We start from the raw sequence: 144,179 nt of genomic DNA, 5'->3' as shown, positions 1-144,179 counted from the left end.
GGGTTGATGGTTGAATCGAAATTAAAGTTCCCAAACGCAATGTGCCATTTTTGAAAAGTTGTGAATTTGATTTTGACAATCTTTCACCTTAATACTACCAAACTTCATGAGCAAGCCGAAGTTAAAATCGGGACAGGTTATACACAGATGTTTTACAAATTAAATAGCTAGGTGTTTCATTGGCTTCCAGTCTACTTGCGGTATGATTGCTGTTCGTCTCTAAAGAAATTTTGAACAAAGAAAAAAATAAAAACAAGTCTGAATTTGCCTTCTCGTTCGTTGGCTCTTTAATTGATTAAACTGAATTTAACTCTTAAACAATGCATTGTAAGCAAAATCTATAATATATTATACATTTTGGAAGACCTATACATCATATAATATATACAATCTTATCGATTTAAGAACCAAGATAAATGTTAATGTTTATGTTTTCCGGCTTAGTTGGAATCAGGCTCGGGGTGAATTACATTGTAAAAGAATGCATTACATTACCATTACTTCATGAATTAGGGCATTAAATTACAATTACTTAATTTTCTTGAAGTAATGCATTACATTACCATTACATGAGTAAAGTAATACATTACCATTGCTTTTTGAAAAGTCAATAAGTTTTAAAAAAGTAATTTAAAAACTAAATAAAGAGTTTTTGTAAATATTTCATAATTATAACATGCTTAAAATATTTACAGGTTCATGTTCACTATCAGGTTCAAATTTAATGACTTATACAAGATTGCTGTTGCACTTGTAGTTATCAAAATAAGGCTGGTCCCGTAACATTTACACGCTAATGGCGGAGTATGATGTTTAATGAAAGAAACGGTTGTATCGTACTTCGTGTAGGTGATGCACGAGTTTACACAGAAAAGTAGTAAGTGGCGAACGGATTGATTTTTACTTATTAATTTTGCATGAATCGCAAATGAAGAAAATCGTGTCAGATAAGTCGGTCTTAAAAATCAAAATGGCGACCGTGACAAATCTTTTTATTGTCAAAGTTCTTGGAATCTTATTGTAAAAAAAACATTTCTAACGTTAGGTGCCTGTGTTTGTTATCGGTATACAAATGTTCACTTTGTTTGTTAATTCAGCAGTTTTAGAGTTTTCGGGGTTTTCATAGAACTTTTATTATGGATACCGTCTGACTTATGGATTTTCCCTTGGATCACAAAATTGAATAAATCTAATGATTAAAATTATCTACTTTGATATCGTTGTTTGATTTTCCCGGTCAGTAGTAATTTTTAAAATTTTTCCTTGGGGGTCTTATTTTACATAATATACCGTTGTGTCAATTTTCTACAATTATGAAGGCCGGGATTGAGTAAAATTTAGACAAAGTATCAGACAATTGAAAAAAAAACCTAATTAACATAGATTGTAACAACTTATTCAAACTCATAAATTTTGGAAGCATATTCGAGGAAATCCAGGACAATTACAAATTCAAACTTTCAAGACCCCGTCTTTCAGTAATCTCAGTACTTTGATTTACTTTTATATCTTTATCAATCCAGTATTTTTTTAGACAAAAGATGGCAAAGTTTGCCTGGCAGATGGGGAGTGAGCCAATTACCAGTGCAGTGGCCGCCTCTAGAATTTATGGCAGCATGGCTCAGAATTTTCATGGGAACGAATCCGCTTTGAAAGAAAAAGTGCTTGGTTTTAAAGAGTGAGTCCTTAAATTAAAGTTCTATAAACAAGTTTTGATAAATACGATTTTACAAAAGATGAGTTTAATTTCACCATTTAGTACTATCCTGCACAGATAGGTATTAATTAAACTGCTGCAACGGTTCCATTACACTTTTGTCTGTTCCAGATTATATTCTATATTCTAATTTATTATTATGGATAGATAAAATCGCAATATATAAATCTATTCTATTCAATTTGTTCCAACAATTCTCATTAAACTCTTATTAAAAGAAAACATAACATTGTTTAGTCTGTGTTAAATTAGGTTATGAAATATTGAAAAACTTATTTAATAATAATATAAGATCAAAATTTACTTAAGTTCAATTTGCATTCGTACGTTCTCAATAAAAACACAAAAAGCAAAATAGTACCGATTCAATGATGATGTTCCAGAAACAAGACATGTTACTCTAAATATAGTTCAATAATACACCCACTGATATGAAATGTCAAAAACATCGAAGTGTAAAGCACAGAATAATTTTATCATTTTCAGTCGATTGGGTATCAAATACTTTGGATTCTTTAAAGTAGGCATCAGTTTTCGTAAACTTGAAAACAGTTTCAAGGATAAGCAAACGTTTCATAAAAATGTTTGTTTTTGTTTTATATGCACTTTCATCATCAACTCAACAACCAGTGAAAGTATTATTCAACAAGTATATGTGTTGGTGAACTCGGTAAATTCTGTTTCACAGTGAGTTTGAGCACCTGGCAAGAAGTGTTCTTGACGAGTGTCATGCAAAACAAAAGGACAAGGCGATGATGCTGGCCGAGAGGAAATCTCCAACCTGGAGTTCAATGACCAGTCTACAGATAGCAGCCTCCGCAAAGAATATGGTACGTTACATCTAACATTTGTAGAACAGTTAGCTAGAACAATGAAACAAGAGCAGTTTTGCTAACACTTATAACATACACCAGGTCATATCATAGGTGATTATTTTTATGGACAAATGTTGAATGTATGAAGCATTCAATGCAATCTGTTCAATTGTTAGGACTTGTGAATTCATCAAATCAATTCCATTATACGTAATAAGTATTCAGAGGAGTTAAGCATTTCTTTCATTTCAAAATCTGAGAAAAGCATATACCAACCAATAAGCAAAACATAAAAATACAGAAGGCAGGACAAAATAAGTCATATTATTCTATGTTGATTTTATAAGTATCATTAATTATACTTCTTTTGTTTTATAGGTTTATCTCTCATCTGCAGCTTGTCGAAATTCGATCGACGCAACATGGCATCAGGGGATTTTATCTCGATGGAAGAGGGTATACCAATTAATCGCTTAAATCACAGTTACCTTGTTTAACCAATAACCATTCATAGATAAAATTTATCGATAACATTTTTTATATTTATTTTATCATCATAGATTGTATTGTGAATTTATTCCATTAGATTTGGAGTTTCAGAAACGTATCGCAGCTAGAAATTAGACTGTTTATCAAGTTGGTATTACAACTTAATGCGCTAAAGATTGATCTTAATATATAATGTAGTAGTTTTTAAGAATAATTTTAATTTTTTGATTGCTAAAAAAGCAAACCAGTTAGTTGAAATGGAATAACTAAGTATATATCATATATACATAATTCGACTTGTCAGTTTCTAATCTTTGTAGGTCTTAGTAACTGTGATTTTCCCTTTTTTCCTGTGGACAAACTTTCTTCAAGTTGATTCAATGGGGGAGAAGGAAGCTAAGACTTTTCAAAAAATCCTTACGTTTTACACAGCACCAGTTACAAAATTCATCCATTACTCGGTAAGTCTAGCGCGGGAATGTTTAGATCTTCAGATATTATATGATATGGTATTATAAATTAAGGACTGGGGTATTTGGAAGTCGGGCTTTTTTATATGCGGTTGTGCATATTGTGTAGAAATAAGATTGTCAAACATCTCTCTCTTTTCTCTCTCTCTCTCTCTCTCTCTCTCTTTCTCTCTCTCTCGTAAAAAAGGTGAGGAAATATATTTCTATTTCAATGTATATATACAGTGTACAAGGTTATTTGCATCTACAATACATCAACTGTATTTTTGGTTTTAGTGCAAAATGCATTTGGTTTTGGCAAACGGTCAAAGTGTGACTTATTTTTATAACCTATCTGTCTACACTCAAAATAACTGAGTGTTTACCCTGATAAATAGAATAATTTGAAAATTACGAAATGAAATAGTTTCCAACATTTCATAACTGATATGTCTTTTTGTCAATAGCAAAGTTAAAATAAGACAACAGCGAATTTAAAAAAAACAATTATTCTTGACAAAGCGTCAATTTGTATTTTTCTGAGGGTGTTTTATATATATGATTTGCATTTTTTGTGACTGAGACTTTTTTGCAGATAGTTTTATTAAACACTTAACGAGGCCGAGTACAGAACGAGTGCGCACGCTTTCGCGCAGCGTTTCATTTGTATTGTGACGTCATCTTTTTGCTTTGTTGACGCCATGGCGTGGTAGTTTCAACTGCAGATATTCAGCGAAATTTGTTGAAAATAACTTTTTTGATGCGTAAAATTGATATTATATTGTGGAATAAACATATATGTCTCGAAGTATAAGCTATATTTGGGCTCGAGTCGAAAATGTGAAGAGGGTTCAGCAAGTCTAGCCCTTTGTCACGTTTTCTTAACCCGCCTAAATATAGCTTAATTCATATTTCAAAACAGTAACCATGTATATTTTATTAATGACCCTTAATATGTGATGTTATATATTTATTTATTACTTAAATATGTCTGAATGTTTTAATAATACTATAAAGGTCACCATATCCGCCTTTGTCAAATAAAAAATAGCCATTATCTGACAAACTAGGAAATTGGGCATACAAAAAAAACAACTTTGATAAGACCCCTGGAACAAACCAGGAGGTAAAAGGTTTTTTTTATTTGACCATTTGATGCCTTTTAGCAATAACTTTAATTTGTAGAACAGAAAAAGAAATCCCTAGGGTAGAAGTTTAAAAAAATTGTAAAAAATGTGCAAAATTGATCAAAATCCCATAGGGTCCTGTGTTAAAAATTAACACACTTTGATATGACCCCTTAAACAAACGGTGTGGTAAATGTCTTATTTTTCTATCTTAAAATAATAATTATATCAGTAGAAATTCATATAAAAAATTTCATTCAAAAATCTAGGGCAGAACAAATTAGACCCGGCCTCGTTAAATTGATCAAACTGATCAATAAGGAAAGACCCAGAGCCGTTGAAATGTTGGTGTCTGCAATGTTTCTGAAACAGTTTAACTAACTCTAAAATTGTTTATATGGGTTTTGTGTTCTCTGCATTGTTTTAAATACTTAGCAATACAAAGGAGACGTTATTTTGATATATTTTTTCTTCTGTTAGAGTAACTTTCTTGCCATCGTCAAAGATTTTCGTCCATCTCTGTTTGGTCATTTTGTGTCACCTGTAGTCTAGAAAGTCTGCATCATATAATAATTCTACTCTTATATTCATAATTATCAGTGCCAAACAAACAATATTGAAAGAACATAACATATTAACATAGATTACTTAGGGACCATGCTTTTTCGCGAATGGTTTTCAAGAAGAACATTTTTCATAATTTAAGAGTTTAATAGTACTGTTACTTTAGCATACTATTTTTTGATGCAGACTAGATTTCCAGATATTTCGTGGATTAAGATAACTTTTTCGTGTTCCGAGAAACATATTTGAACAATTTTTAAATATATTTCTATAGACATATTTTGGCATATTAGACTTACATTTCATAAAAGTCAAGAAAAATGGTAAGTTAAAACCAGCTTATTTCATGCTATATCTTAATTACATGTTCTAAAATGTGACCCATACATATTTACTTTTACAGAAAAAAACATAAGATGTATGCATATTAATATGCAAAGTTTTGTAAAAAATATTATATTTTCTTTAGTCATAATTTGAGTACTCCAATATTTGTGACAACCTTAACAATCTGTTCCCATGTTAATTATATCTAGGCATTTGAAGCAACCACTTGATATTCACTATATGTTTTCAAATTTATACTGAATTAAAATCATTAAAGATTCAAAAAGAGTGGGTTGGCTGGTTGTGTGACTACACTGAAGAGGAAGCTTTATATATATATATATATATATATATATATATATATATATATATATATATATATATATATATATATATATATATATATATATAAATATTTGTGTGTGTGTGTGTGTGTGTTTGTGTGTGTGTGTGTCATGTACTTTTTTCTTCAGAGCCTTTCATGACAACTTTATTTTTATTGTTTACACACTCTTTACATGTTTTCTTTATGATCTGCTTACAGTATTATTCATTGTTTTACAGATCCTGTACATTTTCTTTGTGGGTCTGTTTACATACTTTCTATTAGTGAACTATCAACCAGACAAAATCACAGCAATCGAGGTTATCTGTATTTTCTGGATAATAACATTCATTGTAGATGAGCTTTACACAGTAAGTTGACATAATTTTCCCGCTATATGCATTTTAATGCAGATACATGTACCTATGCAGATTAATGTGAATGCTACACAGAAAAATCATGAATCTTTGAAATGCAGACACTGAAACGCATTACTACACCAAGTGTGTATTTCAAGCACGCTTCTCACTCTATAGAGTTTGAATGATACGAGTTTCTTGCACGGTACGATACGCTTCTTGTATGATACGATACGTTTTTCATGCACTTTCCATACGGTTTGTTGTTTTTTTCTAATATGAATTATAATATCTGTTTCGTTCTGTTTACTGCAAAAATGACAATGTTTTAGACAAGTATAACAAGAAATTATAGCGATAAGGGGGTCTTGTTTCCATTTAGGTCACTTTTTTCACGTAGAGTTTGCTCATTTTACTGCAAATGACACTCATTCTTCAGGAAAAAAAAGTCATTTTTCAACGTGAAATAAAAACCAGGGACTTCCTGGTTTATAAATTATAAATAGCACTAATACATTATTAATATGACTTGATACATTTATACAGTTTTTCTTTACATGCGTATCGAAAGTACTCTTCGCCTACTAAGAGTAAAGTTTATTTATTCCTTATTATTTCGGAAATCAACATAACGGTGCGATGTTTTATTTACTATGCTTACTGCAAGTTCCTCTTTATATATATATCTATATATATATATATATATATATATATATATATATATATATATATATATATATATATATATATATATATATAAGAGCACGAGTTTTAATCACATCAAATCATTGAATTATTCAGCTTCTGGCGTTTCCATTCCCCACCTTTCGTGTAAAGATGAGAAACTGGTATGGAAAGTTAAAATCTATCGACCTGTTGAATCTCTTGTTAGCCGTAATAGCATTTTTTGTCCAAATAATTACCTTGCATACGAACAAGAATGCGAGTGATGTCAGGATTGTATTCTCCATCAACTGCATCATTTTTTATTTACGGATCATGAAGCTCTACACGGCTAACAGCCGAATTGGACCCAAGCTTGAGATGATCAAAATGATGGTGAGTTGGATTTTACACTCAATTGCTCTGAAATGCTACGAATTTGTATATGTTTTTATTGTGTCCCTGCTTAAATGTTTCTTCATTGTTTTATATATATATATATATATATATATATATATATATATATATATATATATATATATATATATATATATATATATATATATATAATATATATATATATATATATATATATATATATATATATATATATATATAAAGCACTAAAAATGGCTAACGACACGAACAATAGAAATTGTCAAATTTTCGGGACAACCAGTTCCTTCTTCGGGACCAAAAAATAAATTACATGAGTACAAAACAAAGAAAACAAAATCTAAAGCTACTACTAAACTACTTAAGAAACTATAAAAAAGAACAGCTACATTATAAACGTTTGTTCACATTCTTAAAGAAGGTGTTGCTACTGTCGCCGATCGCTCTAAAGCAATATATATATATATATATATATATATATATATATATATATATATATATATATATATATATATATATATATATATATATATATAATATATATATTGTATATAGTTTTTCCTTAGAAAACAATACGATCATTGCCTTTTCCATTTTTGCATTCACATTATTGTAAAGATATGAATTAAATAAAAATTTTGGAATGTGTTGACCCGTTTGTCAGCATAAAGTGTTTATGTCACATCTTAGATATCATTACATCATCGTCACTGGGACTTAATTTTTTAACGATATCTACACATACATAAATATTTTACAGGTATAAAAGTTTAAAATGAGATCGATGACAATCAATTTTGGTCAGAAAATAAACCTTTGTAGGACACGTGTCATGCTGCTAGACAGTCATTATGATTTCATCATGCAATTTTATGAGTAAACATTTAAAACAATGACCGTGCCCTCAACATGAATCCGTTTTGTCTACTTTAGATATTTGCTAAAAAATTTGTCATTATCCAAAGTCATTAATATAATGAAACATATTCAAATTGTATCCTCAAAATTATTACAATTGTGTATCATGGACCTGAATTCCATAAAGACGTAAAGCATACCAATGTCGTTACTGTGTTTATTGCTTTTTATTTGACTTTATACTAGTAGCTGTTTTTATGACAAACACTGGCCTCCACAAAAATCAATTAACTGAAAAGTAATATCACTGTCCTTTGCATTAAAATCAAATAAGTGTGTTACATTAAATTTAATCAATACATACATACATACTATGAAAAATGTGTTCATTTAAAGATTTTTTGTACAGTATATCGAACTTACGACGTTTCTCCTGGTGTTAATCGTCTTTCTCCTGGCCTACGGAGTAGCTAGACATTCGCTTCTGTATGGACAAACAGAGCCATCATGGAATATCTTGGGGGACATTTTATTTCACCCGTACTGGCAGCTGTATGGAGAACTTAGTTTTGATGAATCGATGAAAAGTAAGGAAAGCTTGAAAGAACTTGGAGAATAAGGAGTATAATAACAGCAAAGTTCAATTTCGAAAACGTTTATTAATATAAAAAAAAAAAAAAAAAGGCAACTTATGCAGATATTGTAAATATTCCGAGTGTAAAAGTAATTAAACCAGAAAAAAGTAAATATATACCCATACACGGAATTTACACTGCTACAAATTCTTATATTATTCTGTATTGCAGTATTGTAAAAGAACATCATATTGCGCTTTCAACACTTATCATATTTTTATTCGTGAGATGAATATATCATAAACATGATAATTTTTTTTTTAATGTAAAAATGATAATTGAAAACTCAGATTCTGTGTCAACATGTATAAACATATGATAACATTTTGCTTTGGAGAGCAGACAAAAACTTGTTTTTATTGTTGTGGAAATTATTTTTTTAAAGATAGATAATGTAGAATGCCGTGAAAAGTTGTACTAGTTGGGCAACGATGAAAAAATAAGGATAAAAAATGAAGTTAAATGTATTTAATTATAATTATTGTTAAAATATGTAATTTACTCTCAGTTTGTTTTTATTGTGCGTTGTGTTTTGGCATGTACTTTTTAAGCAACTATTTGGGTATAGTCCACAAATGCATTTTCGATAAGCGCTAATGTTAACGTTAGGGCTCATAGCTCCGGCCCTAATTTTCGTACATCTACAAGGGACCTCTTGAATGAAAACTCATCAAATTGTCTCTTTCCTGTACAAATTTCGTGGTGTGAAGTCCGATTCGTTTTCCGGCAAAATGCGTCTGTATTGAAAAACTCTGAAAATGAAAGTAAAAGTAGGGAATTTCACAGTTTTGGAAAGGGTGTACATCAAACAATTTCAAATATTTTCTTCAAACGATAATTCAATGTTGACACTTGCTTTTAAAATTGCAAATCCTCTTTTCTGACATGTGTCAAGCATTTTGATTTAAAATGTCCCAATAAATGTATATACACTCTGCAAGTATAGGAACTATTTGCTTAAAGGGGCATGGTCATGATTTTGGTCAAATACTGTTTGTATGTTTTTATTATTTACAAAGCTTTGGAAATGCATTTCTAATGATCAAAAATAAAATTTGAGAGTTATCGTAGAATTATAAGCAAGATACAGAGCTAACAATTCCTAATCATGTAAACAAGGCTCGTGCCCTGTTTTTGTTTACATAGGTTCAATATACCAATAAAAAATCTTTTTCCACCTTATTTGTCTATCTTTTTATTCATCTTAAGCATAGATAAACAGTTCCTAACGTTTAAAACATTCGATTTAGAGTTAAAACTGATTTTTTTACTTCAACGTTCAAAGTGTAAACAAACGCTTTGTTTACATAGCGAAGAATTTCAAGCTCTGTAACTCGATTATAACTCAACAAATGACACTCAAATTTCGGTTGCCTATTAAAAATGATTTTCTTAAACATTGTAAATATTAAAATCGGAAAAATAATTTTTGACCAAAATCGTGACCATGCCCCTTTAAAGGCACTACTCTGTTGTCCTACCGATTCTATAAATAGTAAGAGGGAAATACCCATTTCATACAGATATAAAGTCTTCACACTTTTATTATTTTTAACTGCATTTTTGTTTTTGTTTCTCAGCCCGTAGTTCGAATTCAAATCCGATGACTATTTCATCAGTATCGGACATTGAGTGTACTTGTTGGAACTCGTCTTCTCGTTGGAACTTAACGGTGTCTTCGAATGCAGACGTAGAGTCCCACATAAATTGGAATCTGTTGCTGGTATATATCCTGTGTGCAGGATACCTCATCATAGCTGCTATTCTGCTGTTAAATCTTCTCATTGCCATCTTCAAGTAAGGCGCTTATTAATCACTGCCTCAGCATACGAAGATGAAGTATAATAAAACCAGATATAAATTATTATGATCAAACAGTGCAACGCTTGGCGCTATTTGACACACGTCTTCAATGCTTTTGTTTTAAGTTATTATTTTAGTTTGCGGGAATATTTTAGAAGATTTTTTTATTTACATATAATTACACCGCTTAAATTTCATTATTTTTGTATAACTGATATTTTCAAAAACTTTTACATATCATCCCTAGAAACAAGAACTATATTACGTTTAGTAAAAATGCTTGTTGAGGTAAATATCATGTTGATTTTATGCAGCTAAACCACAGAACCACATAAAAAATTAAGTACATTTTGAAAGCATTATTAAAAACAAGCAAATACGATATATACTACTATATTAAAATAATAGATTCGAATTTTGGGGCTTTTATACCGAGAAATCGGAGGAGTACTGTCTTTTGTTTTACATATTTAAAACATCATTGGTACATGAAGATTACCAATTTGTTTTCATTTTTTCTAAATCAAGCTTCGCTAATCAATAAACAACGACAATCCCTTTTAAAAATCCGGAAATCATCTGATTTTTTTTTTACAGTCTTGCGCATGCGCATTACATTCACGCTTAATCACAGGAGGCTCTTTAGTTTATGTTTCTACAATATCACATTTGCATGGATAAACTAAAAAATGATATTAGAAAAACCTGAAAATTTTCATTGAAAGTGTTCATCAAAGGAAATACAGATATAACTCTAACTCAGTGCATTTAATATGAAAAGTCCCGAGATTTCCAAATGTCACCATGTTGTTTTAATTCGAAGCCAATTAAAAACGTAGGTGAAAAAGTGTTAATTCTTATAAATATGAATTAATTTTTAGATGAAAGGTATTTACAGACTCAAAATGGTTTGTTATGAATGATTTAACTGCTATTTTCAATGTAGCTTCATTAGTTTTCTCCAAAATCGTTTGGGAGCCATTCTGAATTTTTTGCTACATTATGGGTATATGGGAGGCATTTTAACTGTGGTGAAGGCCTGTCTCGAGACACAGTTAGATTATTCTAACTAAGCAGAGTGTAGTGAAATTAATAGCGAGCTCAGCTCGCCGGCGCGCAGCGCCGGCGAGCGAAGCGAGCTCTAAGAACCAGTGTGCGCGGGAAAAAGAACGAGCTAAACCTACAGTTCATCAAACAAAATTTTTTGTCTACGTCCCATAATGCTCTCTAATGTTTTCACCCGTGGTGCTATGCCAAAAATGGCCGACTTTAAACTCGTAATTTACAGTGATTTAAAGTTTGAAGACACGTTTTGAGTACCGCATATGCTTTGGCGACACTCAAAAGATTTGTTACATGCTTCCATACCTCCGTATATTGAGTCGAAAAACGTAAACAAAGACGAACCAAGTCATGGATGACGTCACAGTGCACTCGCGCTATATTTCCCGCGATAAATTTAGAGGTGGATCAAACATCTGTAATGCGTGTACTAGCTATTTCAGTATAGACTGCGATACCTGCCTCATTGACGTATGATTTGTTTTCAATCTTTTTTAATATAGAGATTTTATGTATATATATTAGCAAGAGCCATACTTTACTGTCATATCGATCATTTTTTAACCTAATTGTGCATGCATGAGTAGGGAGGAAATAAACAATAGCACATTTTGAAATAAATAAAAGGAATAAAATGAAAAAATAAACAGTTTAAAAAAATTATGTAGATATTGCATATAGTCAGACCATTGAATTTAAAAGTGGGAAATTACACACCTACAAACAGGTACCGGGCTCTCTCTCTCTCTCTCTCTCTCTCTCTCTCTCTCTCTCTCTCTCTCTCTCTCTCTCTCTCTCTGGGAAGGGGGTTGCGCTGTATGTATCATAACCATTAAATTAAGTACCTTTGGCATGCTTATTGTAGAGAAATACTCTCTCAAAAATTCTTTGACGTTCGTTGATATCTAAATAAAACTATATATAAGATGACAATGATGCAAGGTATATGTAATTCTTGCTGCGCTCGCCAGAACGGTAGCACCGTAAAACATATTAGCATTACTGTAGGCTTAAAGCTTGGTTATGTAAATGTCATCAATACGGTGTGTCGATGTATCTATTTCGTAAATGTCTGATATCAAATGCAATGTAAACCCATGCACAAACGGGTCAAACTCTAGTCCAAATAACAAAAATGGAGCAATGTAATCCACTTAAAATGAGTATCGTACTTTGACATTTATAGATTAGAAATGTTCACTTAGATATTCATCAATATAAGATCATTTCCCTGGTTTTTATATATTAGCATATCTTAGTTATGATTCATGACCATTTTATATTTTGTGTTTCAATTAATGAACATTATCCACTTATCATTTGGGAATTGCCATAAACCCTAGTAATATAACTGGTGCAAAAAGATAAAAATTTGAGCAATTGTCGTAACAACTTGTAATTGTTGTTTTCTTCGTTTCGCATTCTAACGATTTGATTTCATCCAGTCACATCTTCACAAAAGTGGAAGAGAAATCTAACGAGATCTGGAAGTTCCAGATGTACTTTTTAACCATGGAGTTTGACAACAAGACTGCCCTGGTTCCCCCACTGAGTATAATCCACCATATATATCTGTGTTTTAAGTGGTTAGCTAGGAAAACTTGCTGCACAAAGAGATCTGAAGGTAATTTTTGAAATGCTCCGAGGAAATGGTTCTTTGTTTTGTACCTAAATTCAGAATTGTACGCTTAATTTACTGTTTCCAATGTGAGGAGATGATTAAAATGTGAAATGAATCTTAATTACAATGTTCCCTATCAGTACTATTGAATAAAGTACAGGAGAGTCAGAAAACCTGTTTCAAAAAGGGGGAAGACTTTAAGAAATGATTAATTAAAGTCTGCATAATTGCATGTTGTTCATTGAATTGCAATGACGGGTAATTGGCTATCTTGTTATGTTCTGTGTAGGAGTACAGTTTACCGAACGTCACCTTCAATATTTGCAAGTGTTTGAGACGGAGGAAATGGCCAACTATCTCCGACGTAAAAAATCAGAACAAAAAGATTCGACTGAATCTAAAGTTCAGAAGAGGTAAAATTCATATGCTAGTGACATTGTTAAGTAACATCATGACCGAGTGGTGAAAACTTTAGGTTATTTAATGAGTAATTTTTCAACCCATACATATTCTAATGAAAAAGTTTTCCGATTTAAATACTGAAAACTGTTTTGCAGTTATTTATGTGCTTTTAGTTACATCGATAAAAAATAGTTGTCATAAATGATTAAATATTCAAGTAGATGAACATAACAAGACAGATTTCCAATGTTTTAAAACCAACAGAGTTGAGGAACTCTTCAACCTGGTGGAAGAAGAGTTTGCGACAGATCAAAGTGATGCCCTCACACTTCTGACTACAATGTTTGCAAAATTGACCAGAGAGAACAAATTTAAGGGTGCCGGCTTGCAGCCTAATGGATTGCCCAAATCACACGATAACATTGAATCTGTCAAGAAGCAAGAAGAGAAGGATGCCAATGAGGAGGCAGAAAAGGTCTGAAATTGTTCATTTTCTAGATAATGACTATTTCTACAAGTTGATCATTTGTATCATAAACAATTGCACGTATAATGAAATACAATGTATTATGTAGGCAATTTAAAGCCTTAAAATATTTTTTTAAAGTCTTGTGAATGCCAGTGTTCGGCTATAACTATTAATCAATGAAGAAAATCATACTTCAATCACATTTTAATGCAATTTAAGAAAATTGTTCATTAACATTTAATATGAACAACATAACCATGATCATAACTGTTATAGGCATACATAAACCAGGTGTTAGGAGTGTATTTGATACAAATGATTAAAAGCTGGTCACTAATACATGGTTTTTAAAATTTTCTCTCGTTTATTTCAAATATAGACTTTGGAGGATGAAGATCAAATTAAGGATGAAGGTTTGAAAAAAGGCAGTAAATATAAGAGAGAATTGAAAGAAGTAGAGAAAATTTATATAACAGACCAAGAAAATGATGATGAACTTAACCTTGAACCTGGCATTGAGGCTCAAATCCATATTCCTGAGCCCACATCGTCAACGCAGCCCTTGCGACATTCCAGAAATCTGTCTCCATGGGCGCTCAGTCGCAAACCGCATAACAAAACTCCTTATACACACCGGCGTCTGACATGGCAAAATGACTCATCGGACGACTCGTCTGACAGTGAGGACAACGAACAAGTAAAATATCCTGAGCAATATAAAACTTGGGGCATTCCAGAGGATACCAGTTCAGAATCATCACCGAGTGATTCCGATACAGACGTTCCCAGGATAACGAGGAAAAGGTTGTCACTGAGGCAGTTGGAGAGTAGTACAAAAGACCAGCTACGATCTAGAGCTAAACTTTATCAAAGATTTCGAAATCGTCAGCTATCGGATTCAGATTAGTTGTCCAAATCATATTAAAACATTGCAACAATGGATAAAAATTCATTTGAAAAATTAATCTTTTAAATCAAAGACTACACTGAAGAGTATGTAGAACGCTTGATTTTTATTTTGCTTCACTCAATGTTATCTAATTCAGAAGCCAAATCATAAAAGCTGAACAATTCATATCTTTGAAACTGATGAAAGGGGGAAAATCCAGAAAAGAATTTATCGACACGTTATCTTTCCTTATCATTCAGAAGTTTCTTGAATACCTTATACAATTTTTATCATATTGTTGAGAACTTTCCTGTTTTTGAAAAGCATAGTTCCTGCATACTTTTTTAATATAAACTAAATCATTGAAACTGACAAGATGGATGCGACGTTTCAAAAAAGGAATTATGGGGTTAATATCGTTCTAACAATGATGTAATTTTTAAAATCGTCAATTTCAAAGAAAGAAAATGTGCTGCATGATTACCCCTGAAATGCATATAACATTATTAGCCAGTTTAATAAAGAATGCATGTTTTATTTATGATTATTCAAATTGTCACATACATTTTCTGTATATATTACGGGTGTTGTGGGGGTTGAAGCTGGATGGGTCCCCAAATCGATACAACATCTTTTTAAAAAGACTCAATAATGTCTGCACTTAATTACATGGTAGGGGAAAATCACTAATCAAGTTCACAGTTTTTAAATTACTTTCAATAAAGAGCCTTGACGATAATTTTTTTTCATTCTTTTATTCAATATGTCTGGCTGAAATAAAATGTGCTGAATTTACAATATGATATTAAATGGCAATGCTTAGTTGATATTTAAATTGATATGGAAAATTCTTATATTATTAATTCTTAATGTACATTCTTAATTTACATTGTTGATCTATTACACTTTACTCTAGGACTTTGTCTACATTCCTGTCTTTGAGATGTAAATAATGATCTATGTAAATCCGTTAATCCTGATTAGAAATGTGAATTTTCATGGATATTTTTTTATCCTCGTTTTGTTTTTGTCAAAGTTGTAATTATCTTACTTTAATTTATAATTTTTGTTTTCATTTTTCAATGTTCATTTACACCCAAGAGGTCACAAATACATATATGTATCATTTACCTTTAAATAGTTTTTATGTTTGTTACTAGTGATAATTTTAAAAAAAAAACTCATTATCATACTAATTATACACCTGTATAATCCAACAACCATAACATTTTTACATTGTACAAGGTTTTACAATATTCTTTTGTTGATTCCGTCCAATAAACATATGTCTTTATAACTTTTTCATGTTGGTCATTTTGAAGTCCGTCCAAAACCTCATATCTGTGCTTTATAATCATTTTTAATGATCTACGAATGTGAGCAAATTTTTAAAAAATGGATTTTTGCATACATGATTAAGATATTTTTAGGATTAACCTTTTGGGTGTAAGTAGATGTATTAATAAATCTTTTGTTCGAGATTTTATGTTTATCTTATTATGTTATACATGTTTTTTATGTGATTTATTAAATCCTTCCGGAGAGATGATTTCAGCATTTAGACTTCTGGTACATCGGTTTATGCATTTAGATTTATTGATGTATCAAATGTAATGTATGCAATTAGATTTCTGATATGCATATATTATCGTTCAATGTATATTTCCTCTTTTGCTTGCATTAGAAATGTGTGACGGTCAATTTGCAATAACACTCGTATAAAACTGATCACGTTGTATAATACAAGTAAACGTCATCACTCATTTTGAATCAATAAATTATTGTTAGATTTTATGAAACGTTTATTTACCTAACGAAATTGATTTGTATTTTTGAAAAAATAATTGTTTAGTCACATCTATCGCATCTCAAAAAAGAGATTTACCTTAAACCTTTCTGGCACTATAATATATTCAGGCACAGAAGCGCACTAAATGACACGTTTTATGGCTGTTCCATTTACTGTGGAATCACTAGATTTCGTGGTGGCTCAATTTTCGTGGAATTCGTGGTTACCTCTCATCCACGAATAAACATCCTCCATGAAATAATAAATTAGGATAAAGTCATATTTCCTCTGTAGGTTTAAGAGAATACACGAATTTACGTCCCCACGAACCTGTAAAATTTAAGCATTCCACGAAAATTGGCCCCCACAAAATTTAATGATTCCACAGTATTATCCATATCCATGACAAAGAGTGTGTATAATGGCTTTAAATGAAAAAATGACAATAACAAACTATCAACCATCTCAAAAATCCATAAAACGAAATACAAATTCAAAGCAGACAACATGGACCTCTAAAGACCTCTTAAGACCTCTAAAGAGACAGAGGTAGGATCAGGTGCCATGAAGGAGTTAGCATCCTCTGCTGACCGCCGTGTGCTCTTTGTCGTAATCGGGAAAAAACGGAAAACACCGTTGACAATTAGGTGATTAATTATGGTCTAACAATTAGTTTGAAAAACGTCAGTCAGCATGCGACCCAGTGGAAGATTGTATTTGCTGAAAAGGTCGTTGTATCAACCATAGAACGTACAAAAAGATTTTCAAACGAGACTGTTGATAGTCCTGTTTTGTCAACTTGTTTGTCAGTAGCTTGCCTCGCCTTAGAAAATGTTCATACGAAGAGCATGCCCTTGTGTATCGAATTAACTGAGAGACAAAAAACACCATATGCAGGTGATGAAGGTATATTGCTACATAAGTAAGGAGAGTTGACTTAATAGAAATTGAAGTTAACGCGTTTAATATAAAGTTTATAACAATTCTTAATTGAAAATGTGTCGTCAATATACGAAAGCAGCTTTTAATCAAAACTAATTTTTAAAATGCATAATTATACTCATACGCAGACTTGTTGGTTTAGTCGAAAAAGATCGTGGTCTGGTTTTGTCAGTGTGTTTGTGGACACAATTTTATCGTCTTGTAAAAAGTAGTACAGGAAATACTCAGCAAATGTACTTTTTTTTAAGTTACTTTTCTTTCTTTTTTTACTTTTTTTGTACTGAGAAAAACATTTTATCTATAAAAATGTCATCTGGTGGTTTATTTATCTTGGATTAAGGAGAATGTGTACTGGGAAGATTGAGGCAACGTTGTCACCTACGAGAAAAGAAACCCACTATCTTTCATCAATCATATATTCAATTTTTATAATCATCAGTAGTAAGACTCGAATATCGTGTATAAATTTAGCAAAATAAATCTCATTTCCATTTTTAAAAAGAATACGTCCTTTGAAATTGCATGTTTTACTTATTACTCATTGGCGTACTAGTATTTTGGGTTGAGAATACTTAGTATTGTGAATGGTATATCCGGACCCTTATGTGAGTTTAAAGTGTACATTTTAGATTTAAGTATGTTCGAATCATAATTCCCAGGAGTAAGGTGGGGCCACACTGGGCATTTGCGTCTAGAAAATATCTTTTAAAATCTTATTCTCAAAAACTGAAACAACAAAATGAACTCGTTGTTTTACTTAAGAATATGCTTAGAAAAAAATTGAAAGTCTTTGGAAATCTTGCTTTATTTTTCTTTAATGTCTTTTTGTTCGTTTTGTTTGTTGACTTTGAATTATTTTTTACTAATCGTATAACATGTATAAGAAGTCATTTTAATATTTGATATCATTTTCTGATATATATCACCTATTCGATTAGGTGATATCAACTATTTAGCTTTTGAATTGGTGATATAAACTATTCGAATGAGTGATATCACCAATTAGAATATGTGATATCACCTTTTCAATTTCAATAGGTTATACCACTTCCTTTAATTGATGATTTTACCTTAATAAACTATATCTGAAAAATACTCCCATTATTGATGAGTTGTCTTCTATTAATATCTATCATCTAAACACCAGAACTGTATTTTTGTAGTATAATTGTAGTATTTTCTTCAAATTTATTGTGTTTTTCTTCAATTTATTTTTTAAAATGTTAAAATCAATAACACACGGACACACGCTATTATTCAAATTTGTTTCATTTTATCTGTTACGCAAGTCGGAAGCGGAAAGCTAATGATGGCTGCAAGGTCAAATTTGATGTATGAATTACTAGAATTACATTGTACATAGCACTATAATTTACCGTGTCAAGAGGGTCGTTTTTTAGCATGACGCGCGTTACGATGATTTTTCTTCACTGCCTGGTGTGTTGCATGTACAGGACCGACAATATAACCTAAAATAAGCACTCAATACTTATAAGCATGTAATATTTTGTATCAGCAATAGAATATTATTTGGTACGCTTTCGTGGCAAAAAATATAGTCCCAGAAACTTAGCAGAGAAAACTCTTTTTTGAGAACGAAAAGATGTTATTAACGGTTATTTTTAAGAGTACATATCAAAGTGATTATGTAAATTTCATTTTTTCGTACATTGTTTAATCTATTCAAAACGTGTGATGACATTCACTTTTGCTCGTACGCCGCATAAAAGATTTCAAATGCTAGCTTACGTGAAAATATACCGTCCGTCTGAATGTAAATATATTAAAATTCAGCGATCGCAATCCATGTGGTAATTTTTGTAACATTATTTGGCAATCAATATCGAACTACCGAAGCACAGCAGAGATGACGAAAATGTTCTTTGAATGTTTTATTGTAATTAAAATGTTATGCTTTGCCTCAGCGGTCGCTATATTTTTTTAAGTTAATGTTCAAACGGAGGGATCATTCATAAATTAAATAAATGTAATTATAAATGCAAATACATGTAAGTGATATCAAATATTTGAATAGTTGATATCACCAATCAGTTCAAAAGTGTAGGCAATATCACTAATTCGAATAATTGATATCACCTTTTTGATTAGATAGGTGATATTACCCATGTGAATAGATGATATCAATAATTCGAATAAGTGATATCAATAAATTACAATAAATACTTTAACGGCTTTTCATACGATGCAAACAAACTAGCTGCATTGAGGGCACAGACAGACCTCAGACTTCCAAGAAGTTGTACTAATCATGGTTTTTTTCACTTAATAAATAAAAAAAAATTAAAATTAGCTGTTATTTTTTTTGGAACCTTCTGATCGACAATGATAGAAATTTACGACCTTTTACTTACTTCCTATACAGGCACGTAGCATCGATTTTGAAAGTGTGGGGGGGGGGGGGGCAGACTCATCCAAAAAATCTTAACAAGCAAAAAAAAAAAAGGCTGTTTTCCAAAATCTTCAAAATCCTAATCCGTGTGGGGGGGGGGGGGGACGGGGCCTGGCGTAGATCTATAACTTCGATTTCTCTCATTTCTATTCCATTCACATACTCCCAAAAAAGGGGGGAGCAACTCCATGATAATTCAATTAGATAACTGACTATATGTAAATGATACGATTAAGATAGATGTTAATATAAACAATAAAATGCTTTCTTTTTTGTGTTTCTTACGGGCAATTAAGGTACCAATCTCTATTCTAGAAAGAATTTGAAAAACCTGCAATGCTAACATACTATCTTAAAGTTTATGCAAATTCAAATACATTGCATATTGCACATAAATGGAAGAATCGGCTGTTCCTTTAATGTGATCAATACTTCTGACAATTTACATGCTTCTTTTTACTTAATATAAATAACTGAAATAATATTAACGGTAAAATTTATATCAAAACTTTAAGTATCCATGTAGGGGATCTAGCGATAAAGGTATGGAGCAAATCAGTGAAGATTAAAAAAAAAGATCGCATTCAACCCGGCCGCTGACGCTAAACTTCCTACCCGTATGAAACATTCTAGAGGGCATACTTTTTTAAAGACTTTAAAATCAGTTTATCTAATCATAGATTTTTATTTTTCTTTATTCGCGATTTGCTGTCCTGTCTCCTTTATGACAGACGGAACGAAAAAAAAGTGCATGAGTCAGCCAATAATCGACCATCAACCATCAACAGAATAAAAAACCCAGGACTCCAGGAGTCCATTAAAACCAATATGGGACCGTTTACCCAGAAAATGTCAATAGTAAAAAACAAACTCTAGCAGTATGTCCCAAAGGGAATGTGATATAATATTATCAGACGATCTGGAATCTCAATGTCACATGGTCGAGTGTTCTCTCTGAAGAACTCTGTCTATTGATTACAGTACCCATTTACATGGTCAGGCCACGGGGAATCTGCACATTTCTAAGAGGAAAAGATCCCTAGCAGTGCTTTGTGACATTTGTTTCCCATTTGTGTTTCCTGTTACATTATAACGAAAAATTGTACAGGTGTTTGCCCTTTGTATGGCCAATGGGAATGACAGACAAAAAAGGATAATAAATAAAAATGAAAATGTACAAGAGATCTTTCTCTCTCTCTCTCTCTCTCTCTCTCTCTCTCTCTCTCTCTCTCTCTCTTTATCTCTCTCTCTCTCTCTCTGACTCTCTCTCTCTAAAAAAAACAGCGTTTTGGCAAGATATATATCATATGCTGCCAAGCAGAAAATTCAAATTTACAATCTGAAAATGTTAACAAAAAAAGCAAAAATTACTGCCTCAAGTTCCAATGAGAATAAGTTTCAAAATATCGTCACAATGTGCAATTTTTTGTGCACTTTTATCTTGAACAAAAATGTACGATCTATACAACATAGAGTGTCTCGACACGCTTATTCATTTATTATTGATATTCAGTGCGAGTCAAGTGATAACAAGTTGATTCACATTAAAAATTTAAAACCAAAATAAGGATTCTGTATCAAATTCATTGCACTACATTTACACTGGGTTGGTCAGACTGGCGGTCGGTGCTCGTACAAAAAGCGACTCTAAGTATCAAATAGCAAGGCATAGATGAACTGCATCAAAAAATCAATGTACAACATAATAAGTCTGTAAAAATGCGGTCAAATATGAATTCTAGAGTGATATCCGCCCTAGAGTGTTGATTTAGGTCACGAATTTGTACAAGCAGAAAATTGTTGATGACTAACGTGAATTACCATTATGCCGTAATACTGCAAGTTGCATAATCAGTTGGGGTTTTTTTTCAATGTTATAAAGTTGTGATCTCACTTGATAGTTAATTCATTGACTTTCATTGTCATCTTGAGTAAAAGCACCTGACACCATTCATGGAAATATTCTGCTAGCATGAACAGAATATTTAGATTATAATAGACTCGGAAATTCGATATAATGCTTAAAATCATTTTGTCCGAAGTTAACGTAAATTCTCCTGCTTTCATTTTGTAGTTGCAAAGAACACTGCATCTATCTTATTTATATAGATTCAAGTCTTGCAAAAATCAGACTTGAAATTTCCCTCTCTGTGTCTGTTTCGTTTCAAATTGAATGACTTCTAGCAAGCTAGTTTATTTCTTAACAGCTGTAACTGTTTATATCAATCAAATTGTATACCTCTCGTTTTTCAAGTTCTTTGATAATGGTTTTTCCTCTTTACACAAACCCGGTAATTTGAGATAGGTAGTGTTACACTGTTGGAGTTTAATTTATTAACGTTCTCTGCGTGCCATCTCGATCTTGTCTCTATCTTATAACCATGAATTGAGTATATATATAGTGGCAAGTTAGGGTTATTGGAAAATGGAGGGCATTTGACTTTTTTTTCTATTTGACAACGTGTAGAGTTAATGAAAATACTAATTGATGTTCAGCTAAGCCGTTCAGAGTGTTGTCGCGTGATTGACGTTAAAAAATAGCATAACGCTAAGATTGACAAGTAAAACTTCAAGAAGACTTCAAGGGACTGAATAAAGCAATTAAAATGACAAAAGCAATCACTTATAAAGCAAAACCAAAAAACAATATTGGAACAAATTAGCGTCTCAAATATTTCGTCACTCTCTCAGGTTCGATGCCGTGCTTAAAATTCCCACTGACCACCTGCTCGCATTCAGTTTCCTCTTGTGTGTTTTGCTTTCGAAAATAATCCTTTAGCCTACTCTAAAGTATTTAGTTTTCTTGTGTTCGATTAAAGTTTTATTCATATTTTATTCTTCTTTTAACTTGACATTCATTTTTTACCATAATAATAAGAAAACGCGTGAATGCTTAAAAAAAATCATATTTATTTTTAGCAAACAAATGGCATTATGGTCACCAATCACGTCATAAGAAACATTAATTTATAGTGAACAGCATGATCATCCAAGTCTGCTTTGATATAAATATTTAATCTAGTATACCAATGTGATTTTGAAACAAAATGTAATCTAGAGGACCAAATGCAATCTAGAGTACCAAATCAACCACCTGCAACATGGCCAACATGTTGGTCCGATCAATTTCTTGTACGGAATGACTAGCAAATCAATGAAACTCCCGGAAGATCAGATTGTAAACAGCTAGAGACTGGGTTTCAAAAATTTGCCCCAGTTATAACACAACTATAGTATTCTTTCTGGATTTTTTTTTTACTGAAAAACATTGACTTAAATTGTGTAGATCTTTGAGATTACTGACATACACATTCACAAAGGATTGGGTGACAGTTGGATATCTCAGTCAGCACGGAGTCCATCGGCATACTCTAAAACCTGGTCTGGCCTGGCCTGGCCCCATTGGCCTGGCCTGGCCTGGCCTCAAAGTTTGCCTGGCCTCACTTTTGGCCTCAAAATTGGCCTGGCCCCAAATATTGGCCTTGCCTCAAGTTTTGGCCTGGCCCCTAAATTGGCCTCTTCAAATATTTTTGGCCTCAAATTTTAAATTGTTATTTTCTTTATTTTCTTACATTTAGATTGAATTTTTATTGATTTCTTTTAGAAATTAAAAATTCAATGCTTTTCTTTTTAATGTTTAAGGAATAAATATATAAAAAAAATATATATGACAAGTGACCAATTGTTGAAGTTTAATTAGTTTATCCATGTCTAAACACACAATAATTACCTATGACATGCATGTACAGCACTGCTCTCGCCATCTCCCATTAAAAAGTTAAACATCATTTTAAGAGACTGACCTGATCGATATCCAACATATTTGTAAACTGGTACATGGCATTAAATTGTTATCACTGTCTAGTGCACTTTAAAATTTGCAGTTTGTTTACATTACCTGTCAACACCAATCAAGTCCGAATTCCCCTCCCTAGCAGAAATTCGATATTAATGTCGTTAATGTTTTCTGTCGCTAATCTGCTATATAGGGGTAAGATTCATTGCCTATCCTGTCATTTAACATTTCACGCGGTCTAATTTAATTAATGGCATTTGTGAATAACTGCAGCATTGCATCTTCCGATAACTTGACTCAGTGATGGTCATTAATTATCACCTCCTGATTAGAATAGAGTTTCATGGATGTGTTGCTTGTATACATGTATTTAGGAAACAATTTTTCTCCTCTGGGAATCGTCATTTTCAGAATTTGAACAAAGCAAAACATTTTGTGACCTTTGATGTTAATTAGAGCAAGTATTGGCTTCGTTTATTTTTTTCTCAAACAAGTCGTTGATAAAAGAAAAGTTACATAGCTTTTGTTCGATCCTTAGAGCAATTTAATCTACATATATACAAAATAATGTCATTGTTATACAACGGCAGGCAAAATCACATTCTTAAGTTCTTAAGAATTTAAATCAGACTGAAAAAATTCTATTAGAAGGGATTACTCGGCATACCTTTAGTCATAATTATGCATTTTTAGTACTATATTATCAATTGTAACTATTATTTTTAATAGACTATCACTATGAGACACTAAAGCCACAAAGTGGGATGTTTGATGTGCATTGAAAATAAATCAATAAAGACTCGATAAAATCATCAAATATGTGAAGAAAATATAAAAATTAATTTGAGGCCAAAAGTTTTTGAAGAGCCCAAATTGGAGGCCAGGCCAATTTTTGAGACCAGGCCAAAATTTGGGGCCAGGCCAATTTTGAGGCCAAAAGTGAGGCCAGGCCAACTTTGAGGCCAGGCCAGGCCAATGGGACCAGGCCAGGTTTTAGTGTATGCCGAGTCCATCGTATAAATTGTCTCGTTATTATTATCTTTAACTGAGAGAGATACTCCATTTATACCATTTTCACCAATTTGTAACACATATTACACAAACAAAAATGCCGCATCAAGATGGACTAAATTGTGCGCATAGTAAAGGGGTTAGAGTTTGTTTCATACAGGGTTTTGTGCTTCTCTTATTACTCGGAGGGATAATCTTTTGTAATTGGATTTGTCGGTTTTGAGAATTGATTTGATTGAGGTGCTGGTGTGTATGTATCACCTTTATAAATATTACCGTTATAACAGTCGAAAATGCTTTTAATTAATTTATAAATGCACATGTACCGACAATCAAGACAGACGACATAACAGCTGCATTGGTAGCATCGAGTCGACCTTTGATCCCAGATTTTATCATGGGTAAATTGTAAGAAAATCAAAGTAAGGGAAGTACTTATTGAAGATGGACTTTTCATTGAACATGAAAATTTTATCACAAGTGATAAAAAATGTTAATATTACTTCGTTTAATTTTATAATTGATCGAATATTAATATTACTTCATTTAATTTTTTAATTGATCATATATGTTTTAATCTTCGTTATTTTTTTAAAGGGGGTGTTAAATTGTAAAACTATTGAAATTGCTGCGCAACCGGACAAATCACAGGCTCCCGAATGAAATGCACACTCGCCGCGCTCGGACCCGAAGCGGGGGCCCACTCGCAGCAAAAGTCCACACACCAGTCATACAAGTATACATACACGCCTAGAGTTGCATAACTCCGTGGGGGTGTTCATGTTTTGTTTTGTTTTGATGGTTTTTTTGTTTGTTTATTTGTTTTTTGTTTGTTTGGTTTTTTGGGTTGTTTTTTTTTGGGGGGGGGGGGTAAATTTTTTGTAATTTTTTCAACTATGATTGGAACAATGAACACGGAGAATTTCTTGGGTGTATATTTTTAAGCCGATATACGTTCAAGTAAATTGACTCACGAAAATGTCTACAAATAATTCAAGATGCTCATGAATTCAACTCGGTACGTTAAGGATGTTTTATGTGATAATAAAAAGCAATTTCTTATCCAGGAATCATTTATTTAATTAGCAAGTTGGGTATGTATATAATGAATTGAAACATGAAAACGCCGGTAATTTAAAATGATTCTAGATTTTCGAAGAGATAAGCAAGCTATAAGTTGAAGATGATGAGGCGCAAAGGTCTTGAGTGCTGAGCGAATTACTGAGACAATCTCGTTTATCAATGACATCACATGAAGCCGAGACATGCAAATGTGGTTGAAGTTGTGTTATTTCGACAAACTCAAATATCAAATTTCTAAGCAACTGCTTAATCGAAACTTTCTATCTTTGTGAAAGTCTTCAGTTATACAAGAAAACATATTCTATAGATGTTTCAACATGTGCCACGACCTGACTTTAGCGTAAAATTAAAACGAACACATGCAGAAATAAAGTTGAAGTATTGTATTTCGATGAATGGCCTAATCAAAAACAGAAGTTGTGAATATTTCCTCTCTTTCTTACGATAAGAAAGTTTACATTGGAAATTCAGATTTTCATTAAATTTACATTGTGACACATGATATAGACACCTTCTTTCGAGTTATTGAAATCATTGCTGTATATTGAAATTCGCTTTGGAACGAAGGAGAGTACCTAATGCTTATTTAAAATCAATCAATCAATCAACCAACCAATCAATCAATCAACCAATCAATCAATACAGTTACGTCTTTATTTCTGTCTCTATCACAATATATATTATAACATTTTATAAAATGAATTCTAAAAAAAAGTTTGTGCATTAAATCAGGTGGCAGCTCTTTTTAACAATTATAACTGCTTTTTAGTTTGCACAGATCGACTGTCCAGAGGTTAGCACTTGTAGTACTTAAATGTAGATTGAAACTACAACATCTAAAAATAGAATCATTCAACAAGTATCGATACTGAATTCATAGGACCGAATTGTTTGTACTAATTTGTTTGTTCCTATTTGATTGCACTAATTTGTAAATTCAGTCACTAGGGTGCATGGGAATTATACAAGCCGTTGTAGAATTAGTTGGGCTTCGCTGCTATAAACATGAAGCGTACTCTTCAGAACCATTTTAACAAGAGCTTGGACTTTGGGTAGTTGTGTCAAACATCAATGTGACGTAGGCTAGCTGTCTATTGTATTGTAGGCCACTCAGTCATGGCTCTCTGATATCAACAAGATTTGTCTGGCTTTTGAGCTAAGACTACGCAATCGGTGTATATTTCGCTTGAAGCCAGCGTCATTTTAACTTGTTTTGACGCAAGAAATAGATAGTTACATCCTACTGAAAGTCCAAGGCCTTGTTAAAATGGTTCTAATACTCACTTGGAGCATGCCCTGTGAAGACAAAGGAAACTGAAATGATGGGGAAAACCCACTATTACATTATACATATTGCACTCAAAAGACACTTTCACAAATGCTCCTCACGTGCAGATTTACGTTACGATGAATTAATGTTCGCAGGTCTGAGAGAAAAAAGATTGCGTAATTTATAAAAAAAAAAAAAAAAAAAAAAAAAAAAAAAAAGGGGGGGGGGGGGAATAGTGCAAGCAACTTTCATGTTTAGCACTGGCGTCGGAAGCAAATTGAAAGGGGGGGGGGGGCTAGACTAATCCTAAGAAATGTTGAAAAAAAAAATTATTCCCAAAATCACGGAAATCCTAATCTGTGTGTGTGTGTGGGGGGGGGGGGGGGGGGGGGAATAGCTATACTTCCAAAAAAACAATCTTCCCTACCAATAATTTTTTATGAAATTCCTAATCCGTATGGGGGGGGGGGGGGGGCTACTGTGCCTCTGAATCCAACTTCTCAAGGTAAATTTAGGTACAATAATCTTTCCTTCGAGAAAAAGTGGGGGGGGGGGGGGGGCTGAACCCTTGGTTTTACATTACATTGTACATATGTTGTTTTCTTTATTAAATAAATGTTATTTAGGCGTTAATCTTTATGTGCAAATAAATTCATTATTTATGTTTTGATATTTATTTCACCATTTATCATCATGTGACCAATTATAACTGCCTCAAATAACTTTAACTTAAAATCCATTTCCATTCCGTTTACTTTCAATCATTGTGGATGGCGTGCTGACGTGCTGGCTTAGCCTAGTTGTATTTAACCGCGTGTTGTGTGCCGATGCTTTTCAGTAGCTGAGAGTGATCCCGGAACATAGATTCTGATATTAAGCACTAAGGTTAGTTGCATGCAGATCTTGTGATTTTTTATTTATTTTCTTGTTTGTTTTTGTTTGTTTGTTTTTTGGGGGGTGCATATTTAATGATAACGATCAACATTAATTTAATTGCACAGTTTGCGGTTTGTGGTAAATGCCACATACCTTATATTCTAAATTCCGGTTTAGTATTTAAAAAGAGCGTATCGTATGACCAAAAAAAAGGGTCACGTCCCATTTAAATATAGCGTAATAAAAAATGCAAAGACTTGCAATGAAGATTAATTGTGGTGTCTTAATTTACAAACTGCATTCGTAGGGGGTTCGAGTGTGGATTAAATATGAGGCATGCGATGCTGAATAGACATAAACGCTTGCGCTCTCTCTCTCTCTCTCTCTCATTTGATCAGGTCATTTAAAGACATATCTATAACTAGATAATAATGCGCGTACGATGGAATGCTGAATTGACATAAACGTAATTTTTCATGTTTTCACAATTCTCTCTCTCTCTCTCTCTCTCTCTCTCTCTCTCTCCGTGAAAGAAAGATTATATGAACAAACAACAAACCTTTGTGTCACCCGATGTCAATAGGAAATGAAAACAAATTACTACATACGTGCATTATAATGATAAAGAATATAGTTATGAACGTCATATCTTGGCTGTATAAAGGCTCAACTTGTACGGCCGTACAGTGGCCTAGCTAGCTAATATTTCCATTAGGAGCCCCGTCTGTATTGATTAACAGAAGGAAGTCAGTCATTATTCTCCATCAAATGGAGGTGCACACACGTTATTATCTTTAATCATATTATAACAAAGGTCAAGAAGTCGGCAACTGCAATTCACAAAATCTGCTTCAGTTAATAGGTTGTTCGGAAAACCTGTTTAAAACAAATACACTGTACTTTTTTTTCTCGCTCAGCCTGCTAATTTCTTTTATTAAAAACTCCAAATATCCTAGGCTTGTATTCATTAGTCTGATTAGATGTTAGATTTTCAAGTCACATGTACACGTTTTGTGTAGCAAGTGCTTGTGTTTTATAAAAGACCACTGTTGTTGTTCCACCGTGTGTGCAATATTATTATCACAGTCATAACATCCGCTGTTCTCCATGGCCAAACTTAATTTAAAATCTTACAACGTTTAACTGGTGCTAATGAGGGATTTCCATAGTGCCAACATCTTGCACTAGAGCGTATCGTATGCTCCAATTGTTCTCGGGAATTTTTGAGAATGAGTATGATTTTGGATGTACATGAGGGTCCATGCGCGGATCTAAAAAGGAGAAAGGGAGAGGGGTCAGGATCGATGCCCTGTTGGGAAAATTAATTAAAACTAATTATGTTCTCATAAAAAGGTTACCGATAAAAACGGAATTCAGAAAAGGACATCACCCACACATCCCCCGGAAAACAAAATTAACCCTCCGACCTTTCCTAGCTGGGAAAGAATTCTACATCCGCGCGTGGACTTTGAGTATTGAAAGCAAGCGCGGATCCAGAATTTTTTCCAGGGGGCGGGTCCGATGGATAATTTTGTTTTTCCAGTGGGTCCGAGGCCTATTTTGAGAATTTTACTATGTGAATTTAATAAGTTTGAAATTTTCCAAAGCCCCCCCCCCCCCCCAAGATCTGCGCACGAATGCGTACATATCCGGTTTTTTTACCTAGGAATCTAAGGCTAGAGATGGTAATTTTTTTTCATCGTCGGTAACCCATGTGTGACTCAATCATTTTGGACTCAAAACCGTGATTTGCGACGATGAGTGTTTTTTTTTTTACTTGCGGTCGTTTTACATACAATACTAATGTAAATTTTAAGTGACAACTATTGACGAAGTACCTACTAAAGCCAATGCTTGCATTCATGTTCGAGTCAGCGTTTAACTAGTGAGTGGAAATAAAACTATACCACTTCAAAAAGTTATTTAAAAGCGTCACGACGAATACCACATAACACATAGTTTATTTCGACACATGCACACACTCCTCTATTCATTATTCGGTAAAGTACACCTTTTAATGTCGATTTCTTTACATCCCGTTCCCTTCACACCGCGTACATCCTTGTGTGGAAGGTCATGGGTTTGATTCCTGTCTGCGACAATATTGGTTCATGAAAATAAACGGCATAATGAATAAAATGTTATGTAACACATCTAATGGAAAAAACTGACTCTCTGCTATCTTGCAAACTACAGTATTTTTTACAATTTATCTGGCTATTCTCATGTTATTTCATGTGCAACGTATATTTCATACAGCGTTGTACCATGTATTGGCATATAAAAAATGAAAGTAAAAATAATTCCCAAACTCTCCCAAACTCTCTCAACTGAATACAAAAATGTGGCCTTTGATATAAGTGAGTGGAAACGTATGTTCCGAAGAAGTGCATACTAAGGAATGCTTGAGCGTTAACTAAAGAGGCAAGCTAAGAACTGGTCGTAATTCCTTATTACGTAGTCGTATTCTTTAATTATGTTCTCCTTAACGCTTGTTTGAATCATTAAATATCTGAAGTAAACCTAAAGAACTACTTCACTAACTATAGTTTCAGCAACATTTCATTCGGCAGACATATACATTCTGGAATCGAGCTTAATAAAGTTTCTCATGTGTTGGTTACTTGGTTTGCCGTGAGTGTGGGGGAAAGGGGGTTGGGGGTTGGAATGCCCTTCATAATCCTTCAGTCCGTGACATGGAGGAGAAAAGCCCATGTGGCCGTATCCACCTTCTCCATATATTTTTATTGTCATTTCCCGGTTTTTTTTCTGTTTTGTCATTTATATCTGGCTTACTTTTAAATTCCGGTATGACCAGTATCACTTTTTAAACTTTAACTCAAGAAGTTACATTGTAACTTAAGCCTTTAAAGGTGCATGGTCACGATTTTGGTCAAATTCTGTTTTTCTGTTTTTATTCATTGCAATGCTTTAGGAATGCATTTCTAATGATTAAATAAAATTTGAGAGTCAGTCGTAGAGCTATAAGCAAGATACAGGACTCACAATTCTTTGTCATGTAAACAAGGCTCGTGCCCTGTTTTCGTTTACGTAAGATCAATATACCTCTAAAATATCTTTTTCAAACTGTTTGTATATCCTCGTTTTTAGCATAAATAACAGCTTCTGACATTTAACACATTCATTTTAGTTCTATAACTAGAATTTCCACTTCAACATTAAAAATGTAAACAAAGACTTTGTTTACATAGCAAAGAATTGTAAACTCTATAACTCGCTTATAATTTAACAAATGACACTAACATTTTGGTTGTCTATTAAAAATGCCTTACTAAAGCATTGTAAACATTAATCGGAAGAAGAATTTTTGATGAAAATTTTACTTATGCTGTATGGCAATTCGTAAACTTAGAGGAACGGACATTCATATCTCATTTTATTGCATTTTATTGAAAGTGTTGCCTTCATCTTCCAGTAAAGGACTTTTTATGTTTAGTTTAGTAATAAAATGAACTTTGAAATTCCCCTTTAGTTCTCCTCCATAAACCCATGCGCACATGGTTTAAACAAACCTTAAATTTACCACATCATGATGCTACATACTGAGTATTATGTAATGTAATGTAATACAATTCTGATAATACAGAGTACCTGTACAACGAAACCGAACCAATCGAAACGAAGCCAAAAATAAAAACGAAACGAAGCCAAAAATCGAAACGAAACAAATCCTAAGTAACAAAAAGTTTTTGTCTGGCAGTTTCTATGTTAATATGAATACGTCAGTGAAAAACATTATTATATAATTTTTATAAGTACCGCTTAAGTATTTACAACGGCAATCTTAAAAATTCAGGTTGTTATTTATTGTTTAAAATTTTACTTCAATGAATTAGTAGTCACTTTTATGTAGTCGTAATTGAATTACTAGTATTTATTAAAGTTCTCTGCAGTTCATATAGGCGCTCCCCAGCTAATTTTGTAAATGACGATTTATATCTATTTATATTGGATGTGTCTACCCTCTATACATGTACTATAGTTGGTTTTATAGTATAGAGGATAGACATATATAAATAGATATCGTTCGTCATTTATAAATTAGCTGGGGAGCCCATATGCTTCAGTTTTGTTTAAAATATTTTCTGTTTCGTCTGTTTCCTTTCGTTTCGATTTTTTGGGGGTTCGTTTCGTTTGGATTGGTTTCGTTTCAATTTTTTTCGCACCAATTTACAGGTAGCCAATATTATAACAAGATACATATTTTTCAATTGTTTCTTGAAAGTTTTTATCACCCACTATACTAGTATCTAAACTTTCTCCTTGGGAAAAGAAGAGGGTGTATTTTGTAATTAAGCTTGTTTAGTTTTTTTAACAAAAAATACTTTGTGTCAAGGTTTGATTAAACTGGATTAAAAATCCTGTAGATGACCACGAATAGTCAATTACGACATTGACACCGGCAGACGACACAGCTAAGCTCACCCGAGTCATTGGCTCAAATGAGCTAAAATGATTTTGATTAAAATAACTCCAAAGGGACATAAAGATTAAATTGAAAACAAATCAAATTACCCGTCCCTCATTCACTGTGAAATGGTATCAAGCGAAGTAGACAGATAATTTTTGTTGCTATTTCGAGATGAAAGTAATAATTTGTTAAATGTTATATATTAACGACAAAAACGTGTCTGGTTCATTTCCCTTGTAGAATGGATTACCTAAAGACAAAATGGGCAATTTGGTTCAAATCGCTGGATGCTGATAAGGATAACAAAATAACACCTGAAGACATGCAGATTTCTGCCAAAAAGTTCGAGGAAATTCGGAAACTAATAGGAGATAAGGGGTCCGTAGACGGAGCGGAGTTCGACAACACAAAATGGTGGAACGACTACATCTTCCGTAAGGGTCCCGGGGTGTCGATGACGAAAGACGAATTCGTGGAATCCCTCGCAGAGGCCTACCAAAAAGACAAAGCGGCTTTCCGCCAAGAAATGGAGCGATGTTTCGGCGACATCGCCAAATTCGTCACGGAGAATATGGACCGTCCTATACAGGAGCAGGAATTCGCCTTTGGGTTCAAGGTGTTCGGTCAGGAGGATGCCGGACAGGTAGCGAAGGCCTTCCAGCTGTTCACGGCCGCTTACGGGCAGCCCACGGTACAGCAGATAGTGGACGCTTGGGTCCAGTTCATTACAGACGATGATCAAAGCAAACAGGATATGATTAAGGAGGCTTTTGGAAACTGAAACCAATCACGTGACAGTGTTCTAAGAAAAAAAAATACTTATATATTTGTGGATGTACCATTGCCTGTTGTCTTTTATAATGTTATTTTTTTCCATTTAATTCATATTTTTTCATTTAACAAAAAATGTACCTCTTTGTGTAATTAAATTTATTTTAAAAAACATATGGCAGATATTATCAAATTACATCGTTTAACAGTGAATACAGCTGATTTCTTAGCGGCCTTAAATTAATGAAAAATTTTCACAATTGTATTGGTAAATCCCAAGACTTTTGTTCAATACTAGACACACTTGTTGCAGCTGTCTTTCTCATGTTTTGAGAAGACCCTTGAACTATTTAATTAAGATGATAATTTGAAGTCAAAGATATGGTTTGGACATGTTCCTTTGGAAGAGGGATTAATTCAGATTTGTGGAATACAGTAAATATTTGAATATGCTTCAAAAAATTCCATATTATGCAAACAGCAACACTTTCTGGGAACTACTTGGGAAAGATATCCTCCTTTGCAAGTAAATTGCCTATTTGGGATGATACAGTACATCTTTGATGCATTGATTTGTTTCAGTAACGGTTTTAAACATCACACTTGAGTAGTAATAGGGTTCCTCTTAGTGTTGTAAAGATGAAACAAAGTGATTAAGAAGAATCAACAAGTAACACAAAAACAATCTTGTGAGCCAACAACACAATGCAAAACAATTCACAATTTTATTCCACATTGAAACCTCTATGTACAAGTTATTAATAATTTGGTTCCTGTCAATCAATGAATTCTCTGTGTGTCAGTCATACTGAAACTGATGATGTCATATAGAACAAGTCAACATCCCTACGATACAATGCTGGAGCTATTGATAAAAAAAAACAACAATTCTTTGCAATTACGTAACACAATCATCAAGTCAAACTGCATCTTCATGATGAAAGATAAATATGAAAGGGATGACATCTAATCTAAAAGAGAAAAGTACTGTACACATGGAGCACACTTATAGATAAATGTAATAATTCATTTCCAATATTCAGTGAATTCAAGATGCAGAAGTTGGACAACTGTAAAAATCCATTCCTAAAGAGTCACTGAATTATGCTATTTACACAGAATAAAAATTCCTCATGGTAAAAATAAAGCAGTTTTTCTTAATAAAAAGCGAACCCCCAAAATCGAACAAAAGTTGGACCATATTTTCTATATAACGTGACATTGACGGACAACATAAGTTACGACTCTAAGGTCAACAATGAGGTCTGTAGGTCTACGATGGCAGTATTTCTGGAAATCTTGTGTACCCGAACACAATTCATCATTATCGTTAACAAAGTGTCACGATTTCGGTTTGGTTTCCTGATCGCTGACGTTTCTGATGTAGATCACATCTTCCACTGGTTCTATAGGCTCGTCGTTTTCATACATGTAGGAGGAAGCAATGGCTAGTACTGCACCATCCGGACTAAATGCAAGGGACGCAATTCCAGCGGGATACCTACAACACCAGATAAAGTTCTGAACAAAAGTTTCTTGTGAATATATAATTGATGAATGAGGCATTCCAGTACCTAGATAACATTCATATTTATCAAAATAAAGACTTGAAAAAGGAATTGTAAATGTTTTGAAATAAATACTGTACAAGTTAATATATGTTCTACCAAATTGGGAAATTCTTACTTTTGAGTATTGATCAATTCTCAAATTGTAATTGAAAGGAGAAAATAATTAAAAAATTGATTCCAAAACTCCATTTTTGAAATAAACAATCTTTTTCATTTTGTTCATGCATAGGTAGTAATAAATTAATCTTGCATTTAAAATTGTCACACTCTGACTCTCTTCAACATTGAGGGATGATATAAATTTCAAGTGTTACTGGTATCTTTGCAAAATACATATAATTATACTATAATTTACTAAATGTTATAGACTGCACACATTTTTTTAAAGCTATGTTTAACTGCGCAATGTAGGATAATCACATTTGTGAAGGAAAAGTTCCCTTTTTTAAATGCTTTGATGACACCAGACACGAGCTATGGTGAAAGATGAATGCTTTGTGCACTAATTATATCTTGATCATATCAAATCCTTTTGCCATGTAATATATGAACCTTTGCTATATTTTGACATCCTAAAATACGTTGTTTTAATATTTAAGGGAAAAAAAATTGTTTAAATAGTAAAATACTATAATCATTTAGATCTCACTTAATTCATCATTCAGGTTCACCAAATTTCCATGATAGTGTAATATATTTTATTATCTAATACACTAAACAGAACAAAATTATTTAAAAAAAAAAAAGCTTCATATTTCATAAAAATTTAACAGTTTTAACATAAATACCTGTGAAACTGGCACAATCTTTTCTTGTTAAACCCGTCCCAGATGTTGACGAATCCATCGGAGCCCCCCGAGGCGAACGTGTTGTGATGTGTGTGGAAGGCAATGGCATTCACAGGATATATCTTCTCCACACCATTCTCTTTGATTCGATGACACTTGAATGCATACTTCCTTTTCTGTACCTCTGGGCTTGGATCAAGATATTCTACAGCTACCCTTCCTAAAAAAAATTACAAGAATCTTGTTATATATTTTAAAATTTACACTGTTTTTAAGTTCTTTACACGGGTATTGAAATTTGACAAACTAGGTACCGTTACAGCACATGAAACACCTCAGAGTCCTGAAATTATTTTTTATATAATAATCAATATTTAGCAGTAGGAGAAGGGATAAGTACAATGTACAGCATCATAATATAAACTCCCTTTTCTGCATGAATAAATGGTATCCCAAATAAAAAGTTGTTATATGCTTGGTTTTAATCACATTAATTTTAAAAAAAATAACTGAATGGATAAAAATCATTTATTTAAAATAAGATAGAATTGTTGTCCCTAAAAATAACTGAAGTAAAGTCACGTATACATATTTTACACATCAAATTCATCTTGTCATTTACAGGTACATCTAACCAATGAAAATGTATAACTTTATTTACCCTCAATGGAGCTGAGTACGTATCCCTGTTTGTTGGGGAAGCATCGGATACAGCGTGTCTGGTACTTGAGACTGGACTCCCTCCTCTGTTGGACGTATCCCATGTTCCTCAGGTCCCAGACCAGGATCCTCCGCCCGGCAGTCCCCACCACCAGCCTGTCCCCACACACAGACATCGTGTACACCTGCAGTGTATATAAATACCAGAATCTATATATGATACTATTGGATGAGAGTTTTATGGTGAACACAGCCTGTCTCCTTACTCAGACATCGTGTACACCTGAAGTGTCTACAGGTATCAGCATCTATACATGTATCTGATACTATGGGATGAGAGCTTTATGGTTAACACAGCCTGTCTCCTTACTCAGACATCGTGTACACCTGAAGTGTCTACAGGTATCAGCATCTATATCTGATATTATGATATGAGAGTTTTATGGTGTCAGAACACAGCCTGTCTCCTTACTCAGACATTGTGCACACCTGACTCATGTTTACAAGGCAATAACAAGTTATAGACAAATTTCTTGGGCAGCAGTGCATTAGGTCTACTAAGCTGAATTGATCAGTTTTATTGCCATATTGGAAAGGGGAATAACTACATGGAAGTTTTTCACTTTAAGTTTAAAAAAAATATTATCAACATAATTTCCTATTCATATCCTAATTTCACTGATTTTGTACACACCTTGTCCGGCTGACTGAAGGACCCCGCAGCACATGGCGCCCTGGGGTCCCACAGTTTGACTGTGGAGTCCCAGCTCCCTGTGATGATGACATTGACCTCTGGGCAGTACTCGACACAACGAATTGGGTCATCATGTTGACCTACATTCTGTTCTGTAAAAGACCAGACATTAAAATTAAAATCCATGTTATTATTACAATTTCAGTTCTTCAAATTTTTGTTGTTATCATATTTGAACCACAGAACTTCAGGGCAGTTCAGGCAAACTTGATAGAATTAATCAAATTGTAGACATTGAATTTTTACTTGTTTGATAACTTTTCTCTTTATAAAGCTGCTTGGTCCAATTTTACAATATATATTATGTACGTTGTAAACAAAGGTTTTGTTAAGTATATGTATAATATATTGTACACATGATACTGTACATGTAGATTCCTAATCAAATGTGAGGAATTAATATCTGCATAAAATCGTGAGAATTTCCATTTTATTTTTCAGACGGTTGAAAATTATATGAAACTGCAATAAAAAGTTGTCATTCCTGATTTTATATTTACATGATTTGATGCAAACAATCGAATCATGGAATTAAGTACTCATTGACAATATTTCTATATTTAAAAGAAGACTGGTTCTCATGGTGTAAAAAGGTGTAAGTCTGTTGATTTAAATGTACCTGTGCTGGTGTTAAAGTCAAACATTTTGAGTGTACAGTCTAATCCTCCACTGTATGAATGTACTGCATCCTTGTGAAAAAAAAGATAAAAATAATTAAAGAACACATATTCATTAAAAGATAAACAATTCAACTTTACAAACGACAATTGGAAAAAAGGAGAGAGAATGAATGAAAATAATGTAAGCCGTAAAGCGTTATTTCAATAATATAAATCATTTGCATGTTTCATTTCATCACAGCATGCTTCATGTAATTAGAGGAGAAACCATTCATTGATTTATTCAAAAAGTTAAATTCTAAAAGTCCACCCAGTCTTGCCAATACTTACATAAAAGCAACAATCTAACACAGGTTCTGAATGACTATATTTAATCCTCAGGTTGTTGGAAATAACATCGTACAATCTGACCGTCTGATCCCAAGAAGAGGCCAGTAGAAACTGATTGGTTGTTCCAAATTTGACAGCAGAAATTCCATCTTCAGGGGCATTCTTTAACTTGAATTCATTTGGTGTTTCTGCCATAACAATTCTACATGTGGAAAAAATTGGGAAAATATGTGACTGAATAAAATCTCTTCACTTCTATTGTTCTAGACCGATTTTATATATCAACCAAGAGGAAAACCACGTATTGAAAATTTCATTAATGAATTGTAGGAGTATTTTTACTTAAAAGTACATATGGAAAAGGTTGATTCTCTGTGTGAACAGCGATTTATAACATAACACACATGCAGTGCGAGTGTAATGTATTTATGTTTTTCATTGGTCTTTATGTTCTGTACATTGCGATAATGTGTGATATATTTACATACATAGTTCATAAATCTCATTAAAACATCAATAAGACAAACCGATACCAATGTTACGCTTACGTTCGTTTGTTTTCTAGCTTTTCAAAATAGCGTAGCTCTCCACCGCCAAAAACAAAAACAGGAAATAGATTCTAGAAACTTAATCCAGCATTTTCCGGTCAGATAGTAAAAATCCGGAACAAATACATTTTATTCCCGCAATGTATTTTTTTAAAGATTGGATCATATATTACAGGTGTGTCAGATGTGTATTCGAGAAATTTTCCAAGGTATGTTTATTTATTTTTTTCAGGAAGGGGGGTTCAATTTTTTTTTATTTAAATTGCATGTTTCCATTATTCAGACTTTTCTTGGGATTGACATAACCCTCTAATATACGATACCTTTAGATACAAACATATCTATGTTGGTAGTCTAAACAGGACGTATGTGCAGTTACTATAACTCCATGACTGCATTTACTGAATTTGGATTTTTTTTTTAAAATGCCGTCATACGATTTCAGTAAACTCTCTAATATTAGGAGAAAAACGGTATACTTTAGATAAAAAAGTGACTACGTGAATTTCACAATGCTTTGCATCATAAATAAAATGAAATTCCTCGCCAATTTTGTTACAACAGCTTTACAATATTTAAACAATAAAATGTTTTCTTTGATGATTCATTCGGGATATGAAGGTATAGTTTGTCCCAAGATATTTATGCAGCACATTTGGACGATTTTTTGTTCTATAAATAGCTATGAATTAACTTCAAGTTTCCGTAAGAAATAGAGGGAATAATACTTGGGAGATGTAAATATATATACATATGTACGTACAGTGTATGTTCGTTTCAGTTCTTTGTACACTATATATTCCATCCTCCTACTTCCACAACTGGAAGGTGATGATTTGTAAATTCTTAGGTTTACTAATATTTTTGTAAAAATAATTAAAAACATTCAAATTCAAAATTTAATTGTTTTTATAAATTCTCTATATATATTTCCAAAAGAGGATTTTTTTAAAATAGCAATTATGCCATTTTTGTAAAAACTGATCTCCTAACCTTTGATTAACAGTTTTCTTAATCCAATTATTGTTATAATGAAAAGATTCATGCATGGTCACACCATATACATGTATTTGAAAGGCTGCATTTGTCTTATATATAATAATATAGCCATGGATATGGGTCTTCCCGTGCACTTTTCCTTTGTCAAAAAGTTTGCGTACATGCACATACATATATAAATGTGAATTGTTATCTTTTAACTGTTATTAATAATGTAATAATAAATTCTAATATTTCTTTTAAACTTTAAACATGGATTTCTTATTTCTAGGATTGATTTATTAAGGTGCGCACGAATCAATCAAACAGTAGATATATAAAGTATATTATACCGTATGCATGTATTGAAACTTTACTTTTTGTAATTTTAAAAAGTCGATTTTTTCAGTTTTAAGGATTTCTAATCTGGGATATTTTTGTTCTATTTTTTTTTTTACAAAGAGCATGTACGTCCGTAATAAATGATGTTCATTGCATGGTAGCTATATACTCTATATAGACCTATTTATTCTTTTTAAATACTATTTTATATTTTCGGGAAGGGGGGAGGTGACACCATGCACACAACGAAATTGCGCACAACAGTTTTATTTATTTATTTTTGCAAAGTTAAATAAATACTGAGTCTCCCGAAACTTGAAACTTAATAAGCAGTATTTTGAGGGGAGAAGGGCAAACTACAAATGATATATTAGTCTAATAATTAAAATCCAATCCCTCACAAGCTCCTTTCATTTTGATTTGTTGCGTCAAAATAGAAGTTTGACTTTAAGCAGACTGAAATAATATTAATAGAAAACTTACCATACAGAGGAAAAAAATACGGTTGTTTGTAATTGTTCAAAAGAATTGAAATTTGTTTATAAAATAAATATTGCATTTTTAAACCCCTTTCGGGGCCTCTTTTCCAGAATATAATCAATGCAGGATGACCTAGATATCGGGAGAAACAGATAACGATGGACGCCAGATCTGAGAGGCTGTTTCTTGGACTTGATTTCAGTACTCAACAAGTAAGTCATGTTTCATATAAAAGCGAACATGGACAATTTAATCTCAGTGCACATTCTTTGCACTGCAGTAATCATGGTTAAGTTCCAGTTTAGGTCTTACATACCGATCCCGATCCAAAAAGGGAGGCGGATCTTATCTCTCTCTCTCTCTCTCTCTCTCTCTCTCTCTCTCTCTCTCTCTCTTAATTTTGCAAAACTGCATTTTCATTTATCTCTGTCAGAGACATAAATAACTATTACTGGTATGTTCTCAGCTGATTCAATATATATTATTAAAACTCTCTCTATACTTGTCCATCTACAATTAGGGTGATTTAACCATGCATCGGACACATACCTTGGATCGGACAACTTTGTTTATAAATATACAAATAAATGTGCATGCGTTCATGTGTTGTTTCGTATATTCCTGAATTAGAACAAATGAACTTTATCATTATTAAGAATTTGACAGTCACATTGTCAAAGAAATAGCAATATAGACATCGTAAAATGACATCAAATACGCCATTATTGAAAATTTAGTTACGAAGATATTACACTAAAGCATGATTTGAATGTTGTGCGTTTGATTGTAAATTAGTGAAAATGCACTCTCTGCGTAAAATAATTAGAAAGAAGTAAGTTTTGAAACAAAATTTGATTAAAATAAGTCCAAGAAATTCGAACAATTAATGTCAAGGTCATTATTGCACCATATGTTCATTTCACCATGGATCGGACACAAATTAACCATGCATCGGACAGTTTTCACTGCATGATTTCTTCTAATAATATGGAGATTATGTGCCCATTCCTTGTGATATACTTTAAATGTGAAGTAAAATAAAAATTTAAAAAATAATTGATACAAACATTTTCCTCAAACCACTTAAAAATCGAGTTTTACGGACACACCATTTTTAGTCCAAAGTTCCTGTAGGAGCTGGCACGATAAAGAACCCCTTATGTTAAATATTCCTTTAAACAGAAGCACTAGTCTTAATTCCTATATGTATATTTGAGGATTTACATTAAAAGAAATATGAATAGCAATTGAATAAATAAATATTTCCGAACCTTTGTATTTTTGCATTAAAACCAGAAAATGTTGTTATTTTTAATCTCTACTGCACTGCTATAGCTGTCCGATGCTTGGTAAATATTGTCCGATCCATGGTGAAATAGTTCAACACTTCATTAATTTGCTTTATTTTCTACATTTTTAACAATTTCACAATTTTTTCTCCAATAATTAAGCAAGGGGAAAACCTGTACCTTTTAAAACAAGTTTTATTTATATTTGGACGATATTTAATGCGTGAACAAAGGGAAAAATCCAAAGGTGTCCGATGCATGGTGAAATCACCCTAAATCCATTTTTTCTATATTGTGAATCTGTTTTGACATTCAGCTCATCTTCATAGATACTTTTTTCTATTCGAAGATCAAAGCAGTTGCTATAAATGATGCCCTGAAAATTGTAAATGAGACTGCCGTCAAATTTGATACAGATTTACCAGAGTACAAGTAAGTGATCGGATGTGCCATGCATGCATGAAATGTACATCTTATAATTATAAATATAATACATTTTAAATAATATTTATGAATGTAAATCAGGAGAGAAATTCATGCAGATAATAAACTTTTCTATTGTGTATGATATATTCCACCACTTTTTCCTTAATATTTCAAATATATTGTACATAGATGCCAAAACTAAACATTCATTCACTTTAGAAATGAATGAAAAACATCCCTTTTTTCTTGTTTGAAATGCACCCTCTATTGTTTCAGGTTTCAATATACATTTGTATATATATATTATTGTTAGCCAGAAATAAAAATTCTATGGGGATTTTGCATTCCAAACAACATGAAAAGTTAATACCCACAAGATAATAATGATTAATGTGGATTGGCATATTTTTTGATTTCATGTAGTCATGCCACTCCCACATTCATTTTTTTCCCCTTTGTATTGAAAAGGGGAATAACTCATTTTCAAAAAGAGAAAATTTGAAATTGAGTTATTTCCCCTTGCAAATGATGCAGCAAAACTTAAACTAACAGATTATATAATTTTGGAAAATCTTATGTAATTGATTCATTTTTTAAATCTATTACATATAGTTTTCATGTATTACATATCTATTTATTACACAATTTCCCTTAGATTAAACTGCGAAGAAGAGAATCAATAAATTATAAGTTTGAAGCATTTAAATTATTATTAAGTTAAATAGGTATTAATTTAAATGAAGATTTTCATTAAATATTTGAGAAATAGTTCATCGATTATCAATTATACTTTCAGAACACAGGGAGGTGTCCATATCCATGATGATCAGGTCACAGTTACTGCCCCTACTATTATGTGGGTCAAGGTAAGATTATGTACCATGTGTTCCTGCGTAAGGTTTCTTTGAGTTTCTTTTACTTATATATTGAGACATCACCAAATTCCTGTTGATCGCAGTGGATGGCTATGCAATTTAGGCCAATTCATGACCCCAAGGCTGATAAAAGGCCATTGAGCCGTGAGGGGTTTTGTTTTGTCTATTAAATGTTTTTCCTAAGAGCCATTATATTTGCTTTGAGTGCTGATTGATTTGAGAAGCTCAGTTGCACCACCTGTAAAAAATTGTTTGATGAAAAAACAGTATCTGCATGACTTATGTATGGTTTGGCAAGATTACTACATACTGACTAAAAGTTTAAACTCTTAGTCAGGGTAAGGCAAACCCAACCTTTTTTTTAATGTGGCCTTAAGTCTATTGTAATCTTGATTTAACCCAACCCTGACTTTCCACACACTTTGCAAGTGATCATAACAACTTGGCCTTGACCTGTGTGAAAACTCAATCGATATATGTGTCATCTAGGAGACAAATTTTTGTTCATGCTTGGCATGAGGATGGATACTTAAGGTCAGACGACACGTTCCTCGAGAATCTTTTTTGTATCCCCTCGTAATAAAGAGTTCCAATCAAAAATATTAATTTTATAATTACTTTAAAAAATGATCAAAATTTACTTGGGTTTGGTTATGTGTCTAGATGGCCGAGTGGTTAGAACCGCCCACTGCCAGAAGCGTATAGGTTTTAGAGGTCGTGAGTTCAAAAACCCGCCCCGGCGGAGATATAGTTCTAATATCATATATAGTAAATATCGCTGTGCTGTAGATGTATTTATTTCTATATCAGCAATTCAAGTGTATTTTCAAGAAGATTATATAGGAAATTGCATACTCAAGTATTTTGTAGAAATGCCTGGTAAGGTACCCTAATTTTTTGCAAGAAAGCTTGTCAAAGTGGTAGTAAACCATTAACAAATTCCTGGAAAAAGTTATCTAAAATTGAGTAACGTGTCGTCTGACCTTAAATCTAAGAGTTTTAGAATTACAGTGTAACTGCTATCAGATTAAGTGGGACTCTCTGTACTGAGAATCTGGATGCAGATCTATACTGAAAACCGTTGAACACTTTGAATTACACACGACGCCAGAAATTCTGACATTAGTGACAAACATAACTCACGAAGTTTCATTGAACTGGAGTCGTTACTGGACTGAGAATCTTCCAGAAATTTGTAAAAAATATTGATGTCTATACATTTAATTTCTCAAAAAATTGTTCAATGCTGTATTAATTAAGGCTTTACTAAATGTCATATACACACCAGCAATCGTGATGCCATGATTTCTGGACAAATTTTGAAATAAAAAGTGGTCCGTTACAAACAAGTTAAGATATTGATTTTTATATCAAAATGCGTAAGTAATGTGGATGTTTACTTTGGAATGAAGAATGATGCAAATTTTTCACTGTATTTGTGTGCTGATTTTGAGGACAAACTTCTATAAGTTTTGTGGACAATTTGCTATTAATTTTAGGACAATTAATATTTGTTAATTAAGAATTCTGAGGACAATTTGCTTTCAAATTGACAGGCATTTGACCTACTTCTGGATAAGATGAAGAAGGATGGTTTCCCGTTCGACAAGGTGGCTGGTGTGTCAGGTGCTGGTCAGGTGAGTATGATACATAAAAAACTCAGGTATTAACTATTATACTAAACAGGTGTGAATTCATAAACATACTTCTCTCATAGATTTACACGTTTGATTCACAAATACAGGAACCACACTAAAAAATTAGCTAATGATAAATTTTAATAACAATATACTTTCTGATTCATGCAAAAAAAATGCATCAAATTCAGAAAGATTAATTTTTGGGTGATCTGTAAGGCTTAAATCTGCACTTATGCATTTAAATGTTCAACCTCCAAACATGTAGAAATTAGTAAAAAAAAAAATGATAATTTAAAGAAATTTGACAAATTAACATGGTCAATATTTGAATAAAAGGTTTAAATTAAATTTGATGATTTTTAGTATCTTCCCTTGTTCACTTACAAATCTCTTTAACTTTGATAAAATAGCAACATGGAAGTGTGTACTGGAGATCAGGAAGTGCTCAGATTCTGAGAAATCTCAGTGAGAAGACGAGCCTTCATCAACAACTACAGGTACGGTATATAGGGTGATCAATGTATTCGTAACCAGCAACTCTTTTGATGATCTATGATAAGATTCCTTCACATTTTGAATAAATATTTCTTATTCAAAATTCCTGATTTGATTAAGTGGTAAACCTAATATGAGTATACACCTGTAGTACTGTGTAGTTCATTGTAAAAAAATATGGTGTGACAAGTAGATTAACTGTAATGCTTATGCATGCAATCCAATGCCATGAATGACATGATTTTATGTTTTTATTTCCTTATAGAACTGTTTCTCAGTTCCTGAATCACCAATATGGATGGATGCCAGCACAACCAAAAATTGTAGGGAATTAGAGGAGAAAGTTGGAGGACCTCTGGTACTCTCTCTCTGTGTTTGTCTGTCTGTCTCTCTCTCTTCTCTCTCTCTCTCTCATTCTCTCTCTCTGTTTGTTCATCAGTGTCTTTCTCTCTCATTGATATAGGCAAAAATACATATAGATACATGTATTATTAAATTGGTCATGAACCATTTCAGCAGATCATCAATTTTCCTTTTTTATACAACCTTATACAATGTATGTGTTGATGTACTATGTACAGAGACTGGCAGAGATCACTGGATCCCGTGGATTTGAGAGGTACACTGGAAACCAGATCATGAAGATTTCCCAGACGAGACCCTCAGAGTACAAAGACACTGAGGTAGTAGTATAAGCAATGTAGACATTGAGACAGTGTATAGACACTATGACAAAAAGAGACAGAGGTACACAGTGTAGATATTGTAGACACTGAGACAGTGTATAGACACTATGACAAAAAGATACAGAGGTAGTCTGAGGTACATAGTGTAGACATTGTAGACACTGCGTATAGACACTTAGACAAATAGAAACAGAAGTTCACACAGACATTGTAAAGACTATTAGACAAGTAATAGGCACTAAAACAATGAATAGACACTTAGACAATGAGTAAAATCTTAGACAAGGAGTAGCCACTAAGAAACTAATATTATATACATTTATAACAGTTGGTAGACACTTGGACAGTGAATGAACTCTTAATATAATGCAAACACTTAAACAATGCATGATCACATACAATTTACCAAAGGCAAAATCACCAGAGTACATATTAGACATAGAGAAACATTATATACATCAACATTTGGAAAATGTGTAGACACTTCATAGACAAAACCCTCCAAGTACACAGAAAGACAGTTACAGTGTATATAATTTTTAGACTCCAGAAAAAAAAACTCAAAAAAAAAAATTGGGAAATTTAAAGTTTCCCAAAATCTTCAAAATCCTAATGTGTTGGGGGGGATCCATGGGGTAAAAAAATAGGCCATTGAGTTATTTGATTTTTTTTCCAGAGGATATCATTGGTCAGTAGCTTTGCAGCCTCTCTGCTGATTGGGGACTATGCACCAATCGATTTAAGTGATGGGTCGGGGATGAATCTTCTGGATATTACAACCAAGAAATGGTCACCAGAGTGTTTAGAGGTTTGATGAGTTAATTATCCTCTCTACCATTAGCATAAAGCAATAGATTGATCATTGAAAGTCATTGCATAACCATACTATTGAATAAATGGGTTTTTTCTGCACTTGCAAATTTTTGTGCTTTGGTTCCCACATATTATTATAAGCTTATAAGCTATTGAAAATTTTAAGTCAGTTATCAAAGTCTTTTTGTACAAAATTCTTCTAATGGAGCTAGTAAATTCATCTTTTTTTTAAAGGCCTGTGGAGAAAACTTGAGTTTAAAGCTAGGAGAACCAGTTCCCTCCAAGCAAATTGTTGTAAGTTTATAGATTTATAAATGCAGACCGATATACATCATAGCGCAACTGTCCACATACTAGTATACAGCTCTAGCATACATTTCAGTTACTAGCTAGTATTTTCTTTAGTTTTCTACAACTTTTGGACAAACAATACATGTAAATATAAAAATTATGCATTTGATCATGTTTATAACACTGTTCATTGCAGGGAAATGTTAGCCAGTTTCTGATTGGACGATACAACTTCAGTCCAAACTGTAAGGTCATAGCTTTTACTGGAGACAACCCAGGTAAATGAGTGCAGGAAAATTTACAAAAATTTAAACTTACTGTTGGCCGTGTGCAAGCTGAAATTTTCTTGGAGATGAAATTTGGGGGATTTGTGTTCTACAATGCTTTTGTGGGATTTTATTTTGTTGCTAAATTAATAATATTTATAACATTTAGACATATAAAAGCCGCCATGAGAAAAGAGTGCTTATGGCATTTTTAACACATTTTTAGATTTTTACATAATTAAATTAAACACATCTTAATGTTGTCAAATCTTAAATTCCAATGCTATCAATGAAATTGGATTTTGATTTGTGAGATCCCCTCAGTGGAAGCAATACTTCGGAATCCTCCATTTAAACATCACATTATATTTGATTAAGTATATATATTTCATTACAGTTAAATGGTTGTTTTTCACTTTTAGCATCGTTAGCTGGAGTGGCTCCAAAACTAGGAGATGCAATAGTAAGTACCCAGAATTGTGGTTTTTACCTTAATTGGCCAACTTACCTGAACAAAAGGTCAATCTATATTTCTGAATAATGTAAGTTGAAACAAGAGTACATTATGCTCAATGCTGAGAAGAAGGCATCCCTTAATTATTCACCTGCATATATTTACAATGTTACTGACCATAAACTTGACATTTATACCAAATATAACATTTATATTGCATTGACAATGCTGGTATTATGAATTCTCTTTGCTGATTACTGCTACAAAATCCTCAAGATCGACTGTATATGAAATATGTTTCGTTATACAACCCAACTTTTTTATAATTACATGTAAATCCTGTTTTGACATAGATTAGTCTGGGATCCAGTGACACTGTCTTCTCTTGGTTACCACGGCAAAATGCAGAGTTGGAAGGTCACATTTTCGTTAACCCCATCGACTGTGACACATACATGTCTCTTGTCTGGTAAATACAGAACTATATATAATTGTATTCCTTTTGCTTAAAAAAATAAGTTAATGTTTTTCGAAAACTTTGGATGTATTTTTTCAAAAATATGATTTTAATGTCAGTAAAATATTTGGATAAATCTTTGGTTTTATAAGAAGTATTGCAATTCTGTTTTCAAAATGAAAATAAAGTAAAATATGTTTATAGCATAGCAGCATAATTTGATACTGATTTCTTTGTTCCTTTGTTGTCCAGCTTTAAAAATGGATCTCTCACTCGAGAGAGAATTAAGGACGACTGTGCTGAGGGCTCATGGGAGAAATTTTCTGAATACCTAACAAAAACACCCACAGGAAACAAAGGAAATATTGGTAAAATTAATGTTAATTTCGCAGCCTCACTTATTCTGAAAATACATTTCTCACTGCATTTAATGTGTCCATGAAATACATAGGTGTAGGTGAAATGCTGGTATATTACACTATTTTAACTAGATATTTTTATAGAAGCATTGATGAAGGTCTTTAACTGTTTTTTGTTTGCAGGAATTTACTTTGATGTGATGGAGATTCAGCCACTAGTTCAGGGAATTTTCCGCTTTGACAGTGCTGATCAAAAGGTAAATAATAACTACAGTTAAAAAAATATGATATGAACATGATATGAACAGATACATGTACTATGTAATTAGCAATATTTTGGAATCATTACTAGGAATAATGTGAACATATGTAGATATAAATATCATATGGATCGAAGTAATGAATCTGTTGCCAATTTCTTACCCACCCTCAATATTGTCACTGTAATGATGTTGTAATTTTAAGTCCAAATTTATATGAAGCTAAGTAAAGTAATATTGGTGAACTTCTATCTTGCATTGAGTTTTTGTTTGATGCTACCTACTCATGATTACCACTTGGCCCATTGGGGACTGGACAATTCATGGCACTGGATTCTTTTATGACCAAATTACCTCAGATAATTGGTTGGATGCATTGAAGAAGTATGAACACCTTTTCAAACACATATAATTTTTGTGGTGACAAGCATTTGCATCTGTTGTACAGGTGTCTTCATTTCCACCTGAAGTAGAAGTCCGTGCTGTGATTGAGAGCCAGATGATGGCAAGGAAACTCTACATGGAGCTGAGGGGAATGCATATTGGTATGAGACAGCAAGCCACATGACTCTCACATGACTCTGAAATGATTTTTTTTAGTCAAGTTTCGGATATTATATGAAATTTTTGATTGAAGGTCCTGACACTCGGATTTTAGCCACAGGAGGGGCCTCTCTAAATAGGGCCATCTTACAGGTGAGGAAATATTTTACAGAAAAATTCAAAGAGTGCTCACTGATCTAACAGTAGGTATATTTCAAGTAGTTCAATATAAATGTGGGTGTTTTAGAGTCTAGGAATGATCTATGAAGTTAGAGTAGAAATCGTTGTCAGAGACCCAAGGCCAGTCTCACATAATTTTACATGTACATTTCTCATTTATATGATTATTTATTTATTCTCAATTAATGGTCATGCAATGAGGAAGTGAAACTCTTTAGATATCTTTATGTGCATCCATGTATCTATCAGGTTTGACAAATTAAACCTTTCACAGTATCAGATGAATTGTCTGGCAGTGTGATTAGAACATTTCAACAACTCTGAAAATTCATTTCATTTCACAGGTTATTTCAGACGTCTTTGGTGCACCGGTTTTCGTCAGCGACATCCCGAACTCGGCTGCCCTGGGATCCGGTTACAGAGCAAAACATGGTGTGTATCAAAGGATATAATGAGTTCTCTACCAGTCAGTCTGCATGAGCAATAAATTCCTCTTCTGGCAAATTTCATATGCCTTTGAACTTATTCATTTACATAACTTCTGAGAGAAAGAGAAAAAGTCATTTATCAGAGTGAAAAATTATCTCAAGTATCCCAGAGTCGATGTACCTTAAACAATACTGTACTGATTGAAAATAAATGTCTCCAGACAGGGATGGTATCCTATCAAGAAAAAAAAAATAATTTTTAGTTTAAATAATTAAAGGGATGGAAGTTGGGAGCACGTACTGGTATTGTGCTTTTGCAATATTCCCATATAACTCTTGTTTATGGCTTCAACAAGTTTCAAAGAGAGAATCTTGAGTATAAGAATTGCCTCATCAGAGTCTCTTTTCAAAAATAATTGCCATAAATCAACATTATTAGGTCTTTGGCAACTTCTGGGGGTATTCTTTCCAATGAAAGGTAAAATGTAGCTGCATTTTGTATGTGAGGGGAGACTGAAGGGTATCTAAGAAGGTCGGTGTTAAGAAAAACATGTCTGAAGTAATTGACTATCAGTTGTTTCAAGTCAGTTCCGTTTATCTTGGTTTGAAGGGCTGGAAGGCTGTGACTTCTCTGATGTTGTTCTGAATCATCCGCAGCCAGAGTGTGTGGCCCGACCCACAGAGGGCGCTAGTCAGGTTAGTAAGGGCAGGGCAGGGAAGGACAGATATGTCTGAACTGATGTACATTTGATTAAAAAATGTAAATGTAAGCAGTTCCTGTTTGTAGACTAAATGGATTTTTTTTATTTGTTAATCTACAATAGTTTTATGGTTTACAACTTAAAATGACATTTAAAGTAGATTCATCTATACTATTATAATTATGAACTATGTTTTTTGCGCATTTATACCGGTAAATCGGCTATGAAATGTCATTATTAGCTCACCTGAGCTGAAAGCTCAAGTGAGCTATTCTGATCACATTTTGTCTGTCGTCCGTCTGTCCGTCCGTCTGTCCGTCCGTCTGTCCGTCCGTCCGTCTGTCCGTAAACTTTTCACATTTTCAACATCTTCTCAAGAACTACTAGGCCAATTTCAACCAAACTTGGCACAAATCATCCTTAGGCAAAGGGGATTCAAAGTTGTGAACATTAAGGGTCACACCCGTTTTCAAGGGGAGATAATTAGAAATTAATGAAAAATTTCGAGAAATTTTCAAAAATCTTCTTCTCAAGAACCAGAAAGCCAGGAAAGCTGAAACTTGTGTGGAAGCATCCTCAGGTAGTGTAGATTCAAAGTTGTGAAATTCATGACCCCCGGGGGTAGGTTGGGGCCACAATGGGGGGTCGAAGTTTTACATAGGAATATATAGAGTAAATCTTTAAAAATCTTCTTCTCAGAAACTAAACAGCCAGGAAAGCTGAAACTTTTGTGGAAGCATCCTCAGGTAGCGTAGATTCAAAGTTGTGAAAATCATGACCCCCGGGGGTAGGGTGGGGGCACAAAGGGGGGTCGAAGTTTTACATAGGAATATATAGAGTAAATCTTTGAAAATCTTCTTCTCAGAAACTAAACAGCCAGGAAAGCTGAAACTTTTGTGGAAGCATCCTCAGGTAGTGTAGATTCAAAGTTGTGAAAATAATGACCCCCAGGGGTAGGGTGGGGCCACAGTGGGGGGTCGAAGTTTTACATAGGAATATATAGAGTAAATCTTTAAAAATCTTCTTCTCAGAAACTAATCAGCCAGGAAAGCTGAAACTTTTGTGGAAGCATCCTCAGGTAGTGTAGATTCAAAGTTGTGAAAATCATGACCCCTGGGGTTAGGGCCACAATGGAGTGTCGAAGTTTTACATAGGAATATATAGAGTAAATCTTTAAAAATCTTCTTCTCAGAAACTAATCAGCCAGGAAAGCTGAAACTTGTGTGGAAGCATCCTCAGGTAGTGTAGATTCAAAGTTGTGAAAATCATGACCCCTGGGGTTAGGTTGGGGCCACAATGGAGTGTCGAAGTTTTACATAGGAATATATAGAGTAAATCTTTAAAAATCTTCTTCTCAGAAACTAATCAGCCAGGAAAGCTGAAACTTGTGCGAAGTATCTTCAGGTAGTGTAGATTCAAAGTTGTGAAAATCATGACCCCTGGGGGTAGGGTGAGGCCACATAGGGGGGGGGGGGTGTTCAAGTTTTACATAGGAATAAAGAGTAAATCTTTAAAAATCTTCTTCTCAGAAACTAATCAGCAAGATGATTCTTTATAATTGTTAAGACTTTGGCTCCAGGACAATTCTTCGGCCTCACAAGAAGGTTCAGAGTTTGATGTAGCGAAATATCCCATATATAAACAATTGTAAAGGATCTTTTTGAGAACTGCAATACTCAACATGTGATATGACTATAAAATTGAAGCAGGCAGCTATTTTTTCATTAGAATCTTTTTGTATTACTGTTTTGGGTTATTGCCCTTGATTTATTGATTCTTGATTATTTTAATTAATGCATCCACTGTTAACCAATTATTGTGATGATTATTTTTATACAATAATAAATATTCAATGTATATAAGTTGTTTTGCATAAGTAGTTTTGGGTTAGGCTGGATTAGTTTGTTTATTTTTGATTTCCAATTTTTAGATACTATGAATTATTTTAGGCCGGCACATATATAGGGACAGTGTCTATTGCTTCGTATGGAGCGACTGTTTGGGGTTAAACTTGAACAGGTACGGAGAGATTGAGGGTTTTATCATCCCTGGTCTATCTAATCTTCGTGTTTTTCTAACCAACGATACAGAATGTGTGGTCATTTCTGCCCTGTATCGCATTAATACAAGTGTGCGGTCATACCTGCTTGTATTGGTGGTGATTGCAGCGCCTGCGTTAGGTTGAGCTGTTGGCGCAAGTGTGCGGTCATCCCTGCCTGCGTAACGTTGAGTCCCTATATATGTGCAGGAGCGGTGATTAAAGTCTGCTCTTGTAAATATTGGCAGCAATCAGGGCTATCCGAGTTCCAAGGGGGAAAAATGGATTTTATTTATACAGGATCTACATGTATTAATGTACATTGTCCAGATTGTATTATGACTCCATTAAGCTGACTTTATCATACCTGTTGTTCCTCAGGTGAGCGATGTGGCCCATGGGCCTCTTGTTTTTTTGGTAGTGATCGAGAGAGAGAGAGACACAGAGAGGGTGATTTTGTTACATGTCTATTTTAATTTCTGAATTCTATTTTACATTTTAATATTTACCCACAGGTATACAAGGAACTTGGAAAAAGATACAGAAAGCTAGAGCAAGCTTTAGGCAGTCAACAGTAGCTGATACACGGACAGTGACGTATATAAATTTTGACAATGACATTTTGATGAATCATGGTGCTATTTCTTGAGTGTAGGTTTCATTCATTAAAACTTAATGAAATGGACTACTCTTATTCATATTTTTTGATTACATGTAATTATATACATGCATTTGTTATACTATTCTGTATTCTGTAGAAAATAAATGTTAATTGTGAAAACAAGAATTGATGAAATTATTCATTCTCTCTTTCTCTCTCTTTCCACACATATTTTTTTTAACTTGGTAAAGGTATTAAATCTCTCTCTCTCCACGCATTTTCTTTAAACTTGGTAAAGGTATTAAACCTACTTTTATCTATATAAGTAATTAAATGCCAACAAGGATACCTTGTTCTAATCTGTATGATACTAACACAAATTTAATCATGCAACTGCTTAAAATTAAACACTTTGTAAAAGAACAAAATAATCTTGAATTTGATTACTTTAAGAGAATAAATGAGATACAACTGTGTTTAGTATCATTTGTTTCTTATGTCAAATTAAATCGGACACTAATTTCTTCACACAACAGTGTTCCCGAAAGATGTATTTCAGATTACTGTAAAAATGGTTATTAACGCTGGTGGCATCGTCGGTGACCCACGTGTTATTTACATCGATTCTCTCCATCATTGAGGAAACTTGTGGACTCAAAACCGTGGTTTGCGATGATGTGCTGGTGGGGTATTTAATACGCGGATGTGGGGTTAACCCCACTAAAATTATGATTTTTTATACCATTCGCGCGGGGGTATTTTACGCGGTTTTAAGCTTACGCGTAACTAGTGTAAATTCCCCCACGCGTAAATAATATACAATTTTAGCCGTTTGATGAGGTCAATATTTTTTAAAAACTAATTCTCTTCATTCTCTTCAAGTTTATATTAGTAAAACATTTTGTTCATAATGTATAGATGTTGATTTTGCTATTATTACGTCACGATGTCGGAAGTGCCAAAACTAGTATGTTGTCATGAAAATCTATTTTAAATGTAGTGAGGTCTATAAATTTTCTATTTTTAGTATAAAATTAAAGGGTCTATTTGAGAATTTGTAGTTTGGTCATGTGACAGCAATCAAGCAATCAAATGCTTGGGGAAAATACGATATTATAATAAAAAAAAACATCAACAAAATGTATTGGCTACCAGTAATGCATGTATGATTTATTCAACCTCGGGCGTCTATTTACAAATGAGAGATGTGAATTTATAGTTGCGTCTTCCTGAAAATAATAAAAAGAATTATCTAATTTATAATTCGTCATAAAAATGAAATACAGTGGCAAAGATATGTGAAACTTTTACTTTGAGGTTCTAGATGACAAAACAGCATTGTGGTTCTTTATCGGATGTGAAAACAGTTTTGAGTACAACCATAGGTTTTTAGATCAAATTTAAATAAGTTTATATTGTCAACCATATATTACTTGAAAAAAAAATTAAAAGTGTAATATTTGATATGAGACACCTCCCTTTTTCCGTTTTGCTTAACCAAGTACTACATCTTTGTATTATATGCTTTTACTCCATGTTAACATAATTACCTGTCTAACGACCAGTGCACCAGACTTATTGGTAGGTGGTCACTGTGGGAGGGTAATTGACTACCCTGGTGGTGAACTGACGACGCGGAAGATACCTAATCCTTCGTTGAACAGACGAGTACCCGGGTAGAGTGTAAGTTCTCCTGTAGCGCCTCATATATCCTAGGCCACCGTCAAGACCATAGTCATCGGAATAACCTGCCCCAGCGCTAGAAAAACCGGAGTAAGGTGTTGTATCGACAAAGGAACTGGTAGCCGAGAAGCCGGACCCTAGGGCACCGTCTAATCCTATCCCAGCACCAGCACCAAGCTCGGCGGATGAGAATCGTCTGTTGTATAAGTCGGTGTATGTGGGAGATGTCGACTGATAGGACGTAAAGACGGAAGATCTACCTCCTGTTGAAAGGGGTCCGTAGTTGGTACTTGGATAGATAGAAGAACTTCCTGTCAGTAGAGAACCCGATGAAGTTGAAAACCCATCATCTAGACCACCGAAATCACCAAACCCAGTCCCGCGGGGTCCATTAATATAGCTTTCATCATATAACCGATCTACTCCAAGTCCAGCAGTCGAGAGACCTGATCCACCGATTTCGACTCCAGCGGTTCCAAAGCCACTTAGTCCAGATCCACTTAGCCCAGCATCATATGGCCCCGGTCCATCTAATTCAGGTCCATAGGGTCCGGATCCACCATCTGGCCCTAGACCATAGGGTCCAGGTCCGTCTCCTGGTCCATAGGGTCCGGAGCCACCATCTGGCCCTATACCATAGGGTCCCGGTCCGTCTCCTGGTCCGTAGGGTCCGGATCCACCATCTGGCCCCAGACCATAGGGTCCAGGTCCGTCTCCTGGTCCATAGGGCCCAGGTCCATATGGTCCGGGTCCATCTCCTATAGGTCCTAGATCATAGGGTCCAGGTCCGCCTGTTTCAGGCCCATATGGCCCAGGAAACGAAGTAGAGCCTACAAGGGGAACGGCTGCATCTGGTAAATCGGATGTATCCACACCGCCGTACAATTCCTCGTAAGTAATGGATGGCCTCCCAGTAGCTACAGAGCTTCTGACGAAGGTATTGTCCAGACCCAGAGAGGAGTCCCCACCGATACCGTAGAAGCGCCTGCTCAATGTTGTGGATGTTAAGGCCCCGACGTCATGGACCGAGTACACTCGGATGCCTCGGGCTCTTAGTATTCTGGCCACGAGATCCGAGTATTGATTGTGATAGCGGGGGATGAAGCGTGTCCCCAAGTTGATGACCTCGGGAGGGTTGCCGCAAACCGACGCTACTAGGAGTAGCACACAGAACCACAGTAACGACATCTGAAGAGAGAGAAAATGTTAGTGAAATTACAAAGAGTTTTTTAGCATATCCAGTGATAGCAGACAACAGTCTCGAACCCATCTATCCCCATTCTCTCTAGAATATGAAAAGGTGTCTGAGTGCATTGTTTGTCATGGGTATATATTGTTTTCCTTAATTCCTTCATATCTTATCATGTACACATCAGCTTTTGCATTAAGGTCCACCAAATCTATTCAATGTTAGGAAAGGGTCACAAACCAGACTGAAAGTTACTGTTACAAGGTGTGCAAAATTATCGATTATGCCTGTATTATAATAAATAACGATCCAAGCTATCAAATCAGAATATGTCATATAGTTATTCACTCTTGTTTTAAAATTGTTAAAGGCATGGTAGATTTTCTATAATTTATTTAATTTATTGTGTAAAAAGGGGCATCTTTCATATGTTAAAGGATTATCATCCTTTTGAAATATATCAAACTACATGTATATATCATATGTACAAATCAACTAATATAGCTGGATGGAAGACTGTCCGTCAAAGTTTAAAGTTAAAGCAGATCATGCAATTATTTTCATCAAACTCTAGAAAAGCTTCATCAACACATTTATAAACAAAACGTGAGGTACTCGATCGTGTTTTCTTGATAAGGCAAAATAAAAGATTGTAGCAAATTTTAAAATGCTTCTATTTATCAAAAGAAACATATTTTACATCCATGTATAAACATGGTGCCCCAGCAAAATTCATTTTTCAGAGACAATCAGAAAAATGTTAAATCAAGATAATTAATATTTCTCAATTATTATAAAGCAAATCGTGACTTAATTTATCGATGAACTACCAATTGGGGAGGGGATTTAGCCGCCGAATTCTCACTATTTTTTTTGGGGGGGGGGGGCTAGCGATCAGATATGAAATCCGTTGATAATACAACTTACAAATAATGTTTTCTTATAAACGAAGGTAAATTGCATGTAAAGTACGTCACGTCGAACACGCTTACGGAAAACTATGTCACGTGATATACACGTGGCACATACGAGTAACATTGTAAAAGGTTAACAGTATTTTAAAAGGCTTCCATATATGGGGCGATGCTTAACGTCTGCAGAGATGGAATGTAAGCAGTGTAACCCCAATCATAAATAACTTTTTTTTATCTCCCATGAAAATGATTTTTCTTGGGTAAGAAAGGGAAATCAATCTATAAGAATGCATATATATCAAAAGTTAGGTACACACAGACTAAAAAGAGAAAATCCGAAATTTATTATTATTATTTTTTTTTCCATTTTTACTGGGGGCCGTATGTCACTCCATCCTTATAGTTACTTATTGATATCATAATTCAAAATTTTAGTTACTTATACTGCAGTCGATAAATGAAGCGTTGTAATACGGAATCATAGGAAATATATTTGTGTAAAAACTTACCCCCGTGGTTTCGTTAGACAAGGATTACTAACTAATGTGGACAGCAGAAAAGATCTGGAAAGAGGTTTTATATAGTAGCCACGCCCTCTCAAGAATGACTCGACTGTCATTCATTTGACAGCCTCCAATTATATTGAGGTTCTTCATTTCGAATTTCTTTTAATGCATCGTTTGTTTTTCGTAAAAGGACAATCACTGACCCAGAGATGGTTAATTGGCTAATGTGTTCGGTATATCTTTCTTTCCGAAGCGAAGCATCAATGACATTAAGGAAAACAGAAAGAATCGATCCATCAACTGTACCCACCTTGTAATACCGCAATATGTATAGTACATGATCTGAACATGCAACAGACTACTATTTTTCATTATCAGTGGGAATGAGCTGTAATGTGTGCAAGAAGACTTTGGAATTGCTGAAGATTTACGATTATTCATAAAAATACATAGCATAATTCTCAGCTTCAGAGATAATCGGAAGCGGGTCAAATCATCTATTTTGATTTATATTAATTATTTCTTGTTGATAACAATGTCTATATTACGTATATATAGTGACTTTGTCAAGGTATTTTTTTTTATCTTGATTCATATCATAAAAACAAAGTCACGAGGACGCTTGAACACACGTAAACAATTAAAAGGAATAAAAAAAATTACCAAGAAATGTTATGACGCATATAATTGTGTGTTTAACCTTAAGTTTTAATAGATTTTTAGACGAAAATGAATTTGATAAAAATCACAAAACGTCATTTTGCATATTATTTACATAATCAAAAGGTTTTGTAATTAATTAAAATATACAGATATATATATACACTTGAGCGTATTCCATCATAATCAAGAAACTTCTCAACCATTGCTAATTTTCTGTAGGAATACGTAACCATATCTATTTTACTCTTTTGACCGACTTTTCCTTACATGCACCCATCCTTTATTTATTATATTGTGGAGGCTTTGTTCCGATTAAGATTAATTGTTTATATTTTGCACAGTGTCATCAAGTAAATAATCATCAATTAAAAATGCCATTAAGCTCTTTTATGGCCAACGAAACATTAGATATAAATTTACTTTCATTTAGCACCGATCGTAATTCTACTCATCTATAAATCCATAATCTGGAAACTAAAACCAAAATATTCTTGCATTTAATTTTCTTGCATGAGAAGTTTTCCTGTATATATATGTATATGATATATTTAAGCACGCGTTTACAGAGAGCAGTAAAAAGAAAATGAATGGAAATCGGAGATATTTAACACGGTATTTGTTACAAAAGAAAGAATACATGCAGTCCATTCTAGCATTTAAAAAAAACCCGACTTTGCATTGCTTTTTTCGACCGAAAAATAAAAAACGCAATGAAAACAAAAGACTAGCAAGCAGATCACAGTGTAAATTAGTTGAGTGACACAACATTCCTAATTTCATTCATACGTTGCACAATTAAATGTTTACGGACATGAATTTCACGTTTTTGAGGAATTCGTTTGAGTACTTTTTCCACGTGAACTTCGACTAAAAATGTCACGCAAAATTCATATCTGAGACAAAGTTAACGTTCGGTACATGTATATAAGTTACCTTAAAGTTTTCAAATTCAGAGAATTTAAAACTATCTATAACAATTTTTATAGATAGTTTTAAATTCTCTGAATTTTAAAACTTTAATGTAACATATACATGTGCATGCTAAATATTTGCATCACACATCGATTTTGCATCGGTTTATCGTCTAAAATGATCTTCATATCTTTCATTTGAATGACATACCGCATTCGTAAACCTTGATTAGATGTGAACATACGATACAAATATGAATATTAGATACAAAGTAATTGAATAAAAATTATTGGGAAAAAATCAAGTCAAAATTTTTCGAAATCAATTTCTTCCTAAATGATCCATAAGAGTTCTGAAATTTTATCACTCTACTCTTCAATTCCTTTTAAAATTGAAATTCTTTCTTAATTATTAATTATTTATTAATTTTGCATGGCTATCCATCTGTCCTCTCAATCACTCGACTTTTTCCCTCGCACACCGTATAAAGCTTTCATTACACGATACGTTTTGAATAATTTCACAAAAAGCCACGCCCATTCCATTCTAAAATGCTGTTTATTTCTGAAAGCTCAAAGAATTTAATGGTCCCTGACTGAAAGATAAGCAACAATCAATCTATTCACGCATCAGGAAACAGCCATTTTATTTATGCTGTTTTCTTGATGGTCAATGCTTGTATGAAACTTCACCACGTTGAATTGCATATATTATCTTGTATATATTAAATCGTTCTGACGTCGTCACTTTTTACGATGCCACCCACTTGTAAATATGTACAACTAGACAGGCCTTGCTGGACTTCCGTTTTGTCCAGGCATTAATTATAAATGAATGAGAGACACTATATTCGATGATTATATATACGCTTGGTTTTGATCTTTTTGAATTACAATTCGACCCTCCCCCCCCCCCCCCCAAAAAAAAAAAGAAAATAAATAATAATTTTTTAACAATGTGTTTTCTGCATTTATATAAAGTCTCCAACTAACTTCAAATTTATAAGTCAGGGTACATGTGAACATGTATATTTTTTCAATCCAAACGTACTTATCAATATTTATTATTCTTTTTTATATAAATCTTTTCTGCTATCGTTTATGTATTAAAAAAGTCATTAAAAATACAAAAAGACTGAAATATCTCTCTGTAATGTGTTTCATTTGTAGCAAGTTCTGATTCGTCATTAATAAATGACATTATTTCGTCAATGACTGTTTAGTTGATTTTAAGGAGAAAATTCAACGGGACAGTTCATAGATGGAACGAAAAATGGCGACTGTTAATTGAACAGTCTTTATTGGTAATCTTTAAAATCAATGGATGAGAAGAAACGTCTTTTCGTTGTTTGCATAAAGCGCACATCCTCGTGAAATGCGATGGCGACTTCCTTGTAATATACAAGTAAAAATCTGCCGCGTAGATCATTGCGATCATCCATTACTGGTCCATATACCTGGCACTGCACACACAAAAAAACCATTGTACGTAGATAATGAAAGACAAAGCTAGATGATCAGTCAGAATCCATTAAACTTTCAATTTGTCACATTTTCCTTTGTTTTTCGCAATGTTTTCCTACAATGCACCGTTTGAGACAAATTACATTGCTTGTTTATCGGTATGCATTGGTTCGTGCAAACAACTCCTCATATGCCCAAATTTAAATTATAAGCGGGTTAGATAGGTATGGATGATATTAATCGGTCATTAAATTTGACAGGCGTGTGACCACCATTGAACATTATATTCATTGTTATAAGATCGTCTAAAATTGTCTTCGCCTTATGCAAAAGTGCATGTTTTCATCTAAGTCCGCGTCACTCTGTAGTCGTTTAATCTTTGCTCCTAAAGAATATTCATACCTTTTCTTCATTCGTAGAAAAGTATCAATTATAACTATGATATTTCAATGTTTTCATCAACGTCTGTGATATAAATTAATCGATATTTTTTTAAAAACAATTACAGTAGGGAAAAGCGAGTATATAAAATGAAAAAAAAAATTCACGTCCTTATCTTTCGAATTATCTCATCAACTCAGCACTAGTAGATTGTCACAGTTTTATCAATTCGGAAATTGTACCCTCCATTATTTTTCAAATTTGTTATCTCCACGATGTGTTGATAACATTTTATTTAAGAATCTTTTATCTTTTATATCATATCATGGAAAATATAAGCAAAGACTTTATTTATAAATAAAATCCAAAATATTTTAACTCCAAAAGTAGCCTGGTAATTTCCTTTTCATTTGTTGATATCAACAGGTTAAGTTACAAATAAACAAGAACTAATTATTTATGGAAATGTATCTAAAATTAAGAAACGTCCCATGTGTACTTAAGTTTAACTGACATGAATTCACAAAATGGTCTCCGTTCCTCGCATTTTGAATGAAAACAAACTTTGTTTGAAACAGTTAATTTCTACCTTTTTTATATTTCGTTCAATTGTTTTTTACCAAACGATGTGCACGCCTGGCGCGCTTTCGAATGGACAAGTACGCTCCCTCAACGAGAACTTATAATTCCAATTCATGACTAAATGCGATTGAAATATATATACAATGCATCTACAAATATACACGTAGATAAACGTGCCCTTGAACAAGATAAATTATATGCATTTTAGATAGAGAAATGATAACTTAAAACCTGATGTGAAGTTTTTAATTATTTAATTATCCAACCATTTAATGTAATATGTATTTGAAAGTGTTTGAAACTAATGATGCAAATCAGACTAAAAGTTCGGCATTTCTTTTGTCGAGGTAACAAAAAATCTGACTGAGAAAAAAAGAACGCAGAAAGGAGGGTCATTCATTTTCCGGAAAAAGTAAAAAAAAAAAAAAACCCAGAAAAGAACTATTTGCACTTACGAAAAATTAGCATTTGTTTTATTTGTTTTTGTGAGGCCCGGGGAGATTGTTCACAAGGTAAGAAAAGAAGAGTTTATATTAGGGATGGCAATTGCTAACCGCTTTACCGGTTGTTCGTTCGGAACGATGGTAACCGGTTACAAAATAACCGTTAGGTGTAAAAATATTTTAAAAAAAATTCAAACACAATTTCTTTATAATTTTGATTTTGTAATGATTGGTTTGTTGATATTATATCTGATAAAAAGTGAAGATCATAGAGAGTAGTTGGTATGTAGTACTAAATGACTACTGTAATACAAAAATGTCACTGCATAGTCCATGTCTTTAATCATTAATAAATGGCCATTCGTTCATTGTTGAGTAGCATTACAAAACGTGATACATGTTTCAATATCTTTCTCAAAGGCAAACTTGAATCGGCCTTTGTTTAACACATTTTGGTTTTGAATTCATCTCTAAGCAGAATGTCAACTTGCTATTCAAATATGCGGAATTAGATAATGTGACCGCGGTCATTTTTAAAATTGTTTATGTCTGTTTCACTTTGTTCTTTTTGATTTGATTTTTGTATGAATTATTATCATGATAATATAATTCATTTAATATTCTTATTTACAAATAAACATGATGTTTTACAGGCTTTTGTGAAGTCGTTTTAAGACTTATGATAGGTCTCAAATCTGTTTATGTGGATACAATTTATATAGTATTTAAAGTTTCACTGCGCAGGTTAATTGACTATCCGTAATTTCATTGGCCAGAATTATCCAATGGTATTCAAGTTCATTGTGTATAAGTTACCAATAATTCTAAATAAAGTTAGAGCAGTGTTCCTTTTCCAGAAGATTGTGGCATTTTACGGTACGTAAATTCCATATTTTACTTATGTTTCATATATCGTAGATTCCAAATTCAACATGAAGAATCGGTATTTGGGTAGAGTCGCGAGACCTCCCGTTGATAATTTCAAATATTAGTTTTTATTAGTCCCCTACCGGTTTTCACCGGAGGGGACTATAGCTTTCCTCTGCGTCCGTCAGTCCGTCCGTCTGTCTGTCCCACTTCAGTTTTCCACGCTTTTTTTCTTTAATAATATGAAATTTGTCGAACAGCTTCAGAATGTCAAACTACAGAGAAGTTTACACTTTTGTAGCGTCTGGTTGACATATTTTCGAGAAAATTAATTTTTTTATATTCCAATTTTTTAATGTTCGGGTTCAATATTCTGCATATCAGTGCATTGTTCAAACCGGTGGGTGACGTGTATTGCTTATGCAATACTCTCAGAATGCTTGTTTTTCTGAAAGTTGTAATCAAACTTAATAAAAATATACCAACTGCAGATTTGCTGAATCAAACACTAGCGTAAGACATGAAATTTACAGTATCAGTTTCAATTTTTTGTCTCTGGTTTTAAGTCGCCCTGTACCATTAAACCGGAGGAGACCTAATTGAGTCTAACTCGCCGTCTCACCCTCCGTCTGTCTGACCGTCATTCTGTCCCAACTTTTTTCGAACCCAATTTTGAAAATGGTTTGGTAAACTGATTTGAAACTTGTTGTGTAGTTTCATACTGATAAACTTCAGAACAACTTGGACTTTCCTTACTTTTTATTAACAGGTTGTAGGTAAATATTTTTTTACGTGTAACTCGTACTTACGAATAGGTGAGTGCTACGCTTGATCATCATTCCAATAAAATCACGGCGTAAAACGGAGAGAATACTGTAATTAATCACTGAGACTCATACGCCGATCAAGAGGGGGTCATTTATCAAATTCCAATAAAAAAAAAACCTTTTGGAAATTGCCCCCTCCCTAGGCAAACAAAATGTTCCCATGCCAACCCCCCCACCCCCACGGAATATTTTTTTTTAGATCTGCGAATGCATGTTTACCATTCCGTCCAACACAGAACAACATAATCTCATGTGTTAAGTTATTCAAACTCGAAATGTATTTCGTATATATATGATCGTGTTGGTGCTACACTCAATCAGTATACTAGTATTCCAATTAAAGTCGAGGTGGGAAATCCGGTAAAACATTTCATCAGAAAAAAAGCTTTAGTAGCCACCTCACTTTTGTAACCCTCTGCATACTTTTTCAGGAAACATTTTTTCACAAAATTTTTCAACACTGTTTTAGATAATCTTATCATTTTATTATAGATCCGTATTACATAACAAAAACATATTCTATTTTTGTTTCCAGAGTCTAGCACTATGCGGGGACTCGTTTTTGCACTTTTAGCGGCGGCCTTCGTGGCTTCAGTTCAAGGCCATCGCTACAGAGGCCCAAGATTCATCAATCTAGGAATCACGGGAATCCTTCCCCCAGTTTACGCGGGATACAACAGGGGAACCCTCAGCCGCTTCGGCAGCATTTCCGGATCCTCCCTGAGCCGTACTTTGGATTCAACTTTCCTGGCCAGTGGTGTTACCGGAGGACAAAGCATCGGGTTGAGCTCGGTGTATCCCTACACCAGGAGAAGCACTACAATTAGAACAGTAGCGCCATTCTCTGGTGGATTCCAAACCTACAATGAATTTGGTGGTCTTCCTTCTGTACCTAGTGATGGACCCTATGATCTTGATGGACCTTTATCTGGGTTTGGACCTCGTGGGAGTGACCTAGGACCTTTAGGAAGTGGTGGGCCATTATCTGGGGATAGTGGCGTAGGACCTCTAGATGGTTTTGGACCAAATAACGACTTTGGACCTGATGTTGGCCTTGGGCCTTATGATGGCATAGGGCCGTATGATGGCATAGGGCCTTATGATGGTGCAGGACCTGAAGTTGGCCCCGGGCCTTATGATTATTTGGGACCTCGTAATGGTTTAGGACCTCTTGGCGGTGACGGACCTTTTGGTGGTGACGGACCTTTTGGTGGTGACGGACCTCTTGGCGGTGACGGACCTCTGAGCGGTGACTTCCCAGGAGACGGTTTACTTACCGGAAGACTTGGTGATCTCGGGCCTTTAGGTGGTGGGAGGATTTCAAGTGGTTACTACGGGCCATTAGGATATGACTATGAAGCCAGCCTTGGACGTAGCGGTGCTGGCTCAGTTTATGAATCTTACCGTGGATTGGACGGTTCAGGATATCCTAATCCATACACTGGTTTAGACGGACGCTTCGATCTTGGCGATCGATTCTCGTCATCTGGTGATTATGATTATTTATACAACTATCGTCCTGGGGTTTCCGGTTTTGGCGGCGACTTTTCCGTTTCCGGTGGAGGCCCTGGGTTGGACTTCAACCTTCAAGGTGGAGATGGACAAGGTTTCAGCACTCAGTTTAGTGCATTGGAAGGACAAGGGTCTCTAGGCCGCGGAACCGGAAGTGCCGGACTAGCAGAATCACTGGGCTCTCCAGGTGGACGCTACCTAGAATTAAATAATAATGCATAAGGTAACTATTTAAAGAAGGAAAATTTTATTTTTAAACGATTTTTCCGTTGTACGGTATATAGGGGAGCAATGACATTGTGGTTTTATGGTGTTATGATAACATGAAGCTTTGTATGTGTACGTTATAAGAATTAACATTAAAGAAAAAGTCAAAATCATAGCAGTTGAAAATTTATTCACAGAATAATGCTATTTACTTAATTTTTTTATCTTTTGAATGAATCCATTATATCAATCTTCATCCGTAATGCTCCAAATATATAGCAAAATTTAGCGCATTTTAATATTTTGAGATGGCCCTTAATAAAAGCCGGACGGAAGAATTTAGTGTTTTTACATAAAAGTTAAAAAAATGATATTACTAATAATATATAACAATTTGAGAAAACAAATCGTAGTAGGATTTTTTAAATCTGCTTCGAAGTGTGGAAAATGACAGTTTCCTATATATTCCTATAGTAAATGTACCTTTAATTTGATACGACCCTTGAAAAGAAATGACAAATGGTTTAAAAATAAAAGAGTTTTGCTATAGAAACCAAATCGGCCTCCTTAAACAAACCTAATTAAATATTTCCCTTTTTCTTAATTAATCATTTCTCCTTCCACAGCAAAAGGGGAAACAAATTAATTTGGTGAATTAAAACATAATTATACCATATATACTTATAATTACGAAAGAAAAATAAAGCACAGAAATTCACTGAAATTTTTCATTGTTTTGATGATATATATTTAGAATTTTAAGGGAAACCTTGGCCTCCATGTTGTGACGCACTTCCTTTCGAAATAAACAATAAATTGAAATTATAATTCCCAAAATTGTGACCTAATAGTTTATCGCAATTGGTTATTAAGCGTTAACAACGACTTTGTAAGTCATGTGTTCGAACCCCATGTGTTGGAACTTTTTTTTATTTTTACCTCAGACTTCAAAATTTTTACAACTCAATTTTGATGAAATGTTGTAAAATTTAGAAATTCAAACCAGTGAAGGTTTTTTAAATCCTATTTTGATCATAATGTACTTTTATCCACATTAATAAAAGAATTAAAGAGACTCGTTTTTATTTTATCTTTCAGGCTTTCGAGCCCGACTTCTGGAAAAAGGAAGCACTTGATGTAAAAATCTGGTCTCTCTAAAACATTTATTGTACATGTATATCATATTCATCTTTTTGTCAGACGCCCGGGGACTTTCACATTAAAAAATGTAGCAAAATCTTATGGTTGTTTTTCGCTTTTCGAGGTAGTCTTAAACATGTGCTAATAATGTTGGAATTATTGAACTAGTAACAGAAGAAAATCCTCAGGTTTGCAAAGGACAGTTATAACAACCACAGACAAAAAGCGTCGAGAAAATATGGCAACAAATCTTAATATTACGCAGAAAGATGCTGTTTACCATGGTGATTTCAAAACACCCAATATCGTTTAGGATAATAACAACCATTCGATGGTCGTGACAATTATTAGACTGTATTGATCTTCTTTTAAAAAAGAGTCCATATAAAAATATAGGAAAATGACCGTTAACTAGTGAAATATGTGAATTTTTATATTTTATAGCTTAACAATTCAGATCTTAAAAATTTTAGGAAGATCTGATTGGTGATTTGTTAATCGTCCAGATGGTCATTTTTACGATTGAGCTGATATCAGTTTTCACTACCATATGACAAAAAATGATCGAAGGTTGAACTAGCAAATCAGGATCGACCTATAAATTATCCATCTTTTATAGCTTTACGGTCAATGTAGTTTTCTGACCTTAACCCTCTATAGACATCATATCATGTTGATTATTTTTAGTTATATATATATATATATATACATGTATATATATATATATATATATATATATATATATATATATATATATATATATATATATATATATAGTAGACTATGTATGTATAGTATTATTTTTAAAAATCAAAATTATCGACTGTAGAGAAGTTGATCCAGTTTTCTGACCTTAACCTAGCTTCTAGACATCATATCATGTTTAATATTTTTAGTTAGATATATATAGAACTGGTACACTGATACACTAACGGAACAATGGCGTCGGAAGCAAATTGAAAGTGGGAGGCTAGACTTATCATAAATCTTGACCAAAAAAAGGATTAGGTTATGGTTATGTGTTACTTTGCAAAAATGTAGGGGAAAGCTAAGCGCCCCCCCCCCCTTCCCCAGTCCCTCCGGTTCCGACACATATGCGGATAACCATTAAATAAGAAAGGATTCTATCAGGCGAGCACGTAATCTATTCTTTGCGGTGAGTATTTTTTGTCAGTTCATAAATACATGCATGTATGTAGAAAATGTGTTTTTGAGGTTTTTTGTCACTACATGTACATTTGTATTTTCGGTAGTTAATAAGTTAATGATATGTTCAGTACAAAGGTGTGTTTGGTGAAAATTCGTGAGGCGAAGACTATTACGGAAGGCCATGTGGGCATACGGAGTCGCCATCGATACTTTCATTGATTGGAAGGAAGATACCATCTAGTCCGGGGACTACGGTCCGGATACATCCTATACGGAGAATTGTAAGGCAGTGTGACGAGAGCGAGGAAAGCGAGGAAAGCGAGGAAGGTAGGTGTAGAGAAACAGCACGTGGGCGAATATACTGTAAATTCCTAATTAAACGCGAGGAATAAATACCGGTATCCGCGTAAAATCGCGAGAAGCACGTCACGCGATTCTTAAAATATCGCTTTTAATTTTCAGACATTTGTAAACTACATGAAACTATGATAAAATTTCGGCATTCGCGATTTTATGTTCTCGCGATTTGATGGAAAACCGTTAAATCGCAGAATTAAGTACTCGCGTAAAATAAGGAATCAACAGTATGTATCACCGGTTTTGTTATTTTTTTACTTTATTTTTATAATGAATATGCTCAGTTTTTACAAGGTAATATTTGTTCATCAAAGCCACACAAAATCCCATCCAAATGAATGCCTTATATATGGTGGAAGTGGTGGGTTTTGCAAGAAAAGGCTGGTTACAATGTATGTTGTGTATTAAAATAATTTCTTGTTGATTTCAAGAGGAAAAAAATAATGAATTGTTTCTTGTTGCAAGGTTTATCTCAGCTTGATATCGCACACCTAAGAAGTACTTTATCCTGGTAGGTCAGTTGTCTTGCCTAGAATTTTATGATGTCATCACTTGGTTGGATTCAGAAGGTAGAAGAGGAGGGTATGATTGTGTCTACATGTAATGTATTATGGAAGGCTGGAAGCCTGCTAGCGATGCAGTTGAGTTAGATAAACGAAAAGTTAGACAAGAGAATGAAAATGAGGAGATGTTCTGGAATGCAGAAGTGAGAGAAGCTTCTTTATGAAATTAAGATCTTGATGAAAATGGGTAAAGGTAAATATGAGAAAAATTTGAAGAGAGAGAGAGAGAGAGAGAGAGAGAGAGAGAGAGAGAGAGAGAGAGAGAGAGAGAGAGAGAGACCCATATGGTAAGTTTTTGTTGCCAAAATATGTTGAAGAATATAAGACATACTGTAAAAGTGGCTATTTACGCTGGTGGTTAAGTACGCGTTTTCTATGGTCAAATAATAATGTGGCTGTAAAATACACGGATGTATGATTTACACCTATATAACGTTTTAACTATTTACAATACGCGCGGGAGTCTTTTACGCGGTTTTAAGGTTTTCGCGTAACTAGTGTACCTAAAAGACTTAAATGCTTAATCTTGGCCATGAATTTCAGATGCTGGAGAGGGTAAAGGTTTTTGGAGCAGGTTAAGGTGCTTTGAGCAGGTGCCTTTTGATTGCCATGTCCAAATTACTACTGGTCCTATCTTCACCAAACATGTATTGATGGTGCGTCTTATGATACTTAGATTAATCACTTGAAAGGCTTGAATGCCGACTCTGAGACAAAGGTTTCAGATGCTGGATGAGTTTAAGGTTTTCGGAGCTGGTTTAAGTATTTCGAGCAGGTGGCCTTTAATGACAATATCCTACTTACTACTGGTCCTAACTTCACTTAACTTGCATGAGTGTTGTATCTTGTGATACTGGTGCATTCTACAGGCTTAAATGCTGAATATGAGCCGAAGTTTTCGGATGCTGGAATAAGTTCAGGTGTTCAGCTGTTTAAATTTTTGGAGCAGGTGTACTTTGTAGCAGGGTTATCATTGGTTTAAGCCTTCCCAGATTTGGATAAATGATGCATTTTGTAAAATTGATGCACGCCACAAGCTTGAATGCTTTATCTGAGCCACATGTTTCGGATGCGCGATGAGGTAAAGGTTTTTGGAACAGGTCACATGTTTATGTAAATAAATGAACTTATTTAAACTTGCATGGTTGATTTAACTGTGTAAATGAATCACAGAGGTAGCTTCAGATCTAGATATGGAAAGTGACCTTGATTTCCTAGATCATGAGATTTTCAAACACCTCAAATTATGTTAGGGTCTGCTGCAAATGATAGATCTAATATTTTATAAAAGTATTATTTATCATTCAGCATAGCAAAGTTTGGAATACTCTACAGAACATTCCCTTTTGTTACAATATATTTGTATGTATGTATGTAATTTTACACATTTTAATCATAATAATTGTAGAAATTTTTTTTTCTAAATCTAAAAATAAATTTTTGTAACTTTTGTTATTAAAATTGATAAATTTTCTCAAGTTTTTTTTTATCCTTCTATGGCACAAAATGGTGTCTGAAAATGTCATTGTTAGTAATGCAGATAAACAGGTTTGTTCTCGTTTAGTCTGTCCCAAGATATTTATGGAGCACATTTGGACGATTTTTTAATAAAAATACACATACCTGTGAAAGAAGTGCAATTGAAATAGTTGAAAGGGATAATTTCCAAGATAATTTCATTGACACATACACAGGAACGAAAAACGATTCCTTACGGAGATTTATAATGGGGAATGTTTACATTTTTTCTCCATTCGGAATATACTCGGAATACATAGCGCAATTTTACAACCACAGGATGAATCTCTGCCATTCAGTCAATTGAAAGGTGACTGAAAGGTAACTGAAAAGTGACTGAATGGCATAGCTATGCCTTTCAGTCACCTTTCCAGACCTTCCAGTTATCATTCAGTTCACTGAATGGCAGAGCTTCATCCTGTGAACGTTATCATCCGGGCTTACTTCAATACAAAATCCCCGTAGACATCACATTTTTTAGCACTGTATTGAAAGCTGATAAGCTAACGGGCGTTTCGACTGAGAAATCTTGGAAATTTTTCATACTTTTAAATGAACATCGTTTGAACCCTGAGGTATTTATAAATATCATGCAATAAAGCAAAATGTAAATCTAGGATATCTTGGGATAGAGTATAGTAGCCTTCGATCCTACTCCTAGTCTGAATTAATTATCATTCTCTGTATAACAAGAAAACAAATCAAAGCTATAATAAAAGGTAGAGAAGTTGGATTCTGATTTAGTTAATTAAGTTTCAATTGGCATGGCCATTTTTAAAATATTTGATTTTTTAAAAAAAAGCTTCATATTAAGGAAAATATTAAGCTTTAAAAGGTAAAATATAAGGGTAATTTTTTGGAAAATAATAATTTATATCTAAAATAATTTTATCTTTAAAATTATACATGTAGACAGATGTGTAATTTGTTGACTTATAGACCACACATAATAATTCTTTCACTTCAACATTCGACCATGTTTTGACAATTAAAATTTAAAAGACCTCAGACAGATTTTGAAATCGTATTTTTGAAAAAGAAATACTATATATATGTTTATCGTTACCTAAAACGATATCTGTTGTCAAATCTATCAATCTAATTAATCTAATTAAAATTTGTGTAGCGATCTATTAGGAGCGGATTAAAGATCTAATTTTAATTAGATTGCAAACCTATTAATTTAGAATCAGCATGAATAACCATCTTTCTCAAAAATCAAAATTTGAGTTCCGCCATATTTTCTTGACGTTTGCCATCTACTATTGCCCTACTGCGAAGCTCAATGCATAACCGTTATTAATCTAACAGTTCAAACATTATTAGCAAATGTTAGTGACTTGCAAAGAAAACGAAATTATAGAAAACAAAAAGACAAACATAAGTTTGTGCTACATTTTTAATGTAAAAGTCCCCGGGCGTCTGACAAAAACATGAATATAACATACATTGAAAGTTTTATTTGTAAGCGACGATATTGTTACATCTGGTACCTCCAATCTTCAATGGTCGATTTCAATAGCCTGAAAGATATTTAAAAAAAAAACACTGAGTATTTCGAATGTTCCGTCACAGCAACGAAAAATCTTGAGGTTTTTTTCTTTGCTTGATATTTCAGAAAATATGTAATGATGTAAATTATTCCATCAAATTTTGACAAATTTAACTTGTGAATTGATATTTTTCCTAATTCCTATCTTAAAAAAACTAAAAATCAACTTATCAAGTCGTTATTTATTTCTATCCTATAGAAAACCCCTAATATCATTGAAACTGAAGAAAAAAATATAGCAAAGTCTTATAATGATGGACTTTTAATTTTACTTTAAGTTGTTACCTAAGGGATTAAAAATTATTGTAAACTAGGTTACGTGCTAGGGGGCATGGCTATCCGCTAGTCAAACCCAGGGCTTCCAACGGAACCGGCAGAGTCGCCGTCAAAACCGGAAACCCCCACATTATTAAAATTGTATTTTAGGTAGCGTCCTGGAGAGCTCAGTGGTTCTGCTAGTCCGGCACTTCCGGTTCCGCGACCTCGAGACCCTTGTCCTTCCAATGCACTAAACTGAGTGTTGAAGCTTAGTCCATCTCCACCTTGAAGGTTGAAGTCCAACCCAGGGCTTCCAACGGAACCGGGAAAGTCGCCGTCAAAACCGGAAACCCCAGTCCTAGAAGAACTGCTGAATCCAGATGACGAGAATCGATCGCCAAGATCGAAGCGTCCGTCTAAATCATCATACGGATTAGGATAAAGAGATGATGATCCGTCCAATCCAAGGTAGGGTTCATAGACTGAGCCTGCACCGCTACGTCCAAGGCTGTCTTCATAGTCATATCCTATTGACCCGAATCTTCTTGAAAAGAAACCGCCTGAAAATTGTCCACCCCTTAAAGCCCTGATACCATCAAAACTTCCGCTACCGGTAAGTACATCGTCATCATAATATAATCTGTCATCAGTAAGAGGTCCGTCTCCGTTCAGGGATCCGAAGCCGTCAGTACTGGGACCATCTAAAGGTCCTCCAGGATAAGGATCGACACCATCTCCGCGACCTAAACCTCTACCAGGTCCAAACCCAGACAAAGGTCCATCAAAATCATAAGGTCCATCATCAGGCACATAAGGTAATCTGCCAAATTCATTGTAGGTTTGGAATCCACCAGAGAATGGCGCTACTGTTCTAAATGTAGTGCTTCTCCTGGTGTAGGGATACACGGAACTCAACCCGATGCTTCGTCCTCCGGTAACACCACCGGCCAGGAAAGTAGAACCAAAAGTACGGCTCAGGGAGGATCCGGAAATGCTGCCGAAGCGGCTGAGGGTATCCCTGTTGTATCCCGCGTAAACTGGGGTGATGATTCCCGTTATTCCTAAATTGATGAATCTTGGGCCTCTGTACCTAGTTCCTTGAACTGAGGCTACGACGACTGCCGCTAAAAGTGCAAAGACAAGTCCTCGCATTGTGATGGACCCTAGAATTACAGAAAAGTCTAAATCTATTCATAACGTTTTTAATTGATATTTATAACGTTTTATAAACATCAGTTTGTTGAGTAACGATAATGTCATGTGTTTCTCCGAGGAAGGTTAAATTACAAATAATTCTCAATTATAAAGTTAGTTTTATGAAAATAAACTGTTCTCTAAAATTATAAGAAATCAGAATTTACTCTTCCAAACGAAAGGGTAGATTTGGTAAAACAAAAGTTTCAGACATCTTTTTATCTATAGGAACAATATAATCTAAGTTGTTTTCATAATATATAAAAAAAAATTAAGATTATCTGAGTTTGTTTCTTACACTTTTGTGTTCATTTAAGTCGTCTTCTCTTACCTTGTGAACGAGCACCCGGGACTTCAGAAGCACAAATGCTAATTTTTCGTAGCTGTAAACGTCTTTTTATTTTGAGCTAATGTTGAAGGAGTTTCCCTTTTCTTTTCTTTTCTTTTTTCAATCAGATTTTTCACTCGAAAAAAAATGCCCACCTTTCATACTGGCGCACATCAATTATTCGTGCTTGGTCTGCGGAACCAAAGAACACCCATCAATTGTCGTTATACATCCGCTGACAAATTAGTACCAGTTAATAATATATGTGTTTCTACTTTTAATCTGCATTGTGATTTTATATTCAGATTAGTGGGCGAATTATTAGTGGATCTTTTCCTGGTACTACGGCATATTTTCTTTTTTTTCGTATTATTTTGTCATAATTATAAACGTCAATAGAATTGTAAGTTGCACATTGTCGCTATTTTTTTTTTATCATTGATGTATAACCATGTACAACGAAAATGTATATTTAAGATGTTGAGAATATTTTCTATGGTTTTAGTTCGATGGTTAATTAACTTTAATGATCTTTTTAATTTTTTTGAAAATTCCTCGTATCCTGACTGCAATGTGATAGAATGTAATTTAATGTTCATCAAACGTCTCAACTGTAACAAAGAAAAAAGCTACATAGCAGTCACGTGTAACTGTTAATAGTTTAGAAAAAAAATATACTAATAAGAAAGTGTGGATAGAACGACAATTCTGTTCAGCTCGAAAGTCTTGTTACACTAATTAAGTTTATGTAATTACACAACGATTTGAAAATTAACGCAGGTACATGTATATAAATAGGCTTTTACCAGGGCGATGGTAAATTGAAACAAGAGACCCTTGGGCCACATTGCTCACCGGAGCAACAATAGACATCATAAAATCAGCTTTAGAGAGTCATATACAAAAAAAAATGGACAATGTAGTCTAACAGATCCTGTATTTAAAAAAATCAATTTTTTCCCTGGCTATTCTGTTTATCATTGATCCCTTTTTGTCACAGTATAGGCATTTCACATATTGGGCATTACAGTTCTCAAGAAGATCTAATTCAAATGGGATATAAACCTACATCAAACTTGTGAAGCCCAAGAACTGTCTAGGGGACAAAGTCTAAACAATTTTAAAGAATCAACAATATGTCAAAATGCTTACAAATAAGTAAAACCATATATTATAACGTTAACATTTGAGTTTTGTTTTCCTTTGTAAAATTAGACCCCCCCCCCATGTGGCTCCACCCTACTCCTGAAAAATATGATTTTGACGAATTTGAAACTACACTATCTAAGGTTGCTTTCACTAATGTTGAACCTTTTCTAAGAAAATGATTTTTTCAGAAAAAGATTTTTTCTCAATATTTCAGTTGTAAAGATTTAACCCCTCCCCATTGTGCCCCTACCCTACCCCGGGGATCATAATTTGACCAAACTTGAGTCTACCCTACCTGAAGATACTTCACTCAAGTAACAGTTGTGTTCTAAGTAAGAGATTTAGGATAAAAAAAATTCTTTATATTCCTATGTAAAAATCTGACCCCCAATTGTGGCCCCACGTTACCCCCGGGGACCATGATTTGAACAAACTTGAATCTTAACTATCTGAGGATGCTTTCACACAAGTTTCAGCTATTCTGGCCAAATGGTATTTGACTAAAAGATTTTTAAAGACTAACTCTATATATTCCTATGTAAAACGTTGACCCCCCCCCCCCCCAATCCCATTGTGGCCCAATCTTACCACTGGGGACCATGATTTGAACAAACTTGAATCTACACTATCTAAGGATGCTTCCTCACAGGTTTCTGAATAAGCTTTTCTGGTCTAATGGTGTTTGAGAAGAAGATTTTGAAAGATTAACTCTATATACTCCTATGTTAAACTTCAACCCCCCCCCCCCCCCCCCCCTACATTGTGGACCATGATTTTAACAAATTTGAATCTACACTATCTGAAGATGCTACCATACAAGTTTCAGCTTTTCTGGTCTAAAAGTGTTTGAGGAGATGATTTTTAAAGTTTAACATTATATATACTCCTATGCAAAACATTGACCCCCCCCCCCCCTTGTGGCCCAACCTTACCCCCGGGAACCATGATTTGAACAAACCTGAATATACATTCTCTGAGGATGCTTCCACACAAGTTTCAGCTTTTCTGGCCAAATGTTTTTTTAGAAAAAGATTTTTGAAAAATATTCCCAAATTTTGAATAAATCCAAATTATTTCCCCTAAAAATAGGGTGTCTCATTTTAACAAACTTGAATCCCCTTTACCCAATGATGCCAAGTTTGGTTGAAATTGGCCTAGTGGTTTAGGAGAAGAAATCGAAAATGTAAAAAAAAGTTTATAGACAGACGGACGGACGGATGGACGCCGGACAAAAAGTGATCAAAAAAAGCTCACTTCAGCTTTCAACTCAGGCGAGCTAAAAAAAATTCTCTGATTTGATAATTCACACGTATTATTTATTTAGCGAGTCGCGCGAATCAAATCATATGTTAATCATTTAGTCGTGGGCTTTTTAAGTCAGAGTCTGAATTGGAAGTAGATACATGTACATACGTGTACGTAGATGAGAATCAGATACAGGTCGTCCGTGTAAACTGTTATATTTACATTCACTGTATATTTCCCCATACACTGTATATTTGCATTGGAAATCTGCGACATTCAATTTTCTATAATTACATCTACATGTACCAAGTATTATTCCCTCTATTTCTAACGGAAATTTATAGTTAATTCATAACTCTAAAGAAACAACCAGACTGAAATCTACACGCCCCGTTTATCGATTGGTCGAAATCTACAGCGGCTGAAACTGACAAGAAACTGACAGGACTGAAATTGACACGTCCTATTTATCGATTGGTCGAAATCTACAGCGGCTGAAACTGACAAGAAACAGACAGGATGTCCTGTTTCTCGATTGGTCGAAACCTACAGCGAGCTAAGAAAAATCACAGACTGCGCGAAATAATCATGGTGATGTCAAACTCAAAGTCTCACAGGTACGGAAGCGTATTAGGGCCGCAGCAGTAATTTTTATTAATTTGTTATACAGGAGACGATTCATCTGTAACAAAAAGAATTCTGTTTTTACGACTAGGACCACCTGGTATTTACTTCGGAGTGGGTTTATAATATTTAAGATAAAAAGCAGAATTACATGACGTTCTTTCCACTTACTCATATAAGATCAAATGTCAAGTTTCTGGCACTATATTTTTTGTCGCGGAAGTTGATAATTTGAATAAATCAAATAAATATTTATAGTTTTAACTATTATCTAGTTATGATTTTAATACATTATGAAGTTGACAGGGATGGGGTGATCGTAATCAGTAATCTTAATTAGTTGTAATTGATTACAGGTTGCTGAGTAATCAGTCGTCATTCATTTTTCTGATTACAAGTAATCGTAATTTCATCGATTACTCTGAAAAAAAAGGCCTGTAATCATGATTAATTTTTGATTACTTTTATGATTACAATAGTAAAATAAAATTTAATGCTTTAAAGCATAGTTGGTAAAATATATTAGGTGAATAAGGTTTAATGTTAGGTATGGTTTCAGGAATAATGAGTGTAAGTATGTGTTCAACAACTCAGATGATACAGGTGCGCTTTAAGCTATAGTATAGACAATCTTAAAGGAGACAAATCGCATGGTGTTGATTATATTTTGAATGAATATTTTATAGAATTCAAGGGTATACTTATGCCATTACTTACATAGTATTTTTAATAGTATATTATCATCCGGTTATTTTCCTACGCAATGGTCAGATGCGGTTATTGTTCCTGTTTTTAAAAAGGGTGACCCAGTTGACCCCAACACTTATCGAGGTATAAGTCTTATCAGCTGTTTTTGTAAATTGTTTACCTCAATATTGAATCGTAAACTTATATTATGGGCATCTTCTAATAGTATTGGCACAGATGCACAGTTCGTTTTTCAACCTATGTTAGGTACTACAGAGGCAAGTTTTGCACTTCCTTGTCTGGTTTCACAAGCGCTTAACTAAAAAACTTTTATTGTTGTTTTGTTGATTATAAGAAGGCTTTTGACTCTATCAATAGGGAGAAATTGTACAGAAAATTAAAGTATTACGGTATACAGGAAAAGTTCTTGCAGTAATTCGTTCAATGTATTCCAGAATTAGAACGTGTGTTAAATCTTCTGGTCGTATTAAATTTTCTAATTTCTTTAAAAATCGTGTTGGTCTTTTACAAGGAGAAGTGTTGTCTCCCATGTTGTTTGTATTATATGTTAATGATCTTGAAAATGAATTTAAAAAAGGTACTGCCCCTCCTGACCTGCAATTATTAAGTCTTTATCTTCTTGTGTATGCTGATTACATGGTATTGTTTTCTGAATCAATTGATGAGCTACAGAGCATGTTGAATATTTTACAGCTCTATACAAATGAATGGAACCTTGATGTAAATGTATCTAAAACTAAAGTTGTTATTTTTAGAAATGGTGGGAATTACCACACCAACAAGAAATGGCTTTATAACGGTGAAAATTTAGAAATTGTGGATCAGTTTGTTTATCTAGGCGTTGTGTTCAATTATAATGGTAATTTTTTTACCACTGAAAAACAATTAGCGGCACAATGTCGCAAAGCCATGTTTGCTCTCAAATCAACTTTATATCTCATTCGTATATATCGAATGTTTAAGTTATGGTTTAAATTATTGCAGACAGAAAATTGTATATTAAGAGCTGCCTATGACTGGTCATATTGTAAAATTTGTGACAAAGAAAAGCAAAATTGTCAAAGCTGGGCAAAATTTATTATTAAGAACCAATTATATAATTCGGGACTGGGCTACATGTGGAATGGTCAAAGTAATTTGAACAGTCGTATTTGTCTACCAATCATTCAGAAAACACTTAAAGACAATTTTATTCAAACGTTGCATGGCAAGATGCAAATAGAAACAAAATGTTTTATTTACAAGCTCTTAGTTGATAATTTTTGCTTACAATATTATTTAGAAAAATCAATAAAAAAAGTTGTACAAAAAAAATTATTTTTAAAGTGAGGTTGTCCTCACTTAACCTGCTTATTGAAACAGGGCGACATAAAAATTTGCCAAGAGACAAAAGATTTAATTGTAAAACTTGTATTACAGACATTGAATACGAATGTCATTTATGAGAGTTTCACTTTGATACAGCATATCTAATATAAATGACTTTTTGTAAACTTTTGCATTTTGAAAGTGTATAGTTATCTCCATTGCGAAGATTATATGAGGACAAATAATTAAACTTCTTTCAAGAGGCGTGGTCACGATTTAGGTCAAATTCTATTTTTCTGTTTTCATTATTTACAATGCTTTAGAAATGAATTTCTAAGGATCAAAGGAAATTTGAGAGTCAATCGTTAGTTTACAAGCAAGATACAAAACTCAAAATTCTTTGTCATGTAAACATGGCTCGTATCCAGTTTTTGTTTACATAGGTTCACTATACCCGTAAAAATATCTTTTTAAAGCTAATTTGTCTATCTTCTTATTCATCTTATTAAGCATAATTAAACAGTTCCTAACGTTAAACATTTTTATTTAAGGTCTAAAATTTGGACTTTCCACTTCAACATTCAAATTGTAAATAAAAGCTTGTTTGTTTACATAGTAAAGAATTGCAAGCCATGTAACTCGCTTATAACTCAGCGAATGACACTCAAAGGACTATGTGCGGTATGGTCAAATATATCTGCCCCCGATTTCAACCAATTTTTAAATAGTATCGTATAAAAATGAAATCTTCACAAATCATTGTAAAGAGGATGCCTATAACTTTAATAATGATTTTAGTCATCATTGCTCACTCCCTGTGTATCTATGACGTCACCTAAATGACCTAATTCCCGCAAATTTGCAAACAAATGAAGATATTCTCATTTTTACTCAATATTTGGCATTCGGAAGTATAGAGCGCAGGTCTGCTCAAGTGCGATTTTAACATATGTTTTTCTTCAGATAGTTATACATATTATACTAAAAAATGGTACTTGAGCAAGCCTGCGCTCGATGTTTCCCAGTCGAATAACCATCGGAAAACACCCATATTTTGCTACAAAACATCAATTTATCAAAATAATGCAATATTTATGACGTCATTTCTACATTATGACGTCACCGTGGTGATAACCTTTTACACCTTTATTTCCAAGATGATTTTAACTATCTTTCACCTTATTTTAAAGCTCTTTCTAAAACTTTGATTTTGGGGGGCAAAAATTGCATAAAACCGCACTTAGTCCTTTTGGTTGCATATTAAAATGCCTTACTTAAGCATTGTAAACATTAAAATAGGAAATAATTTTTTACCAAAGTCGTGACCATGCCCCTTTAATACTGTGGAACTTCTTTATTATGAACCTTGTACATAGTAACTAGTTTAGCAGTTAATCGACTATAGGTAACAGTGGTTCTAATGCAGTTTCTAATAGAGAAAGTCTACGGAAGCTTGTATAGGAAGGATAGTAATGGTCCGGGCTGCACATTACCGGACTTTTTCTACGATCTTCCCAAGTCAAGGTTTTTTGATCCGCTCCGCTCTAGTCAAGGTTTTCTGACCTTTATGTTCATGTAGAGCGGAGCGGATCAGAAACCCTTGACTTGGGAAGATGGCTAACAGATGAGCTACATCCATCCCAAACAGCAGAAGCATATTCAAAGAGTGGGCTTATAAAAGTACATGTAATATACATCTTCAAAAGATTTCTTCCTAAAGTAAATTTTAGGTTTTTTTAGAAGTCCTATTTTTTTTAAGCTGTACTTGTTATTTTGTTTATATGGTGGGACCAGCCTAAATCCCATGAAACAAACAATGCTAAATGTCCTTACTGACAATGTTGGAAAAATAACTTAGGAGGACCGATGTGATTTTTCATTGAGAAGAGTGCAATCTCAGTTTTACGGGGATTAAACTTTAACAACCACTTGTTTGACCATTTATCCAAAAACACGGAGGTCAAAGTTCAGAGTTAATTTGATATTTCAGATTTTTTTATGTATGTTCGACTGAATTATCAGATCAGCAAATATTAAACTAAAAGACATCATATTTTCAGCAACATCATTGTAATAGAGGTCCAAGAACAGAGCTAGCCTTTGGGTACCCCTGCATGTAAACATGCACTCGAAGGCAATTGATCTTTGTACATAACTTTTTGGGTACGTCAAAAAAGATAACTTGTAAACTATTAATGAAAAATATTTCCTCCTATTCAGTTTGAATAAAACACCTTAGTGGCAAAATCTATCAAAGGCTTTTGATAGATCTCAGAAGACCATGCAACGACATTTCCCGTCATCAATGCTTTTAACGATGCTGTGATAAGTATTGCCAGGTAAAAACAAGCCTGGTACATGTATTTATAATACAAACTATTTCTATGAGAAAAAAAATGTATTATATATATGTTTCCAATTTTTGTCAGCTATTGAAGATGTTGATAAATGCAATGTTCATAATATATGTTGGAATAGTTTTCTGACAACTAGTTCGTAAATTTATTATTTCTAACACAACATAAGATGATTTTTAGAGCTCTATCAACTATTAAATATTAATTAGATAAATATATTTTGCGGTCAGTTTGCAAGCGGTTAATTTGCAAGCCGAACATCCTACTTTGGATTATTAAAAAAAAAATAAAAAGGTAAAGCATTCTGATTTTTTAAATGTGCACAGCAAATTTTTAAACATTCTTTTAAAAATATACTTTTTTCCCTCCTGAATACATTTATTTTGATTAACGTTATTTGACTGTGTAATTTGAAAAACAAAACAAAACAAAAAAACAACAACAACAAAATGTGACATTAATTTTGGCACCTGGATAGGAGACTGGATAGAGAATAAAGCAACGTTTTTAGTATCTCTTTATTTCTAAATTAAGTACAGTATTTTTCTGAGGACATGCAATGATATCAGTCAGACAATGCCAAATCTTTTTCAGAGTTATCTTTCTTTGCTGCTCTTCATAGTAGGAGGTTAGAAAGTTGTCAATAAAACTTCATTTCCTTAGGCCTAACTAAAAAATGAACAGAGAAAAGATGTGTTATACAGTACTGTGGTAATTCAAACAATACATAATTTATCTAATCAATATTTTACAACCTCATTCATAAATAATTTACTCACATTTAACTTAAGCTATCACCAATTTCTGAAATATCGAGGGAATATTATCATGTGTGTTAACCAAATATTTTGATGAATTTAACTTGGAAATGCAATCTTTGCCTTATTCTCTATTGGATAGTGATTTTTCTGCATCTTTATGAACGAATTTTATGTGCATGGGGAAAGGTGAGTATTTAAAGCGGAAGGGCTGATATTCAGACCTGTAATCAAAGTTGGAGAAATGATGTAGAAAATCATTATGAGTGACACTATCATTTTTTTTTTTTTTACAAAACGAGGTTTTTTTTTTGTATTTCGAAGAATCTATTTAACTGATTTGATATTGATTAACATAACAAACCCCATTGACAGTCTCTCTCGCTCTCTCTCCAGCTTTAATTGAGAGCTGGTTCTTGTACCGGTAAATAGCATTGCTTTTTCATCTCTTTCAATCATTCTCTTTTTAAAACTAGCTTGTATTTTATTCTAGATTGTATACTTTTTCCTCTATATTTCAGAACCACAAGCCATTTTGTAAATATAAAATAAATCAGGATTTTTCTTCTGAAAATATCAACACCTCTGACCTCATATTGATCAAATAATCATGGAGGATGAACTTCCTCTCCCTGGTTCCCGAGGAGCCTACAACATTGATTTTGACAATTTGGAGGACATGAACCCATTCCAGTCCAACACCAAACTGGGATCCTCTCCACCGACCACAGACAACGCCATCAATCCTTTCCAGTCGAGGAATAAATTAAGGTCCTCCCCACCCCTCAATGACTGCAATGAAAACCAGATTAAGACAGATAGTGAGGCACTTGTGAATGAAAACTCAGAAATGGACAACGGTGAAAGTAGTAAGGAAAATGAGTCTTCAAATTCGAAAGGAACTAAAAATCTTCACTCTCCAGATGAAGGGTCAGAGGTCAACCCCGAATCTATGGAAATGTCTGATTCTAGTCCTCAAAAAGAGAGCCCTAAGAAAGCACCCAGGTATTGTTGAGTTTTCGTGTTTATTAAAGATTTTTTGAACAATACTTCAGAGACTGAGTCTTTTTTGAGTATTTGTGTATACTGTAAGTTGTAAAAAAACATATTTGAGGTTCCAAAACTATTTTAAATATTTTTTTTTTCAAGTACGAAAAAAACAACATCTCCAAAGAAAGGAATTAAAAAGCCAAAAAAATTCAAACCACCAGCTAACTTTGGATTTCAGGTAACGATATCTACTATGAAAAAAAAAAGCTACAAAGAATGTATAGAACCATACCTTCCTTTAGTTATTTTTCACTTATTTATACAACGTATTGTTAATTAAAACTATTATTAAAACATATTAGATTTTGTGTTACAAGTATGTAGCATTATAGTAATAGTTACTACCTTTTAATATCATAGTCTTTATCAATCGTTATCCACATTTAGTAAAAGTAGGGAAGTTGAGAATTTCAAATTAATATTTATTAAATAAGTTTGAAAATTCATTGATGATCATAAATTTTCTGGGGAAAACACTGCATGATTCCTATTTTTAGAGATGAAATGTAAATAAAAGTCTTCAAGTGACCTTATGTGCTCTGCTTTGTTTGAATTATATTTCATATTTTGTTGTAGGGTGGAGGAGACATAGAAATATTTGCCCCACCCCCAAAAGATACCACCCAGACAGAATCTGTAACTGAGGAAAATAACAAACCTAGTTTAGATGAAGTAATTGAGACAACCAATAAGACTGCTGCACCGAATGATGAAAAAGTGACCAATCACATGGCACAGAATGCATTGGAAGCACCCACTCAGATGGCTCAGAGTCTGGAGATGGTCCATGAATTTGGTGCGGGGGAGATGCCTGAGGAAGATAACGAAGGATTTGCCACAGCACAAACAGGTACATATTTTGTTCTTATCAAATTACTGTCGGAAATCTATTTAATATCTTTATGTTAATATCTCATATTGATAAAATGCTAACCACACAGCTTTATACATACTTTTTATGGTTTGTTTAAATTTCTTCTTGTCCACAGGAATAGATGACCATTCAGCCTGGGAGATGTTGGACACGTATGGAACTGAAGGAAAGGTCAGTATATATAATCAAATTAAGTGTTTATTATACATGTATATCTAGCAGTTTATTTGTTTGTAACTTGATTTACTGAGTGTGAATGAACTTTTGAAATCACCACACTGTGGTAATCTGGTTATCTTAATCCTTATCAACACTCTCTGAAACTGATGACGTAGTACCCGATACACAACATTTGTTCTTTAGAACATATGGAAAAAACCCCACAAAAAACCTCCTTATAAAAATAGCTTTTGTTCAATGAGTAAACATTACAAAATTGATAGCCTCCCACCACCAATATTACGATATACAGTGGACACTGGTTTCATAATTCCATAGAGGGTATTTTGGCTCTTTTAAAACTTTGAAAATGAACAGAATAAAAAAAAACCCATAAATTAGTTGGAAGCATCGATCTCTTCAGTCATAGTCTTCTAAAGAAGAGATATTGAAGTTTCTGAAAATTTTTAAACTACTTTTGCCAAATATACTTTTATGTTGATTGAGTTACCTGCTTCTTTGGTTTTGTTGATATTTGTAAGCATCAATTTGAGTTTAAATCACAGTTTTAATAATACATAAATTATTTCATGGACAATAATTCTAACAAGGAGAATTCTTGTCTAATTTCAAACTTTAATGAACATTGTACTTCATGGCTTGACAAAACATAGAAATTAGATGAATGCTGATGAAACCACAGAGCTTCATTCAAACATAAATTATGTATCTTCATATAATCAATCAAATGTATCTTCATATATAATTTTAGGATAAAACATGCTGTATAATTACTTTATTTAATTAAGGTAAAGTTTACGGCTTGTATTTTTTTATGAGTTGTATCAAAGTTACATACCATTGTGTTCACCATACTGAAGTCTTTTTTCTCATGAAATTCAAATGATTTTGCCTGCCCCGTTTTATAACAATTAACAAAAGATCAAAGTTCATGATTTCAAATTTTCATGTTGATGAAAGGTAAATAATTTCGTGAAAAAAATGTACATTGTATTTGTGACTATTAAGGGAGTTATTAATGCTTAAAATGTTCAAAAGTAATGTCGCTATTTATATCATAATTTTTTTCTATTTATTTCTAATGACTATCTAAAAATAGTATAAATTGCAACAAAAGTCTTAATTTTAAACTACTACATGTATTATGTAAATGAAAACATCTCAATATTTAAAACCTTTCCAAATCCACCGATTTCAGGAAAAACATATCTTAGAAATATGATTGTGTAATCTGATGTTTCTAAAACACTATTCAAAACCATATGATGCGGACTTCGCTTTTGTGGAAATTGATAAAATGCTTGTGTCCTATTATTTTTTCATTGAAACTACAAAACCCCCAGAAATAAATAAAACTTGAAATCAATTATGACGTCATATAAATTTTAACGTCATAGCTGAAATAAAGGGTAGTTAAATTGGTGTTACCTCACAATGAAAATGTGTGAGTTATCTCCCTGTAACTGCAAATCTTACATTAATATATTTTATTTTTAATTTAGTGTGAGGATGGAGAAGTGAGTACATATGGTAAGGAGTTCACACAGCCTGAGGAACAAGCTGGGGGTAAGAACCTCATTATAAGAATTCTATATAACGCATAATCTGATTGGTCGAGACAGATATGTGACAGGGCGAATAAAACTTCAAGTTTCCCTGGGAATAAATATATCCCACCCCTTTAGAAAAACCTTATTGTTTTTAATATCATTAAAATAAAAAATCCTGAAGATGAGCATAAGAGTGATGGAACTCTAAAGTCTGATAATCACTCCTAAGTCCCATGGTCTAGCTGTACCGAGCCCCCATGGGGTGACATACCAAAGTTTAGTCGTTATATTTAGACTCACAAAAACAGAAGTTGTTTCCATTATACAATCTTAAAATTGGTCTGTAAGCATCACGATAAATTACAGTATGCCCATTAAAATATAACAAATTCAAATTGAATTGAAATTAAAGAGTAATTACTCAGCTTATGATGTTAACTATTTCAATCAAACAGCCTCATCCCCAGGTTCTCTACATGTTTCCTGAATTAGATTGTAATTGACTAATTTAAAGCCCAGTTTAAAATTCTAACTGGTATTTGGACACCATATGCACTTCTTTGTGTTTGCAGTCCTCTACCGTAAACACTTTCCCATTACAATATTATGATGAGAATTCCACCTTTAATTATACCCCCGCAAACGAAGTTTAGGGGGGTATATTGGTTTCACCCTGTCCGTCTGTCCGTCTGTCTGTCTGTCCGTCTGTCCGTCTGTCTGTCTGTCCGTCTGTCTGTAGACGCAACTTTGTCCCCCCTATAGAATTTTTTATTACTGCATGGAACAGTTTGAAAATTTGTACATATGTTGAACACCATCTGAAGATGTGCACCTGCAATTTTTTTTTAAGATCAGACAAGATTTAATGATTTTATGACAGTTTTCATTTTCCTTATTCTATATATTGTACACAAATGTTGAAAAGTAAGGGAGGTAATCCTTACAGATTTTATTAATTAATTAATAGAAAACACTCTAAAATATATTTATATAAATACATCCAGATGGAGTTTTTTGTCTTTATGTCTTAATTAATAAAAAAAAAATTATTTTTTATAAGTATTCTATCAACTGACAATGCAAAGTTTTTGTTTGTCAATGATAAATTCTTAGGAGCTAATGAGAACATCAAAGACAAGTGTGGCTGAATTCATTTGTCCCAAGGGAGCCATTATCTGAGCCATGGCTCAGATGGAGCATGTGTTTAGGGGAAATTGATAATCTGTAAAATGGGTGATGGTTTTGGGGCTATTTTAAAACTGTTTCATGTAAACCAAAAGGTCTATCATTATAAGGAAATAAATAATATAATTATTAATAAAGAAGTTAAACTATTTTTAGAGTTTGTTTAAATTTATTTGTCAAGTAAATTGATGAAGTGACTCTATTGGGCATTAATTTAAATGAAATTCAAAATTACTGATATGATTGTAGTGTTTTGGCAATTTTAAAATTGTTTGTAATATTAAATTTTCTTTTTTTTTACATATTTTTACATAGTATGGTAATTATGGTAATGTTTTGGGAGTTTATTAAATTTAACAAGCTCATCAAAGATAATCATAGTCCTATGGGATCAATTTTCTGATATGGAGTTCAATTGTGCCATAGGAGAGAGTGAGGAAAATTTGAAACAACTAATTGCATCTGTCAAGACTCTTATTAGAAAGATATTGAAAGTTTTATCAACAGAAGAGCATTGCTTGGCTACCGGTATTTCTATTCACTGCAAAGGGAGGGGTTATTGTCATTTTGTTGGTTTTTCTTTAAATCAATTAAATTAAAAAAATATATCATCAAATACATACATTTGTAAATGTATTACTGTTATAGATATGTATTTACAGTGAAATTCTGACAATTTTGATTTTAATTTTTCTTTGTTAACTATTTTTTTTTTTTTTTACAATTCTAGAATTTTTTTTTGTATGTGTTCCAAACCTTAATTATTATACAATTCAATTATTTGTCCCATTTGAAATTAGCCTAGCGGGGGTATTAGTCCCATTAGGACAGTTCTAGTTTACATTTTCTTGCACTTTCAAACAGAAAAAACTGCTCTGGACTTGGACTGTTATAGTTTCCCTTTTTCCCCTCACTTCATCAAAACGTATTTATCGAACATCTTGACAGCCTGCTACTTTTGTCACCAACAAAAGTTTGCATCCCTATCAGCACCCCTAATTGGACTTTGTCCCAGACCATTAGGCTTTAATAGGACCATCAGGCTTTGGAGTTTAATATATGACACAAAATACAAAAAAAGGATGAAATCTAATGCAACAAATAATGTATAATTATTTTTGCTTTGTAAAATATTCTGAATAAATAAAGTGTAAATTCTGTTAGCACAGTCTGTTGCACAGGAATAGAAAACACAGTCGGGACTTTGCCACTGCACAAGGCACTATCATGTTTTATCAAATTATGGTCATATTCCAAGTCTGGCTGTATTTTTAGATGAATGCTCAATGTCTTAATATATATGAACCTAGGCATTTGCAATTGATTTCATGCAAACTTATAGTACTAAGTTGCATTTTTATACAGTTATTTACTAGTTTATAAACAACAGTGAAAGAGATTATGAAAATTATTTAAAAACCACCATCTGCAGCTGTGTGTAGATATGAGTTGTAGATCAATGTTGAATGAACTACGTATTATAAATAGATATTACCCCAGTCACCATTATAGGTTGTTGTATCTGAATAATTTTAACAATATTAAGTAAAATGTGTAATCTTTCAAATTGTACGAAGACTTGAGGGCTTATGTCATTTGATAAGAAATGAGTTGACATGATCTGATAAGTAAGCTAGGTCAAACTTTAAAAAAGCTGCATGTTGATGAAGTCTTCTTATTGTATATACCTATATAAAAAGTGTGATACAGGTCTTGATAACTTGAACATCTACTATAGATTCGTTATTTTGTGCAAGTATTTAATTCAATGATCTCACCATTTTGACTTCAATCATATATATAATAAAAAAAATCACAGCTGTCAGAAAATTTTCAGATTTTAAAATATATATAAAAAAGGGGGGGTTGGGGGGATATTCAATGAAAGGAAATTGAAATCTGTTTTTGGACTTACCTTTATAACAAAGCATCTTAGATGTCATCCTAAAGAGGCAGGGTTAGAGTAGATGACCTGCAAATTTAGATCAAGATTATTTCAATTTAAAGGGTAGAGGTTAAAATTTCATTAAGAATTTATTTATAATTCCCTTCCTACCTATCATTTACATCATAGCTATAAAATGTATTAAAATAATTAAAAAAATTGATATACAAAAGTACTTGGGAAAAGTACATATATATATACTCTGTATAGCTAAATCTGAAAAATTGTTCAGTTACTCTAGAAATAATGTAAACATAGGAATATTTTGAATGTAAACATGATGGTAAAGACAACCCAACTTTCTTATCAGAACTAGGTTTACTAACTACATGTAATATTGTTTTATTAAAACAAAAAATGTTCAGCTACTTCTATCAGTCACGGTTTCAATTGTTCAATGCATTTTTTTAAAGAACAGTTACTCTTTATTCAAATGAATACAATCAATAAACCAATGTTCAATTTTATTCTCAAAGAAATTACTGTAAAATACTAATTAAAGTACTGAATTTATACTCAGTCTAGTAGAAATGCATGGATATCCTTAGCATGCTTGATTCGATATACATAGGAGGCCTGCATTATAAGGCCCAGGATGTGAGCCATTATACTGTACAGTGGGATATTGATTCTCCTGTATCAAGCCAACACAGCCTCATCAGAGCTGAATGAGTTTCAATCAGGAGTGTGATTATCTCACCTTGTGATGGGGGGCTCTTCCTGTCCATGTTCGGAAATCTCTGGGGGTCAGAAGAAGTTCCCTACATGTCCTTCTAAATGAACGTCCAGATTATGACTGCTGTCAGGGAGATTAAGGGGGATTATCCCCCTCCTAATCTGTCCACATTCCCTTGCAGTCGATCTTCAAGAGTTTAGCTGATCCTCAACGTGACAAAAATCAATATTTGCCTTGAAAGTTAACCTCCGTTGGCATCTTCTTTCCATGTACATTGACTGGTTTCAACTCTCCTTAATATATATCCTCCATTACCGGGGACTAGAGAGATTTTTAAATCTCCAAGTGGTGCAGAACTTTGGGTAGAACTGTTGGGGCATTTACATTGTAAAACATATTTAAAGGTCAATTCAGGCAGCATGGAAGCTTATTGATCGAGTATTGATTAAATGGTATTGACACCGCGACACTGCCTACCTATATATCCCAAGCGCACGCTTCGACCTGCTAGCTATAGCCCTGTTATTATGGAGTGTGTGTGATTTTGTAGAGAGATTTAAGCCGTGGTTATGAGGAATTGACTTCTGATTGTGTATTTGTATTTTTTGTGTGTGTTTTTTTTCATCATCAGAGACAGAAGTTAGTTCTGTGGAAGCCCTGGCAGATTCTGAAGACATTATCAACAGGTGAGTAGCCTTTTCACTCAATAATTAATATTTGTAATGTGCATGCCTTAGCACTTGAAGTAGCTATATGGATTAATGCTGCGTTACTCTGTTTATTTACCCCTTTACAGTATGTTTAATTCAGTTATTGATCCACTGTTTCTGATGGGCCTTTACTTATCACAAAACATACTGCAGCACATCAAACCTACATTATGATATCATATAATGACTGGAAGCATGTTCTACGGTGAACAGATCAGATGATTCATGCATATTCATGATGTCTGTGTAGCATTTGCATAATTATTTCACAGTAATTCACATTATGTTGAAATGCTTCACATTTATTTATTATACATGTATCTATTGAGGTAATTTTTTGTGCTATTCTCGCAGCATCTCTATGATCAGCTGTTTTAACATTTATTATTGTACATTTACCACATGGTACAATATAGTCTCAGAAATGATATTTTTTCAATCACTTCCTCATTTTCCTTTTTGTCGATGATTGTCTCCAGATGATTTTTTAATGATTATAGCAAATTGAATTTTTTTTTTTTTTTTTAAATTATGAATGATATGTATCAGGATTAATCTTAACACTTTAATAAATATTTTTTTCAAATCATTTTTAAGAAACCTAATTAATATAGATTCTGTCTGAAGACCTAAATCATCAAAGCTCATTATGTACGTTGTCCCCCATTGCATGGTGTTTACCTGAACACAATTGAATGTTGTGTTCTGGGCTATTTCTGTACAGAGAAAAAGATCTCTGTCAGACAGACAAGCTAATACCATTAAGCAGGAAATAAAACAGAGCTCAGCCTTAAATGCTTCAGGTTGTTGCATAATATCACAGTTTTCCTCTGAATATCTGTCTCTACTTGAATTGCATCTGTTCAGTAGAGTTCCTGTTTCTTGTAGCCTTTGGCTTGAATTCTGATATGTAATCTTGCATTTCTACTCAGTGTCTCTGTTGATAAATCTAGTGAGTCACAGCTGTTCGCTCAGCTTGACTCAACTCGCTGCTCACCAGGCATATTGCACCTTCCTGCATTTCCTCGCTGGGACATGATTCACTTTGCATCCATTGAATTCTTAGCCACAGTTTGTAATATCTTGCAGGTTGTTAAGGAGTTATCTAAGGATGTTAATTTTTCTGCATTGAGTAAGAATTATTTGCTGTACTTGAATCCACTTATACTCAGCAGACAGTTGTAATGCAATTAAATCAGACTGTTGTAATACAGGAATCAGACAGTTGTAATACAGTTAATAAGACAGATGTAATGTAATAGATCAGACAATTGTAATACAGTTAATCTGACAAATGTAATACAGTTAATCAAACAATTGTAATACAGTTAATCAGACAGTTGTAATGTAATAAATCAGACAGTTGTAATGTAATAAATCAGACAGTTGTAATATGGTAAATCAGACAATACAGTAAATCAGACAATACAGTAAATCAGACAATACAGTAAATCAGACAATACAGTAAATCAGACAATACAGTAAATCAGACAATACAGTAAATCAGACAATACAGTAAATCAGACAATACAGTAAATCAGACAATACAGTAAATCAGACAATACAGTAAATCAGACAATACAGTAAATCAGACAATACAGTAAATCAGACAATACAGTAAATCAGACAATACAGTAAATCAGACAATACAGTAAATCAAACTGTTTTGATACAGTAACTCAAACTTTTATTTTACAGTACTGTAGCTAGCAGCTCAAACAGTTGGAAATACATAATCACATTATCTGCAATTAATATTTCAACTTATATTTAAATCATTATTCTTTCGATAACTAAGTTTGCCTCTGACATCACAATATGCAGCTGTATGTGCTTCCTATTGCATGTTCTATCTCTCACTTTATATTATGTGCCTAATGTTGTATGTTCTATCAGTTATAATGCTGTGTGTGCTTCATGTTGTATGTTCTATCTCTCAATTATAATGCTGTATGTGCTTTCTGTTGTATGTTCTAACAGTTATAATGCTGCATGTGCTTCATGTTGTATGTTGTATCTCTCACTTATGATGCTGTATGTGCTTCATGTTGTATGTTGTATCTCTCACTTATGATGCTGTATGTGCTTCATGTTGTATGTTCTATCTCTCACTTATAATGCTGTATGTGCTTCATGTTGTATGTTCTATGTCTCACTTATCATGCTTTGCTTCCTGTTGTATGTTCTATCTCTCTATCTCTCACTTATGATGCTATATGTGCTTCATGTTGTATGTTGTATCTCTCACTTATAATGCTGTATGTGCTTCATGTTGTATGTTGTATCTCTCACTTATGATGCTGTATGTGCTTTATGTTGTATGTTGTATCTTTGACTATGCTGAATGTTAAGGCTTACAACTATGCCAATCTTGCTCCATGATTTATGTAATCTCACATCTATCTCAGTCTTAAATTGCTTTATGTTGTAATTTTATCTCACAACTATCTCTATATCTTAACATATTGATAATATGTAATTAATCTAACAATCTTTATCTCGCAATCATGATGTCATGTAATATTGTACCTATATCTGTCTTGCACCTTGTTGCTCATATTGTCACCTATCATCTATCTCAATCTCGATCATGTTGTTATGTAAATTTGCAATCATTATGGTACGTGTTTATCTATGTAATATTTTTATCTTGTCTCTATCTCTATTACCTAATAATCCTACAGCGCCTGGCTATTGATGCTTTCTGCATGCTGACAAAGTTATTATGTCATAGGCTCATAGCCCCTTTTGTAGCAGACTATTAATTGGTGGGTGAATCATTGTGTAATTAGTAAACAGGATTTCATTGAGATACAAGTTATTGGATTAGAAAATAACAAAAAAATAACTGGCTGGCAAACACAGGGGATGTGCTGGGATTAATTGGGCAGCCATTAGGAATCCAGTTGTATTGTTCTTGAAGCAAGGAGGAAAAGAATGTTATACAGCATGTTTATTGACAAATCATTTTGTGAAACAGATTTTTAAAGTAATGGGGTCACAATGGGTTAAATTACTCCTGGCTTGAAAAGGCAGTTGTTGAGCATCTGTTAATAGTCAGGATGCTTCTATTGACAAATTACAATTGAGCACATTACGGATGAGAAAATGGAATGGGGGGGGGGGGGGTAAAGGATTTGTGAATGAAATAAAAGTGCAGTTTCTCAGGGATATATTTAACAACAAAAGTTTATCTAATTCTTTTTTCCAACTTGAGATTTAAAGACTGCACTGTAATATTTTTGCAGAATTAAGCTTATATTATACATGTGTTGAATTAATTTAGGGCAGTAACAGAATTTTTCGATAAAGAATTATGAATATTGCACACAGCTAGTTCAAAATGGTACTCGGATTTACGTACAGATAAACATTCTACAAATGACATATACGTTTTGTAATTAATGCCTCAAAACTGTGTGTGTTTATCTGTGTGTTGAAAATATGGCAAATGGAATTCAATACACTGAAAACCAGTCATGCTGAATGAGGTTATAATAGAGACCTTGGAAGGTTTTGAAAGGTGTCTGTCTTTACACAAAAGATATAGAGCATAAATTACACAAAGCTACTTCTTAATAAACAAATAGTTAAAAGTTTTCTGAAAGAAAACTTGGTTTTATGACAGGAGAATGGTGCCGTTTGAAACCTAGTACGTTTACTGTAATTTTTAGCTGTAATTTTATGTTGTAAAGTTCAAAGTATTCAAAATTAAATATTTAGAAATCAGGCACAACAATAATTATGATGAAATATTAATGGTAGATGACTTCTGATATCTTCATATAAAGACTTGGGATGATTTGAATTATTATCACAATGTAAAACTAGGAAGAATTCAAACAGAAATTGAAAGCTAAAATTGATATTTTAATATTTACAATGATTTATGCATTTAGGCAAGCTAGTTAAATATATAAAATAGTAATTTAGTCTTGATTAACTGATGTTGTATATGTATTTAGATAATAGATTTTTTTTTACACTTCAGCCCCCCAGCGTCGTTAATGACCACACCCAAGTCATCGTCTCGTGTTCCCAAACACCCGGCCGCCCGAGTCCTAGAGGAAAACCTCGAGGAGAATGGGGGTGTAAAGAAGGGAGGTAACAAGGTAAGGAAAACAAGGGAATGAACTCTGTTACATCTATCTCTATTTTGTTGCATCAGCTGTTAAACATGTCATTGAAAAGTCAAGATTGGACATCTACATTTTTTAAACTAAACTATCAAATAACTTGCAAAAAATGCTATCATAATGCAAAACATATTAATATTTTTGTGTGTCTAGTATTTTTTTAATCTTCAGATTACAATTTAAAAACTCTCTCTCTCTCTCTCTCTCTCTCAAATGTGAACTTTTTGTGTTTCCTATGAAGAATGTGTGATAGTGATGTGCATGCATGTGAAGTGTATGTAGTAGTGTTGTCTATGAAAACTAACATGGATGTGTACGACAGTGCTGTGTTCAAGATGCTAGACCTGGAGTGATATTGTAGTTTAAATTGTATAGTCTACGAATAGTAATCATTCAGGTGTATATGTTCATAATTATAGTTTTCTTTGTGTCTGAATATCATCACAAGGATCAAGAGATGTTTAACGATATGGATGTTATGAACATGCAATTACAAGCAAAACACTACTATACTTAAAATTAACAATTCTATTTACTAGACTGGGTGTTGTGAATTTTAGCATATTATTTAGTTTCTCTATCTTTTGGTTTACATTGATTCTCCCATCTTCCCAACCTTTTCTTATGTACATGCATGTCCATCCCTATAGATTCTCCATCACATTTTTCATTAACTTAAAAAAGTTAAAAAGAAATATCTATTAGTAACAGTCACCTTAATTGTTATTTTTTTTAAAAATAATATGCTTCTATTTCATTGACATTCTCTTAAAACTGGCTTTTTTAACTTTTTTAACAAAGTCTTATCTTAGACATCTTTTAATCAATAAGTCTTAATTCAGTTTAACAACTTCTAGATTAATACTGTTTTCTACCTAAAAAAAAGACTTTGAATATTGGTTCTCTCAACAATATAAAAATGAAACTCTATTTAGTATTTTTAAAAAATTTTTAATAAGTTTAACAGGTTTTTAAAAAAATACCTCTGATACATATAGCCGCCCCTTCTCTTTGTGATAACAAAGTGTTGTATAATATATCTTGTCGAGACTGTGTTGACATTTTTTGTACTGTTCAGCGCAACGGTGATGAAGCTGAAGAACTGCGATACTACGATGCTTACGATTATCCGCCAAGACAGGTATTCTAAGCAGACCAATACAATCTACGGAGGCTTGTATTGAATATATTTATATACCCCTTTCTTTTTTCTTTGTTCCTTAATTGTCTTTTATTTCTGTACTAACTCGCTAAGACTTTTGTCGCATCATGGAAGAGCATCACGTATGTGTCTTGCTGCATAATGCATAGCTATAAAGTGAATTTATGAAATACAATTTTTCTCTTTTAAACATAGTTAAGCAAGGATTGGTTTTTGTTAATGAATGAATTGCATGCTTTTTTATCTTTTAAGAAAAAAAAATCATTTTATTTTTATTAAACTCAAGCATGCATGTTAATGCATTGAGAATTTTCTGTATCTTATCAATTTGCTTTTTAAAAATACCTTTGATATATTGTTCAATGAAAGATTTATCAATTACGGCCTAGCTGTGTATTCTAACACAGTGCATCATTATTAATTAAAAGAGAGATAATGAACTTTACATGCAAATGAATGAATTTCTCTGTGGCTATAGATATAATTATTTTCAACGTCACTCTGTAAACTTGTGGTTTGAATCACACCTGTTCGGGCTAACTTTTTAAAACCTTTATACAAGTCCTGTAAACCTGTTGATGCCCCCCTTCCTAGTCACTACAGTAACTACTGGCCTTCTGTTGGCCATGTTTATATATAGATAGTAGATCCACCAGTGATATATATGTAGTTTAGTGTCATTCTAAAATGATTGAATCAGACCTACATGTATTTAGCTCAATAATAAAGTACTATATGTACTTAAGCTGGTATATTGTAAATTTGTATCTGCAATATTTCATTCTTTATGTACCAAGTAAGAATGATGTAAAAGTAGAAGGAAGTTGAGCTGACAATATTTTTCTAAGATAGGGCACAGTCAAATTGTATCTATAAATGCTAATGAATTCACAGAGATAATGTTAACACATATAGTCACATGATGCATGATAACTGAGCTGGCTTTTAAAATTGTTCAAATTCATATACGAATTATACATATCACTTTTCTTGATGACCTAAGAACATATGGCATGTTTGCTCAGACATGTATATAACATTACATGTAAATATATATTTGTAGCGTTTTCATTATATTTATATATATTATAATATCGGAATACTTTTATACATTTGTATAAAGCTGTATCTTTATATTCTTGTAATCAAGAAATCACAGTTATTGTCTATATAAGATACATGTACTAGAATACATGTACTTACTACCAAATATCTTCCATTACTATTGCAAGTATGTGTTTGAAAGTTAACTCAGCTATCAGTTAATATAACAGTGTATCATTCACAATATAAATCTGTTGCTATGATTGTTCATATGATATTTAATAGTTGAATGACAGCACATATACAACACAGTATAATTAATACATAGTACTACATCTATTAAAAAACCCTAAAAGTTTGCATTAAAAAAGGATGAGGAATTTTTATATGAAATCATTATTTTATAGTAAATACATTATTTTATTTTATGGTTTATCTTTCTGGGGGAAATAACACTTATTCTTACTCAAACTGGTTGCAAAAATTCAGTCATAAAGCTTAAGCAAGTACTGATTTAAGATTTAAGTGATAATTTCTTAAAGAATATGATACATGTTTTTACACAATTATGGTAATAATAGTATGCCTACTATGTTTTAAAAATCTGTGTATTTGGCAAGAAACAAATACATCAGCCAGTCCTATTAAAGTAAAATAAAAAAGGCTAATGAATGATCTTTGATACAAGGAACATGCATCAGTTAATGGAATGCAAATTTATCAGACTGATATTATGGTGCCATATTTTTATTTTTTTTTTGTGACTGTGTATGGTAATTTGCTATAAGCTGAGTAAATGTGTGTTCCCTTGCTGCAAGGTAGAATATAGACAATTCATGTACCAGTACAGTGCCTTATAACTTTTAGATTTAGTTGTCCATGTTTTTGTTTCATGTGGTTTGAATCCTATAGGCAGCATGTGTCAGGTGGGCTTGTAGTTAGTACTTCAGGATCCTGGTTCAAGTCTAGTGAAGGAAATTGAAACAGTTTCTTATTAACATAATATGTACATATATTATTAATGTATATTATTTAGAATTTTGCCAATTAAGATATGAAAAAGAGAGATATTCTGTGCAAGATAAGATTACATTTATTGCATTTATTTAACAACTTGATTGTGAATGGAAACTTTTCCCTTAGTTAATACAAATACATGTAGTACAAAAATGTCTAAAAAAAGTATTTAGATATGTATAAAAAGAGTTTAACTTTTACAGTATGCAAAAATAGTTGTAAAAACAAGAGAAATTGTAAACATGCAAAGAAAGAAATTCAATTAATTTATGTACAGATGTTAAATTAGAGAGACTTAATGAGATAATATTATGTAAAGATGTTTATTTAAAAAAAAGAAGTAGTATATATAACAGAAATGATGCACTACTTTGTTGTTGTCATGAGCATATGAACTATATTCAATTTATTTTCCAGTGTATGTACCATAAACTTATTAACTTTTGCATGTCTGAATTGTATTATTAATACATGAATTCAGTTTCGTTTGAGTATTCAGCAGTTGAAATATTGCAATGATCTTTTATCTTTAAGTGGTTGTTTTTATTTCTCAGGATGGAAAAGAAATGATGGAGGAAAGATCTCCAGTAGATAACAACATAGTCCACCTGGTCCAGGTATGTCATTTTAACTAAAGTAAGAACATAGTCAACATAGTCTATACTTATGCTTTCATCATAACTAAAGTATAAACATAGTTCATCTTATTTAAGTCCAATAGTACATGTACAGTTAAATTTTTATATATCGAATACTGATATCTCGAATACAATGGATATTTCAAAGTGATTTGTACGTCCCAACCACTTATTTTTTAAGTATTGTACCCTCAATATCTCGAATACTCGGATATCTTGAACTATTTAAGCAGTCCCATTTAGTTCAAGATAACGAAGTTTAACTGTATTTATTGTCATTAAAGTAACAGCATTGTCCATCTAGTCCAATTACATGTATACATATATTTATTGTCAGCATTATGACAAGATAATTACTTAGTCCATCAATGTGCAGATACATATATTTATTGTCATCAAAATAACAGCTAAGTCCATCAAGTCCAATTACATATGTTTACTGCCATCATTATGACAAAATAATAGTCTCATGCATCTATTGTACAGTTACATGTATCTATTGTCATTAAAATAACAGCATAGTTCATCAAGTCCATTTACATATGTCTATTGCCATCATTATGACAAAATAATAGTTTCATGCATCTATTGTACGATTACATGTATCTATTGTCATTAAAATAACAGCATAGTCCATCTAGTACAGTGACATGTATAAAATGAAATCAATTATTACATCATGAAAATCTAAAGGATAGTTAGTGTTACGTCATAATGAAATTAAAAACTTTGAGTTATCTCCCTGTAACTGCACACCTTACCTTAATGACATTTAACAAAGGGGTGATTATTCCTAATTTAAGCATTTATAGAATATATTTCCTAGCTTACTTATTACTTAGAGAAATATCAAACAAATTTAATGTTAACATGAAGCTAAGAACTAAAACAAAACTTTAGTTCTAGTGTATATAAATTGATACAAATACTGTGGTTTTATCAATATTCGTTGAATACCAATTTTCGTGGATTTCGTTGTTTAGTTGATCCACGAAATTAAATGTTCATTGAAGTGCAATGTCTATATGTCTATTAACATTTTGAATGTATTGATAGGGTCATTGGCTACAAATTTTCTTATGCTTGAAACTGTGATTTTCACTTCATCCACGAATTTCAAAATTGATACCCTTGAATATTAATGAAACCACAGTATGGTATATTTGTGTTGGTGCTTATCTATTATTATTATTATTTTATATAGATTGTTTATGTCTTTTTAAAAAGTTCTAGAGCTATGATTGTTTTATTTTTATGCTTATAGACGGTTGTTTTATATCCATAAGTTCTAGAGCTATTCCTATTATATAATTTTTAATGCGTTTAGTTGCATTAAATGTACCTGTATGATACCTCTCTATTATCACCTGTGTGAATTACCTGTGTTAACCTGAGTTGTGTCTATACTCTAGGAACAGAACAGCAATAACAAGGTAGTTATGTATGTTGCTTACCTAAGCCAGGTAGTGTTACCTGTATCCCTCACCTGTAACTCTCTCTGTCTCATCTTCTATGATCCCTGTGCAAATGGGAAATTGAAAAAAAATTTGCTTCTGTAATTTATATGATATTTTTTTATATATTGCTGAAAATTCAACATTCAAAATGCTCTTTTAAAATTTTAATTGATAGATTTTATTATAAATTCTTCTAGACTGTACGTTGTTCATTATGGTCAGCAGCAAATTTTTTTGTATGACTTTTGCACAGGTCTTCATAGCTAGCAAGGACAGTTTTCCTACCATACAGTACAACTTGATTATGGCAAATATTGATACTGTGACAATGAAGAATATTATGAAGAATTTTGAATTTATGATACTTATAAAGATATTTAAGAGATGAAAAGAGGAGGAAATTGTTAATTATTATAAACATTCCCAATTATTATCTGAAAGTATCTGTTTGTGGCAAATATATGTCCTCACTGAAATCACTGCAGCTAAGAATAAATGTATAAATTTAATGAGGCCTCATCTGCAAAATTCTGTCAATTGAAAGTAAAAGAGAGTTTACTGTAGCAGATTGTAAAAGTGTTGATAATGGCAAATAATCAAGTTCACAGTATGGTACTGATCTCATCCTTAGTGTGTCTAAAGAGCTACTTACAATTCCTACAGAACATTATCTTTACTAAAAGAACCACTGGATAAAGATCTTTCACTCTCTAATGTCAGTCTAGAACTGTTAGCTAGTTCTCTAAGATGTGTTGAAAATTCTCATACTCACAACAAGAGTGATGCAAGGTCACCTGTTTTGTTGAACTTTGACCTGTATGGTGATTGGATGACTAATACCAGGTTGGAGCACTTGTATACCATGTTACAACACCCACCCTAATACAAGTACAGATAAAGACTGTCATGTAATTGTCATATTATAAATGATTATGGGGAGTGTGGTTTTGTTTGAAATATAACATCTGTTCACAGATTAAAACTCCTCTTAATTTAAACTATGACTCTAACAATGATATATTTTATTTTTTCAAGAAGGTATAAATAGCATTACATGATAATATTAATTAAAATATCAATCCTGTTAAAATCATTTAAAAATAATCAGATTTTTCTTTAAAGAAAATCAAACTAATTGGACAGTTAATCTTATGTCTCTCTCAGGCATAGTAGGAATGAAAGCTGCAATGGACAAAAGGTAACGCAATCATTTTCACTACAAAATATACCAAGTTGCTGATCTATGAGTTATTTTAATAACAGGTGCTAAAATACTCCCAGTCTGATGTCAACAAGATAAAGCAGGAGCTAGAGCTAGATTTCCAGGCTCGTCTTCTCAACAAGGAGCGAGAATGGAGTCAGAAACTCGGGGCTCGAGACAAGGTCATCACAGAGCTCAATGAACAAAACAGGCTGTACAAGTCAACCAATGAGGACATGAGGTAAATTACTGTACAAGTCAACCAATGAGGACATGAGGTAAATTACTGTACAAGTCAACCAATGAAGACATGAGGTAAATTACTGTACAAGTCAACCAATGAGGACATGAGGTTAGTTACTGCTCAAAACAATCCTCTAAGGAGGACATGAGGTAAGTAACTGTATAGATTCACCAATGAGGACATGAGTTGAGGAGGACATGAGGTAAGTAACTGTACAGAGCAACCAATGAGGACATGAGTTGAGGAGGACATGAGGTAAGTAACTGTACAGAGCCACCAATGAGGGCATGAGTTGAGGAGGACATGAGGTAAGTAACTGTACAGAGCCACCAATGAGGACATGAGTTTATAATAATTTATTGTAGTCTGTTCAAATTTGTTGTATTAAAGAATTAAGGTTACTTATTGCACAGTCCATCAATGAGGACATGCATGGGGTGAGTAACTGTACAAATCCATCAATGAGGGCAAAAGGTAAGTAACTGTACAATTATTCCATTATTGAAAACTTGTTGTATATATATAAGTGCATTAATGAGAATATGAGGTACTAGAAATTTACTACACAAATCAAGCAATGAGGACATATGATCAGTTATGAAAACAAAATACTAGTAGAAGTCAATAATGTTTGAAACATCAGATGTATTCATGTTTTATTAATTTAGGACTAGAATTAAAATGAGGTCATTTTTTCTTTTTTTTTCCAGGGCAGTTGTTGCTGAGTTTGAGAAGACTATTGCCCAGTTACAAAGTGAGTCACCAAAATACATGTAGTACTAAAATATGTGCATCTTCTGTTATCATTATCAAGTAAACAAAAAAGAAGGTTTTGGTAGAATGAAAAGGGGAGTGTTGATTGTTATCTGACTATAGCTTAAATTGACACTTTAGTGGCACAGACACCTGATATTAAAGATATTTCCTTTTATAGAAGATAATGCTTGGCACCTCTGTAGATTCCTTATTTATCGCGAGTACTTAATTCTGCGATCCCGTTATTTTGTAACAAAAAGCGAAAATATAAAATCGCGAACGCAGAACTTTTATCCAAATCTCTTATAATTCTAAATTCTCAGAAAATAAAAGCGAGATTTTAATATATGGGTGCTTCTTGCGATTTTACACGACATATAGCATATCCTCGCATTTCATAAGGAATCTACTGTATTATAGTTGCAGTAAGTTGCCGTACAAGGAATTATCTTCCTATAAAGAGATGTATTTTTAACATCAGTTGACTGTTTGTAGTGGGTAGCTTTCTGTTTGTAATTGATTATAGTCTTTTAAATGAAGAAGAATTAGTGACTGCAGTTTGAATTAAAACTGATTCTTTCATCATTCTGTTCATTCTATCTGTGCGTAAAAGGAAATTTTGATTGACTTTTGAGATGGTCCGACTCTTGCAGTTTACAATTACTGTGGAATAATTAAATTTCGTGGGGGCCAATTTTCGTGGATTGCTTCAATTTTACAGATTCGTAGGGACGTAATTTCTGGTATTCTCTTAAACCTACAAAGGATATATGACTTTATTACCATAATTTATTAATTCGTGGAGGATGATAATTCGTGGATGCGAGGTACCCACGAATTCCACGAAAATTGAGCCACCACGAAATCTAATGATTCCACAGTACCTACTTTATAACCAAGTAGTGAAACAATTCTCACCATCTGTGATTCATATTAAAAGCCATAGACTTGTAGTATCAAATAAAGTGAAAATTGAAAATAAAAATGTCAGCTACTTATATATACACTTATGTATTTTTTGTAGCGGAAAAAGAGAAGACACATTCTGAATCACAACAAACATTTGAGGAGGTTGTAAAAGAACGGGATCAGGTAAAATGAGATGCATTACAATCTTATTTTTAAAAATTAATTTGTAAAGGATCTAAATATATGATTTGCAATTGGATATAAATTTTTTTTCAGTTGGTTGTGTCTTTCCTATCTCTGATGAATCATGGCAAGCTGTCAAATTAATATCCTATTTAATAACAAAAGATTAGAGTCTTGCATTAGCTTCTCTTTTTTTTTAACAACCGAAAAGAAATAAGGAAATAAGGAATCATTCTTTGAGTATTTTGAGGTGATAAATTTGGTCGGGGTGTGATTAAATCCAATAAAGCCCGAAGGGCTTTATGATAGATTTGATCACGCCCCGACCGAAATTATCACCTCATAATATTCAAAGAATGATTCCTTGCAACTTATATTTATATAATTTTAAGCTATCGTATGATTAAATATTTAAATATAAATTAGCAAACCCCGCTGGCACCTCAATTTGGCGTCATTTGTATTATGGGTTATATAGTACAAAATCTATACGTAGTGTTATCACAGGCAGAGACACTGGAAAATGTAAATATATCAATATAACATCTTTTTCTGTGATATATGCAGATTTATCATTTTACAGTTTTTAAATATTTTTCTTATTACATACCGGTACTAAGTTATTCTTTAATTTTTTTTTTTTTTTTTGCGTGTAGGCCATAGAAGATTTACAGGGAGTCGAAGCCTCGTTTTCAGATTTACACCGACGTTACGAGAAAACAAAAGGCGTTGTAGAAGGATTTAAAAAGGTAAAATTAGAAAAAACATTGCTGAGTATATAAATGATTACTAAATATTTAAAAAATCTAGGCTTGGACGCTAATAATGTCTAAGCAGTAAAAATATTTCAACTCTTTATATTAGTGAAAAGAATATGGGGTTCTTATGGTATGTTGTCATAAATTTTGTTGAAATCAATACGATGTGACTAATGCTATATCACATCCTTCCCATATCCCATTCCTTTACTATCTCTTATTTCCTTTACCATCTCCCCCAGCGGTCAATATGAAGGTGGGGGGGGTTGAAACCAATAAAGAGGGAGCTATGTTTTTCCTGGGGAAGACATATAGTAAAACATGTTTATAGCGAACATGCTTATAATGCATTGATGCTTACAGCAAAGTGATTTTCATTTCACATCACCATATTTTATGTTGTGAATCTGACGGGCATAACGAATTATGCTTATAGCGAAGCAATTCGCCCGTCCCTGGCACTTCGTTTTAGCGGTGTTTTACTGTATTTGAATTTGATTTTATTCGTAGAATGAGGAAGTGCTTAAAAAATGCATCCAGGATTATCAAAGCAAGCTGAAAGTGGCAGAAGACAAACTACAGGACTTTATTCAAGAGGCGGAGGTCAAAATTGAAGAGTGAGTGACCATCAAAGTCAAAGGAGTCCAACAAGATCTATAAACTGTTGAGAGTTTTAAACTAAAGTCATCTAGCAATATGTACATACATTTATTGCATTTTGTATTTCATTGAAGAAGACAGTCACTGAATATGAATGTTGTGTATTATTTAAGTACAGTAAGGCTAAAACGATGTGTTGTTTTTGTAGAGCTACAGAGGAAATGGAAAAGACCCGTAAATCTGCATCGTCAGACATCGCTCGTCTGGAGGCGGCCGTCAAAAAGTCAGACCTTCAGGTCCAAAGTCTACAGAAATCACTGGATCAAAAGGTAAATAGAAATGTGGTATGTTAGCAAACCAAGGGATACTAGCAGATGTATTTAATCTTATTATAATCCATTTGGATAGAAGTTGTTCCACTTAAGAGATGCTAGCAGCATGCAGCATGTTTCGTTATTTAATCTTGATAAAATATTTTAATTTTTATTACCGTAATATTGATATGTTGATATGTATTGTCATTATTTATATATTGAATGACAGTATTACATGTAGTTAGTTGAATTTATATTTGAAAAAAATTATAAGTCTTTTCAGAAGAAAGGTAAATTAATATATGATTGTTTAAAGAGCATATTTTTAGTTGGTGTAAGTAGTGGCAGGAGATGTTTTTAGTTTGTATAAGTAAGGGAGGTTTCCATACAGTGTATTGTTTTGAACTTGAAAAGTCATGCATGGTCTTATTTGGTCTGTTTATGAAATTTCAGATCAAAGAGAATGAGGAGTTGACCTCAATATGTGATGAACTAATAGCCAAAGTGGGAAGCTGAAACAGTATCATCACTATCTCATGACACATGTGGATGCCCCTAGGTCATTTCATTGGAGAAAGGAATATCCCTACCAAGTTTCATGTAAATTGGTTTAGAATTGGAGAAAGTAATGATGATAAATGCAAAATAGAAATATATAAGTATGGGTGAAGATATATATGTTGGAAAAACTGTTGTAGTTCATGAAAGAAATGTTTGAAAAATCATTGATGTACATGTAGTTATAAACCGCCCATGATTTTTACTCCAGCTTTTTAAAACACATTGATATTTAATGCTAACATAATTTTACCCTGTGAGTTTCTTGCCTTGAAGATATTTTGAAATTGACTTGATGTATGATTGGTTTGAAAAGTTCTGCACTGCTTTTGAATACTATGCTAATTTAAACCTTAAAAATGCTTGCTGCTTTAGAACACTAAATGTACATGTAGTTTTAAAATAACATACTCATCTTTTATGGATACAATATCAGGTTAAATGTTTGATTTGTAAAGAAATATCTGCAGATACTGCATGGGTATATCTTGTGATATGGTTAAACCATTTTTTTGTTCTCGTTTACGATAGAATATATATAATATTTAAAATATGTTGAAAATATTTTTCTATGCGTTATCTGACTTTGTTGTCTTTTAATACCATGCAGATTTTATTTCCTGCGAAAATGATATTTCATTGATATGCACCTTGAATTGTTACATTGTTAATTTCTGATCAGTTGATTTCAATGTTATATGTAATGAAAACAAGAATGAACATTAATAATCCTTTAAAGCTTACCTTGCTCATTAAATCTAAACCATATATGATGGATATTTTTCCAGTTAATGAATGTTTTCCCCCTTATTATAAAAGAACCTCAGATAATTCAACGTATATGTAAATAAGAGTTAGGTGAATTTATTTACTAAGTACTGAGCTCCAATAGTCATTGATTTAAAAAGATTACTCTAAGCAGGTCATGAATTATTTTCCAATAACTTCTTCATTTAATTTCCTTATCATCAATAGAAGCTTTTTAGAGTTATTCCTCCTAAATGATGTTTTTTTTTTTATCACATGAGCAGCTGTTGTATGTTTGAACAAACACCTATAGAAATCGAATTATAATAGTGGGGTTCCATTTAAAGGGAGACCTACAGTTGTACATTTACTATATTTACACTTGAACAGTTTTTGCAAAATTTAAATTAAGTGAATACTATACTTAGATACAGTGTACAGGTATTTATGCATTGAAATAATGCAAGAACCAACTTAACAAATCTATGAGCATTTCTTAAAAAAATCTAATTCCTTTTCAATGTTCAAATCAGGGCATGATAGTTACCTACGAAGAATGTTTTACGAAAATTTTGTGTCAGTTGAATTTTTGATATGAGGAAAGGAGGGAATTTTTTATTGAGTGATTTTTAATGTAAGCACAATTGCATTTTCGCTACAAGTTTTTGCATTGGGTTTTAGAGTGGGTGATGCTTTTTGATGATGATTGCAGTATCACGATGGTTTTAAGTTAGTAAGCATTAAAAAAAAATAACAGAAAGATTTGTGAAAGAAATAGCATGATTAAGCAATTCTATTTAATTTATTTCATTATTTGTTCTGTGACTGAGATCTAGGCAATATGCCCTGTAGTCTGGTCAATTTGTTTGCACCCAGAGGAAACAAAATCTCCGCAAAGACATTGGTTTGTCGATCGAGGCATAAAGTGTTGCACATCCATGACATCACTTTGCTGACATCATGATGTTCTGTTCAGTAGTACTTTCTCATTGTACCACACCACTGTACATTCATTATAATAAGTAACTTTAGTTTCTGGTATTATATATGAATGTGAGAATTCTCCATTCAGCCTAGTTTTATTTAATACAACAGGATACAAATGTATGACATCAAATCATGATTTGTTATCCTTCTTAGATTTCGAGACGTATTTCAAAATCATGAACTGTATTTTTGGATACATCTCCACATGAAAATAAATGTGTTTTGTTAAGTGCTCTTTGACCTGTTGCTTAAAAATATTATGGTCATGTGTCTATTTGTGGACTTTAGTCTAATATAAAACCAATATGCCAATTTTTATGTAAAATTTATTAGATAGTAATATTGAATTGTGACTTATTATTTCAATTAGATTTCAGATTTGATTTAAAAGTTGTTGATGATAGGGGATGAAGAATTGAGATGATGATATGTCAGTGATGATGTCATGATAACTTAGTTATAAGTTCTGGTCATTTTGTTGCTATTTCACTTATGCATGTTATTTATACTGATTATGATTTTTAATAAATTTCAATGAGTAAAGAATTATTAATTTTCTTTAATCTGTTCTGACAGTGATCAAATATGACAGTCAGTGGTCTTTTGAAAAATATTTTCTTCTGCTTATTTATTGTAATTCTTTTTTGGGAGTTGATTTTAATCAACTCTCCTATGCAGTAAATTACTCTGACAAACCGAAAGTGAAACAGTGTTTGGACCAAAGCACAAATCATCGCCGCTGACAAGACTTAGTTCTTAAAAATAACTTATAAATTCGATAAAATGTATGCTAAAGCATTGTTTTTCAAGGACACTTATTTATAAATACTTTGAAAATAGTCAGATTTTAAATGGTACGAACAATTTATATATGTTTTGTAGTCGTATGTATTCTTACGCCAGAGTTCAATATAGTCTCGTTCACCTCGACGCTCGGCTGTCTCCGTAAATCTCCGACAAGCAGAGAGTCACTCTTGCTTAATTGTCGGAGATTAACAGCGACAGCCGAGCGTTTGGTTGAACGAGACTAGAGTTCAATATTGCTTGGATCCATAAATTTTCCAGAAATATTTCTATCACTGATACATAGTTTTATTGAATTAATTCTATCTTTAAATATTACTTAACATGATTCATATGGGGTTTTATCAACATTCTTGTGTCAAAAAAGTCCAAAAATTCATATTATAAAAATGTGCATAATTCAAATACAGATTAGAAACTACCCGTACTTGTAATGCAAAATAACATATCATTGATTTTAAAATAAATAAGCATCCATCAAAATCAACTCCCGTCAGTTCTTCGGTACTTTGATTAAAATTCTGGACTGTGTTTCTGTGACGAAATTTGTTTAACCTCAACTAGATTCTTCGAGACTGACAATTTTTGACTGACATCTCTTCTGGGAGAGATTCTTGGTCAAGAACTTTAATGAAATTTACTCCTTAATTAAAATTTACATTTTCAACTGTCTTTGTCTGTGATAAAATATTAGGAATCGATTTTGAACCATAAAACCCAATTAACTTCATCAAACATGAGTGACACAAAAAGGGGTGTCTTAAAACGTAACCGAAAAACGGTATTTGCTGCGCCGCGTATTAATACCATAGCATGTGCTTCATAAAAAAAATACTGGTTTTCAAATAATGTTGCATTAAAGTGTACACATTGGAAATAATATAAATACATGTATAAGTAATAAGGAATCATTCTTTGAATGTTATGAGGTGATAATTTCGGTCGGAGCGTGGTCAAATCTATCATAAAGCCCTTTGGGCTTTATTGGATTTTAATACTTTAATACTAGTATTATAATAACAATACTATGAGGTAAATTAGGGATAATTTCCCATAACATGTCAGCGGTCCTTTTTTACTGTAGGTCATTTCTATTATTGATGAAATTAGTTATTTTTTTAAGTTACAAATTGGATTCATAGTGTTATTACTGACAAAGACATTTGAAAATTTTATTATAATTGTCCTCTATAGTCACCTCGAACACACTTTCTGAAATCTATGTCAAGTGACCCCCGTTGTACTTACGAATAATTTAACATTATGAAAGGTTAACAAGCGAGTTCACACCAGGTCATCAGCATCTGCTTATTTATGGAATAAGGAATCATTCTTTGGGTATTATGAGGTGTTAACTTCGGTCGGGGCATGGTCAAATCCAATAAAGCCCGAAGGATTTTATGATAGATTTGACCACGCTCCGACCGAAATTATCACCTCACGATATTCAAAGAATGATTCCTTATTACTTATTTAAATCATTTCTAATTTTTACACTTAAAAAAAAAAACCATTTTAAAACCACTCTTTTTCATGTAGCACATGCTATGTAGTTATACTACGCGGCGCAGTCAATGCCGTTTTTCGGTTTTGCTATAAAACACGCCCATTTTGAGTCGCTCATCTGCTCGGAAATTATTGGGTTATAGTCTTCAAAATTGATTCGTAATGTTATCATAGACAAAGACAGTTGAAAACGTTAATATGATGGGGATAATCAATTGGACTTATTCATATTTTCGATTTATTATTCTTTTAGTCTATTTATTAAAACCATGTACATGTACTAGTATACAACATCCTTTATTTCAGAAGCAAGTGTTTTACGTTATAATAGTTATAATGTACCTAAAAATAGTTATATATATTATTTTCATATAGAGCTGCACATTTTCATATCTATGACAGGCCGGGATATTTTACCTATCTGTCACAAACAAAAGAATATGACTCTTAACGTTTTTAAATTTGCCTTTGCAAGGAGTGCTTAAAATTAGCAGGTATTTAATATGTTACAACACACTTCAATAAAAACAAAAACAAAATGCGTTAGATTTATGACCAAGTCAATGCACTTTGAATTTTGCATAGATCGATACCATCTTTGCTGTCCAAGGGTTTATAATCCACTTTGTTCCTTTACAAAAGCCAAGAGTTTATGATTCCGGCAGTCCGCTCTTCTACAAGAGCCAAACGTTTACTGTTAACTTTACTCCTCTACAAGGCAATTGCAAGCGAAGATGGGTCGATACTATCGAGAAAAAAATGTGCAGGGCTCGATTTAAATTCTTGAGACTTTCAAAAACGATAAACATGCAGTGAATCATTTTAACTTACTTTTTGAATATGTATATACATACGTTACCTTAATTAATAAACTTGCTTGATAAGGATCTCTCATTTGGATAATATATTAATTAAAATGGTTATTCCAGAATTAAGAAAAATAATTAATTTTATGAACTTGAAGATGAATGTAATTGATAATATACATATTTGAAATGGCTTTAATTTCATACGCTAACGCTTAATGAACAAACTGATTAGAAAGAATATACTCAGTGCATATTACCTTATACTACGGAAACGTATTAGTGCCACTCTATATATATTTTTATTTTTCAAAATTCCAACTTTAAAGTTGGAATTTCCAACTTTAATCTTGGAATTTCCAACTTTAAAGTTGGAATTTCCAACGTTAAAGTTGATTTTTCCAACTTTAAAGTTGATTTTTCCAACTTTAAAGTTGGAATTTCCAACTTTAATCTTGGAATTTCCAACTTTAAAGTTGGAAAAATCAACTTAAAAGTTGGAATTTCCAACTTTAATCTTTGAATTTCCAACTTTAAAGTTGGGATTCAATTCAACATATTTATTAATTGTTCAAGATTATCATGCACATACTACCGTATATGTATGTGTTAACTGAAAATTCTTTGTTGAAAATTGCAGAATAGATTATTGTTTACATATACATGTCATTACTTTTCTTAATGTTTGTAATCTATCTATATATATAAATATAATAAAAATCAACTTTAAAGTTGATTTTTCCAACTTTAAAGTTGGAATTTCCAACTTTAATCTTGGAATTTCCAACTTGAAAGTTGGAATTTCCAACTTGAAAGTTGGAATTTCCAACTTAAAAGTTGATTTTTCCAACTTTAAAGTTGGAATTTCCAACTTACAAGTTGGAAATTCCAAGATGAAAGTTGGAAATTCCAACTTTAAAGTTGGAAATTCCAAGATTAAAGTTGGAAATTCCAACTTTTAAGTTGGAAAAATCAACTTTAAAGTTGGAAATTCCAAGATTAAAGTTGGAAAAATCAACTTTAAAGTTGGAAATTCCAAGATTAAAGTTGGAAATTCCAACTTTTAAGTTGGAAAAATCAACTTTAAAGTTGGAAATTCCAAGATTAAAGTTGGAAAAATCAACTTTAAAGTTGGAAATTCCAACTTTGGAAATTCCAACTTTAAAGAAATTCCAACTTTGGGAATTCCAACTTTAAAGTTGGAAATTCCAAGATTAAAGTTGGAAATTCCAACTTCAAAGTTTGAATTTTAAAGAAGAAAAAAATACAAAGTGGCACTAATACGCTTCCGTATTATACATTACAAATACCATGCATATACCTTTTGAAAAATATTGCTGTTAAGTAAATGCATACCATAAAGCTTTTGGGTGTTGATAAATATTTCAGTTAAACGCTGTAAATTTGACAACACCCTAGCTCTGTTTGCAGAAATACAAAAAACATTTCCTTTTATTTTTTTCTTCTGGCTGTAAATTAAATAACCAATTGCTTAAAGGTAGATGACTGATCACATTTAAACCCAAGGATAGCGTTCTAAAATGGGTTTTCTACATGTATGTAAAAGGACGTTATACAATTGAACCCACGTATGGGAATTTCTTCATATTATACCGTTGAATTCAGTCTAATGTTCCAAAATTTAATAATTAAGACTCGCAATTTATACAATTTCTTTGTCAGAAGGAGCATGATTCAACTTTATTTTGACTATTTTCCGCCACTGCCATCCCCCACCCCCATATGGTTGGAGAATACCCTCTGCAAATTGTTACAAAATTATTAAAATATCAATGGTGTGGATTTTTAAAAATACAATAATATAATATATTAATCTTTATATTATGAATACAAATAGAACCTCAAAAGAAAACTTTACACTGCATAGAAAAAAGATCAGTATCTGTTTTAGGTCTTCCAACTTTTCGGGATATTATGCTACTCATGTGACTTTTGTACTTCCGGTACGCATGGTCGACCGTAGTCAAAGGGGTTTGTCCGTTTGATAACCTTCAAACAGTCTTATACAACGGGGTTGAAGCAGGCGCTGTTCTAGTCCAGATCATGGCTCCAGAAGGCCTTTACGCAGCTTTCCGCAGGTTTTCTCACAGACTAGTATCTATAAGTCACAAAGCAGAGACAGATAAATCGCAGATGTATACAAATCTCTCAGTAAGGTTGAGGGCGCATCCTCTGTATCGTGCATACATTGAGTACATCACCGAAAACTTCAAAACATTCACTGAGACTGTGAAAACCCAGTATAAAGGAGTGATTGCCCAGAGGATACGGCGGACAATCGAGTATGAGAATACACATGGACACAAATCGCTGATCAGATTCTTGCAGAGTTTACAGAATGCGTTTTTGAGGAGAAAGGGGATGGGACTCTCTGCTCTGTTTGCTGCCTCAATGTTCTCATGGAATGAAGAAATCATTACAGATCAGGAAATTTCAAGGTTTGTGAAATCTTGCATGTTAATTTGTCATTCCCTTTCATCATTACCTATGGGCCAATCTGAAGGTAAAATCTTCAGAAAGTTGACTTAGGAGGGGGCTTTGATAAATATTATCTGTTAAGCTGTAATGTTATATTTTTTCATCTTTTGCAAAGGAGTGTTAAACGCACAACCTTTTATTATTTCAGTGCTATCGATGATATGTCGGAGATTCAGGCAATGGGCCGTCACCACCAGCTTGAAGGGGCTCATGCCACAGGATGTTTGAAAGACTGGGCACTTATCGTCAATGAACCATCACTGAAAATTTGGAGACGACCCCTTCCCAATTCTCATCTGTATGAATACAAAGGTAACGAGATGTACCTTTTCTTTTTAAGCCAAATTTTCGAGTAACATATATTGGTCATCTGAGATGCACACACTTTCAATGTGAGTATGTGACCAAGGTTAAGTTTCTTGACTTACCTTCAAATCCTAGGATGTTAAAAACTTTACAGGTTTATGTACATGCAGCTTCAAAAAAACTGAGAGAATTACAAAAAATATATTGATCATTGATAGTTTCTATTGAAAATGAATCTATATTAATAAAGATTTAAGAGACTAAAAGAGAGAGAATTATAGATGAATTTTTTGTGGAGAAAAGTAAATCTAAAAGTGATACATGTATATAGATCTACATAGTAGTTACAGAAACAATTTACATATTCAAGTCTTTTATTTTAGTATATGGAAAGTATGATGATGTGTCCCCATCAGCCTTTTACCAAGTACAGGTAAAAACCTATCAATATTAATTAATAGAAACAACAAAATGTGTAGAGTAAAGGAGTATTGTTTGGATAATTAGTATGGTTTCAGTGGGTATTTAATTTTTTTTTATCACTTGTATTATATAAAGCTTGACTTGGAGTACAGGAAGAAATGGGACCATTATGTTGTGAAGCTGGACGTCATTGACAAAGACCCACAGTCTAAATCTGAGGTTGTACAGTGGATAACAAACTATCCAGTAAGTACTGCGAAAACTATCTTAAATTACAGTGGACAGGAATGGTTAATTTTGGTCATACATGTATTTTTGTACCCGTTACCCATGTAGGTAATTTTCATTGCACTTAAAATCTATAAAAGGAGATCTTAAATTATTGTGATTTTATCATTGTGTATTCCATGACGTACATATCTTGATGACATTGATTACTGATGACATTTTACAGGCTACTTGGTACAGTCGAGAGTTTTTGTACATCAGAAGATTCAAGGTACAATATACAATGCACTGTAAAGTATTCAAATTACAAAATCAAAACATGTATCAAAAGTATCTTTTACATTGACTTTGTTACAAAATTTTCGCTTTGTTATAAGGGAAGTTCAAATCTGTATTTGACAAAATATCGTAATCATGGTAAACAAAATGATTTATTTAAAAAAAAATGAAAATGAGTAATTTTGTAGGAATACACTGTACAATTCATTGTGTAGTATTGAAGTACAAAGTATTGAAAATGTGTTAAATATCACTCAGGTCGACAGAGAAAGAAATGTGATGGCGTACATGGCCCGGTCAGTAAACCACCCAGAGTGTCCCCGCAAGGACGACCTGGTCCGGGTGGATATCTACTGCTCCTACATGGTCATCAAACCCAAGACCACATTCTCAGAGGTACAACCGCTAGACCAGTGTACCAAGATATCTGTATCACTGTTGTCTTCCACAAATTTTTGTTTACTTTAAAAATTTAAAGATATATTTCAGAAATAACTATAAAAGATTTTTTTTTAAATTTCAAAAGAATGTTGGAAAGGGAGGTTGGGGTTTTAAGGAATAAAAGGCCTTGGGGTAATTTCCTTAAATAAAAGCTAATGATTAATTTCATGAACATTAGGATTGTTAATGATATGTTGGCAGTTTAAGAAATATTGTATTGTTTCGTTTTCACAGAATGGCCTGGAGTATGTTATGACTTACCATGACGACCCCCAGCTCATGTACTCTGGTATTGCCTTCAGTTTTGCCACAAGAATAGGTTTGTACATTTGATTCTAGTAGGACATACCTTTATTACCAGTGTCAAAACAAAAAAATGTCCTGGTTTGTGAGATCACCCCCTCCTTTCCCTTATTTTGAGTTTAAAATCAGATGCAAGTTCATAAACTAAATTTAATTGGTTTTCAGGTTAAAATATTGCATAAAGAATACTGAGGAAATTTTTTATATACGGTACATTCTTCTACAGGGAATAGCTTACATGCCTTCTTGCTTCCAGCTTTTCCATTAAAATTGGAAAAAATTCAAATTTACAGTCTTGTCATTCAGATTTGCTAAGGAATTTATTTTCAACTTTGGTTTGTGTTATACCATTTCTTGTGCCTACAGACATAATGATGAGGATTTCTTTGATTTCAGGGGTTGATTTTGTGGACAAAATTCACAAAGCAGCCAAGGAACTACAGAAGAACTCGGGATATCAGTCAAGTTATACTCCACCCAGTGAAGCCAGCTCTGGGAATTACATACCGAATTACCAGTAAACCATGGACATCTGTTAAAAGTCATTGATTTCTCAGTATAAACTTATAGTAACATATAAATTTACATTTGGTGAATAATTTGATAAATTCCTCACAAATATTTACCATTTGAATGAAAGGAAAAAATGAAAAATACAGCCAGTTGTTGAATTTATAGAGTAAATCTCAGTTGCTCAGGGTTGAGTAGTAAAAGATATTTGATGAGAAAATGAGAAATGGATTTAAGAATGTTCATAATCATGTGGATGGTCATAAAGTCTAAGCAATCACATCACATTCAACATGAATATAATATCATAATGATAAAAAACCCCTCATAACTATGTACAATGTAACATCCATGGAATGATGTAGTAAAAGTGTGGCATCCATTAGCAGTATGGTCTTTGAGGAAATGATTTATCCTAATTCTTTTTGTGTATTGGGAATGAAATCCTAGAAGTTGCCGTCTTTGGGTTTTGTGTTGGGAGATATTTTGAAATACTTAATGCCCAAATTTTTAAAACATTTTAGTGTTGCTTGTTTGGGGTTTTTGTTTCCAAAGGGGTTTAATGTACTAAATAATTGTTTTGAACTTGTATTAATTATTTACATGTCTGCATACATGTATGTTTTATAAATGTACCATGTTCATCCTCTATTAATTGCAGCTCTATATCATTTTAACGTGTGTGCATTTTTGATATGTTAAAAAATAAATGTTTTTGATAATCATTGTAAAAATCAATGTTAGGCTGTTTCATTTAAGATATATTATGGGTTACCAAGCATCCATTTTATAAACAACATGATCAGCTCAATTGACAAACAGATTTACTCCTCTTTTTTTTTTGCCTGGTGCAGGGACTGAAAAAAGGGGGGGGGGGGGGGTTGGAGGAAATAAAAGATAAAATTGATGCATCATTTGGAAGTTTAGAATTTCAATTTTAATATTGTTATTTTTATTGATAGTTGTTAAATATAGGTTGATAGTTGTTAAATATAAGATTTTTTTCATATTAATAAATTAATTGATTTACTTGTTTCCTTATTGCCCCTTTTAATAATGGAACAGCCCTAGTCATTAATATTTTGCAGTTTTCATTATGTTTTGTCCAGTGTGTCAAGCATGTATTTACATTGATTTCAAGCATATATTTACATTGACAAATAAAAATAATCAACTGAAAATTTACGCTTTATTTTATCTTTTTGGCGCAGAGACCTGGTTATATAAAATGATGTGCTCGTAAATGTGACATCATTTATAGAGCTCATATTTTTGCAACTTGACCAACTTTTGCCTTCAATAATAGGCTCTGCTCTAAAAATCATGTGTAGTGGGAATGAACCAATTCATCACTGGTAAATCCAAAAATGTTGGTTTCAAGAAATACCAGTTTACAGTTAGTTTTCATTGCAGAGTTTATTTACTGTGGAATCATTATTATATGTACTGTGGGTGTCAATGTTCATGGGTATAGCCAAAGTGTTCCTGGTTGGTTGGGACTTAATTTTATTCATTTGGTAGAAAACTTGGGATGATTTTAATAAAAAATGGTGTTAAACAAATTCTTGTATATATTTATATATATACGTTCGCAAGTATGTAAATTTGTGGGCAAGGTTCACCCACAAACATTTGTCCCCTGCGAACAAAATTAGTTATCCAGATCTGACCAAGGGTGTACGGGGATTTACGGAATACAACCCAGGGTTAATCCACATACACCCTTGATTGGACCTGGATAACGAAGTTATTTCCTATGTTATACAAATTTTAAAATTATATTGTTTTAACAGTGCTTTGCAAACTGAAAATCAATCAATAATAATTAAAATTGTGCTGAAAATCATTTATTCATACATGTACCAATAGAATATTAAGAAATGATAAATGAGTTATTCATTTACTTCATTGAACGTTGCATTATTTTGTGATGTCGTATTTTATTTACACCCAGCTTCAGCAGGTGTAAGGAAATTTACACCTGGCTTGTAAACCAATCAGATCTCGCCTTATAAGCAACATGGGAAATGAAATACAGTCATGTAATGATGACTCCACAGCATTCTACTACATTACTTTTTATAAAAGTTTCAAGTGTACTTTCAAGTCAAACCAGGTTCAATACTTATTGATCAAATTTCACTGTCCTAATATTCAATACCTTCCAATGCCTCTGTGATATAATTGAAAACAAACAAGTTTCAACAATCATGTACAATCAATTTTATTTACCTGGGTAACATCAATTTTTAAATATATATTCAATGTTAAATTTTAAAAAAACTTTCACTAACAGTGACACCAGATCTTAACAAAATTTAATAAACATATCATATATTCCTTTTCACAATTGAAATTAAATATTTGCATATCTGAATGTAAGAAGTGACATCAGTACCAACAAATAAACACGATTAGTAAACAGTTTCACACACAAACTCTTCCGTCAATCAACATCTTCAGGCACGATGGAGACTTTGAAAACTCCAGTGCTGCGTGCAATCTGTAATGTAATCTTTTCACCTGTCTCAATGGCCTTGAAATAGTCTGAGGTTGATGTCACGACCTTACCGTTGATATGGGTAATGACATCAGTGGGTACTAGTCCAGCCCTGTTGAAAATACACAAAATGTCATGAACAGGCATTTACAGGGTACATAAACCATAGTACAAACAAAGTTGTAAATATTTTCAGTCTCATGGAAGGGTCTTTAATTAATGAACAAAAGTTGTATAATACCATTTATTTACAACTACAATGTACTTTGATTACCATAATCTTAATTTACAGCCATCAGAATAAAACACTGAATTACTTTGTGACCATTTTATTGGTTTGTAAATTCTTTTGTAAAATGCAGCCCTGGAATTTCTGGGTAACATTTGCTTGAGATGCTGAGGCATCAATATTTGTTGAATAGCAATTTTGTGGACTTTTTGTACAGTTGATTAACGAATTTCATTATTAAATGATTGATTAATTTCTAGCTCTATGATTGGCTGATATTCAACAATCTAGAAAAAGTAGAACGTTATAATCACCTGCACTTGATCAAGAAGGTCAATATAATAACTGGACATTTAAAAATAGATTGTCCAATAAAATACATGTATCATGTTTCTCAATTTGTTTGGCTACGGCTTCAAACTAAAATCTTTGCTTGATAACACTCAATGAGATATGTCTGTATAAATTCGTAGCTGAATTTAAAAATAAAATAATTATTGCTGTTTATTCGATCAATACGATGATTAAGCTATCCTCAAAGTACAATATTCAACTCGCCGGAATTGTACTTCTCGGGTAGCTAAATAATCGTATTGACCTCGAAAACAGCAAAAAATTGTTGAATATTTATTGATTATGTGTAATATTTTGTATTGATAGGATCATTTAAACTGATTTTCACTAAAACCTTGAAACTGATGCCCACAAATATCAATAAACCATATTGTATGTCCTTTAACTTGAAAAAAGAAAGAAAGCATTTTTAAATTAATGTTTGAATATAGAACCACTTACTGGTGGGCAGGTGAGCCAACATACACAGATCCAATAACAATGCCTTGTTCAACATTGGTTGGAAAATTTGGTGCCATTTTCTTCAGGTTCATTTGAAGGTCAGGGGTCAAGGACATGACACCAAGTCCTACATAATGCCTCTTGGGAGCTGGTTTAGGAAATTTCCCCTCAACTACATGTAAAAAAAAAAATTAACTTTAGGCATTTTATTTCGAGAGAATAATAAAAAAATCAGGCCCATAGGCCACATTGCTCACCTCAGCAACAGTAGTCATAACTTTTATCAGCTCAGCTTTAGGGAATCAAATACAAAATATTTAGTTAATTCAGTGGAGAAGACCTTGTATAAAGAGATTTTCAAATTTTTTTTACACATATTCTTATGACATTGAGCTCCTCTTGTTGTTTCAGTTTTTGAGAGGAAGATTTTTTTCAAGATTTTCTCTATTTCTTCATATGTAAAAGATTTAACCTCCATTTTTTGGCCCCACCTTACCTCCTGGGATCATGATTAGAACAAACTTGAATCTACACTACCTGAAGATACATAAAAACATGTTTCAGTTTTCTTTAGCCAAATGGTTTTTGAGAAGAAGCTTTTTTAAAGATTTTTTCTCTATTTGTTACTAATTTGTTCCTATGTAAATTTGAACCCTCCATTGTTGCCCACCACCCTGGGGATCATGAATTGAAAAGATGTAAATCTACACCACTTGAAGATGCTTATTGAAACATAAGTTTCAGCTTTTCTGACAAAATGGTTTTTGAGAAGAACATTTTTAAAATTGCCAACAAATTTTTAATAATTCTAAATTATCTACCCTTGAAAGAGTACCTGGTCCTTCATTTGAGCAATCTTGAATCCCCTTTACCCTTAGATGTTTTGTGCCAAGTTTGGTTAAAACTGACCCATTTTAATTAAAAGATGAAGAAAATGTGGAAAATGTGAACAATGACGCTAACAACACAGACAGGCGGAGGAGAACTTTGGATCATGTGAGCTAAAAACAAGAATTTTTGCTGAAAAATATAGATCAAAAATGTCTGTTGATTGACATTTTAATGCTCTTAGATTTCCAGTATGAAGCTCATTGGTAAAATAAACCTGGGAAATACACATTTCGGGGAAAGCATTTCTCACTCATGCACATTACCTCTTTTGGCCCTGTTCAGAAAGTCCACTGCTAAATCTGCTGGAAGGGCAAATGAAATTCCTGAGGTCAAGGTCATTGTGTTGATTCCAATGGCTTCACCATCCTGTTTGAGAAAGGTGACTTGTTTGTTTAAAATTTAAACCTTTGTTATATATCATGATGTACACCTACAGGAATGTAAATTAAACATGCTTTTTTCATGTATTCAGGATACATACAATATAATTATATAAGTATGTATGTGTACTTACATCCAGAGATAAACTCTGATGATTGAAGCAAAACACAATGGTACAGTGAGTTCATAACTGAATATCAATACAAAAAATAAAATATAAAATGATTTTTTTATATCAAAACAAAGATGATCATGAAGTACATTTTTGTGTATCAACCATGAATTTCCATGTAATATATGACATTGTGTATAATTTCCATATAAATATACTGTATATCTATAGCAATTTAAAGAAACAAACAGTCACTGATTTGATTGCTGTGCTGATTAAGATGGATTAAAAGGCTTAATTTCTTATTGGTAGTCAGGTTTATAATGACAACTTGGGATCTGTATGTGCATTTAACACACTTTTCTTTCCAGGATTGGCAAGGGTGAAAAAGTATTAGGCAAGTAAAGACATGAATTTCGGAGTAACATGTCTTATTAAGAGTGTTTTGTAATCATTGACAAATATTTACAATTTGTGTGTTTAAAAAATCAAATGTACCATACGGTAGGTTTATATGTTCGAAACAGTTTGGGACATACTAGTATACAAATGCAAATCTATGCTTGTTGCTTGCTCCTAACATGTTTTATGGTAGTTTAGCAAACAATCACAATTTTTTTGCATGCTGTAAATAATGTGCTTTTGTTTTTAAAATGTTTTTAAAAATGAAATTTACATTATCCCCCGTTGATGATAAAATACATGTAGCTAGCAGCAAACTTACTAGATTGATTAGAGGACCACCTGAATTTCCAACCTACAAAATAACACAAAAATCACATTACGATAAATCATATAATGGATTCTAATACAAAATAAATTAAATTGAATTCAATCCAAATTAAATACAGTGTAACAGAAAACATTGTAAAATATTTAAACAATTTTATACCATTTGTGTGTTTTTCTGACAATATTTAAAGGTAAAATTTACATTAATACAGTAAAACACCATAATACCAAACTCTCTTATACATGTAATGAATTGATGCTTACAGCAAAGTGATTTTCATTCCTCGTGACTTGTTCTAAACTTTACCAATATAACAAATTATGCTAATAAGGAAGAAAAGACAAGACATCTGGGTTATACCTTTTTTTCAAACAAATAATGAGTAGGAACTTTTGCTTGCTGTCGCATCATATTTTGTATTAAGAAGTATGAAATATATCATTTTGAGAACTGCTGAACAAAACGCTGTGATAGTTCTATAATAATGAAGTACATGACTGTATATGTAGCCCTGCCACCCCCCCCCCCCCAATATTACATACAGGCATATTTGCAGCTTACATTGATGATAGCATCATGTTGTATCATGGGTGGACTCTTGGTGAGGTTTCCCATTGTCTCCCGACCTGGGTTACTGACAATGCCAGCGGTGACCGTCTTCTGGAGGTTGAAGGGGCTCCCCAGGGCTACCACCCACTCCCCTGGGCGTACCTCAGAACTCTTACCAAGGGGGAGAGTTGGCAGGTTGTTCTGGAAAAAAAATCTTACATCATTATTTACATTTTACAGTAATATACATAGTCTATAGACAATTTGTGAGTGCATGAATTATGAGCCAGATTGGGCCAAGGAGAGAGAAAGTAAGCTCCAGACAAGTGATCTCCGATGAATAGATGGATGGAAAGACAGAAAGATGGATGGATAGACTGATCACTACAGGGCACCCACAGAGCGGGGCCCTAATAACTATACAATAAGTCATACAAAATAATGTTTTTCTGCAATGATTGCTACCTTCATAATCCAACAAAGCATATTTATTTGTTTATATACTTACCGCCAATACGTCTTTCTTTTAAGAAAAAAATTAATTGTTTGCCGTTGTATAAATATTTAATGTCTATTTTCTTGCACTTTGCAATTGTTTTAATAGTCAGAAATCTTTTTACTGCATGCACAGTAGTACTTTATATGACATATGGGTGCACTAATGGGCGCACATGTGCTTGATTTAGCTAATTAACTGGTATACACCAGTGTACACTGATGTAAACATTTAGTATTGTATATCAAATGCACTTATAAATAGTGTAGTGTACATGGAATGGGTAGTTAAGAAAAAAAATGGCGGAAAAGGATGCAGATTTAACCGAGAATCTGACATTCTACTACAATCCGAGGTTTTTTCTGATATAAATGCAATAAAATAAACATATTTCAAATTCAAGGGCTTTCATACAAAAGACAATTTGTATGCAACTTTTAATCTGTTATATTACTTAAACCATTTACATGTATCAAGTTTCTGATCATAACATTCGTCCGCCATATTGGTTTTACTGCTACAGTCCCTGAAATGCTCTACTTTTCCACTTGAACGGTGAGAGCATGCTGAGTGAATGGGGAGTGCATACTCAACAGAATTTTGGTAAGCGCTTATGAATGGTGAATGGTGAGCGAGTGCTGAGCGCAAAGTGAACGGTGAAAGATATGTGAACACAAGATGAACGATTTATTCCGAGAGCCCCGAGAGTTATTCTTACATTGTGTTTTATCGGTACTCAGGAAAAAATAACAAATAATTAAACTACACGTATGTATTGTTGTCAGCCTAAATTTAATATCATCTGACTGAACGATAAGTAGATGCCAAACCAACGGTGAGTGCAAGGTGAACGCTTTGTGAGAACCTGGTTAACACATGGTGAGAGCTTCCTGAATGATGAGTGCGAACGGAGCGGAGAGCGCATGCACAGAAAATGCATTGTGAGCGCCCAGTGAACGCACAGAAAAATCGGAAAGTAGAATGTTTCAGGGACTGTAAACCTAACAACTCATGCCCCTGACTCACTGTAAACAAATGTACATCCGGTGTACACCTAAACGCTACAACACTGCACTTAATTTACAAAGGTGTACACAGTGTAACATCTTTTTGGAAAAATCAAGTTGTACCCCCTTACAATTTACCTTTGCTTTCACACTAACTGGTTTCCGGTGTACACCTAAACGCTACAACACTGCACTTAATTTACAAAGGTGTACACAGTGTAACATCTTTTTGGAAAAATCAAGTTGTACCCCCTTACAATTTACCTTTGCTTTCACACTAACTGGTTTCCATTTATCAGGCCACAATGTGGTAGTGCTTCATATCTTCAGTGCTTTTATGACTATTAAAGGTATTCACAATTAGTATGTTTTGTTTCAATTGGTTTTTTTTATACATATTAAATTTTAGATATCGTAATCAATTTTGGAAAAAAGGTGCCTTTTTCACGTTGGGAATGGGGCCAAATATCATGAGTTCTAATTAAAGAGAATTGAGAGCCCTGGTTGCTAGAGGTTTCGATGTCCAATTAATAAATGAGGTGTGTATAGATTTCAGTCCTGTCAGTTTCAACAGAGCTATGAGTTGCATTCAATTTTCTTAAGAATTAATAGAGGGAATCATACTTGGTGAATATAAATATATGACATATATGATATTAATGAATCATAATTTACAGTTACATACTGTAACAAGAGGCCCAGGGGCCACATCGCTCACCTGAGCAACAATTGCCTTAATTCTGATCAAATTAGCATTACAGTATCAAAGTATCTTGACAACTGAGTACAGTAGATCTTGCTAAAAAAAAATTGAAAATCTGCCAATTTTTATCCACCTCTTATTTTGTAGTAAATACCAAGCCCCTTTTGTTGTTGTACCTGTAAGAAGATTTTTCTCTATTCCTATAACCCCCCCCCCTCCCCATTTTGTGGCACCACTATTCTCTAGGGAATCATGGTTTCATCAAACTTAAATCTACCTTTAATCTCATAACCTGTGCTTTCACACTAAGTACTGAGTTTTGGACCGAAGACTTTCCCAGAATATTTTTAAAGATTGTAAAACTTGATCCCCCAATTGTGGCCTCACCCTACCCCCGGGGACCATGATTTGAACAAACTTGAATCAACACTACATGAGGATGCTTCCACTCAAATTTGAGCTTTTCTGGCCTAATAGTTTTTGAGAAGAAAATTTTTAAAGATTTTCTCTATATATTCCTATGTAAAACTTGATCCCCCAATTGTGGCCCCACACTACCCTGGGGACCATGATTTGAACAAACTTGAATCTACACTTCCTGAGGATGTTTCCATTTTAATTTGAGCTTTTCTGGCCAAATAGTATTTGAGAAGAAAATTTTTTAAAAGATTTTCTCTATATATTTCTATGTAAAACTTGATCCCCCAATTGTGGCCCCACCCTACCCCCGGGGACCATGATTTGAACAAACTTGAATCTACACTTCCTGAGGATGCTTCCATTTTAATTTGAGCTTTTCTGGCCTGATAGTTCTTGAGAAGAAGATTTTTAAAGATTTTCTCTATATATTCCTATGTAAAACTTGATCTCCCAATTATGGCCCCCCTCCCCCCGGGGACCATGATTTGAACAAACTTGAATCTACACTTCCTGAGGATGCTTCCATTTTAATTTGAGCTTTTCTGGCCTAATAGTTTTTGAGAAGAAAATTTTTTAAAAGATTTTCTCTATATATTTCTATGTAAAACTTGACCTCCAATTGTGGCCCCACCCTACCCCCGGGGACCATGATTTGAACAAACTTGAATCTACACTTCCTGAGGATGCTTCCATTTTAATTTGAGCTTTTCTGGCCTGATAGTTCTTGAGAAGAAGATTTTTAAAGATTTTCTCTATATATTCCTATGTAAAACTTGATCTCCCAATTATGGCCCCCCTCCCCCCGGGGACCATGATTTGAACAAACTTGAATCTACACTTCCTGAGGATGCTTCCATTTTAATTTGAGCTTTTCTGGCCTAATAGTTTTTGAGAAGAAGATTTTTAAAGATTTTCTCTATATATTCCTATGTAAAACTTGATCCCCCAATTGTGGCCCCACACTACCCCGGGGACCATGATTTGAACAAACTTGAATCTACACTTCCTGAGGATGCTCCCATTTTAATTTGAGTCTTTCTGGCCTGATAGTTTTTGAGAAGAAGAGTTTTAAAGATTTTCTCTATATATTCCTATGTAAAACTTGATCCCCCAATTGTGGCCCCACCATACCCCCGGGGACCATGATTTGAACAAACTTGAATCTACACTTCCTGAGGATGCTTCCATTTTAATTTGAGCTTTTCTGGCCTGATAGTTCTTGAGAAGAAGATTTTTAAAGATTTTCTCTATATATTCCTATGTAAAACTTGATCTCCCAATTATGACCCCCCTCCCCCCGGGGACCATGATTTGAACAAACTTGAATCTACACTTCCTGAGGATGCTTCCATTTTAATTTGAGCTTTTCTGGCCTGATAATTTTTGAGAAGAAGATTTTTAAAGATTTTCTCTATATATTCCTATGTAAAACTTGATCCCCCAATTGTGGCCCAACCCTACCCCCGGGGACCATGATTTGAACAAACTTGAATCTACACTACATGAGGATGCTCCCATTTTAATTTGAGTCTTTCTGGCCTGATAGTTTTTGAGAAGAAGATTTTTAAAGATTTTCTCTATATATTCCTATGTAAAACTTGATCCCCCAATTGTGGCCCCACCCTACCCTGGGGACCATGATTTGAACAAACTTGAATCTACACTTCCTGAGGATGCTCCCATTTTAATTTGAGTCTTTCTGGCCTGATAGTTTTTGAGAAGAAGAGTTTTAAAGATTTTCTCTATATATTCCTATGTAAAACTTGATCCCCAACTGTGGCCCCACCCTACCCCCGGGGACCATGATTTGAACAAACTTGAATCAACACTTCCTGAGGATGCTCCCATTTTAATTTGAGTCTTTCTGGCCTGATAGTTTTTGAGAAGAAGATTTTTAAAGATTTTCTCTATATATTCCTATGTAAAACTTGATCCCCCAATTGTGGCCCCACCCTACCCCCGGGGACCATGATTTGAACAAACTTGAATCTACACTTCCTGAGGATGCTTCTATTTTAATTTGAGCTTTTCTGGCCTAATAGTTTTTGAGAAGAAAATTTTTAAAGATTTTCTCTATATATTCCTATGTAAAACTTGATCCCCCAATTGTGGCCCAACCCTACCCCCGGGGACCATGATTTGAACAAACTTGAATCTACACTACATGAGGATGCTCCCATTTTAATTTGAGTCTTTCTGGCCTGATAGTTTTTGAGAAGAAAATTTTTAAAGATTTTCTCTATATATTCCTATGTAAAACTTGATCCCCCAATTGTGGCCCCACCCTACCCCGGGGACCATGATTTGAACAAACTTGAATCTACACTTCCTGAGGATGCTCCCATTTTAATTTGAGTCTTTCTGGCCTGATAGTTTTTGAGAAGAAAATTTTAAAGAATTTCTCTTTATATTCCTATGTAAAACTTGATCCCCCAATTGTGGCCCCACCATACCCCCGGGGACCATGATTTGAACAAACTTGAATCTAAATTACCTGATGATGCCTCCACTCAAAGTTGAGCTTTCATGGCCTAATAGTTTTTGAGAAGAAAATTTTTAAAGATTTTCTCTATATATTCCTATGTAAAACTTGATCCCCCAATTGTGGCCTCACCCTACCCCCGGGGACCATGATTTGAACAAACTTGAATCTACACTTCCTGAGGATGCTTCCATTTTAATTTAAGCTTTTCTGGCCTTATAGTTTTTGAGAAGAAGATTTTTAAAGATTTTCTCTATATATTCCTATGTACAACTTGATCCCCCAACTGTGGCCCCACCCTACCCCCGGGGACCATGATTTGAACAAACTTGAATCTACACTTCCTGAGGATGCTTCCATTTTAATTTGAGCTTTTCTGGCCAAATAGTTTTTGAGAAGAAAAATTTTAAAGAATTTCTCTATATATTCCTATGTAAAACTTGATCCCCCAATTGTGGCCCCACCCTACCCCCGGGGACCATGATTTGAACAAACTTGAATCTCCACTTCCTGAGGATGCTTCCATTTTAATTTGAGCTTTTCTGGCCTAATAGTTTTTGAGAAGAAAATTTTTTAAGATTTTCTCTATATATTCCTATGTAAAACTTGATCCCCAACTGTGGCCCCACCCTACCCCCGGGGACCATGATTTGAACAAACTTGAATCTCCACTTCCTGAGGATGCTCCCATTTTAATTTGAGTCTTTCTGGCCTGATAGTTTTTGAGAAGAAGATTTTTAAAGATTTTCTCTATATATTCCTATGTAAAACTTGATCCCCCAATTGTGGCCCCACCCTACCCCCGGGGACCATGATTTGAACAAACTTGAATCTACACTTCCTGAGGATGCTTCTATTTTAATTTGAGCTTTTCTGGCCTAATAGTTTTTGAGAAGAAAATTTTTAAAGATTTTCTCTATATATTCCTATGTAAAACTTGATCCCCCAATTGTGGCCCAACCCTACCCCCGGGGACCATGATTTGAACAAACTTGAATCTACACTACCTGATGATGCCTCCACTCAAAGTTGAGCTTTCATGGCCTAATAGTTTTTGAGAAGAAAATTTTTAAAGATTTTCTCTATATATTCCTATGTAAAACTTGATCCCCCAATTGTGGCCCCACCCTACCCCCGGGGACCATGATTTGAACAAACTTGATTCTACACTTCCTGACGATGCTTCTATTTTAATTTGAGCTTTTCTGGCCAAATAGTTTTTGAGAAGAAGATTTTTAAAGATTTTCTCTATATATTTCTATGTAAAACTTGATCCCCCAATTGTGGCCCCACCCTACCCCCAGGGACCATGATTTGAACAAACTTGAATCTACACTACCTAATGATGCCTCCACACAAGTTTAAGCTTTCCCGGCCTAATAGTTTTTGAGAAGAAGATTTTTGAAAAATACCAACAAATTTTCAATAATTCTCAATTATCTCCCCTTTAAAAAGAGCGTGGCCCTTCATTTGAACAAACTTGAATCTCCTTCACCTAGTGGTGCTTTGTGCTAAATTTGGTTGAAATCTGCCCAGTGGTTCTTGAGAAGAAGATGAAAATGTGAAAAGTTTACGACGACGACGACGACAACGATAACGACGACAGACAACGGACAAATTGTGATCAGAAAAGCTCACTTGAGCCTTTGGCTCAGGTGAGCTAATAATATCTAGGCATTATGTCACAGATTATATTGATTACACTAATTCATTAATCACTACTACCAGACCTTCATTGATATATATAGCACACATACCTACCCTCTGTACTTTGACTGTGGCCAGATCACACACTTGGTCTACTGCCTGCACCACGCCCTGGACCTTCTCCCCATCATTCAGGCACACCTGGACTCGGGAAGCACCTGCTACTACATGGGCATTGGTCAGGATCAAACCATCCGAGCGCACGATAAATCCTGATCCACTAGCCCTTTGTTTGAGTCTACAATCATATACAGCCAATACATGTACACTGTATAATTTTGGTGGGTTTCTTTTTTTCAACCCAATAACTTTACCTTTTTAAAATTGACCAACTTTACAACATATAGATATAGAACCATTTAAACAAGACCTTGGACTTTTGGTTGGACATAGCTATCTATTTCTTGCATTAAAACAAGTTAAAAAATGATGCAGTTTCAAGCGAAATATGCACCGATTGCGTAGTCTTAGCTCAAAAGCCAGACAAATCTTGTTGAATTCAAAGAGCCATGGCGAAGTGGCCAGCAATGAAATAGACAGGCCTACATCACATTGCTGTTTGACCCAACTACCCAAAGTCCAAGCTCTTGTTAAAATGGTTCTAATGGCTTGGCCTGCATGATATACTTTACTTAATTAATATGTCTTAATTAATATGAAATGCTGCACACTAGAAGAGATTTACATGAAGAAATTTACACAATACATTTTCAGGCCATATGCCAACTGAAAGCATCTTTTGGTGTATTAGAACCATTTTAACAAGACCTTGGACTTTCAGTAAGATCTAATCTTTTTCTTGCAACAAAACAAGTTGGAAATGACGCTAGTTTTAAGTGAATTATTAATATACATATATGATTGCTATACTCTGTCTCGAGTTTTTGCTTCCACCCATTTTTGCTTGATATTTGATAATATAAATACCTTTGTGCTCAAACTTACGTTTATCCACTAATATAAAAAAAATGTCCAGATTATCTGTTTTGAAACACCCCCTCTACCGCATTAGGTTTCAATACACATCCCAAAATAAAAAGTCTACGGGGATTTTGCATTGCATCGGCCATTAATAAGGCCGGATGATAACATTGAAAAATTGCACGAGGTATCCCGAGTACTTCCGAATGGAGAAAAGATGTAAACATTTCCCATTATAAATCTCCATAAGAAATTTGTTTTTGTTCCTGTGAACTTTTATGGGTAAAAAATGATAATTGTTCAATGAAGATATCTTGGATATATTCCCTTTCATAGATTTCAAGTGTATTTCTTTCACTGCAGGTATGTGTACATGTATATTTTTATTAAAGTGATGGAAGCAATATAACTTGGGACAGACTATAGTTACTAGCTGTCTTATAATTTAGCTCAAAAGCCAGACAATGAAATCTTGTTGATTTCAAAGATCCATGTATGCATGGCTGAGTGGCAGAGCAATGAAACAGACATGCATGCCTACATCACATGCTTCAGAGTCTGTATACATCTCATTATGCTTGCTATACATGTATGTATTAAAATCTAAAATTTGAGAAAACCATGACCGAATTACAATTATGATCATATATCATATATGGATCAAATTACCCATATCTTTCATTTCCTTTGACAACTTCTAAAAAGACCACAGCTGGCTGGGCTTGTTCCACTATGTCCGCAATGAAATTAAACCGTGCTCTCATTCCTGGGCTTTGAGCACACTCTGCTCTCAGATTCAATGCATTTCCAAGTCTTAGTCCAAGATCATTCCAAAAGTAAGTGTCAATATTCGCACTTGTATAACGTTTTTTCTGAATAAAATAAAGCACACAACTTGACAGAATTGATGCAGAGAGAAATTGAAAATATGGACGTCTATTTTGGAAGTTGGCTTGAAGTTTATTTAGGCCTAGTAAGCCTAAGTCTGCTTTTTGAGAAAGAAAACTATTTGTGTTTTTCACGACAGTTCCTCTGGAATCGATAACACATCTTCTACGAATAAAATTTCCCAAAAATAAGGTTTTCCCTCGAAGTGATGTCATTTTGCTTGCACAGGTTGCAACGTTGCAGCATAGTCAAGCGTCCAACAGCTGCTTTTTCGGACGACATCCTATTCCGGAAGAAGTGGCTAAAACCCGTAAAATGATCGAACAAAAAAAAAATCAAATTGACTTTTTAAAATAATACTTTTTCATAAAGATGGGTGCGTATACACTATTTTTGAATATCTAGTATATCATGAAAATCCTTCATAAAATTCACCACTCAAAACACTTTAGATATTATTTTATCATGGCTTGTACAGTCGATGTTGAACATGTTGAAGCATCCGGAAACATTTTGAAATCTATATAGCGGTTACTATTTCCGATATATATTTACGCCAAAAGATGTTTTATAGAAGCCGTTGTAATATGATTCATAACATGCAAGACTAGAGAAAATCATCTGCCATGCTTCTCAATTTTTGTGACAGCCGGTTATATCCGAAAATAATTTGTGATAAAGTGTCCGTAGATGGACATGAAGTGGATAATCTAATCTCCGAAAACTTCTCAAAGCGACAGAAGGGGTTTCTTGGAGAATCCTTCATTAAACCACCCGTGTTGGTTACCCTTTCATTTCCATGCAACATTGAGATAAAACGAATCATTATTAACCCGTGTGTTGGGGCTCAAAAGTCATCAGGAATTGAGATATACAGTCGGAGCAATGAAGTGAGATCTGGTCCATTGTGGAGGGACGTTTCTGTAAACCCCCCAAAAGAAAAAAATGATTATGAATTTATTGTTAGTGCCGTGTTTTCACCAATTGGGAAGGTTCAACTTTCAAACCAAGGCTCAGTATGTTTTGAGAACCAACTCTTTCAGTCTCTGACAGGAAAAGAATTGCAGCCAGTTTCAGAGACCTCGTATGAAAACTGTGTGTATTTAAAAGGAAGAAATTCAAGAAACTTGAATTATGTGAGTGACCTTAACATAAGGATTATGAAAACTGCCTCAGGCAGGTCGGTTGCCATTAAGAGTATTGAAGTTTGGGGGCAGCCCTCACGCTCAGTGCCACAGTCAGTGAGACAAAAATTAGGCCAGTTGTTTACCAGCATCCCGAATCAGGTCACCTATGTGGAAAAATTTCAACCACAAGAAGTTGAAAAATTTCAACCACAAGAAGAAAATTCACCGAATAAATCTTGTATTCCTGCAGGTAGCCAGACTGTGCATTTAGAAAATGGGGTGGAGGTTCCGGATGATTTTATTGATGTTGTCACTTGTGAAATAATGACTGTTCCTATGTTATTACCTTGTGGTAAAAATGTGGATCAGTTAACATTGGAGCGACATAATTCAGTGGAGGCTTCATGGGGACGAATACCCAGTGACCCTTTTACAGGAGTTCCCTATGATGACAAGAACAAGCCACTGCCAAATGTCCCTCTGAAAGTTCGTATTGACAAATTTGTACTTGAAAACAGTGTGAAATTACAGCATATTCCTAAAACTCTTGGCAGTAGTGCTGGAAGTTGTTCAAAGTATGAAAGACAGAGGAAAAATACTAGTAGACTCATAGAATGTGAAAAACCCTCAGAAAATGTAAACAATTGTGAACAACATAATGAATCCGATAAAACAACAACAACTCAGGGCAGAAAAAGGAGAAAAATGTTTACTGGGTTTGAGAATACTACATATGTGAGATGTGGAGAGCTTGATGGTAAGGATTCTAGCACAAGATCTGATGTTATAGTAAGTGATAATTCCAAAAGAGCTGATATAGATCCTCCAAGGAGTAAAGAAAAAAAAATAAAACTTGATTTTCAGTCATCATCTGTGAAATCAAAGACTCATGAGGAGAAATTAAAGGAGAGTATTGATTCTGCCTTTAGTGATATCTTAAGTCAGTTACCGTCCTTCACAAAAAGTAATTCCAACGCTAGTTCCTCGTCACCTGTCATTCAAACTCATGTCAAATGTTGCAGCTGTTGGGAACAAACGGAATCTTTATATAGGGCACCGTGTGGACACCTGTTTTGTAGGGCATGTGTACTAAAAGACAGCAAGCAGGGTTTGGGGGTGTTTGATAAAGAATGCAAGAAGACTTGGAAGTCAAATCAGATATCCAAAGTTCACTGAATTAACACTTTCAAATTGAATGGAAATGTGTATGTTAAGTGTGAATAAATATACTTGCATTTTGTAACATGTCTCGTATTGGGGGCTTTTCGACTTTCGGTTAAAAAGACCTATTGTTTTTGTTCTGTTTTATTATTATTATTCTTCTCGACAAAGTTTCGTCGGCGATGTTTTTTTGAAAACGGTAGGAAAAAAAAATAAATCTAATGTTTAATTATTGTAGCAATCTTTTAGTTCTCCAGTATGTCCATTTTGGACCTCTGGTTTATATACTTCGGGTTAACACATACAAAATACAAAAAAAATTCAAAGGACCCTTGTATCTTTTTTATTTTTTGATTATAAACTAAGAAATTTTGGAATTAGATACTTCATGCTATGATATACAAAATTGTAAGCAACAACTTTTTCGAGATATTAATATTAGGCTTCAAACTTTGAAAAAAGGGGGATGAAAAAAAGTAGAAATTAAAATAAACGACGATTTTTTTGAAATGAGGCATTGGGAATGTTGAAATTGTCCTAATCATCATATATTTTAAGTTTCATTTAAAACTATTGAGAAGTTCCGGTTTTATAAGTAGATAAAAATTGTCTATGGGAGTTTTAATGTAAAACTAAATTCACATGTGTCACATTTTCTCAGAGAGTGTTTAAGTAAATATTTTATTAAAAAATAAATATATTTCATATTTATATTACATGTATGGGACCTAATGCGCAGACTGGAAAAGGGTCTGAAAACGATATTCCGGAAAATAAGGGATCTTGAGGGGTCAATATTCAAAACCGCCCTTTAGCTGTAACTTTTTTATTTTTCATCAGATTTTAAAAATCTTTTTGGTTTATAGGTCAAAGTGGAGAGTACCATTTAAAATTTATGGTATGAGGGGCCACTTTGTGACTCCTTATAGGGATTTTAAGAGCCTAAAAATCACTACTTTTGTAAAATTTTAAAATCTATTTACCGTTTTATCCCACTTTGCTTAAAAACAATGTATAGAGATAAATACTCTTAACATACCAAGTCTTGGGTCCGAGAAGTAAGTGTTTATTTTTATAGAATTTATTAAAAATATTCTTTACAAAGTTAAAAGTATATCTACTTATAGAGTTTGATCTTGAGTTATCTTTCGTTTGACATTGCATTACTTACAAATTCTTATTAAGGAAATGCTTATACATGTTATACTAAGGCTTGAAGAATTTGGAAAAAAAACTTAGACATGATATTTCCTGACATTCAATAAGGGGATGTCAAAAAGCCCCTACTTTTTGTTGAAGACAAAAAAAGTTCTAGTTGGTTCAGCTTGTACATGGGACCTATTCCCATAGAATGGTATGTTTATGCCTAGAATATCATAACGTATAAAATGCATTAATTATTATAATTATGAAAATGATTTTATTTCTTTGACTCAAATGTAATTGGATATAAAGGAGATACTATGTAAAGCGTAGTGCGTAGTTTACTTGTAGAAGTTATCTCCCTTTAAAAATTTAAATAACTTCAATTTATTGATTGTACATCAGTAAGTGAATACCTAAAGCTTATGTGTTTTATGCCGTTTATTTTTATTTGTTATATTGTTATTAAAGGGTCAATTCTATTCTACTGTATATAAATAAAGGCCCGTTTAACGAACCCCATCAGGAGTGTTGATTCTTATTTATACATCACCGTATAATCATGTTACAATTTTTAATTAGTATATTTATAGCTCATATTCATTTGATTTACAATTAAATAATATATTATACAATATATTAAATAATATAGCTTACAAGAAAAGCTTTGATGTAACATAAAATCATGTGGATTGTGGTCATTAAATTTTTTTAATTTAATGAAAACAATGCTGATATTACTATCAAGTGGATGTGTTCACTAGGGAATTATATCTATTTCCTCTTTGAAGCTGTCTTGCCATGGTATTACGTGCAGTTGAATAACTATTTATTTTACCTTAACATTAAATTTAAAGGTGTAACACCCATGAAATTCATGAATCTTCTATAAAATAGAAGGACTAAGTTATGAATTTCTACCTGTCTAGAACGGCAAGGGTTCAGAATAGACGTCGCTATTGTACGGCTACTATTCGTACATCACGCTTTATCAAATACATTTTAGAAGTAAATACTATATTTAAATGCACAAAGATTTTCAAATCGGAATTGAAATAGGTGGATATTTCAATGCACGAAATTTTTCACTTTACGCTGATTTTTTACGATTTTACAGCATCTGTGACATTACTTTTTGAACAAACCTCGTAAATACCATTGTTAATGTTTGAATCATAAAAAATGACCACGATCGACATATGCATCGCATTTTTTTCGTATTGATATATAAGGGCCACAATGCGTACTTGTTTTTTAACAACGAATATTCATGATATTGTTTAGAAATGTTGACACTCTATTTGGTACATCCAGTTCTTACTAAATGTTTAATTAGTTTTTAAAAAGTGTGCGTCTTTCAAAGTTCATCATTGTCAATAATTTTTGTAAAGGGGTACTCATTTTTAAGAGGTGATAACAGAAAAAGTAGCGTGTAGAAAATGATACATTTACATGTATAAATGATTTATGCTTTGTATTGTTAGAAAGCAAATCTATTCTTCAAAACTAAACTTCTCTGATTGAGCAAATTTAGTGGCGAGTACAGAACTACCTTTAAAAGATTCATTGTAGTTGAAAAATTGGAATAAAGATATCCTAAAAAAAAGAAGAAGAAAGTTATTGTTTTTAAACAACAAAGATCATACAAAGGACTTGTAACGTAAAGGGTTCTCAAATCTAAGACAATGCTTACATGTAAGTAAGACGTGTTCATTCTTAGACTTAAGTCCATAACTAGAGGAGTGCTCAGCTGGGATAATTCATCAAAAACTTAGGCGGCCGGAAGAGGTGACTTATTTTAAGTTTATCTTAAGTTTTGTTTACACACGAAATAACTATGATGATGTCAGACTCAAATTCCATATAAGACGATTTCTCAATTTTTAATTTGTAATTTACAATAATTTAGTTACTTTTATATACTTCTTTATGATCAAATTATAAATATGTAAGAAGGAAACATTAGGGTATCCACTGTCTTCATTTGTATCTTTGCCATCTTAAACTGTGTCTCCACCGTCTTCATCTGTCTCTCATCCGTCTTCGTTGGTGTTGCCACCATCTTCATTTGTATCCCAACCGTCTTCAGTTGTGTCTTTACCATCTTCATTTGTGTCTCCACCATCGTCATTTGTGTCTCCACCATCTTCATTTGTGTCTCCACCGTCTTCATTTGTGTCTCCGCCATCTTCATTTCCATCTCCACCATCTTCATTTGTGTCTTCATCTTCATTTGTGTCTCCACCATCTACATTTGTGTCCCCACCATCTTCATTTGTGTCTTCACCATCTTCATTTGTGTCTCCACCATCTTCATTTATATCTCCACCATCTTCATTTGTGTCTTCACCATCTTCATTTGTGTCTCCGCCATCTTCATTTGTGTCTCCACCGTCTTCATTTGTGTCTCCACCATCTTCATTTGTGTCCCCACCATCTTCATTTCCATCTCCGTCTTCATTTGTGTCTCCAACGTCTTCATTTGTGTCTCCGTCGTCTTCATGTGTGTCTCCGCCATCTTCATTTGTGTCTCCAACATCTTCATTTGTGTCTCCGCCATCTTCATTTGTGTCTCCACCATCTTCATTTGTGTCTCCGCCACCTTCATTTTCATCTCTGTCCTCATTTGTATCTCCGCCGTCTTCATTTGTGTCTCCACCATCTTCTTTTGTGTCTCCACCGTCTTCATTTGTATCTCCACCATCTTCATTTGTGTCTCCACCATCTTCATTTGTATCTCCACTGTCTTCATTTGTGTCTCCGCTATCTTTATTTGTGTCTCCACCGTCTTCATTTGTATCTCCACCATCTTCATTTGTGTCTCCGCCATTTTCATTTGTGTCTCCACCATCTTCATTTGTGTCTCCACCGTCTTCATTTGTATCTCCTTTATCTTCATTTCCATCTCCGTCCTCATTTGTGTCTCCACCGTCTTCATTTGTATCTCCTCCATCTTCATTTGTGTCTCCACCATCTTCATTTGTATCTCCTCCATCTTCATTTGTGTCTCCATCATCTTCATTTGTGTCTCCACCATCTTCATTTGTGTCCCCACCATCTTCATTTCCATCCCCGTTTTCATTTGTGTCTCCGCCATCTTCATTTGTGTCCCGACCATCTTCATTTGTGTCTCCACCATCTTCATTTGTGTCCCCACCATCTTCATTTCGATCTCCGTCTTCATTTGTGTCTCCACCATCTTCATTTGTGTTTCCACCATCTTCATTTGTGTCCTCACTGTCTTCATTTGTGTCTCCGCCATCTTCATTTGTATCTCCACCATCTTCTTTTGTGTCTTCATCATCTTCATTTGTGTCTCCGCCATCTTTATTTGTGTCTCCACCGTCTTCATTCTTGTCTCCACCATCTTCATTTGTGTCTCCAACGTCTTCATTTCCATCTCTGTCTTCATTTGTGTCTCCGCCGTCTTCATTTGTGTCTCCACCGTCTTCATTCTTGTCTCCACCATCTTCATTTGTGTCCCCACCATCTTCATTTCCATCTCCGTCTTCATTTGTGTCTCCGCCGTCTTCGTTTGTGTCTCCGCCATCTTCATTTGTGTCTCCGCCATCTTCATTTGTATCTCCGCCATCTTCATTTGTCTCTCCAGCATCTTCATTTGTGTCCCCACCATCTTCATTCGTACCTCCGCCATCTTCATTTGTGTCCCCACCATCTTCATTTCCATCTCCGTCTTCATTTGTGTCTCCACCATCTTCATTTCTGTTTCCACCATCTTCATTTGTGTCTTCACCATCTTCATTTGTGTCTCCGCCATCTTCATTTGTGTCTCCACCATCTTCTTTTGTGTCTTCACCATCTTCATTTGTGTCTCCGCCATCTTCATTTGTGTCTCCACCGTCTTCATTCTTGTCTCCACCATCTTCATTTGTGTCCCCACCGTCTTCATTTCCATCTTTGTCTTCATTTGTGTCTCCGCCGTCTTCATTTGTGTCTCCGCCGTCTTCGTTTGTGTCTCCACCATCTTCATTTGTGTCTCCACCATCTTCATTTGTGTCTCCACCATCTTCATTTGTGTCCCCATCATCTTCATTTTCATCTCCGTCCTCATTTGTGTCTCCATCGTCTTCATTTGTGTCTTCATCATCTTCATTCTTGTCTCCACCATCTTCATTTGTGTCCCCACCGTCATTTCCATCACTGTCTTCATTTGTGTCTCCGCCATCTTTATTTGTGTCTCCGCCATCTTCATTTGTGTCTCCACCATCTTCATTTGTGTCTCCACCATCTTCATTTGTGTCCCCACCATCTTCATTTTCATCTCCGTCCTCATTTGTGTCTCCGCCGTCTTCATTTGTGTCTCCGCCATCTTCATTTGTGTCTCCGCCATCTTCATTTGTATCTCCACTATCTTCATTTGTGTCTCCACCATCTTCATTTGTGTCCCCACCATCTTCATTCGTACCTCCGCCGTCTTCATTTGTGTCCCCACCATCTTCATTTCCATCTCCGTCTTCATTTGTGTCTCCACCGTCTTCATTTGTGTCTCCACCATCTTCATTTGTGTCTCCACCATCTTCATTTGTGTCCCCACCATCTTCATTTGTGTCCCCACCATCTTCATTTGTGTCTCCATCGTCTTCATTTGTGTCTCCACCATCTTCATTTGTGTCTCCACTATCTTCATTTGTGTCTTCACCATCTTCTTTTGTGTCTCCGCCATCTTCATTTGTGTCCCCGCCTTCTTCATTTGTGTCTCCACCATCTTCATTTGTGTCTTCACCGTCTTCATTGATGTCTCCGCCATCTTGATTTGTGTCTCCACCATCTTCATTTCCATCTCCATCTTCATTGGTATTGCCACCATCTTCATTTGTATCTCCACCATCTTCATTCGTGTCTTCACCATCTTCATTTGTGTCTCCGCCGTCTTCATTTCCATCTCTGTCTTCATTTGTGTCATCACCATCTTCATTTGTGTCCCCACCATCTTCATTTACCTCTCCGTCCTCATTTGTGTCTCCGCCGTCTTCGTTTGTGTCTTCTCCATCCTCATTTGTGTCTCCACCGTCTTCATTTGTGTCTCCGCCATCTTCATTTGTATCTCCACCATCTTCTTTTGTGTCTTCACCATCTTCATTTGTGTCTCCGCCATCTTCATTTGTGTCTCCACCGTCTTCATTCTTGTCTCCACCATCTTCATTTGTGTCCCCACCGTTTTCATTTCCATCTCCGTCTTCATTTGTGTCTCCGCCGTCTTTATTTTCATCTCCGTCCTCATTTGTGTCTCCGCCGTGTTCGTTTGTGTCTTCTCCATCCTCATTTGTGTCTCCACCGTCTTCATTTGTGTCTCCGCCATCTTCATTTGTATCTCCACCATCTTCTTTTGTGTCTTCACCATCTTCATTTGTGTCTCCGCCATCTTCATTTGTGTCTCCACCGTCTTCATTCTTGTCTCCACCATCTTCATTTGTGTCCCCACCGTTTTCATTTCCATCTCCGTCTTCATTTGTGTCTCCGCCGTCTTCGTTTGTGTCTCCGCCATCTTCATTTGTGTCTCCACCATCTTCATTTGTGTCTCCACCATCTTCATTTGTGTCCCCACCATCTTCATTTGTGTCCCCACCATCTTCATTTTCATCTCCGTCCTGATTTGTGTCTCCGCCGTCTTCATTTGTGTCTCCGCCACCTTCAATTGTGTCTCCGCCATCTTCATTTGTATCTCCTCCATCTTCATTTGTTTCTCCAGCATCTTCATTTGTGTCCCCACCATCTTCATTCGTACCTCCGCCATCTTCATTTGTGTCTCCACCGTCTTCATTTGTGTCCCCACCATCTTCATTTTCATCTCCGTCTTCATTTGTGTCTCCACCGTCTTCATTTGTGTCTCCGCCATCTTCATTTGTGTCCCCACCATCTTCATTTGTGTCTCCACCGTCTTCATTTGTGTCTCCACCATCTTCATTTGTGTCCCCACCATCTTCATTTGTGTCCCCACCATCTTCATTTTCATCTCCGTTCTCATTTGTGTCTCCGCCGTCTTCATTTGTGTCCCCACCATCTTCATTTTCATCTCCGTCCTCATTTGTGTCTCCGCCGTCTTCATTTGTGTCTCCACCGTCTTCATTCTTGTCTCCACCATCTTCATTTGTGTCCCCATCGTTTTCATTTCCATCTCCGTCTTCATTTGTGTCTCCGCCGTCTTCATTTGTGTCTCCGCCACCTTCATTTGTGTCTCCGCCATCTTCATTTGTATCTCCTCCATCTTCATTTGTTTCTCCAGCATCTTCATTTGTGTCCCCACCATCTTCATTCGTACCTCCGCCATCTTCATTTGTGTCTCCACCGTCTTCATTTGTGTCCCCACCATCTTCATTTTCATCTCCGTCTTCATTTGTGTCTCCACCGTCTTCATTTGTGTCTCCGCCATCTTCATTTGTGTCCCCACCATCTTCATTTGTGTCTCCACCGTCTTCATTTGTGTCTCCACCATCTTCATTTGTGTCCCCACCATCTTCATTTGTGTCCCCACCATCTTCATTTTCATCTCCGTTCTCATTTGTGTCTCCGCCGTCTTCATTTGTGTCCCCACCATCTTCATTTTCATCTCCGTCCTCATTTGTGTCTCCGCCGTCTTCATTTGTGTCTCCACCGTCTTCATTCTTGTCTCCACCATCTTCATTTGTGTCCCCATCGTTTTCATTTCCATCTCCGTCTTCATTTGTGTCTCCGCCGTCTTCGTTTGTGTCTCCGTCATCTTCATTTGTGTCTCCACCATCTTCATTTGTGTCTCCACCATCTTCATTTGTGTCTCCACCATCTTCATTTGTGTCCCCACCATCTTCATTTGTGTCCCCACCATCTTCATTTTCATCTCCGTCCTCATTTGTGTCTCCGCCGTCTTCATTTGTGTCTCCGCCACCTTCATTTGTGTCTCCTCCATCTTCATTTGTATCTCCTCCATCTTCATTTGTTTCTCCAGCATCTTCATTTGTGTCCCCACCATCTTCATTTGTACCTCCGCCATCTTCATTTGTGTCTCCACCGTCTTCATTTGTGTCCCCATCATCTTCATTTTCATCTCCGTCTTCATTTGTGTCTCCACCGTCTTCATTTGTGTCTCCGCCATCTTCATTTGTGTCTCCACCATCTTCATTTGTGTCCCCACCATCTTCATTTGTGTCCCCACCATTTTCATTTGTGTCCCCACCATCTTCATTTGTGTCTCCACCGTCTTCATTTGTGTCTCCACCATCTTCATTTGTGTCCCCGCCATCTTCATTTGTGTCCCCACCATCTTCATTTTCATCTCCGTTCTCTTTTGTGTCTCCGCCGTCTTCATTTGTGTCTCCACCATCTTCATTTGTGTCTCCACTATCTTCATTTGTGTCTTCACCGTCTTCATTGGTGTCTCCGCCATCTTCATTTGTGTCGCCACCATCTTCATTTCCACCTCCATCTTCATCGGTATTGCCACCATCTTCATTTGTATCTCCACCATCTTCATTCGTGTCTTCACCATCTTCATTTGTGTCTCCGCCATCTTCATTTGTGTCTCCACCGTCTTCATTTGTGTCTCCACCATCTTCATTTGTGTCCCCACCATCTTCATTTCCCTCTCCGTCTTCATTTGTGTCTCCGCCGTCTTCGTTTGTTTCTCCGCCATCTTCATTTGTGTCTCCACCATCTTCATTTGTGTCTCCACCATCTTCATTTGTGTCCTCACCATCTTCATTTCCATCTCCGTCCTCATTTGTCTCTCCACCCTCCTGATCCATATCACCGCAAATTCGATATCTATTACATGTACAGCACTGTGGCAATTTGATTTTTACGAGTCTAAATCCACAGTTTTGGCAGTATATCCAAACGTCGAATTCACGGAAGTTATCTTGTAGACATTTGCTTCTTTTGTCTTCTGAGATATAGCAACCACTAGTTAAAGAACAATAATGGCAATATGATTATTACACAGATTCTAAATAACAACTTGGTAGTTTGGTTATTTATAATGCAAATCTTTAAGACGAAGCAAATGCTTTATATCCATCCATTAAATTGCTTCTCCCTTTTTTACTAACATCCTCACAGTTATTTTAAAAAAGTTATTCATTTTTAAAGCGCGTCTTTCTATTTTTTCAACAAAGATATATCCTTAATTAAATTGGTTTTTCGTTGCAAATTTCTTATTCATATTACAGCCCACAGAAATGTTCAAATCTTCTTACTAGGATATTATTGTGTTAACCTTTTTATTATAACTATTTCCTGCTTTGCTAAATTAAATTGAATAAAAGCCAAAATCTACATATCTTTCCTATTGATTCATACCAAAAATCAAAGAAGTTAAAGTAGTGAGAAATGGTTTGTATACACTGTAGAATAGATCAAGATAGCAATATTTTAAAAAGTATACTCACGTTTGTTCTGCACACTTGGCGTAACTGATACATTGTAGTTCTGGCTTGACAATATAACACCGTGATCCATAAACCTCGACTTTTGTAGGAAACGTAATCTCTGAGGGACAAATATTTTCGATTCCAATAAGAGTGTAGTAACTAAAAAAAACCCATAAATTAAAATTGGCAACATATTTTTTTTCATATAATATTCCTTGACCTCAATATTTAATAAAACTTTACTAAATGCCTTTTAATTTCAACTTGGTGACGCTCGATGGCTCATAACTCGATGCTCTTGAATTTTAAATTTTAAATCATGGTTCTGACATGATATATCGATCTCTTAGTCTAAACAATCCCAAGTTCAAATGAAGTTCGAGTTATCAGATGTCACCGAGTATTTCAATTTCACAAATGGTGTTTAGAAAATGTAATTTTTTAATGTAGTGAGTTTTTTGGTTGTCGATAAGAAACTATATTGATATTCTGTTTTCATATATTACGTCATATACAAGATATTTACTTTTTTTGCTATCCCAATCACCAAAATTTGCATCTTGCGATTGCCTACCTTGTGTCACAATAAACGCCTTTCTTTTTTATTGCAGCCTCCACAGCTGGATTCTTTCTCAAAAGGTAATCTAATTTAATCCTGAAATTAATTATTTTTGATATTTAGAATATACAATGTTCTTGATTGCAATCATGAAGATAAAAAAATCCGAAAAGGCAAGTAGAGGATATGATCAGAAAATGCAATATTTGAAAATCAACCATATTATTAAAGCTATCGCACACTTTGAAAAAATAAATATACCTTCTCGATGGTTAAGAGAGAAAACCTGCCCTCTTGAAGGTTAATAACTACTAGTATCTTATATCTGGTTATTTTTGCGATGATTTTTCGCGATCGTTTTTAGATCGCAGAACATACACGCAGAAATTTTATTCGGTTTTGTTTGATATATGAAAACTTTTGAAAGATGACGGACAAAAATAAAAAAGTTACACATTTTACAAATTTTGGCAAATTTTGTGACATCATTAAAAAACCTACATACGGTATTGTCTCTTTAAATATTCTTTAAATATTCTTACGTAAGGTTTATTTCTAAACACTTATTTTCAGGAAAGTTTTTTTTGTAACTTGAATCTCTTTTAAAATGATAAAAGAGTGTAACGTATGAAATATCTGTTATTGTTCTTAAACTAATAAACAATGTTTTTTTTTTTAATTAATAACGATGGAAATTGAATATAGGGATAAAATTTACGCACTCTTCAAGTTGAAGAATTTAGTCCCACGGGTCTTGTCTTAAATGTTCACTGCAATTTTTTCTCAATTTAACATAATTCATGTATTATGTAATTATTCTATTTTATTCAATGATTTTTATCTACATCTATTAAGTATTTTCTCTATTTTTTTGGGCAAGAAATCAGAATTTGTTTAAACTGCTAGTGACCGAATCACAAACTTACCCGTATATATTATAGTGTGATATTGAGTTGCACAAACGTTCAGCTGTTAAAAACTTAAAACATAATTTTCAACAACGTTCGGAACTTTACCCGCTCCAAGAACCTTAACTAAAAAGGTAGATCTGTACATTTTAGATAAAGCTTTCTGTTATCTTGTAGATTCTATTTTGCATGAATTACTTCATGATCAATCGAAACAAATGCAAACATTGAAAAAACGAAATGCACAGCCCAATGTCAGCCTCTAAGATAGTTGAAGTAACTTAAAACATGGTATACGTATGAAAGAATATTTGCTCTTCCAAGTTAATGGACTGTTACTCTTTGTATTAGAACGATTTATGAGAAATTGAAAAAAAGCGTAAATATTGGACTGTGGTTATTGAAACTGGCTATGAAGTTCGCGATCATTGCAAACGCTGATGGGACAAAAGCAAGTGTATGTTGAAACAAAGAACAACTCACTTTACGCTAGCAGGCTGACATTCGTCAGAAACGGGATGGGTGGGATTTTTCGGCTCCTGGTCCCAGCATTTCTCCTTTTTGTCGTACTGTCCGTATACGCCGACTTTGTCATTATGTTGAATAAGAAAACTCTGATCGTAGCCGGCCACATAGCCAATAAAGGCAAGGAACGTTCCCGCCAATAAACGGATCTACAATGATATAAAACGAAAAAAAAATTGCAAAGTTTTGCCAGTTTGGAGTTTGATGAAGTTGATATCGGTACAAATTATTGAAATAAAAACTATGTTGGTACATTATATAAATCTTATATCACAAAATGTCGTAGAAAAAAAGTTATCGTCATGCGATATATTATGTGAGTTTATAAGTTTACACATTGTACATGTATTTCACATAATTCGTTACATCTCTCTCTCTCTCTCTCTCTCTCTCTCTCTCTCTCTCTCTCTCTCTCTTAGGTATGGGTGTATATCCGTCTGTTACGCTCTACGCTCTTTTTCATTGTAAGTTTGTCTCTTTTATTTGACTCAGATTCATAAAGGCGATGACAAAAAAAAAGACAACCTTTGATTTATATTACATTTTATTTGTGAGATGTAATATGTTTTTAAAGACGTTGATTCACAGAAACTAACTTCAATATTAATTGAATAAAAAAAACATTAGCAAAAACGCAAATTAGGAACCAGGAAGACAGAAAGCAAAATGGGGGGAAAACTTTGTTTTTACTTTAATAATTTTGATTATCATACCAAAATATTATATAATTATGGTCAAATCTTCATTATGCTAATAAAAGTCATACCTGCATCGTGTATGATCCGATCAAAAATGACAAAGAAAGAAGTTTTGACCTTATGAAATATATAATACTCTGTTATAAAACATTATAAGTACGCTTTTATCGAGTCAACGAGATGAAATCAAATTTCTGTATTGGTTAAATAACCCTAGTATATACCGATTAGCCGATAAAATTAAGAGAAATTATAATCCCTGACTCGGATTCAATGATTTGCGAAATGCTTGACTGATATTGTTACTTAAGATAT

The 144,179-nt window shown here is 33.7% G+C and overlaps 12 protein-coding genes, 1 long non-coding RNA gene and 1 pseudogene across 20 annotated transcripts; 8 read left to right on the top strand and 6 right to left on the bottom strand.

The window, feature by feature from the left end:
* The window catches only part of LOC128179631 (transient receptor potential cation channel subfamily M member-like 2), a 32,031-nt pseudogene extending 15,366 nt beyond the window's left edge, over nt 1-16,665 (top strand).
* Nucleotides 16,666-28,006: 11,341 nt separating this feature from the next.
* On the top strand, nt 28,007-33,524 carry LOC128181555 (sarcoplasmic calcium-binding protein-like). The gene is made up of 2 exons (XM_052849997.1): nt 28,007-28,156; nt 32,820-33,524. Exon 2 carries the CDS (start codon nt 32,821-32,823, stop codon nt 33,358-33,360), a length of 540 nt encoding a protein of 179 aa, XP_052705957.1. The 5' UTR covers nt 28,007-28,156; nt 32,820; the 3' UTR covers nt 33,361-33,524.
* A 537-nt stretch (nt 33,525-34,061) lies between these two features.
* LOC128181554 (mitotic checkpoint protein BUB3-like) lies at nt 34,062-38,778 on the bottom strand. Its single transcript, XM_052849996.1, has 7 exons — nt 38,622-38,778; nt 38,074-38,275; nt 37,743-37,812; nt 37,064-37,215; nt 36,371-36,554; nt 35,710-35,929; nt 34,062-34,851 (listed from the first exon to the last, which is right to left on the bottom strand). The coding sequence occupies exons 2-7, from the start codon at nt 38,266-38,268 to the stop codon at nt 34,692-34,694; spliced, it is 981 nt and encodes a 326-aa protein (XP_052705956.1). The 5' UTR covers nt 38,269-38,275; nt 38,622-38,778; the 3' UTR covers nt 34,062-34,691.
* A 1,722-nt stretch (nt 38,779-40,500) lies between these two features.
* On the top strand, nt 40,501-53,699 carry LOC128181871 (xylulose kinase-like). The gene is made up of 19 exons (XM_052850423.1): nt 40,501-40,633; nt 42,060-42,142; nt 42,933-43,002; nt 44,568-44,648; nt 45,062-45,148; nt 45,412-45,504; nt 45,728-45,829; nt 46,509-46,640; nt 46,880-46,939; nt 47,133-47,214; nt 47,625-47,665; nt 48,010-48,125; nt 48,366-48,481; nt 48,656-48,729; nt 49,181-49,277; nt 49,370-49,428; nt 49,800-49,887; nt 50,494-50,579; nt 53,138-53,699. The coding sequence occupies exons 1-19, from the start codon at nt 40,580-40,582 to the stop codon at nt 53,198-53,200; spliced, it is 1,584 nt and encodes a 527-aa protein (XP_052706383.1). The 5' UTR covers nt 40,501-40,579; the 3' UTR covers nt 53,201-53,699.
* Nucleotides 53,700-54,365: 666 nt separating this feature from the next.
* Nucleotides 54,366-57,651, bottom strand: LOC128181076 (spidroin-2-like). The gene is made up of 3 exons (XM_052849329.1): nt 57,519-57,651; nt 54,774-56,094; nt 54,366-54,452 (listed from the first exon to the last, which is right to left on the bottom strand). The coding sequence occupies exon 2, from the start codon at nt 56,092-56,094 to the stop codon at nt 54,799-54,801; it is 1,296 nt and encodes a 431-aa protein (XP_052705289.1). The 5' UTR covers nt 57,519-57,651; the 3' UTR covers nt 54,366-54,452; nt 54,774-54,798.
* Nucleotides 57,652-61,926: 4,275 nt separating this feature from the next.
* On the top strand, nt 61,927-66,605 carry LOC128181180 (uncharacterized PE-PGRS family protein PE_PGRS46-like). 2 transcript variants are annotated; one of them, XM_052849484.1, is made up of 3 exons: nt 61,927-62,028; nt 64,189-65,388; nt 66,471-66,605. In XM_052849484.1, the coding sequence occupies exon 2, from the start codon at nt 64,200-64,202 to the stop codon at nt 65,385-65,387; it is 1,188 nt and encodes a 395-aa protein (XP_052705444.1). In that variant the 5' UTR covers nt 61,927-62,028; nt 64,189-64,199; the 3' UTR covers nt 65,388; nt 66,471-66,605. The 2 variants fall into 2 exon arrangements, with proteins under 2 accessions (XP_052705444.1, XP_052705442.1); XM_052849482.1 differs by lacking the exon at nt 61,927-62,028 and adding an exon at nt 62,785-62,835.
* A 4,874-nt stretch (nt 66,606-71,479) lies between these two features.
* LOC128181077 (uncharacterized) lies at nt 71,480-73,840 on the bottom strand. 4 transcript variants are annotated; one of them, XR_008243282.1, is made up of 3 exons: nt 73,435-73,838; nt 71,937-73,072; nt 71,480-71,622 (listed from the first exon to the last, which is right to left on the bottom strand). XR_008243282.1 is itself a non-coding variant. In XM_052849331.1 (3 exons), exon 2 carries the CDS (start codon nt 73,059-73,061, stop codon nt 71,994-71,996), a length of 1,068 nt encoding a protein of 355 aa, XP_052705291.1. In that variant the 5' UTR covers nt 73,062-73,072; nt 73,402-73,840; the 3' UTR covers nt 71,480-71,622; nt 71,971-71,993. The 4 variants fall into 4 exon arrangements, 3 of the variants coding, with proteins under 3 accessions (XP_052705291.1, XP_052705293.1, XP_052705290.1); XM_052849331.1 differs by having other exon boundaries at nt 71,971-73,072; nt 73,402-73,840; XM_052849333.1 differs by having other exon boundaries at nt 71,975-73,072; nt 73,435-73,839.
* A 7,515-nt stretch (nt 73,841-81,355) lies between these two features.
* On the bottom strand, nt 81,356-89,722 carry LOC128180094 (uncharacterized). The gene is made up of 6 exons (XR_008243177.1): nt 89,065-89,722; nt 88,335-88,391; nt 83,584-83,664; nt 83,289-83,441; nt 82,171-82,372; nt 81,356-81,491 (listed from the first exon to the last, which is right to left on the bottom strand). It is a non-coding gene; the product is annotated as an uncharacterized LOC128180094 (long non-coding RNA).
* LOC128180092 (transforming acidic coiled-coil-containing protein 2-like) lies at nt 82,191-107,007 on the top strand. Of its 4 annotated transcripts, XM_052847927.1 has the most exons (17): nt 82,191-82,585; nt 82,730-82,808; nt 83,207-83,480; nt 83,620-83,675; nt 85,187-85,250; nt 89,672-89,726; nt 93,742-93,862; nt 94,965-95,027; nt 97,664-97,726; nt 99,160-99,180; nt 100,468-100,646; nt 101,360-101,403; nt 102,430-102,497; nt 103,154-103,246; nt 103,766-103,872; nt 104,064-104,184; nt 104,623-107,007. In XM_052847927.1, the coding sequence occupies exons 1-17, from the start codon at nt 82,191-82,193 to the stop codon at nt 104,683-104,685; spliced, it is 1,866 nt and encodes a 621-aa protein (XP_052703887.1). In that variant the 3' UTR covers nt 104,686-107,007. The 4 variants fall into 4 exon arrangements, with proteins under 4 accessions (XP_052703887.1, XP_052703889.1, XP_052703888.1 ...); XM_052847929.1 differs by lacking the exon at nt 94,965-95,027; XM_052847928.1 differs by lacking the exon at nt 99,160-99,180.
* Nucleotides 107,008-111,533: 4,526 nt separating this feature from the next.
* LOC128180427 (stAR-related lipid transfer protein 7, mitochondrial-like) lies at nt 111,534-115,747 on the top strand. Its single transcript, XM_052848538.1, has 8 exons — nt 111,534-112,036; nt 112,225-112,388; nt 112,766-112,815; nt 112,941-113,051; nt 113,260-113,304; nt 113,571-113,708; nt 113,988-114,072; nt 114,453-115,747. Exons 1-8 carry the CDS (start codon nt 111,642-111,644, stop codon nt 114,575-114,577), a joined length of 1,113 nt encoding a protein of 370 aa, XP_052704498.1. The 5' UTR covers nt 111,534-111,641; the 3' UTR covers nt 114,578-115,747.
* Nucleotides 115,748-116,822: 1,075 nt separating this feature from the next.
* LOC128181202 (serine protease HTRA2, mitochondrial-like) lies at nt 116,823-129,682 on the bottom strand. Its single transcript, XM_052849508.1, has 7 exons — nt 129,162-129,682; nt 127,626-127,809; nt 120,769-120,957; nt 120,199-120,231; nt 119,245-119,347; nt 118,091-118,262; nt 116,823-117,178 (listed from the first exon to the last, which is right to left on the bottom strand). Exons 1-7 carry the CDS (start codon nt 129,593-129,595, stop codon nt 117,013-117,015), a joined length of 1,281 nt encoding a protein of 426 aa, XP_052705468.1. The 5' UTR covers nt 129,596-129,682; the 3' UTR covers nt 116,823-117,012.
* A 79-nt stretch (nt 129,683-129,761) lies between these two features.
* Nucleotides 129,762-133,336, top strand: LOC128181201 (RING finger protein 37-like). Its single transcript, XM_052849507.1, has one exon. It carries the CDS (start codon nt 130,007-130,009, stop codon nt 131,681-131,683), a length of 1,677 nt encoding a protein of 558 aa, XP_052705467.1. The 5' UTR covers nt 129,762-130,006; the 3' UTR covers nt 131,684-133,336.
* A 1,479-nt stretch (nt 133,337-134,815) lies between these two features.
* LOC128182070 (merozoite surface protein CMZ-8-like) lies at nt 134,816-135,493 on the top strand (the record flags this gene model as incomplete). Its single annotated transcript, XM_052850689.1, has 1 exon — nt 134,816-135,493. A coding segment is annotated over one exon (678 nt), but the record flags the coding sequence as incomplete, so codon positions are not given.
* Nucleotides 135,494-139,429: 3,936 nt separating this feature from the next.
* Nucleotides 139,430-143,938, bottom strand: LOC128180713 (uncharacterized protein DDB_G0290685-like). Its single transcript, XM_052848838.1, has 6 exons — nt 143,933-143,938; nt 143,125-143,315; nt 141,749-141,829; nt 141,193-141,333; nt 139,569-140,707; nt 139,430-139,434 (listed from the first exon to the last, which is right to left on the bottom strand). The coding sequence occupies exons 1-6, from the start codon at nt 143,936-143,938 to the stop codon at nt 139,430-139,432; spliced, it is 1,563 nt and encodes a 520-aa protein (XP_052704798.1).
* Nucleotides 143,939-144,179: the final 241 nt, after the last annotated feature.

Source organism: Crassostrea angulata, chromosome 4 (assembly GCF_025612915.1).
Source record: "Crassostrea angulata isolate pt1a10 chromosome 4, ASM2561291v2, whole genome shotgun sequence".
Classification (NCBI taxonomy): domain Eukaryota; kingdom Metazoa; phylum Mollusca; class Bivalvia; order Ostreida; family Ostreidae; genus Magallana; species Magallana angulata.
This window is presented reverse-complemented; position numbering and strand designations above follow the sequence as displayed.

What these genes read in the sequence shown, in the direction of transcription:
- LOC128181555 (XM_052849997.1), top strand. Translation starts at nt 32,821, where the DNA reads ATGGATTACCTAAAGACAAAATGGGCAATTTGGTTCAAATCGCTGGAT.
- LOC128181554 (XM_052849996.1), bottom strand. Translation starts at nt 38,268, where the DNA reads ATGGCAGAAACACCAAATGAATTCAAGTTAAAGAATGCCCCTGAAGAT. An exon ending in TGTTAGATTGTTGCTTTTAT is followed by an intron (nt 37,813 to 38,073) that starts GTAAGTATTGGC and finishes TTTTTTCACAAG; the next exon opens with GATGCAGTACATTCATACAG. An exon ending in AGATTGTGCCAGTTTCACAG is followed by an intron (nt 34,852 to 35,709) that starts GTATTTATGTTA and finishes CTGGTGTTGTAG; the next exon opens with GTATCCCGCTGGAATTGCGT.
- LOC128181871 (XM_052850423.1), top strand. Translation starts at nt 40,580, where the DNA reads ATGGACGCCAGATCTGAGAGGCTGTTTCTTGGACTTGATTTCAGTACT. An exon ending in CTACTATTATGTGGGTCAAG is followed by an intron (nt 43,003 to 44,567) that starts GTAAGATTATGT and finishes TCAAATTGACAG; the next exon opens with GCATTTGACCTACTTCTGGA. An exon ending in CAGAGTACAAAGACACTGAG is followed by an intron (nt 45,830 to 46,508) that starts GTAGTAGTATAA and finishes TTTTTTTTCCAG; the next exon opens with AGGATATCATTGGTCAGTAG.
- LOC128181076 (XM_052849329.1), bottom strand. Translation starts at nt 56,094, where the DNA reads ATGTCGTTACTGTGGTTCTGTGTGCTACTCCTAGTAGCGTCGGTTTGC.
- LOC128181180 (XM_052849484.1), top strand. Translation starts at nt 64,200, where the DNA reads ATGCGGGGACTCGTTTTTGCACTTTTAGCGGCGGCCTTCGTGGCTTCA.
- LOC128181077 (XM_052849331.1), bottom strand. Translation starts at nt 73,061, where the DNA reads ATGCGAGGACTTGTCTTTGCACTTTTAGCGGCAGTCGTCGTAGCCTCA.
- LOC128180092 (XM_052847927.1), top strand. Translation starts at nt 82,191, where the DNA reads ATGGAGGATGAACTTCCTCTCCCTGGTTCCCGAGGAGCCTACAACATT. An exon ending in ATTTGCCACAGCACAAACAG is followed by an intron (nt 83,481 to 83,619) that starts GTACATATTTTG and finishes TCTTGTCCACAG; the next exon opens with GAATAGATGACCATTCAGCC. An exon ending in AGAAATCACTGGATCAAAAG is followed by an intron (nt 104,185 to 104,622) that starts GTAAATAGAAAT and finishes ATGAAATTTCAG; the next exon opens with ATCAAAGAGAATGAGGAGTT.
- LOC128180427 (XM_052848538.1), top strand. Translation starts at nt 111,642, where the DNA reads ATGGCTCCAGAAGGCCTTTACGCAGCTTTCCGCAGGTTTTCTCACAGA. An exon ending in ACAGATCAGGAAATTTCAAG is followed by an intron (nt 112,037 to 112,224) that starts GTTTGTGAAATC and finishes TTATTATTTCAG; the next exon opens with TGCTATCGATGATATGTCGG. An exon ending in CCAAGACCACATTCTCAGAG is followed by an intron (nt 113,709 to 113,987) that starts GTACAACCGCTA and finishes TCGTTTTCACAG; the next exon opens with AATGGCCTGGAGTATGTTAT.
- LOC128181202 (XM_052849508.1), bottom strand. Translation starts at nt 129,595, where the DNA reads ATGACATCACTTCGAGGGAAAACCTTATTTTTGGGAAATTTTATTCGT. An exon ending in CCACAGTCAAAGTACAGAGG is followed by an intron (nt 120,958 to 127,625) that starts GTAGGTATGTGT and finishes TTTTTTTTCCAG; the next exon opens with AACAACCTGCCAACTCTCCC. An exon ending in GTGGTCCTCTAATCAATCTA is followed by an intron (nt 119,348 to 120,198) that starts GTAAGTTTGCTG and finishes TTTCTCAAACAG; the next exon opens with GATGGTGAAGCCATTGGAAT.
- LOC128181201 (XM_052849507.1), top strand. Translation starts at nt 130,007, where the DNA reads ATGCTTCTCAATTTTTGTGACAGCCGGTTATATCCGAAAATAATTTGT.
- LOC128180713 (XM_052848838.1), bottom strand. An exon ending in GGCGTTTATTGTGACACAAG is followed by an intron (nt 141,334 to 141,748) that starts GTAGGCAATCGC and finishes GGTTTTTTTTAG; the next exon opens with TTACTACACTCTTATTGGAA. An exon ending in GCCAAGTGTGCAGAACAAAC is followed by an intron (nt 140,708 to 141,192) that starts GTGAGTATACTT and finishes TTCTTTAACTAG; the next exon opens with TGGTTGCTATATCTCAGAAG.